Source organism: Haliotis cracherodii, unplaced genomic scaffold (assembly GCF_022045235.1).
Source record: "Haliotis cracherodii isolate W230 unplaced genomic scaffold, xgHalCrac1.p SCAF_9, whole genome shotgun sequence".
Lineage (NCBI taxonomy): Eukaryota > Metazoa > Mollusca > Gastropoda > Lepetellida > Haliotidae > Haliotis > Haliotis cracherodii.
Window position 1 is genome coordinate 14,948,029 of NW_027266343.1, and position 125,556 is coordinate 15,073,584.

Here is a 125,556-nt window from a genome sequence, read left to right on the forward strand (position 1 = left end):
TTCCCAATCATGTGTTCACAAGCATCACAAGGTCCATGCGGAGGCGTTGTGTGGCAGTTGTCAACGCACATGGTGGCCATACACGCTACTGAACTTGTGAGCCATCAGATTCTCGTGCTTGGGACTTATGATTTAAACTGTTGATTTTATTACCGAATACCGTAGGTGCTTGGAACAAATTATGGTTACCACCGTTAATTAAAATCCTTCTTTGGACATTAATGATTAAACATCACCTTCTCTGATACATTTGTCCGTTGTATATCATATATGGGATTACTTTTAAAAATGTGAAGTTTTTAGTTTGACTCAGTATATATGTAGAGACATCATCTGAATATGACTATATATGCAAATGTTATGATACTGTATCTATCTTCACGAATTATTAAAAAATGGGCATAAAGCTCACGGAGACGAAGGCTATAGATACAATACCACATTTGATTTTTTAGATGATAAAGTACATCATTTGATAATAAATTCAATTATTGATATCTAAAAACCGATTTGCCATATTAATAAACATTTCATGATAAAACAAAATCAAATGTGTGATATAAATTCATTCTTTAGTATCCATATATGAATTATTGATATCATATAACGAATAAATAGTAAACAGGCGCCATATATATTGTTCTTTGTGGACTGTATTAAGTAACGCATTTGCATCACGGCTATAGTGTTAATTGCTAGTCTGTTTTTCTGCACCATCATTTCTTTCATCTTATGAAAAACTGTTTAAAAAATGGAAACTTATAATTAACCAAGGTAATAATACTTACCCGACCTGTGTTTATTTATCTCTCTGTCATTTTTATCGGTAACATGTGTCTACTTTTAAGTGTAAATACTTATGCCATACATCGTACTGGTTAAGGAATGACACATCATCGTGAGATATATGTACTCCATACACATGAGCACAACGGTACTTTGATTCTATAGCACAGAAAATCGTTTCCCCGAGTTACTGTGTAAAGGTTCACCCCTTGTTTTCAGGCGTCTCATTCAGAAAAATAAGTCAGGTGTGACAGTTATCACAATAAAAAGATTTTATACCTGCCGACTGACACTCTTGATGGGTCAGTGATTAAGACAACAGATCAATACATATGCTTCCTATTCAGGCTGTGTGTACGCATGGTATGTATGTATGGCTGTGTGTATGATTAAATGTATGTAAATTATGTATGAATGTAAATGTATGTAAGCCTAGATTACAAAATAAATGCTTTGGTCGTTTGAAGCCAGAAGGCAGAGGTATTCCCGGGAAAGAAGCCAACTCTCGCAGTTGGTCACTAGAGCTGAAACTTCTCTCAATCGTTTTGAATAAGGAGAATGGACCAGAGTAAGCTTAGGGATTATCGGCTGTTGTGTGAAAACAATACTTTAGAAAGAACGACGTCCTGTCCCAATGAACAAACCTACAGATTACGGATTGAACGTTAAAAGTGTCTGCAGGTTTCTTAATGCTTAATTACTTTTGCTGGAGAATATGTTTCTTGTACAAGCGCTATCAAACATGTTAACATACAAATATATCAATGTTGAAGCTAGGCTTCACTTCAGCTTTCCTTTATTTAGCAGGCCCCTCATACTGAAAAACAGCCTAACTGTTTTATATTACTATATCCTTCTGTGCTTTACACCTATCAAAGCTATACATTACTAATATATATGGGCTTAATTTTATCTATATTGCAAACTTTCTCCCCCTGTAACAAAATCCATATGTTCTAGTATTATATCTGATATATCCGTATTTACATATATACATCATTTATAATTAATAGTCAACATATATACCTATAAATGTTTACTAGACTAAAAAATGTAACGTAATGTAATACATTAAACTCTCTCCCCCCCCCCCCCCCCCCCCCCCCCCCCCCGCCCCCTCTACAATTAAGTTTGGTGGTTTATATCTATTAAGCATATTATTTATTATTCAACCCGACTTACCCCGTCGATGAAATACAGGACTGTGAAGTTGACGTAAAACCTAAAACGTGATGGTGATGATAATATATGAATGTTAATGCACAAGCGGTGCGTGTGAAGATATATTGAATACGTTTGACACATTAACCTATTTCTACACCTTTTTAACGGTAAAATTAGATACATTTAAACGTAAGTAGCATATTACCGTTGAAATTAAAAGGTCTTCAAGAATATGTATTTCTTATAATAGAAGGTCCATAAGAGTATTTCGTATTTCGTTATGAAAAAATAGTTCTCTTGATATTCAATACTGGACATTTCACAACACCCCACTTTTTTTTTGTTTATGGTAAAAGTTAATAAGAGGTTTGGTGGGGGACTAGAGGTAACATTTCAGATGGTGTTATTCTGGCATTACCCACTATTTACTGGAGGTTATTGGAAATGAATATAGACTGGCATGCTGTCTGACTACAGATAGGAATTGGTATCTTAACAATCATTGGGGGTTTCACATTAGAGGTGATTTTTACAATTGCCCAAATGATCCTGCTGAGTATTGGTGCTTAGTGATGTCAAATGGAACTTTTTATTATTAGATAAATTTGGTAGTGAAAACTTACCATCTATACAAGATATCTTCAGCCCTTTCTTTCTCTGTGTGTAATTCTGATGGAAACAGGTCACTCAACCAGTTCATGCATTCCATGGTAAAAAAAATCAGACTTGGTTAGAATCCGTGTTTATCTCCGACAACTTCCCACTGGTGACATTGTAGTGAACTTGGGAAGTGGTGATGACTTTTTATATTCATATTATTATAATCTGCCAAACTGTACATAAATGTGTGTGTTAAATCATAAAATTCAAAGGGACTGTTCCCTACACCCATCAATATCATAATGAATGAACATTAGTTTATTGTATGGATTATAGAAAGCTCTCACTAAGTATATGTTTTACATGCATGAAAGATGGGATTAAGGGAGAAAGGAAATATCTTCCTGAACGTTTCCAATAACTAGTGGAGGAAATTGGAAATGGGTGAACCTGTAGATAGCATCAAATCCGTGAAGGATTTGACAGATCTCACAGGGTAACATTCAGCAGGCTCATTACCTTCGGATCGTGTTAACATTTTTTCTTAACAGTTTAGCAAAAGAGAAAAAAATTGAAGTGAACTACATTGGAAAATGAGAGAAGAAATTTATTGTCAATGTTTTTATCATAAAAACTCTCTGTTCAGTAAACAACAGTTATTATTTTAGTACTTTCAAGAGGAATCCCAAACTTTCTCTTACTGTTATGAATGTCTAAGTGAAAGCAAAAAAACATTAAAGTGCAACAAAGCATTTCCATGGACTTTTTAATTTGCTATTTTGATATACATGTGTTCAGACTGATTGAAAAATATACAATATCAACTATAAATTTCTTCCGTGTGTGAATGCGTGTAATACTCGCATATTGGCTCCCCAGTTCTCATAATGCTTCATATGAAAGCAAAATTGTGTGTTATATTAATATTATCTCTTATGTCAGTGACTGATTTCAAACCGCGTGTCTTGGTGTTACACAGCCAGTGTCCCAACTCTCGTGTATCTACATTAATGTTTCGCCCTCGCGATCTAACGTTATAACATTTCAGGTCATAGACATCCTCTTATACACAGCAGATGCGTTCTGGACATATTACCTTTCGGCTCCATAGTCTGTACTGTCTTAAAATTGACTTTATTAGTCTTCGGATGTTACGTCTCATACACACAAACGGGACCGTTTAGCCTAGTACATAAGGAATGTAGCAGACAGTGGATCTTCGAGTTGGCTAACTGTCTGTTGGTAATATCCGTTTTCTTTTAGCAAATAAGAGGATAGTTAGTTACAAAGATATACGATATACAACGCATATTTGCACAACTATCACAAAACCATTCGACACTGACACCACATCAAACCCCGCTGTAGACTGGACGTATCCATCAAACCCATCGCGCTGAGTGAATTCTATTGTCCAGAGGCCGCAGTCGCACCGGCGTAGAAGTTATTATTATGTAATAATACAGCATCACTACCTCGTGACGTGTCGTCCGTCGGTCAAGAACTAGATGAAGACAATGCACAATTCATTGACTAGGGAATCACTCTAAGTCAAAATGTACGCCGCGATTACTATAAAGTCAAGCATCTCCACTGGTCAGTACACAACACCACTGACAGTAAACTGCTTGACTGTAATCGTTCCTCTTCTTCTTATTAAGGTAAGAAACATTTTATTATTGGATACATTTGGTCCTATATTATATATATGTGTGTGATATATTCTAGATAGTCTGTGTTTCTATAGATGGTTAACTCTAACAAGCAAATGTAAGATTGTGGAGACATATTTGCACTGTGCATGTGCACGGGTCCCTTGTATGTTTAAATAATGAAGCGTTCATTATTACCTATGTACGTATGAAAGATCAAACACAATAACGTGCGTGTTTGAGATATTTGTTTACCAGAACTTGTATGTACTATGAATAGATGTTTACTATACTTTGTATGTTTTATAAAATGTGTTTAGTACCACACGTGTCCGTAAATGAGTAGTAATTACCTATTAATTGAATATGATTTTCCATTATCAATATCCGAATATAAACCGATATATCCGAATATATCAGAACACAATATGTATCAAATAAATGTCATGAAAGTAACGTTAATCGGGCGGTATGTTGAACGATAAAGACACGGACAGTTAGTCTGTATATCTAATGTTCGGCCGTTACAGAAACTGTTACATTATCATATTTTGATACAAACGATGACAAAGCATTGATGAACTTAGAAATAAAATCTAGCATCGTGATAAGTCAACTCCATGCAAATGATACTATTCTGATTATCAATATCGTTCATATCCTACATCTACATGTTTTATTATACTTGGTTTGAGGTTATTGTTATTATCGTTTATCGCGTATATGTCTATCTACATTTAGTAAATAGCGCGTCTCGCTTCAGACGTAATAAGCCAAGCGTATTTATAGTGACGTTACTTACAAATGCAGTCACAGGTCATAATGTTGGTGTCATGATGTAATGCTCTCTCTAGACATGAAAGTGTGCTTAGCTCTACCTATAGCTATATCCCCTACCTTTCCAGCTTTCCCCCTCAAGTGTTATAACCGTTACAGCAAAAAAAATGCAGTTTCCCGGATACCTCACAGGATACCTCAATCTGGGTGTCCAAGGATCCAGCACTGGATACCAAGGATCCGGCACCGGATACCTCATTCTGAGTTTCCAAAAACATGTGACAATTTGGGGGGTGCAACACCTAAATTTATATTGGAAACTAACCAAGAAAAATGAACATTGCTGAAGGTATCTGGAAGGTATCCGGATGCAATTTTTCGAGATGCCTTATTTCTGGTAAATAATGTTAGCCTGGGCATATCAGATAGCTGTAGTAATATTCTGTGTCATTTTAGTTGTAAATATCCCCTTAAAGTTGAGATCTATGGGCATGTAGTTTTGGAGAAGACAATTTTTTCAATTTCATCTATAATTCTTTTTAGATGTTAAGCTGTTTCATGAACAAACATAAGTTCTAATACATGTATGAGGATATCCTTAAATGTCATGTTCAGACTTCCAGATTGTTCTGTGAAAGTATAAACTCATCGACTGTGTGCTCACTTGGGCCTTTGGTCCTAGTGAGATGATAATATGATTATTTGTAAAGGTACAAGTACTTGTTACGAGCATACCAGCTTTATTTAAGTTTGAAACACAATATGCCTCACTCTGAGGGTGACATGTACCAGATTTCATCACACTACATAGAGCTGTTCCTCAGTTACTGTGAACATTTTTACTGAAAGACATTGAAAGCTAATTTGACCTTCAATATCAGTTGCGACTATTGCAAAAACAATTGTAAAGTGCTTCATTCAGTGTAATATTGACAAACATATGACAATGATATACAATTATATGTATAAGAGTTATTTAGATTTCTGCAGGAAAAGGCACATTAGAGAACAAGAGTCATCAGAAAGATGACATATCCTTCCGGCAGCTGTCTGTAAAGTAACCACTAGTAAATGTGCAATTCTGTATGTAATGAGTCAACAGTTTAAAGTTCTTTAAGAAGCATACATTGTTTACCCACAAAAGATCCACCATGGTCACACCCATATGAATGCCAAGTTTCGATCAAATACATCGAATGGTTTTCGAATTCTGCCCCGGAAACGAACCCTATCCCCAATTGAGTCTATGTCCAACTTCATTCCATAAAAATTTAAAAAAATAAAAATTAGAAAAATCCAAAGATATCAAAAGGCACCACTTCAGTATGTGCCTGATAGATTTGCCAAGTTTTGATCAAATACACTGAATGGTTTTCGAATTCTGCCCCGGAAAAGGAAATGATTACGGACGGACCGACGGACGGACGGACGGACGGACAGACAGACTGGCTGATCGCTATATTCCCCCGCATTATATGCCGGGGGGATAAAAAGTAAGTTTATGACCTTTTGCCAACTTCTATCCCTGCCCTAAGGAAGAGTTTGGCCATTAACAATTTTTTTTGTCTGGCTATGACATTGACCTTTGACATAGCAGATCAATGCGTTATTCCAAAGATGTCCAAGCAATGCATGGTTTCATACAATAACTGTGGCTATCAAACTGAGGCAAAATATTGGTAAATCCCCATTTACACAGCTGGCTAATGAAACATAAACAACAAACAAATTATCAATTTCTTTTAATTATATGCCTATATCACACATTGAACAGTGTTCACATGATGGTTCCTGATGCAGTATGCAATTTCCTCCTATTCTTCAATACTAATAACAGAGCAGGATAACTGTTCGCTTGAAAGCATCAGCAGACCATGCTCACCAGTTCAGAGTTACTTGCCCTCAGACATCCTTTTCCTTCTATATTGCCATGGAAAAACAGGAACCAGGATGAGGGGAGGCCAGATGGGCTCTGTCCCTGTTGCATTGTGTTAGTAGAATTGTGAACATTATATTTGGTGTTTGGGTCCACATTTATAGACAAGTAGTCGCATACATCATTCCTTTCAAGTGATTACCACATGGCCAAAGACAATAATTTCTTCAACGTCCTTGAAGGGTCCCACTCCGACTTGGCAGTGGTTGGTCTTCTCACATTAGCCAGACCAGCCTTTGTGAGTGTGTCCCAGTGTCAACTGGCATATAACTTCTCAGTAGGCACTCACTGAAATAACAGGACTCTCCTCATCGCTGACTGCCAATCACTTCGGAAATCTGGAAGGGTCCTTCCAGACTGTCAACCTGTCATCTCAAGCTGGACTTCAGTTTCTGCAGAATTATGTATAAAGATTGTAGCAATAGAAAAGATTTGTTGCAACATGTACTTACAGATAAAAGGCAGCAAATACACTTAATTTATCATCTTTGAGTTTTGTTATATATACCAAACAATTGAGATATATATTGTTCCATGCTGATGAGTTGAAACAATCATTAACTGACATCTCTTAAAAATGTTCCTAGCAACCTATGCCTGCCATACAAGCCAAAGTAATAGATGAGGTAGCAAGTGGGCTCATTGATCGCTCGTAATCGTACCCAATAACGTGGGATGTTGTCCATAACAGTCATCATCCGTGCGTCTGCGGCATCGTATCGCGGCATTTGTGATTTCCGGTAGTTCACGCGGGACACGCCTCTTAGCAGCTGTCTATTTATGCTAATCAGTAACCAGGAAGTGCTCACTTCGTAAACAATTTCAATTTCCTCGGAATGTTCCGTCTGCTGTAAGTAAGGAGTTATTAATGCGTTGATACACATTTCTGGCATCTTTTGTAATATTGCCTTACCCCCATCTATCAATGGCCAACGATATAACCCGCAGTTCCCCAAGTTAACTTTCTCTATCGACCTGAACTAGAACATCTGCATATTCATGGAGACTAATAAGGTAACGGAAGTTACGTAGTCCGCACATTTTTCCCCGCTTTGTGTCCAGAAACTATTGGGAGATCATAAGGGCCATAATGCCAAACTTAGAAATACGTTCTTCACTTGTAGCCAAAAGATAAATACATACTTTGGGCATACTAGGAGTGTTTTTTTAAATATTTATTGTTAACGTTTAACATTTTTCCATTATGTGACATTATTGTCATCCAATCTTTTAAAAACGATCTTGGAATATCATTTCTGATATTTTGTTTTTGATTTTTAAAATACTTTTCTCTTACTTTTCTGTAAACATGCATTGAATACCTATTACAGATAACACATTTCGAATTTTACTTGTGCTGTCTTTGCACTTGTCTGGACAAATCACTGATATCTGGCATGATCATACTAAGTGGTTGGTAGAATTATGTCCTCTTTTTGTCCAATTCGGACCTCCATACACAACTTTTCTCTGTACCGCGATACGATCGAGTTCTCTCCCTTGTCAAACTGAGCGCGAGGCCCGGCTTTTACTCGGAGCTACTAATGTAAATAATGAACTTTTATCAGTAAAATATGCATTGTTAGATCAAATAAATGATATCTGATATAGAGAACATGAATAATCATAACGGTTAGTGAGTGCATTTTGTTCCGTTCAGCCTACATGACAAGTACCGCGATACCCCGAGGTTGCAGGCTATATCGATACACGAGGTTTGTTTACATCCATGTTCTAAATTGGCGCCCTGGACCGTAGGGGAATATGGGTAAAATGGCTTGTTCCGGGTTAACACTAAGCTGGGCCCCCGTCTCTAATAACACAATATTGTTTGGCGCAAGTTGACGACGCGTATGGGGAGCCGAAAACCAGTTAACACGACATAAGCTGGTTCCCGGCTCTCTATGCGCGTCGTCAACTTGCGCCAAGTTAAATTAGAGACGAGGCCCAGCTTATACACTGAACACGATCGGTCATTTCGTCAAAATTGGCCAAATATTGAGATTGCAGCTGAGTTCATGCTGGCAGCTGAAGTGACACATTAAGGTAAGGAATATGTGAATATTACAATGATCACGTATTAAAGTAATTTACCACATGTAAGCCTGTGACACATTACTTGTATAGCCAACATGTAAGTAAATGTACAATTATATTTTTATAGGACAAGTATCCTGTCTATCAGATGTTAGTATTTGCTTATGTATATAATGTAGAAATATGTTTACTTTAACTGGATAATTTGTATGCTAATGTGACTCACTGTCTTATTTCATATACTCCCTTTACTCTGTGAGAATGATTAATAACCTCAACATATTTTTCCAGATGTGAAGAACCAAGAACAGCTTTAATGACAGGGAAGTTTTGCATCAGAAATCATCGTGAAGTGGAAGATAAGACATTTTAAGGGTATGATCATTTTCACTTGAACTAGTTGAACAATAACCATGATGACAACTTTATCATGGGTGAATTTTTGGTGGTGGGGTAGCCTAGTGGTTGAAGCGTTCACTCTTCGTTCTGAAGACCCAGGTTTGATTCCTGCCACATAGCTGCGATATTGCTGAGTTAAACATCAAACAAAGCTAACAGCCGCATACTTACTCACGTGGGGATTCCAGGTTGAAGTTGGTTCCCATCAACATGATCAACCTATGCTAGTTGTAAGAGATAACTTAATGGATCGGGTGATCAGGCTCGCTGACTTGGTTGATCCATGTCATTGTATCCCAATTGTGTGGATCGATGCTCATGATGTCAATCACTGGATAGTCTGGTCCAGACTTGATTATTCACAGACCACCGTCATATAGCTGGAATATGGCTGAGTGCAGAGTTAAACAACAAACACTAACATGATTCTACAACCTGCTCTTGTAGATACCATTTTGAGGATCCTACACATAACTTCTTTTCAGGTTTTAACTATTGCAATATGTTCTACTACATGTGTTTTAAACAAAAAAAAATTCATAGTGAACTGGATTTGCAATCAAGCCGATGGCTTATATAAATGATGCTCAAATACAAAATAAGTATTAATATTAATACTAATTCTATACTATTGCAAACTATCAGTTGAGCAATAATTTAATCATCTGATTATAAGTAGTTAATGAAGGAGAAGTCCATATTGATTAAATCTACCCGATTCTGAGATAAATGCACGTATTGATTGATTTATTTCGATGTTTTCCTGTACATCATTTTCAACAATTCCATATAAAGCTTTCTTATATCAAATCCATGCTGTATAATAAAACCTATTATTTCTAATAATAGCATAATTTGGACACACAAATAAGTTATGAATGGTATTTTTATAACAGGTGCCACACATGCGGGATAGGTCATTTGACATGAATCAGTTATATGTGAATTTAAATCACTACTAGCTGATCTGAGTCATGAAAGGATATGACTTCGATTCTGTGAAAATGGAAATGCTAAAACATCTCCCAATATTAACCATGCTATTACAGAATCTATTCACTTGTATGTAAAATATTTTTGAACAATGACATCCATCTAATGACTGTTTGTATGTGTGATATGCCAGTAGAGGTATATGTGTACAAGCATGTGCATACACGTAAAAAAATTATGTATGTTTGGCTAGGTACAAGTATATGAATGAGTTGTTTTGTGCGACTTGTATATTAGCATCATCATAGTTTCAACAGACAGTTTATGTATATCAAATGTTAAATGTCTTTGTAGGGAGAATTGCATATCAAAACTGTCATTATTTTATAACTGATGAGTAGAACTTTTTAAGTATCTGGCATGATACATTTCCTTGGTCCACAGAAACATGTTACCAGTAAACTGACTTGATAAGTAGCACTGCTGTCAGTATGGTTGGAAACTAACTAAGCTTACTTACTTATATTGGAGTTTTAATGTGCGCTTTCCAACTGCAAGCGTATGTCGCACACGGGCCTGGCCAGGCCATTTAATGTGTTTCCAAAAAGGGGAAAAGTGAGTTTGTGCAACCCAGGAGGGGGGACTGACTGACTGACTGATATAAAAGATTTAACGTTCGCTTTCCGACTGTAGCGTATTTCGCACACGGGCCTGGCCAGACCATTTAGTGTATTCCGAAAAGGGTGAAAGTGGTGTGTGCAACCCAAGAGGGGGGTTTTAGGGGTTGCTTAATTATATTGAATTTTTGGAATTTTTAAATTTGGAATAAATGCCGAGGTGGGTGGAGGAGGGAACTAAGGGAGCCGGATGAGGTGGGTGTTTGTATGTTTATTGGATTTTGGATTGGTAGATTAATTAGTTTTTAGATGCGCTTAATTAGGTCTGTTTTGATTAGGAATACGCCTAGGGCCTTGAAGTTTTCTAGTTTATTTTGAGGGTTTAGTATTTCATCTAGAGTAGGAACCTTATTTAGATTGAGGGTGGTTTGTAGTGTGGTTCTGTGTGTTTTGTAGTGGGTGCAGTGGATGCGTGCGTGTTCTGTGGTTTCGGGTTGTTTGCAGTGGGGGCAGTTTCCTGTGGTGTGCCTTTTAAGTTTTTTTAGGTGGTTATTTAGGCTAGTGTGTCCTGTTTGGAGTTTTGTAATTGATCTGTCAATTTTTTTTGAGGGGTGTAGGATTTTAGGTTTGGCTAGTGGTTTTCTGAGCACTTTTTTGATTTGGCTGTTTGAGTTTTGATATTGATTATGCCATTTTTTGGTTATTTTTTGTTTGTTAACCCTTTTTAATTTCTGATTTTGAGATGGGTAGGTTTAGGCTTATTTCTGGTATTTTGAGAGATAATTTAGCTGCTTTATCGGCGCTTTCGTTGCCGTAAATTCCTACGTGGGCGGGGATCCACAAGAAGGTTATTTGTTTGCCTGCTTTTGTTAGGTCGTTGGAGCTTTTAAGTATTTGGTTTATTAATTTAGGTCGTTTTTTGGTATTTTTGTTTTGGAGGGCTTGTAGTCCACTAAGGGAGTCGGTGAGAATTAGGATTTTATTGTTGTTTTTAGATTGTTGGTTATGCAGGGCTGAGGCCATGCCCATAAGTTCGGCCGTGAATATTGATTGGTTGTTAGGGAGTCGGTAAGATTGTGTGGATATAACTGGCTGTGTGGTATGGACTCCGAAGCCTGTGTGGTTGGAGATCAGGTCTGAAGATCCGTCAGTGTATATGTGACACCAATTTGGCCAATTTTCGTGTATGTATGCGAGTGTGGTGGTTTTAGCTATGTTTGGGTCGGTTTGTTTATTTATTTGGTTTGCTAGCGTTGTGTCTATTTTGGGTATTTTGAGTTTAGGGGTGAAGATATTTGATTTTTTGCAGTTTTGTTTAAGATTTTGAGTTTGGTGTTCATTGAGGTAGTTAGTTATTCTTTGGGATATTGGGGTGAGTAAGGGGTGTTTGCGAGCTAGAGCTTGGTTTCTTGGGCTAATGTTTTGGTTAATCAAGTTTTGGATGAGAGGGTTTGTTTGGGACGCGGCCCAGAAATTAAGGCTTAGATGCTCCCTGCGTAGATTTAGTGGCATTTCCCCTGTAAGTGCTTGAAGTGAGGTGTAGGAGGTGCCATGTTGGGTGCGTGTAATTAGTTTAAGGGCTTGGTATTGTATTGAGTCAAGTTTTTTAGATAGAGAGATGTTTAGGGTATTGTATATGGCGCAGCCGTAGTCTAGTTTTGATCTGATTAGTGCTGTATAGAGTGAGAGGAGGGTATCTTTGGAGGCTCCCCAGTTAGAGCCGGTGAGACATCTTAGTGTGTTAAGGTCTTTGCTGCATTTAGTTTTTAGGTTTTGGACATATGCCTCCCAGGTGAGGTGTTGATCGAAAATGAGTCCTAAGAATTTGGTTTGTTTTTGGAATTTGATTGTTTGGTTGTTTAGCTCGAGAATTGGGAAGGCAGGTTTCATGTTTTTATGTTTGAATACTACTCCTGTTGTTTTATCTGAGTTAAGGGAGAAGCCCCGTTTGTCTGCCCATTGTTGTATTTTATTTAGAGATTTTTGGATTAAGTTTTCTGCCATTTTAATGCTTTTAGTGCGGATCCATAGGGCTCCGTCATCCGCGAATTTTGAAGTGTTTAGTTTAGGGGATAAGCCCTCGAATAGATCGTTTATCATTATATTGAAGAGGGTTGGGCTGAGGATGCTGCCCTGGGGAGTGCCATTTTCTAGGGGACACTGGTCCGATAGCGTGTGGTCTATACCCACGGTTATTTTGCGATTGTTTAGGAAATCTTGGATGAAGTTTATTATTTGGCCTTTTAGTCCTATTTTTTTAAGTTTTTGAATTAGCCCGTGGTGCCATACCATATCGAAAGCTTTAGAGAAGTCGAGGAATATGCCTATGGGGGTTACTTACTTACTTATATTGGAGATTTAACGTGCGCTTTCCGACTGCAAGCGTATGTCGCACACGGGCCCGGCCAGGCCTTTTAATGTGTTTCCAAAAAGGGGAAAAGTGAGTTTGTGCAACCCAGGAGGGGGCTTTAGGGGTTGCTTATATAGTAATTTTGAAATTTTGAGATTTGGAAAGAATGCCAAGAGTGGGTGGGGGACGAACTAAGGGAACTGTGTGTGTTGGGTGGTTATCAAATAAGGTAGTTTTGGTTTTAATATTTTATTTGGGGTTTAAATGCGGCTAATTAGTCCTGTTTTTATTAGGTATATGCCTAAGGCTTTGAATTTTTCTAATTTATTTTGTGGATTTAGGATTGATTCTAGTGTAAGTCCGGTTTTAAGATTTAGGGTAGTCTGTAGTGTTGTTCGATGTGTTTGGTAGTGTGTGCAGTGAATGAGTACGTGTTCTGGTGTTTCTTGTTGTTTGCAATGTGGGCAGTTTCCTGTTGTGTGTAGTTTAGCTATTTTACAGTGATTATTTAGTTTGGTATGGCCTGTTTGTAGTTTGGTAATTATTCTGTTGATTTTTTTGGATGGGTGTAGTATTTTGGGTTTATTTAGGTTTTTTTTGAGTACTTTCCTGATTTGGCTATTTGAGTTTTGGTATATATTTTGCCATTTTTTGTTGATTTTTTGTTTAGTGACACTTTTGATTTCTGATTTTGAGCTGGGTAAGTTTAAGCTTATTTCTGGGAGTTTAAGGGATAATTTTGCTGCTTTATCTGCCTTTTCATTTCCAAAGATTCCTACGTGGGCGGGAATCCAAATGAACTCTATTTGTTTACCTACCTTAGTTAAGTTGTTTGAGCTATTGAGTATTTGATTTATTAGTTTGGGGCGGTTTTTAGTGTTATTATTTTTGAGGGCTTATAGTCCACTGAGGGAGTCGGTTAGGATGAGGATTTTTTGGTGTTTTTTAGATTGCTGATTGTGTAGTGCTGAGGCCATGCCCATTAGTTCGGCCGTGAATATGGATTGGTTGTTTGGGAGTCGGTAAGATTGTGTGTCTTTGGTTGGTTGTGCGATGTGTATTCCGAAACCTGTGTGTTTTGAGATCGGATCTGAGGATCCGTCTGTGTATATGTGACACCTATTTGGCCAATTTTCATGTATGTATGCTAGTGTGGTGGTTTTAGCGATGTTAGGATCGGTCTGTTTATTTAGTGTATCGGCTAGTGTTGTGTCTATTTTTGGTATTTTAAGTTTTGGAGTGAAGATATTGGATGATTTATTGTTTTGTTTAAGATTATTTATTTTGTGTTCGTTTAGGTAATTGGTTATTCTTTGGGAAATTGGAGTAAGTAGTGGATGTTTCCGGGCTAGGGCTTGGTTTCTAGGGCTAATATTTTGTTTAATTAAGTTTTCGATTAGTGGGTTTGATTGGGATGCGGCCCAGAAGTTTAGGGTAAGTAATGTTCCCTACGTAGTTTAAGTGGCATTTCTCCTGTTAAGGCCTGGAGTGAGGTGGAAGAGGTGCCATGTTGAGTTCGTGTGATTAGTTTTAGGGCCTGACAAGGACTTTGACCACTCTGTGCAGATGCATAACAATGCATAATGAACTGGGGGTATGATTCAATTATGTCACACAAGTCAAAGATGGGTTCCACTGTATTTAGAAACAGACGATAGATGCAATACTGTGTAACTTTATAACAATCAAATGAGTATTCAAATAGGAATAAACATATATTTACAATTACCCTTGAAAAGTTCCAAAACCAAATAGAACTACATGTACTTAAATTATGATTACACTTGACCAATATATTTGGCAGTTTTTCCCGTTATTGTTAATCTTAATTAAAGATAGGATAAATGATAAAAATATGATTATGATTTTACTCATGACTAATCATGGGCGGATACAGCTTTTTTGAAAAGGAGGGGTGCACAATTAAGATCTATTTATTGTCTTTGGTGGTAATTTATACAGAAATAAAAAGGGGGGTGCGCACCCCCGCCTCTGTATCCGCCCATACTATTGCCAGTAGCCGAATTAAGGTCCCTTAAATGTAATATACATAGTTTTTAGTCGATTGTTCAGGTGGTTCTTTTCAGTTGATTTTTTGTATCAGTGCCTACCAATTAATGGTAGATATTAAATATCAATAATAAGGGAGATAATTATTTTCAATGTGGCTCCCATTGCAACTAAAGCAAGGAACGATTCAAATCAAGCCTGATTCAGCTGCTACATTGAAATGTATTTGCTCTTCTAATCTGTAATTCAATCAGTTGTATAGTGACTTGATATTTGGCGAAAATATCTGTTGTATGAAATCCTAATGTTACTTACTTTTGTATTTGAGATGATATTTGTATTTGGTAGCCTAGTGGGTAATGCGTTCTCCGAAGCACTGGGTTCTGTTCCCCACATGGGTACTGTGTGAAAAGCCCATTTCTGGTGTCCCCGCAGATATATTGCTGGAAAATTGCTAAAAGCTGTGTGAAACTATACTAACTTGCTCACTCATTATATAGTATTTTGAGATCACTTACATGACTTGTGTGATTGAAAGTTTTGATAATTATGAATACCGTATTCGTCGTAATAAGTGCCCAGGGCGCTCTCAAAATTTCGTGGTTTATGCTGGCAGCCTTAAATGTTTATGTATGACAAATATATTTTTCCAGAATTTAATTCCCCATAATTAAGGGTGCATATCACACACGAGTGTGTATTATACGCAAATAAATAAGTCTTGTATACATTGATCAATTGGAAAGGGTGCTAATTGGGATTGTTCACTAGCCATTTTATTAGCAAATATTCCCGTGGGCGCTTATTACAGCAAGGCGCCTATTACGTCAAATACGGTAGCTCTGTTTTTATGTATAAGAACCTATTTTATGCAATTTTGCATTGCCTTGTTTACCCTTCCTTATATTTGGATGTAATGCAAACATTTGAGAAAAATTCAGGTGAGCCTTATGGCACTACAGGAATTGTTTTCAGAAGATCAATTACAATTTTGTATTTTCTGTAAAATTTACTGTTTGCTATGGCTTTTTCACATTGGTTAACATAGTTTGGTTAACAGTTGCTTGATAAATTGTCATTACCTTACTTATTGAGAAACCAACTTTTTACCCTTTGTGAATATATGTGTGTTTCTTATATTTTTAATCACAAGCTTTTAAAGTTGTTATAAATTGTTTCAGGTACCAGGATTTTACAATGACACCAGATCAGAGAAGTCATACAAAGGACTCTCCGGATGATGAATAATCCTCCTCAGAAAAAACTAACAGGTTCACCTCAGAAAGTGATGATTCTGAATGAATAATGCCACATCAGTGTGATTCTGTAGGTTGTTTTATTATGACATTAATCAAGTCAAAAGGAATTCATACCACAGCAGTGAGACTATGTTTATGTGGTGTACACTGACGCTGACTATACAAATCTGAATGACTTTTGTGGTTTACTGCACAAACATAATTGACTTTCTTCTACCTTGAAATTCTTCTGAGATTTGACTAATTTGTTTATTTAGAAAATGGCATTGAAGCATCTGTTTCTGTTTTTGAATGTTCTTGCAAACACCTGTGGTTCCTGAACCAATGACATGTCATAAAATCAATAAATATGATTTTTTATCTTAACAAATTTTTTGTTTTACTTCTTTAAGAAAGATGATATTGATCATTCATAACATAGGTGCTAACATATATCAAATATACTAATGCCCTGAATGTTTTCCCACAATTAATACAGCTCACTGAACGAAGTGTTCGGAAGGTATCCGGATACCGGAAACTGCATTTTTTTGCTCCGTGTTGCTTATTCGATCGTTCTATCATTATGCTATATGTTTCATGTATTCATACTATTATCATTCTATGTACCATGTATTGCTATTATGTCTCTTATTCTGTATTATATAACACAACACCACTGACAGTAAACTACTTGACTGTAACTGTTCTTCTTCTTCTTATTAAGGTATAATCAAGTTCCCAAACCCGGGACAAAATCTTGATTATAATATGTGCGTGATATGTTAACACAGGTGGTTACAAGCACGCAATGAATGGTGTTTTTTGGATGGTGATCAGGACACATTCTAACAGTAGAAACATATAACAGATTTATGATACATGCCTTAAAGTGAGTTTAAACATGTCAAAAGCGATTGACCCTACAATATAGGGTCATTTACTCCAAATGTACGTTTGTTATATATCGACTGCCTGTCTCTATGTCTTAAGTTGTTAATCGGTAACTGCGGTCCAGATTTATTTAATTTATTCATCTATTGTTGAAATCTTGACTGTTTACACAATAAAAATTCTAACTGATCATGCACTACTGAGGCAGTCAAGCACCTGTATAAGAAATATAAAAGCAGCCATGTTACCTGTATTCCCAAAAGCTGGCAATTATTTCCCCGCAATATAACTGAAAAAAATGCTGATGTGACATGACATATACCCACAGACAATACATGTTTCCAATGAGTGTAGCACAATTTTATCAAAGTTTTATTTACAATTTGAAAAACTATAATAATATTAATATTAAAATTCGTCATCACTTTTCAAGTTTACTAAAATGTCACCAGTTGGAAGATGTCACAGATAAACAAGGATTCTAACTAAGTTTGATCGTCACAGGTTTATTCCCAATTTGCCAGCACAATGCAGAGGATGAACAGTTACTGTGAGTGAGCATGGTTTTACACCGCTTTTAGCAGTTATTGTGTTTATAAAAGCACAGAAGTCATGCAAAAATCGCTCACAGTAGTAAGTGAGTAAACTCAACTGAGGATTTTATAAGTATCCATCACAACCTTTGAAAGCTAACATGTGAAGAAACTCAGTTCACTGAAACTTAAATAATTAGTGAGTGAGTGAGTTAAAGTTTAACGTCACATCGGCAATATTTCAGCCATATCGTGAGGAAACAAAATTTGATATGAACAATATGTATTAAACTGTATAAAATTCTGCTGACAAAGAGCAGTATGATAACTAGAACATAACAGACTTGCGTAAAACTAGTTTGAGAACAAGTAAAACTAGATAACTAACTAATCATTTAACAACACATTATAAAAACAGGCTATAGATCGCCACCAACTGAAGGTTGATCACCGCGCTGGGGACCATGGGGACTTACAGTACTTTTGCTACCTGCATGGACCCCAGTCGGATTTACATCATCCCTTCAGTTGTTGGTGATGACTGACAAATTTAGCCAAACAAATAAAATAACACATATACTACTATTAAAAACGTGGAAGAAATAAATATACTTAGAAAGACGTGGTCTTACCTACTTAAATATTTAAGGCACTTGCAGTGGCCAGTTAACAAGTAATCAGTGAGATAGTATATAAATACTGGGAACGTCAAACAACTTCATTGTAAATAGACAAATGCACCTGTGAATGGTCAAGGTTTTACATACCGAGTGAAACAAAGACGAGGTGCCAGCCTACACTGGAAATGCTGTATGCTGCATGTCCAGCCTCCATCAACACCTCTAGTGATCTGTTCTTGATACCGAGCCTTGCGCATAACCATTGTCATGACCTGGTTGAGTGACTTCCTTCCATCAACGTGAAAGGATTACCCACAGAGAAAGAAACGATTAAAATCCTAAAGATATCCTATCCAAATGGTATAAGTACTCACAACCAATTTCCTCTAATAGTAAACTGTCACCTTTGGTATCCCCAACAATCCTCACCATGGTCATTGGGCAAATGTAAAAATCACAAACCTTAACGAGATTCTGTCTATATGGTCACACCCGGTCATTGTGAAGATCTAAAATTCTATCAACAGTGAGACAACATGGCTGTTCATATTTATTTCCAACATCCTCTTAGAATTAGTGATAAATTTTAAGTCCAACACTAAACATTCTCTTAAAGGGGCACTGATCTAACGCAATTCCCCGGGACTGGTTGTTGCCTTTGTTATTGTTTTTTCCCAGTGAGTACCCGGATGTAGAGCAGAAATCTAGACTAGCTCGCGACCTCTGTTGCGCCATTCGTAAGCGCATTAGTCACTTTTATGGATACCGGTAGTAATAAGAGCGTATGGTCACATTGATCAACAAAATGAAATACAGTTTTCGAGATAATAAGGAAATGTAGGCATCTTTGTGGGTAGCATCGGTAATGGTGACAAAGTTTTGATAAGTCACTTGCTTGGTAATTTTGCGATTTTCGTTTACACTATTTTGACTTGCAACACAAAGTAAATATTTCACATGAGCATTGCTTTTTTTATAGTGTGTATATTTTTTTACTGTCAAAACGTGTAACATTTTCAAATATATTAAACGCCTAAATATTCAGTTATTTTACAAAGTGACTGAAACACATTTCCATCTGTATTATTATGATAACGAATTCCAAACATTTTGATGTTTAATGTCATCACCAAGAGACTGAAAATGTTACGTTGAAAAGTACATTTCTATGTTGTTTGGCTTCTAATCCTACATAATAATCTGTTGTGATGTTTGTAGGCCCTTTTGATCATCTTAAACAATCTGGACAGATTTTTTAGTCAAAATGACTGAAATATTTACACATTTTATAAATTGCCTGAGAAAATCACATTTTACAAATTGACGGCAATATATACACGTTTATAAAGGAAAAGACCTGTGAAAACAACGTCTATCGCGCATTGAAGAATTTCCCAACCAAGACGTAGAGAAACAAGAACGAATCGGTTCAAATGAAAGAAAACAAAATGCAAATACCATAATTGCAACCTACCAAATTTATGTGTATACATTTTAGGCAGCTTCCTTGTTCGAGAAATGTATCCGTGAATATCCACACAAAGGAACTAAATCGTCTGCAGGTGTACAAAGAAACTTATTTGATGTCACGTGTCTCTGTAACAGTCAAATATTTTGAAAGATATATACTGTTTCGGGATATTATAACCCGTGTTCATTTCTCAACTGATCACTTGGATTGTTTCAGGTGTTTCACATAGGTGTCAAGTCTCAACGGTCGGCTGAGAAAGCCCACGTGACAACTATTTTCACAACGTTCACGGTTCCTAAAAAATCCATTGAGTGATAGATAACAATGATCAATCAATCAACGTATTATCAGTTAACCCTTTGAACAAAGTATGTTGTTTTTACATCGACACTTCACGCCATGACATGAGTGTATTCCCTTTGTTTTAGTAAACCTAGACATGTTGACACTCACTTTTGACATATCCACTGTGCAAGATAACAGTGATTAATCAATCAACGTATTTTCTGTTAATCCTTTGATGACTAGGAACGATCCGTTGATTTACAAAAAAAGTAAATCAACTGATCATTCACCTCTTGCTGGTCTGCCACGTGCATATTACATAACACACATTTCACCTCACTTCAAACCTGGATTTAGATTGAATAATTACCCCAGACACAATAAATGCCAAATGGGAACCTTTGTCAGGTAATCTAAGTGGTGCTACCACTAATTGTACCTGTAATAAATTAATTAACTGAGCATCAAGTGAATGACGACAAAAACACAAGTGTAGGGTTATACCAGAAAACGTGGATGACAACAAGGGAGTAGTAATCTTATTATCGACGCAATCCGAAATCCGAAAATGCTTTTACTACATAGATACTTTTTTTTAAGTATTAAACTATAACCATCTGGGGTATTTCCAAATGACGACATCCGATGAGCTCCGCCGTTTCTTTTGACTGTTTGTTTAGGCTGAAGAAATTAATAAACATGCGCCCTTTGTCAAAATCTTTATAGATCACAGTTAACCAATCAGTGTTTATGCATAAATGCGTTAAACAAATATTGCCTCCAGCCTCAAAGTTTATTTAGCTGTCCTTGCAGACGGTAGCCCAGTCTCTGGTCACGCTCAGTTGCGTTGCGTATCATCCGGGTACTCACGGGGAAAAAAAAATAACAAAGGCAACAACCAGTCCGGGGATTTGCGTTACATCAGTGCCCCTTTAAGACGGGCCGACCTTGTGTTCATGGTCTGGTGAACACAGGTCAATGGCGGCTCGTTAACTCAAGATTCACATCTCACTGTTTTGATTTATCTAACTATTCTTTTAATATATTTTCCAACTTCAACTGAAACCCGGTCCCGTGTTACACGCATGGCACACGCTTGTGCAACGAGTGACTCACGCGTGCTCAACGGGTTGCACACGCGCTGCACACCCGTTGCACACCAGTGTCATATGCGTGTTTGGGGAATGAGCTTTTAGGCAGTATTGTAAGTACAATACTCTTCGACGCGACGTTAAACCCAATTTCACCTCACCTCACATTTTGTCGTTGAGTATACATCTGCAGTTCAATGCCCTTCCCTCCTCGGGAGCACGGTGGCCTAGTCGTCTAAGGCGCCTCGATTCGCTATGGAGAGTTGCGTCCCTTGGGCAAGCCAGAAACCTATGATTGTGGGTTCGAGTCCCGGTTCGCCCAGATTATGTTTCTAGGTTTGTCAGCACCATACCCGTGCTCGTGGGTTTCACCGAAGTGGTAAACGCCTGAGACCTGCATCACTTCGGGCTTTCTTCCCACATTAAGCTGACACGCCGCGATATAACTGGAATACTGTTAAAAGCGGCGTTAAACCCAACTCACTCACTCAACCTTCGCCATTATGTCAGTATGCCGATGTCCACAAGGTTCATTCAACTTGTGTCATTAGTTTCGACTGTGGGACTATTTTTTTAACACTTTACGATTTCATTGAGTTCAACTCGGGGCCACACAAAGCAGCCTCCCTGATCAGTGCCAGTTATAATCAGGTAGATTTGTTGAGAAGTGCATCAAATGTTCATAGCGGAAGAATCCCCGGATTTTCTCATTGTGTGTCACATGATCTGTTACAGTCTCGTGATGTCTCGGATGAGTGAATCGGGTGGCGAGATGTGTGGTCTTTGGTGACGTTCTCATCAGCACATGTCGACAGTTGCGAGGACGGGACGGGCAAGACGAAGGTATGTTTTGATTAAATTCGATGTCAATACTTTTGATTGACGGATTAAAACATACATAATGGACAATGTGCACCGTCTGCAGTCAATAATAACATGTGACGGGGATATAGGCACAGCCCCTTAAATGCATTACCTCTAAGTGAGTATCAATGGTGTATCTTCTACGAGGTTGTGTGTTGCCTTTATACATTCATACAGAACGCTCGATAGTTAAAGTAGTTATCTAAGTACTGAGGGTGGGGTGGGCGCACCTCCCATTATATGTAACATGTCTCATGCTTCCCCCATCCACCCCATACATGTGACATTTTTTTCATAAATGACCAGTACCCAATAATGCTCAAATGTATAAATGTTCTATAAATTGGAACTGTGTCAATATTGCATGCTCCCCCACCCCCCTCCCTGGGTGTGATAAATTTGGCGAACCCACCCTCTCCTCTTTCGCTTTATCATCTTTACATGACCCCAATCCCCTAGCCCTCTGAATTTCATCGGCCCACCCTATTATGAATGACCGGTCCCGTATGCAAGACAGCAGAGTGCAACTTTATCTGTATGTGTATTTTGTAAGTTCCACTCCAAAATTGTACATATCCTTTATTGTACGTGTGATAAATTATGATATATATTAATTAATATTCAATCACAATTTTGTAAATTTAATGTTTAAGAAAATATGTTGATGTTCATACACATTTATTGAAATTTTATTATCATTTCATAAAAATATATTGATATTAAAATGCACATGCTAAATAGATAAACATGAAGAAATATTCAATGCGCTACCTTTTTCATTTGGGTCTGTTCCATCCAATCAACCCTAATTTAAGAGCGGGATACTCCCACAGCTCCTAATCCCTTAATCCCTATGTTATACAATCCATCCAAATCTTGGGAACCCGAGGGGAAAAGAAATGTGTATGCGTGCGTGCGCGCGTGTGTACATGCATGTGTGTGTGTGTGTGTGTGTGTGTGTGTGTGTGTGTGTGTGTGTGTGTGTGTGTGTGTGTGTGTGTGTGTGTGTGTGTGTGTGTCACCAAGGAATAAATATTATTTTGTATGGCCGTCAGCATTCATCCACAATGGATCAAAATAATTTCACCTGGTTTCCCGTCTTTAATCCGATACCTTTAATCCGAAAGCATGTAGTTAATCGCGGCTATAAAGTTTTGGTAAAGTATGGTTCAAAAGCTTTCATTACCATAAAGATACCAATTACGTTTAGTAAACAATTACATATGTGTCTTCATACATATTTTGAATATGTATTCAACTAACTATCACTTTATCTTGGACGGAATGGGCAGTGTTTACCAAGGACGGTGTGTACGGTGTTCGCTCACCACCTCATAAACCCTGGGTATTTGTGTTATGCGCTGTTTCTGTCAGTAAGTAAATAAAAGTATAAATATGCAAACAGGAAACAAGTTATTATTAGCTTGGATCATAAGGAGCTGTGTTGTATGACAAACCAGCCAGGTCAGCGATACAGCCGGGACCCTCCACTATAGGGAAAACGCCTGGTTTATATAACTGTGTGTGTCATTCACAATACATGACATTTTAAAGTAATATTAATGGCAGTGAGACCGTTGACTTCATTGATAAACATGTTCACTGTGTATTTTAAAATTTATGGGAGACTTGACAGGCATCTTGGGTGTCCAAACAAATTGGATTCATGTGTTCAAAACATACTATGCAAATATGTTAATTTAAACTTTATGATTATAGTAAATGATTACCATTATTACGTAGAGATAATGTCTGTTTCACATAGGGTATTGATGGTGACTTCATTGCATATATTAACCGCGGGCAATTGAATTTACAGCATAGTCTCTCTTTAAACATAAACCTTTTTAAGTGCAACTTAGCAGCCCAAAAGCTTTGATTCATTCACACTACTTCGTTAGTCAACTCGACTGTTAATCGTTAATGATTACGCCATTGAAGCAATGTTTCAGTTGTCCATTGAAACAAGGCTTCAGTTGCCCATTGAAGCAATGCTTTAGTAGACCATTGAAACAATGCTTTAGTAGTCCATTGAAACAATGCTTTAGTAGTCCATTTGAAGCAATGCTTTAGTTGTGACATCAAGACCTGGATATAGGCAAAATATCAAGAAGGGTACATCGTCCCGTCTTAAACATCTCACATACTCCAGTTATAAAACATGCCGACTGGGTGAACACCTTTGCGTTCGTGAGATAAAAACATTATACAATACAGAGCGTTATACAAGCAGATACGGTATTGGGGTCAACACATGGGTCATAATCGCGCGGTAGTACTTAAAATTGACATACCAGGGACGTGAAGCAGGTGTTTCGTGAGAAATAGATCCGTTTTGCATTCACAAATCGTAAGTATTCAGAATTAAGAATTTAAAGTGAGTGAGTGAGTTGGGGTTAACGCCTTTTTTTAACAGTATTCCAGTTATATCACGGCGTGTCAACTTGATGTGGGTATCAGGACGTTTACCACTTGGGTGAAACCCACGAGCACTGGTGTGGTGCTGACAAACCTAGAAACATAATTGGGGCGAACCGGATTCGAACCCACAATCATAGGTTGCCCAAGGGACGCAATCCTGCGCAGCATATCGCGGCGCCTTAGACGACTGGGCCACCCGTGCACCCTCAGAATTAAGAATTTGAATGTTGTACTGGTTGGTACAAATTCTCATACCCATCTTTCTCACTCAGCCCCACCCGGGGTAGAACGGATTTGGCGTCACACATTCTACCCATGTGGGGATTCGAATCAGTACCGCGTACAGGGTATGTGTCGTCAATGACCCTGAAAGCAAACCACATGATCTTATATCTGCACATTTGTCTTTTATCCAGAGTTTGGGGCGGTCGGGTAGCCTAGTGGTTAAAGCGTTCGCTCGTCACGCTTCAAGACCCGGGTTCGATTCCCGACATGGGTACAATGTGTGAAGCCCATTTCTGGTGTCCCCCGCTGGGATATTGCTGGAATATTGCTAAAAGCGGCGAAAAACCCATACTCACTCACTCATTTATCCAGAGTTGAATCGGTCTCAGCAGACCATCGTGACTGATTGTTCTCTGCTGTGAGTGAGTGAGTGAGTGAGTGAGTATGATATTCCGTCGCTTTCAGCAACATTCCAGCAATTATCAGCAACAGCCCAGAAATGGGCTTCACAAATTTTTATCCATGTGGGGAATCGAACCCTGGCCTTCGGCGTGACGGGCGAACGCTTTAACCAAAAGGCCACCTCTATCATATTTTCTTGCAATATTTTTTGTATGTATGACGCATGTGTTTCTAGCGTACATGGTTTGCCATACTACAGTTGCAGGCTGGTCGTAGGCTTGACGCAGTGACAATACCAGGATGGAGAACCTGCTGGCGGCCATGTTTGTCTGTCTGTGTGTCACCACATCCGGGGTAGTTGGAGACAGACAGTTCTTTATCGCTGCTGCGGAAGAGTACTGGGATTATATGCCGCTAGGGGCCGACGTTGTCAACACCGAGGGGTATGTCTACAGGAGTGAGTGAGTGAGTGAGTGAATGAGTGAGCGTGTGCGTGTGCGTGTGCGGGTGTGTGTGTGAGTTTTTACGCTACTGTTAGTACACCAACAATTCCTGAATAGACACACATTATACTACGTATTAGAAAATCAGTTTGTTTGTATCACTGATACCCATCTTGATAAATCGTTTGATGACGCTTCTTTAAAGAGGGCAAGCATTCATGATCTAATACGTAAAGACAGCAATTCTTTCGGGGTGTAATGTTATACAGTAAACTACGGTTATAACAAACTCAAAGGGACCCCTCAGTTTAGTTCGTTATAACCGTAGTTCGCTATAAGCATATATACAACATATGGTCGGGACTAAAATTAAGTTCGTAATATCGATCAGTTCGTTATAGGCATGTTCGTTATAAACGTAGGTTAATGTGCATGTATATTAAGCCAAGTTAAGCGTTCAGTCGAATGCGTGATCTCGAGAATATCTATGGCGAAACAATTAGGGCTAAGATCTTCCTAGTGTGAAACTCCGTACGTTATGCGTAGGGTACAGACAAGAGTATAACAATGTGGAATTATGGAATAAACTTGATACTAGTATTCAAAGTGCCCTAGATATTTCAAGCAAATTTACTATTGTTTGAGATTTAAATGCAAACCTGTTATCCAGTGCTATACAAGTAATCATCTTAAGGATGTATTATTTTGTATGAATTAAAGAAATATCATAAGTGAACCAACAAGGGTCATTACACAATATTCCAGTACATCTTGACCCTATAATACTCAGCAAAGATGTAAATACTAATATACATTGTGGAATAATTAGGGTACTTATGTGATTATAACTTCGTCTATCATTACAAAATTACATATACTAGAGACATTTTGTGTTATAATGAAGGCGACTACCTTCGAATGCACGTATTAATGAAACAAAATGGGTAGAACTATTCAATAATTGTCAAGACGTCAATCAAGCTTTTTATGAATAACTTATTGAACATTTAAAACTCTGTATCCCATCTAAAAATTATATTAGACATAATGATAAACATAAAAAATAAATAATAAAAAATGATGATGGTTTGATTCAAATTTAAGGAAAGAATGTAGGAAAAGATACAGATTACGTAAAAGGCAAACAGAACCAAAACCGTTTTCAGTATTACAGCGTTTATGATACAATGAAATAAGGTTAATAATATGAAGTATTATGTTGAAGAAATTTTATAGGCCAATCTTGATGATAATTTATTAGATTTACATGTTGAAAATAAAAATCCTTACTTGAAGCTATTGTGCTATTCAGTAAAGCAATCATATTCGACTACTTGGATTCCTCCGCATACATCTAATGAGAATGATAATGGCCCATCTTACTTCAACCATAATGAGAAAGCAGGTAGGTTAAACGGATACTTTCAGTCTATATCAACACTGAATGACGAAAATGCATGTTTCCCAAATTTTAATAATCGAAATAATCGTCGAAACTCTTACTGTAAATAAAAGTGAAAATCAGATGTTATAAAATGTTTACGTCTGAAGAAATCATCTGGTCCCGACAAAATTAGTCATAAACTTTTAAAAAACACGTAATAGATTCAATAAGTAAAGTATTATGTTTATTATTCAATGAGGTGAGGTGAAATTGGGTTTAACGTCACGTCCAAAATTATTGCACTTATATAGCGACGTGCATGTACGTGTGTGTTTGTGTGGCTGCTTGTACTAGTCCGGACTGATGCCGATTTATAGTGCTAGCCCACTGAGATACCATGCCGCAGTTTACCATGAATACCCCACTCAGACACACTATACTGACTCCGAGCCGACCAGTCCTTGATTTAGCCCCTTAATGCCGAGCGCCAAACAGGATAAGTACCATCTTTTAACGTCTTTTGGTATGACGCGGCCGGGGGAACGAACCCTGGACCTTCCGCCCTCTGGGCGGACGCTCTACCACTAGACCACAAAAACCATAAATTATTATCCTGTCACTCATCAGCTGGATTGGTAAAGTATTTGAAAAGGTGTTTACAAGAACTCGTTTAATTATTTTCATGCAAATAACTTTTATATAAGTATCATTCTGGTTTTCATGTGGGACATTCGACTGTAAAACAGTTAATTGAAATATACCAGCAGAGAATAAGAAAGAAAGTAATTATATGGTCTTTTGTGATGTTTCGGAAGCCAATTATCTTGTTCGGCGGAGGTCCATGTTGTTGAACAAGTATTATATAAAGTCACAGTTGTTGGGATGGTTATATAAGCCAGTTATATAAGCGATCGTAGTCAAAGCGTCTTTGTTAATGGAGCTCCCGAGCCCAGAACATCTACCGCTGGCGTGCGCCAGGGGTCAGTGATTAGACCTTTATTACTTATCGAATATGTCAACGACATACATGTAGCTGATGAATTAGATTGTAAACCAGAACCGCTGATTCATCTCTGGGTATTTCTGCAGCTGGTAACAATTGGACTGAAATGAAATGAAATGAAATGCAGACTACATTTTGGGTTAGAGGGTAAATTTCAAGATTCTTGTAATGGCCGCGCCCACACTGGTGCCAGCGATATTACCGAGAGTGTAACGACGGGGTCACGCGCTGGGAAGGAGCTTGCTGCATTAGTAAATGTCGCGTGGTATTTGTCACAAGGAAAGGGCTTTGCGGTGTTCATTATTATTTAAATATTCTATATTTTTTTTCTATATGTCGTGCGATGATACCACGTGTACGTTGCTTTATGCTGTTGTGTGATGGGTAACACTTTACGCGTCACCTCCAACTTTTCAGAGATAAGTGCAGGAACAACGGCCTATTTCAAATTATATGCATATCACGTAACATATTGTCACGTGACTATTCAACCCAGGCAGCAATCGTTGCAGCTCGTTAAAAAAGTGAGCCATTATATATCATTTTAGCCATATGCCGTAATCAATCAAACACTCTTATGGGGGGGACACGTCTATCACTGATATTAACAGTGCTGTTTCTGACGTTGTTGGTTGTTAGCGATGTTGAAACACATCCTGGTCCCAGAACCCCAAGCCATAGTTATAAATTTAAAAGCCACTCAAGCGGAACTGACTACCCTTAACCACATGTTCTATCTGCTTGCCGTAAAAGGCAACTATGCTTGTCGAAAGAGGCGACTATGCTTGTCGACAGAGGCGACTATGCTTGCCGTAAAAGGCGACTATGCTTGTAGTAAGAGGCGACTTACGGGATCGGGTGGTCAGGCTCCTGATTTGGTTGATTCATGTCATCGTATCCCAATTGCGCGGAGCGATGCTCATGCTGTCAATCATTGGCTTGTCTGGTACTAACTCTATTATTTACAGACCACCGTCATATATTGCTGGAATATTGCTGAGTGCGGCGTTAAACAACAAACAAACACAAGTCCTATCGTTTTGCGAGTGCCTTCAATGAACAGTTACGAATGATTCAATCTGACAACGATGTATTCAGGGGCGAAACTACCATTTGAGCATACAAAATCAAAATACAAATTCTCCTCCTTCTCCCCCTCAACACAACAAAATACACTGACTGACCGCAGTTTATTCTTCAACAAGTATTCACATTATCATGAACATCGTCCCCATCAAAAACATCACCAGCATCATGACCATCAACCAACCGTAATTTACATGAATATAGATTCGATGCTTCACACAGGCATCGACGCCTTATTACGTATTCTAATGGCTCGTCAGCGCATACTCATCAGAGTATATCCCAAATCCATACTCTCACAACTGGAGTGTTCGAGTGTTCGCATAACCATCATGTGGACAGCCGCAGGTACTGCACACATAATTAATAAAAAATATAGATTCAACCGACGTGCACTCCAATCGGCATCATAGATAACATGTTTAATATAGCCAGCCCGACTGCACCGCACCTGAGAATGAAGTTTCAACTTCCCGCCTTTACTTATACACCCATTACGAAACCAGGTTACCTCCCTTTGTTGTGCTTTCCGACGTTAGGAGAAAATAATTTCGTTCTAATTCGTCCCTCAAACGAAAGAAATTATATTTCTCCTCCTTCTCCCCTTCAACACAACAAAATACACAACTACCACATATTGGGATACTGTGCGGTGCACTGACTGAGGAAACAAAGAACGGGCAATTCAAAGCCCCAAAGAAAGAGACACTTTTAATCTATTTTCGATGCTGTCCTTAACATAGCCATCTTTGGCACTCTCGCTCCTCCAGCGACCATGTCGTTTAAACATTCTATCAGGGATGCCTCTATTGGCTGCCACTGTTGCTCCACCTGACCTTAAACTATGCAAACCGTAGCATTTTATGTCAGGTACATAAGGCTTAAAGGCTTCAATAAATAATTCCCTCAACCGAGTATAAGACATCGGTTTGTTTTCGGCTCTAAATATATAGCCATCACTGGTCTTGGACAGATTTCTGAAAAGATAAGTTTCAGAATTAGTTTCTTCCTTTAATCCAGATTTTTCCAAGAAACATTCCATACACTTCACAGGACACATCTTTGTCCCTGTTCTACCAATAATCAACCAAGATCCATCTCTGTATACATCGGTCTTGGACCTTTCTATAAATACAGTCATATGAGAAAAAAACAACAAATCACCATGCTTAATATTAAGCAACTCAGCAGACCTCATAAAACCTGCGAATGCAAGCAAACACATACACACAGTTCTCAAATTATGTACATTTTGGTTTTGCATTTTGCAATCAAACATCCTTTCAAGTACTTCTTTCTTTTTAACGGGTTTAACTAACTTCCGTTTGGCAGCCTCCAACAAATTTATCACCAACGTGTTGTCCGTGGGAGTGGGCAAACCAACAATAACATGAAAGTGTCGAAAACTATAAAACGCTGACTGCACGGGCGAAAAAGAACCCGACCGCTGTATAACTGACAGCAAATAAAGTGCACAATGTAAGGGAGATAACGGTAACCCTACAGGCATACCGTTAGAAACAGCCCACTTTCTCCAAGCACGGAAACCATACATGTACTTTCTGCACGTGGAAGTCGCTCTGGCGTGATTAAGCAGTCCCGGTATTGCTTTGGCTAATTCCTTCACACTCGGCGGTAGCTCTGCTATCTCGTCACCAAACACATGATCAAAAACACCTGTAACAGGAAATTCAAAACTGAACCCGAATCACCATCATGTTAAAATTTAAATCATAAACACCAAACAGACCATTGCTTTCTTTGCTTGGGACATATGCATCTTTGTAAGTAGGCAGATAATCCACTTCCTTCACCTGTGAAACAAACTCTCCCCTAGGACATAACAATGGCCAAAAAGTAGCTGAATACCAAACAGGAACTATCAACGTGGCCCTGCCTTGACACATTCTCAAATGCCGTAATTACCTAGATACCAAATAAACAGGTGGCACTATCCAATTGTTGCCTTCAGACCAACTCATGGTAAATGCATCCACTCCACATGAGCCAGGATTCCAATATCTGGAATAAAACCTAGCAACCTTGTTGTTATAATACGAGGCAAATACATCTATATCATGTGGACCCCACATACTCTGTATGTGCTGATATACAAAATCACTGATTCCCCAATCGTCCGTGTCCACAAGCTTGCTACGATAATCTGATCTGTCATTTTCTGACCGGGGTATCCACTGCATTTCCAACTGAATCTGACCTTGGAGACAAAGATTAAAAATGTCCATAGCAATGCTTTGCAGCCCAGATTTCATAGATCCTTTAGCTACAATCGATTCAACATTTTTATTATCAGAAAAACCATTTGATTCTGTGTGACTTCAGCAAAGGGAGAAAACTCTGCAGAACCATATACACTGCCTTTAATTCCCTGTGTGTAGAACTCAACGCAGCTTCTTCCACCGACCACTGCCCATGAGACTGCTCCTCACCAAACTGTACGCAATACCCTCCGTAGCCGACACTACTGGCGTCACTGTATACCACTCTCGTTACTATGGACTGATCACACCATGTTCTCTCTGTATATTTATTTATCTCATGTAACCAAAACTCGAGTTGATGTTTGCTGTACTGTGTCAAAACAACAAACTCATTCCATGATGTTATACTCACCGTCTGCATAGACAAAGCCCTAGTCATGAGCTGAGCGACAGATCCTACAACCAAACTCATGCTTATCACCTGCCCCACGACTGAAGCCACTTTTCTAACCGGGACAATCCCGCTACCTTTCAAAAACGGAATGATACTCTGATGTAACTTATCAACCTTCCGACGAGGGATTGATAGTTTCATACACTTCGTGTCAATTATTAAGCCTAGCCATTCCATAACCTGACATGGAGCCCACAAAGATTTTTCACTTTTTGGTACAAAACCGGACTTTATGAGATCTTGCTTGACAGCATTTCCAATAATCGTAGTATTAGCCATAGAGTCACTGGACAAAATACCAACATCAAGAAAAGTAACAATTCTATAGCCTTTGTAACGCCAATACTTTACCAACTGACGGGTCACCTTGGTGAAAACATAAGGCACCGATGTAAGCCCGAATGGCAAAACAAGAAACTTGTAATATGTAATTTTTTTACCAGTCCCCCATGAGAAACCCAAATATTAAGACAAAGGATTAACAAATGTAGGCTTTATATCACACTGCACCACTAAACCTTTTTTGAGTAATTGAGACACAGCCTCTGATACAAACTTTTCGTGCAATCTAGCAGACTTGTTGCCTAAAACCGTAATGGGTGGTGTTGAATAAAACGGAATTTTGTATCGATTTTCTATGATATCAGTAACGTAGTTTTGTTTTGTTTTAGCCTATTCTTCACAATGATTTCTGCATGGCCCTGTTCATATTCAAAATAATCATCAGTCAGTAACACATGATTATCACTATGACCTACGTCATACTTAACTTGTGAGTCAGTTTCTTTATTAATGGGCAGATCCTCCTCCTCGTCCTGTAGTCTGAGCGGGTTGTTGTTCTCCGGACATCGAACACTGACGTCTGAAATGGCCAAATCGCCCACATGAGAAGCACGCTCCACTTGATGAGTTCCTCCGAAAGGGCTGATTGAACATGGAGAAGCTGTTGACTGCCGCTGGCTCTGCAGAAGAGACAGTAGCACTAGGAGCACGACCACCACGTGGTCTATAGTACGGACTGCGTGCAGAACGCCCCATTTTGGACTTAATTTTCTTGACAACTTTATTTTCTGCTCTTATAATTTTCTTGTCGTCTTCGGAGTCGGACGCCACATCTCGTGCAACATTTCAGTCTCCCATCCACCCTCCGACGTATCGGCAATCTTAATAAGTTTGTTTCTCTGCTCGATCCGAGTTTTTTCCGTCTCAACAAGCTCCGCCGCGTAGTCGTATTTCTTAAATTCTAAGGCAAACTTTAACTGATTTAAATTGTCCAAAGTTTCAGTATTGAATGAGTGTTGTATCCTACAACCTTCTCGTTTCCACACAAATTCCGCTTTCAACTTGGATATCTCTTTGGTCGTTTTCTCAAATTCTTCACGAAAACCAAGTAAACGATCTGCAACTGATTGCGCTATTTCGGCTTTTGATCTTTCCAAATGGCGAAGAATCTCGTCTAACTTCTCCGATATGGGCTTGTCAGCGTCCATGTTTAATATAGCCAGCCCGACTGCACCGCACCTGAGAATGAAGTTTCAACTTCCCGCCTTTTCTTATATACCCATTACGAAACCAGGTTACCTCCCTTTGTTGTGCTTTCCGACGTTAGGAGAAAATAATTTCGTTCTAATTCGTCCCTTAAACGAAAGAAATTATATATCACGTGAATAGAATATTTTCTAAAACATTTCCGGAACATTTCGTGAAATGTTTTAGGGATGTTTTTATAACATTTTCGTGTTAGCTGGGAAAGGCACTTACACCTAAAAAAATATGATTTTACACCTAAAACAACACAGTTAAAAAAAAATAGTAGTAAGTAAACCTCAATTTACCATCAATGCATTAAATTATAAATTCAAACATGGTCGAACATGATATTTATTGTCTGACTTTAAATGAGTACAATGTGTGAAACCCATTTCTGGTGTCCCCCGCCGTGATATTGCTGGAATATTGCTAAAAGCGGCGTAAAACTATACTCACTCACTCACTGACTTGAAAATCGGAATCTTTACTCACTTTAGGATTTTAATGGTAGGTGGTTTTATCATAGCCGTGAAAACCCTGGTCACAAGCCAGTGAGTTCTGCCACTGCAGAACGCTCGTTCAGCGCAATGAGGCGGACCAAGACAAACCTCAGAGAGTTCGGGCGCTTCACGCCATCATGAAATTGGCTTTGCTTACACTTAAAATTAGCCTACACGTACTTGCGCCCCTGGTATTGCGTGATAGAGTGCAGTTCCTTGTGTCTGAGACTGACGACAGTCTTGGCGTAATAACGTCATTATTGACGGTCTGGGGGCGGTCGGGTAGCCTAGTGATTAAAGCGTTCGCTCATCACGCCGAAGACCCGGGTTCGATTCCCGACATGGGTACAATGTGTGAAACCCATTCGTGGTGTCCCCCGCCGTGATATTGCTGGAATATTGCTAAAATCGGCGTAAAACCATACTCACTCACCCACTATTTACGGTCTGAATGATGCGAAGGGGGAAACGGAAGAAAAAGTCAGAACGTTTTTAGCTCAGAAACTGAATTTGGAAATTGCGGAAACTGTTCCCATTGACAGAACACATCGTTTGAATTCGAAATCCAGGAGTAGGCCAGTAATTGTGCGTTTCTCATTCTATAAGGATAAACTTTCCGTTGTCGTTTCTTGCTGTGGGAAAGTTTGATTCAAATAAAGCTATAGTACGGGAGACTGGGCGTCTTACTATATTTATCCAAATCAGATGAAAGTAATTAAATAGTGGATTAAACTTATACGTGTGCCACATTATCCTTGTCCTTACCAGTTACCAGTTGCTGGTATCTTTGGATAATAACGGCAAGCATACATTGGCAGGTGTCAGAACACTGCCATTTTCTTGTGGGTTTTGCCCAAGATGTTGGGAATAAATCATCATTTGTTTCTACCTTTAAACAAAGACTCGTTGATAATTTCGTTCAAGATTTGGTCGGAGAAATATTAGGAAGAACAAAGACACAGACTATTCAAATATTATTTATGCATATTGTAAATCAGGGTCCATTGAAAGAAAAATTGCCACATTTAGAAAATTACTTAAATCGCCAAGTAATGAACAATTTACTCATATCAAATGATGTACATACTATTAAGTGAGTAGTCATCTTTATCAAACACATTTTCTATAAGACTTCAAAGAGTTGTTAATTTACCAAATGCCCTGTCAGTCACGTGACTCCCAACTTCATTCTGTTCTCTGAATTGTACTCCGAGCCGCAAGGCCGAAATATTGGATAAACACATATGTCTGTCTATTATATCTGTCATAACGTAATTGAGTAAAATAATTTCAGTTATTACTTAACGCCCCTCACAGGCATCCCCGGATGAGTCTGCACTGCACGGGGTACTGGCATACGCGCCTTTGTTTTGTTGGGTTTCTTTTTTTAACGCCGCACTCACCAATATTCCAGGTTTATGACAGCGGTCTGTGAAAATAGAGTCTGGACCAGATGATACAGTGATTGTCTTCATGACCACCGATCGAGGCAATTCGGGCAACGGTGACAATGTATCAACCAAGTCAGCGAGCCTGACCACCTGATCCCGTTAGTCGCCTCTCTCACGGCAAGCATGGGTTGCTGAAGACCTATTTTAACCCGCATTTTTACAGGTCGCATACTCTCCTGTATATCTGTTTTTAGCTGTGAAATGAGTAACTGTGTTGAAATGTGGCCAGTGTGAGGTACCTGGAGGGGTTGCTGTACGCTATCAGGGAACTGTCAAGGATGCTTTGGTGTTGCTATCTACCTTAGGATGTTTAAGAAATGCTTTAATATCTAATTTCGAGGTTTAATCTTTTTAAGCTATAAAAATCCATAACGTACATATTTTTAAAGAACAAGCGAAAATAGCAGAATTTTGGGAATGGAATCTAGCAAGATCTAGTAGAACAATGTTATAGTGTAAATTAGACCAATTAATCAGAATGAGCAATGACATATCACGTACATCCTTAAAAGAACCATCCTTCATATTTTTCTAGGTTTATTTTTTAAACAAAATATAACCAGTGTGACAATTTTATATGCTGAAATATACTAAATATTGTCAAAAGGTGATTTTCTTCTTAAATATAACACACTTGGTGATAAATGCCTGATGGTCTGATTCTTGGGATCAGTGAAAGGTCCACGAGCCGTAGGAACCGCTGCACAGCTTGCTCCGGGTTGACACGAGTAGTCATTTAGAGCACAGTTTCCGAATGCATGTCTTAGGGTTTCGCATCGTTTTGTCTGCAGAGATTCCTCTATCCAAGATGGTGATATATTTCAGACTGAAAGCCAGCAGTGCGAAGACAGGACAACATGGAAATAGCCACGTGTTCAAGAAGGCGATATACCGAGAGTACACTGACGAAACATTCACCACAGAGAAACACAAGCCGGCGTGGTTGGGATTTGTCGGACCGACGCTGTACGGGGAGGAGGACGAGTTCATCAAGATCACGTTCTTCAACAACGCCAGCAAGACGTTCTCCCTTCATCCTCATGGCGTCCTTTACAACAAAATCAACGAAGGTGAACCCTGGACATTTACTTTCTTTAAAAACACCTTGCAGTAGTGTAAATTTGGTAGCTAGGGTATTTGTACCTAAATAGTTCACTCTGCGTATTTTGAGGATTATTATTATAATTAATGACGTTAATTATATTTGTATTGCGGTACATTTCCTGTATGCGAAGGTCAAGGTCGTCATGTCTGAAATAATGCCGATGCGATGTTAAATTGGAACTAACTCACTTTTAGATTAAATTTGTTCTAAAGGTGCGGCATATGCGGACGGTAGCCATGACAACAACACAGACACGCCCCCTGATGTCGTGGAACCCGGATGTAACTATACGTACACGTGGAAAGTGACGCACGAAGCTAGCCCTGCAGAGGGAGACGCGGACTGTTTGACATGGCTGTATCACTCGCATGTCGACACCGTCAGAGACACCAACTCGGGATTGGTGGGATTTCTGCTGACCTGCAGACAAGGTTCGTAGCCACACCTGGTGGCACTGAATTGTTTAAAGAATTCTTGTATATCTTTGTTAATCGATCACCGTGATAATAACTTTTAGAATATGTTGTCCAATGGCATTTGATGACGGTGAATATTATGCACTGATTTTTACGAGATATTTTGGGATTCGCACCTGGACTAGTTTGTGCATAATTCAGTCTAATAATCATCATATAAAGTAATCTAGGATGATCAGATAGCGAATCCTGGTAGCTAGGTGACATAACGTGTTTTAACAGAAACAAATGGTTGAATGCTTGCTACCTTTATTCTCGAGTGCAGACAAGGTTCGTAGCCACACCTGGTGACACTGAATTGTTTAAAGAATTCTTGTATATCTTTGTTAATCGATCACTGTGATAATAACTTTTAGAATATGTTGTCCAATGGCATTTGATGACGGTGAATATTATGCACTGATTTTTACGAGTTATTTTGGGATTCGCACCTGGACTAGTTTGTGCATAATTCAGTCTAATAATCATCATATAAAGTAATCTAGGATGATCAGATAGCGAATCCTGGTAGCTAGGTGACATAACGTGTTTTAACAGAAACAAATGGTTGAATGCTTGCTACCTTTATTCTCGAGTGAGTGGGTGAGTGAAATTTTTCATAGCATGGGTAATATTTTAGCCATATAGCGATGGAAACTAGGTACAGAAAAGTACGGTTATAACGAACTCAAAATGACTAGTAGACTAATTTTAGTTCGTTATAACCATAGTTCGTTATAAGCATATATACAGCAAATAGTCGGTACCTAAAAGTAAGTTGCGTCAGTTCGTTATAAGCGTGTTCGTTATAAATGTAGTATTAGGTTTAAAATATTTGTCGAAAAAAGGACAGTAAAATAGTAAGGTGTATTACAGTTTTTGAATAATAGAAACAAGATAAGTTCTTTTAAAAATCTATTCTTCAGTGCATAATGCCGTATATTACTACTATAGTTAGTGAGTGAGTACGGTTAAACGCCGCTTTAAACAGTACATCAGTAATATCAGGGTGAACATACGTGTGGACAATCTGGAAACGAGATTCGAACCCACGATCATAGGATCGCGTCATTCCAAAACGGCATTTCTGACACAGACGAAAATCGAAGGTGAGATCAATGCGTAAGGTCCGTTCTTAGTGCCCCTCCCCGCAGAATAATGTTATACTAGTACCTGGTTGTGCAGGTGCCCTCAACAATACAGACCTCGCCCGCCACTACGCCTTGTACGTCACCACCGTGGACGAGTCCAAGAGCTGGTACGTCGACCACAACTTCGGACACTTCCCTCGCAACATCAGCAGCAGAGATGCAGACTTCAGATGGACTTCCTCAATCCACGCCATCAACGGCTACGTGTTCGGCAACCTCCCCGACATCACAGCATGTGTAGGGGAAACAGTCACGTGGCACATGGCTGGCCTAGGATCAGTCCAGGATCTTCACTCGCTGTCCATCAGCGGTCATTCGTTTGAATACTATCATCACAGGTGAGACCCGTGTGCACTCCGAACAGATCCTACTGTCTCATGCTTGTCGTCATCTTGAGATTCCTAAGTAGAATAAGGCCCGATGCTGGACTTCCTTGAATGTCTCCTGGGCAGACTCGTTCTCCAGTGTCAATGCTTGTGTCTCCCTGTGGATATGCCTACCAAAGTCGACAATTTTTTAGAAAACGATGAGTAAGCAGCAGCTGGATTGAAATACGTCGTTTTCCGAATGGTTTTTGTAAGCAAAATCTACTCATATTTCTGCTAGTTTATATTTTAGCGTCCAAAATAGACAAATAGCATATCTATGTTTTTGAACGCACGGTATATTTGTCCTGGTACGTGGAGGCCTCGTGGAGATACTGGAGCAAAATTGGTCACCAGTATCTCATGTTTGTCTCCCCGTGGCGATTCCTGTGCGGAATATAGGTGGCCAGTATCTCAGGCTTGTCTCCCCGTCGCGATTCCTGTGCAGAATAGGTCCCCGATATCTCATGCTTGTCTCCCCGTCGCGATTCCTGTGCAGAATAGGTCCCCGATATCTCATGCTTGTCTCCACGTCGCGATTCCTGTGCAGAATAGGTCCCCGATATTTCATGCTTGTCTCCACGTCGCGATTCCTGTGCAGAATAGGTCCCCGATATTTCATGCTTGTCTCCCTGTCGCGATACCTGTGCAGAATAGGTCCCCGATATCTCATGCTTGTCTCCACGTCGCGATTCCTGTGCAGAATAAGTCCCCGATATCTCTTTTTGTCTCCACGTCGCGATACCGGTGCAGACTAGGTCCCCGATATCTCTTTTTGTCTCCCCGTCGCGATTCCTGTGCAGAATAGGTCCCCGATATCTCATGCTCGTCTCCACGTCGCGATACCTGTGCAGAATAGGTCCTCGATATCTCATGCTCGTCTCCCCGTCGCGATAACTGTGCAGAATAGGTCCCCAGTATCCCCGTTGCGGTTCCTGTGCAGGATAGGTCCCCGATATCTCATGCTTGTCTCCCCCGTCGCGATACCTGTACAGAATAGGTCCCCGATATCCCATGTTTGTCTCCCTGTCGCGATACCTGTACAGAATAGGTCCCCGGTATCCCATGTTTGTCTCCCTGTGGCAATACCTGTGCAGAATAGTTCCCCAGTATCCCATGCTGATCTCCCCTTGGGGATTACAGACAGATTAAGTTCCCAGTTCCCAGTTGAAATAATCTTGAACGCAACTTTAAACATAATTTCCCCTCAGCTCATTCATAGATAATAACGGATTAGGGGTGTTACCCATGTTTCTGTCAAACTGTGTCTTTGTCATTTGTTTCGAGAAGATCAGGGGTGGTGTGTCAGCGTGGTACATTCTTGAGTCTCCAAGGCCGAACATGACTTTACTTTTACTATCACTAAAAACAGTGTAAAATCACACTCAATAACTTATTCACTACATTTAGACGATAAAATGTTTTGAAAATTTCGTAGTGAGTAATATGTACGTGTTATTATTTATATAATATGACAGTCTGTATCCAGGTACCTACAGGAAGCCAACGTTCAGAGTTTACATGGGGTAGGATGAGTGACCGTCCAAAATCTTAAGTGTTTGATGGACTATTCAGCTACCAGTGAACTGGAACTGTGAACGGATTAACATAGTTTATTGCAATAATATTGGCAAAAACATGTTTCTGTTTGCAGCATTATGTTGCTATGGACTAGGGCTGGGACGAGTCCAAATATTCTACCCGGGTACTCGACACCCTATTACCCGGCCCTACCCGGATACGAGCTATAGGTCTCAAGAGTTGGGTACAAAATGTCCGAAGGGGAATTGTTTTACCGCAGCCCTGGCAAAAACTATTGAGATACATGAATAAAACGATCTGATCATGCATAAACTGCAGTTGATAGACGCTTTATACTTACTAACATATGAAAGTCACGAATGCTTGCATAGTGAGAAAGAAATGTGAACATTAGCTATACTTGTGGTGTAACCATTGAGTTTTATTGTTAATGGCATTACAGTATATCACGTGACTAACCTCAAGGTCCGGTCATGTGGGTACCCGGGTCCGACTCAGGACCCTCCCGACCGAATTCTTTTTATATAAATTCTATATGGTTTCTTGCTTCAGACAAAACACAATCAACCTGGACACGGCCCAGTTTTCAACAGCAACAACAACTGCTGTCTCCCCGGGCCGGTGGCGAATTAGTTGTGAGGTGACCAAGCATGCTGCGAGTAAGGCGATCAGAGTTACTTCCCTTGTATTGTCGCAAGCCCATTCGTCACCACTCGCCCCTTTCCGTCACCTGCAAGAAGACTCGTCCCCCTATCGATGAATGTTATGTGCGAAAATACGACAAACCAATCAGGATGCGCGTATGATTTCAAGTTCTTCGTCAAAGAATCCCTCAGAAATAATTTTTGATTTTACATATGTCTTGCATCTAAAAATATACCCCAGACACAGTTAAATATGTTCAATCATACTGTATAATTCCGCACGTCCCGATGTGCTTTAAATTGCATCTGAAATATATATAACATATGGGGAAAATGTGCGAACCATTTCGCAACGAGTTGACAATTGTTTTAGGTATGCCCGTTTGCGCAAAGACGGAACCTGGTCGCTAAAATGGCAACGAGAGGGGCACGAGTCGCTATTCGGCTTGTCCCGGAATAACACGAGTTGGTCACGAATGGTCGCAAGCCGTGCTCCACACTCCTCGCAGTGGTCACTAAGCATAACACCACTGCCACAGGCTAATTTGCATATCACGTGACCGGACTTTTTCTTGATCGTAAACAAACGTGAATTTTCAGAAATCAGAATAAAACGGACTCATGCAATTATTTTTGGGCGCTGTACATTTTGTTTTGCATAATTATATAAATATGCTACTACCACTGCGACAGTGAGTTGCATAACAGTACATATTTACACATCAATATGCTGTAGGGCTTCGGTGACAGCACGTGGAGCCGTACCCCCAATGTAAACATAGAATAACTACGCAAATGGAAATTTTTCCCGATTTAGTATATTTTCTCAGTTAACATTTAACAGTTAACCATTCTATGACATATTTATATCTAGATATGTAGACTTGTCGAAAATGAAACAGATGGAAAACATAATTATGCAACACAATGCTGGTCGTATTGTATATGCTTATGAAGACATACGAGAATATACGAGCTAGGACATTCTTAGTAGGGCCCGGTTATGTACAGCTCATAGTGTCTCCCATAACGTTTCAATACAGGAGTGGGTTCGAATCCCGGTTCACCCCGATTATATTTCTATGTCTTTGGTGACAATACCCCTGCTCGCGGATTTCATCAACGTGGAAAACGTCTAAGACCTACACCACTTCGGGCTTTCCTCCCACATTAAGATGACACGCCGTGATATAACTGGAACACTGTTCCAAGCGGTTTTAAAACCCTACTCACACACTCACTCACTCACTCACTCGATCACTCACTCACTCACTCACTCACTTACTCACTCACTCACTCGATCACTCACTCACTCACTCGATCACTCACTCACTCACTCACTCACTCACTCACTCGATCACTCACTCACTCACTCGATCACTCACTCACTCACTCACTCACTCGATCACTCACTCACTCACTCGATCACTCACTCACTCACTCACTCGATCACTCACTCACTCACTCACTCACTCACTCACTCGATCACTCACTCACTCACTCACTCACTCACTCGATCACACATTCACTCATTCACTCACTCACTCCAAGACCAGGCCTCTAATAATAGAGCTGATACAAAATTAACTGAACTGAATAATGTTTCAGGTTCTTAATTGAAATATTGTCGAATTCAATGTTTTCATATTCCACGTTTGCCTATTTCAGAATCCATGTTCTCATCAAAAATCGATTTATTTACTCACCATGCCAAACAACAACATTAGGCCACAACAAATTAATAGCTGTATATAAATCTTCGGATACTGTTGCCCTAAAATTATATGTTGGTGGTCAGGCTGAGGTTAGGCGCATTTACCATACCACTGACTCCATACCTTGCTTAAACAACGACGGAAATAGATATTAAAGGCTACAATTACCGGCAGGGGCTTAAACGAGGAAGATCATATTTGTGTTTTTGAACAAATTATTCCATTAGTTAAATTGAAAAATACCAGAGGAACGACGGGGAATAACTCCTTATCAATGGAACGCTTTTAACTCACAGGCGTTCGAGTAGATTTTCCTTTAACAGGGCGTACGGGTGGCCTAGTTAGCTGTGCTTAGCTGCTTGTCGTGGATGTGACAGAAACCTATGACCGTGGGTTCGAATCCCGGTTCACCCCTAGTTTGTTTCACGGTTTGTCAGCACCATACCCGTGCTCGTGGGTTTCACCAAAGTGGTAAATGTCTGAGATCTGTATCACTTAGGGCTTTCCTCCCACATTAAGCTGACACGCCGTGATACAACCGACATCCTGTTCAAAGTTGCGTTAAACCCAACTAACTCACTCACTCTACGTGTGAACGGAGATATACCTGCTGTGGAAATTTAGAGGTATGTCACCACTGATTTGAAATCTCTAAATTATCCCATAAAATGTAGAGGTATCAAATCAATGAGAGGTTTCAAATCTCAAATTGAAAACCCCAATAGGTTTTTCTCCTCTACAATACATGTCAAAAGAACAGATGTTATCAGGCTTCAAAACCTGTTTCCTTTGTTATTTGAATCAATTTGTGCCGATGGAAAAACAATTTATTTGTTGTGGCCTAAGATGCACATTTCGGTACATTATCTACATCCATCTTATCTTGTTTCCGCAGACGGGATGGTCGCCATCTTCGACGTCCGGAAGTGTGATCGTCTGCTCTATCAGCCGACTTACCTCAGCAACCTACGCAGGCACTACATTGCTGCGGAGGAAATTATCTGGGACTACGGACCAACAGGCAGAAACTTATTTAATGGCGACTCACTCACCGAACAAGGAAGGTTGAGTACAATGACATTGTTACAGGCGTATCCTGTAACCAAACATACTGCGCTGTCGCTTTAAGTTGGATAACGAAAGATGAAAGCAATTGCGGATATATAACGCAAACACGGATTAAACACGGAATAAACATGCATGCATCAACTTATAATTGATTTTACTCATACCAAAATACGCTAAAGATGGTACTTGTTGTTAACCTGCCTGGCGCTTTGCATTTAGGGGATATGCTAAGAACTGGTCGGCTCGGAAGCTGTATACTGTGTTTGAGTGGGGTATTCTTCTTAAACAGCGGCGTGGTGTCTCAGTGGCCTATTACTATCAAACCGATTAGTATAATAATCAGACACACACACACACACACACACACACACACACACACACACACACACACACGTGCATGCATGCATGCATATCTTTATTCACGACGGGTAGTTAGGGTATTCACCGGACACAGATCCGTTTCCTATACTTTAATATGGACTTAGGGGAGGTGAGGTGAAATGGGGTTTAACGTCGCGTCCAAGATTATTGCAGTTATATAGCGACGTGCATGTACGTGTGTGTGTTTGTGTGGCTGCTTGTACTAGTCCGGACTGATGCCGATTTATGGTGCTAGCTCACTGAGATGCCATGCCGCAGTTTAACATGAATACCCCTACTGACTCCGAGCCGACCAGTCCTTGTTTTAGCCCCTAAATGCCGAGCGCCAGACAGGGTAACAACAAGTACCATCTTTTAACGTCTTTTGGTATGACGCGGTCGGGGATCGAACCCCGGACCTTCCGCTCTCCGGGCGGACGCTCTACCACTAGACCACGGAGGCGGTCTATAGACTTAGGTCGATCTTTTTTTGTGAAACGGGCCACAGGTTCGAGTAAGGGGATGTATGTATACAACATGTTCTACTAATGTCCTGACACTGTTCCGGTAAGTGACTTCAGACCTCACCCCATCTTCATTTCAGTGAATCTGAAAAGTATTTCAAGCGAGATAACCACCACATTGGCGGAGCGTACAAGAAGGCCGTCTTCAGAGCATATGACGACTACAAGTTCAAGACCAAGAAAATCCAAGATGGCCGCCGAAAGCATGACGGTTTTCTTGGTCCCGTGATAAGAATCGAGGTTGGAGATTTGGTCCAAGTCACCTTCAAGAACATGGCCAGTCGGCCGTACTCCCTGCATGCCGAAGGAGTGAAGTTCAGGAAGAACAGCGAGGGGTCCGAGTACAATGACGGCAGTGACGGTGAGAAGACGGCGTACTCGTTTATCCAGTGTATCATAATTCCATTTCATTCGGCTAAATTCCCTGGACCAATTCGTCAACAAATTTTCATCTCGGAGGTGACGTCAGCAAATATCTCGTTTCCCTAACTTGGTGCAGCGTGTCTCTCGCTCCCAAGTGTACGGTTACATGTAGCGTCCTGCTATTGGAATCTGGTTCTAATCGAAGCTCTTATGGCCATTGGTTCAGGGTATTTATCGTTACAAATAGCGACATAATACGCTTGGTAATCGAGGCGTTGGGTGGGCTTTTATTCTTGGTGTCCCACACCAACATTCTGTCGGGTTTTTGCTTAGACAATATATATTCAAACTTATCATTAGCTAATAATATGTGCTGTCCGTAAATAATATTAATAATGACAATCACAACAACAATAATGATAATGATCACAACAACAATAATGATAATAATGATGATGATGATGTTGATAAATATGATGATGATGATGGTGATGATGATGATGATGATGTTGATGATGATAATATGTAAAACAGTCTCAACAAAGATGATGATGATGATGAGTGAGTGAGATAATGCTTTACTCACTCACTCATCATCATCATCATCTTTGTTGCGATTGTTTTACATCATAGTACTTGAAGCAACAGATCCATGTTGGCATGACTGAATCGAATCTGGGGACTGCCTGTTTGCCCTACCGGATGTGTTTTTATTCGACTCGGCTACGTCCACGTCCATACTTCCATGACCTCCATACGTGAAGCTTCTGCATTAATTGCATGCGGACTGACTAATCTGTTAGAGAACCGTACGCAATAACAAGGATAATCCATACATGTTTATTTCAACTATTGTCAGGCTATCGGAGCCAATTTGTAACGTGTGTTTTACCGTTCCCATTATTGCACCGTTCCTACAGCAATTGCCGACAACAGTGTGCCCCCTGGCGGGATCAACACGTACTACTGGACAGTGCCGGAAGAGATGGGGCCGACCGACAGCGACCCACAATGCCTCACGCGGATATACACATCCGGTGTCAACCCAATTAAGGACATGTATAGTGGCTTGATCGGTCCACTGCTTGTATGCAAACGAGGAACTCTTACTGGACGGAATGAGCAGGTATGTATAACGGGGTAGGGGTGGGTACACACACTGGTTTCAGATACATTACCCTCTCACCCTCAAACCTACCCAGTCACTCACCCATTTGCTCACTCATTCACTAACTCACTCGCCCACTCACTCACCCCTCTACCCAGTCACTCACCCATTTGCTCACTCATTCACTAACTCACTCGCCCACTCACTCACCCCTCTACCCAGTCACTCACCCATTTGCTCACTCATTCACTAACTCACTCGCCCACTCACTCACCCCTCTACCCAGTCACTCACCCATTTGCTCACTCATTCACTAACTCACTCGCCCACTCACTCACCCCTCTACCCAGTCACTCACCCATTTGCTCACTCATTCACTAACTCTCTCGCCCACTCACTCACCCCTCTACCCAGTCACTCATCCATTTGCTCACTCATTCACTAACTCACTCGCCCATTCACTCGCCCACTCACTCGCCCACCCACTCGCCCACTCACGCACCAATTCTTATTTGTCAGATTAACGTGGAGAAGGAGTTTCACCTGCTGATGTCTGTGATAGACGAGAATAAGTCCTGGTACCTGGAGGACAACATGAAGCTGGCGGGGATGGATATAAACTCCACACACACCCGCAGCTTCACAGAGTCCAACCTCATGCACAGTAAGTACTAGGAAATAGCTGTCGTGTAGATCCGAGGTACAATCGGTCTTCGGTAACCCATGCTTGTCCCCTGTGAAGATCAGGCTTAGAATTGATCTTCAGCAACCCATGCTTGTCCCTTGTGAAAATCTGGGTTTCAATTGGTCTTCAGCAACACCTGCTTGTCTCCCCTGAAGATCTGGGTTAGAATTGGTCTTCGGGCACACATGCTTGTCCCCTGTAAAGATCCGGGTTCGAATTGTTCTTCAGCAACCCATGCTTATCCCCCGTCAAGATCCGGGTTATAAATAGCCTTCAGCAACCCATGCTTGTCCCCCGTCAAGATCCGGGTTAGAATCTGTCTTTAGCAACCTATGCTTGTCCCCCATCAAGATACGGGTTAGAATCGGTCTTCAGCAACCTATGCTTGTCCTCCGTGAAGATCCGGGTTAGAAATGATCTTCGGTAATCCATGCTTGCCGTAAGAGGCGACTAACGGGACCGGAGGGTCAGGCTCGTTGACATCGTTGATGCATGTCATCGTATCTCAAATGATGCCAGTCACTGGATTATCTGGCCCAGACTCGATTATTTACAGACCGACGAGCGGCGTTAAACAACAAAGAAAGAAACAAACAATATTGTAATATGGAAATTGCTGTGTGCTTGGTGCAGGCATCAACGGTCTGATGTACGGGAACCTGGAGGGGCTGGACATGTGCGCCGGTGACCGGGTCAGCTGGCACGTCCTGAGTGTCGGTACAACTGTTGATATACACTCCATGTATTTCCATGGCAACCCATTCTCTCGGATCCACACCCATCGCAGCACCACCTTCCTCACCCCCGGGTCGAGGAGAACCCTGTATATGACGCCCAACTGCGCAGGTTAGTCACAGAGTAGCCTCTGACCTTGAAATACAAATATCTGACACCCCCAAGCCTAAGTACTCTGGCAAGTCTAGATTTCCTCAGTTTCGGGTCTGAAATGTGCTCTTTTCCAACAAAATCAAAAGACAATTTCATTAAATCTTAAAATATTTAATTTTAGAGACTAAATACTAGTCAATACACATAGATTCTCTCCAAGTTTGGTGATGATTTCAAGATTGTGGCTAGCTCAATATTAACCACAATGTTTAGAATACGTGACAAAGTTGAATACGGTAAACTACGGTTAAAAGGAACACGTTTAAAACGAACTGAATGATATAACGAACTTACTTTTTTTGTCCCGACCATTTGCTGTAGTTATGCTGTATATATGCTTATAACAAACTTCGGTTAAAACGAACTAAAATTAGTAGTCCCTCCGAGTTCGTTATAACCGTAGTTTTCTGTAGTTATACATATATGAAGGTCCCCAGTTTGTAAAACGTTCAGTGAAAGTTATTTCATTCCCTGCAGGAGAGTGGGAACTGACCTGTCAGACTGACAACCACTTTCAGGCCGGCGAGAAGACGTTGTACAGGGTGTCGAGATGCGCCTCCAGCAGCGTGCAGGTCAACGCCGGGAGGGGGAAGGAGCGCGTGTTCTACATTCAGGCAGAGCAAGTGGACTGGGACTACGCCCCGACAGGTCGCGACGTCACATACAACAAACCCCTTCCATCAAAATATGAATACAGGTTCGTGTCTACTGCAGTTCGAACTCCGTGTGAGATGAAGGTCCCATTGGAATGTAAAGAATTTTATTATGAATCTTGAATTTCGATTTTGATTGCTCAATCAGAGGTGTCAAATCACAATAACCATCTCTGACTGAAACAACCGATGTGACGGCCGCATCAACGCGGAATTAAGACAATTTATAGAAAGTACTTTTTTCTCAGACATTGTCGATAGGCATTTATAAATTATGAGTTACCAAAATGCAGATTTTCGGTTACAACTTACAAGAATATTCAAAGTATAGACATTTTGTGCAGAAACACGATAGAGTGTATTTGAAGTTTTAAGTCCCACAGCGATTCGAAGCCCACCTAGAGTTCCTTGCGGTCGACATAGTAATGCTTAGTCATGGTCTCATGACATCACACTCAGAACAAGATCGGCTATTTCCTTTGTGGTTACGGAAAGGGCCGAGGTTGGCCGAAAGATGGCGCCATAGCGTTCTAACGTGACGTTATGTATGCATCACATCTTTTTGAAAACACATAAAGTAGTGAAACGGAAAATTACCTTTATTGTTCTTTTTTGGTTTGACGCAAGCAAATGGAAAACCCATATTTACCGACATTATTCATGAGTACTCGATGCTGCAGAAAAAGTTCATATTTGAAACCTTTGGCTGACGCTGTCGGTTCCAAATGAAATGTCAGGGCATCAAATAATTGATAACACCTGCAAATCGGAAAGTGCATATTTCCTAACCCACCAATCAGAATGTCCATGGGTACATCCTTAATAATTAAAACCTTAATGATTTTCCAAAAAAATATTTTACAGACAATACTTGAAGATGCTCTACCGAGGCTACACTGACGCATCCTTCAAGACGTTGATCAACGGCACTGGGGAGGAATACCTTGGCATGCTGGGCCCCGTAATACGAGTGGAAGTAGGGGACACATTAAAAATTGTCTTCAAAAATAAGGCAGACCGACCCTTTTCCATCCATCCACAAGGCCTGACCCACAACTCGGGTGGGGCGTCAGTCCCGGGTCGATTACGGCCCGACCAGCCTGCCGTACTTCCAGGCCAGGTTCACACATATCTATGGAAGGTTCGCAATGCCTCTGGGCCAGGGATAGCGGACCCCAACTGCATAAACTACCCCTATTATTCCGACGTGAATCCCCTGAGGGACGTAAATACAGGGTTGGCTGGAGCGCTGGTGGTGTGTCGGCCGGGGACTCTGGGCAGTAAAGGACGCAGGTTAGATGTGGAGAAGGACTTTGCGAGTTACTTGACCATTGTAGACGAAAGACAGAGTTGGCTGGTAGACAAGAACACCGAAAGATGCCAAGGACGGCTTGGTGTCACTGCCACCAAATTGGGACGGTGTGCTCCGAGGTCATTCTACGGTAAGTGAATTCGTCATGTTGTCCTTCTCCCTTTGAACTGACGCAACGTATGCGACACTGCCTTTTCAGTGAGTGAATGAGAGTCATTGATTTAGTGAGTGAGTCGATAGGCGGGTAACTGTGTGAGCTGGGGGATACGGTTGGAAAGAATGGTGTGGATACTTCGCAGATTCAATGAGTGAGTGATTCGAATGACAGGTGGCTCAGGGAGTACATGAGTTGGTAAGTGTGTGGATATACAAACTAGTGAATGGTTACACTGTCCCGTGTAGCAATATCGCTTTCGTATTACAATTACAGGGGGACAAACTAGCTTCATGATCATGAGTTGTACAATGCCCATCTTCCCGAGGCAAGGGAGTTCACTGACTGTAAAAGTCGAGTTTCCACCCTTGCAGAACTAGGCTGGAATTGTGGAATTATATTGTGCCTGGACTAACGAGTCTATGCATATCGACATCCGGTTCGTTAACTACATGGATTTTAACGTGCAGCTTTTGGGCGACTGCAGAATTTGCAAAGGATGTGTACCGTCAACTGGGCGTCGACAAATATTTACTTTATATCTCTTTAGATTTTTTTAATCAAGGTGCTCACGTGATTTAATGCACTTCGCGAGTTAAGACCCGTTTTTTACATTATAGATCTTGATCATCTATCAAATCGTTTTGAGTGGCTGCCGCCAGTTTGTTTTAAGCAATTACAAGTGATGTGAGAGGTGGAATCTGATTGGGCAATAGTGGGGACATAGAAGGGACATAACACGTATTAGCCACTGGTGGCGCTACGATCGAGCCCAGAAACTCCAGCCTACTTGGTAGTTGGTGGACTGGACTTTAAGAGTAGGTTAACTCCCTTGTCTCAGGAAGGGACACATTTCTCTTTCTTTGATTAAAATCCCCATCAGCATGAAACACTCATGAATCGTAGAGACGTTACACACGCATATAAACTATAAACATCAACTGACGTCATACAAAGTGCAGCTGACATACCGATGCATTGTTCTACATTTCAGTAATAAATGGCTACATTTTCGGGAACCAACCACTGCCCACAATGCCCCAATGGTCTGTAGTTGACTGGTACCTGATGACGCTGGGAGATCAAAATGACCTTCACCCAGTTCATTTCCATGGCAACAACATATACATGTATGATGGGAAAATGCACACGAGTGACGTCAGTCAGCTGTTTCCGGGAGTGTTTTCGACAGTGCGCATGTCTGCAATAAACCCCGGCAAATGGTTGTACCATTGTCACGTGAACTATCATTTAACATCGGGAATGGAAGGTATGTATGAAGTGAAACGAAGAAAGATGCCCCCGGATTGGGATGAAGACGACAAACTCTAACGCTTACGTCAACAGCGACGTCAACGTCATTTCGTCCTCCTCGTGCACGCGGCTACAACGTGCAAATGTTGATGAAGACAGAAGCGGATGTATTACCAATAGCTACAGTGATTTGCATTCACTGAATTGTTGCCATGGTTTTACATGATAGTTGTAAAACACTCAGATTGGCCTATTTAGAACTTTCTGCTGCGTCGTCTACTGGCTATGCGGTCTGTGTATAATGCTGTTTATGAGTAAGTCATAATAATGGAGGCTTACATCAACGCTGCCAATACAATATTGTTGTTAGTGATCAAAGCAGCTTTCATTGAACAATATTAACTAGTAGACGTTTTTAGAAACGATAGTTTTTAAAAAAAATATTTTTTATTCAGTTCAGTTTATGATGTTTCGTATTTTCACATTAAGTAACATGACGCGGGGGCACGGGTGGCCCAGCTGTCTGAGGCTCCGCGATTCGCTGTGCAGAGTTGCGTCCCTTGGACACGCCAGAAACCTATGATTGTGGGTTCGAATCCCGGTTCGTCCCGATTATGTTTCTAGGTTTGTCAGCACCTAATCGAGTTCGTGGGTTTTAACCGAAGTGGTAAACGTCTGAGACGTGCATCACTTCGGGCTTTCCTCCCACATTCAGCTGACACGCCGGGATATAACTGTAAAACTGTTAAAAGCGGCGTTAAACACAACTCACTCACTTAACTAACATGACACGAAATATTATACTTGTTAGGTGGAGGTTACAAATGTATACAGCAGATAGCAAATTATAGTTAGCCAGATAGGAAACGTGTACAATATCATGTCATAAGGTGGCAAAACTTGCAGGCTGTGTTTACTGTGCTCATTGGGGTCATCATTAGTTAGTGAGTGACTGAGTATGGTTTTACGCCGCTTTTAGCACTATTCCGGCAATATCACGGCGGGGAACACCAGAAATGGGCATCACACATTGTACCCATGTCGGGAATCGAATCCGGGTCTTCATCGTGACGAGCGAGCGCTTTAACCACTAGGCCACCCTACCAAGTAGGAAGCTAAGTCATCAGAGAACATTAGAGGGAATTGTTCATGCTCAAAATAGAGAGACATATTAACTAGACAGTTAGATGTGTTTGTTTGTTTGTTGTTTAACGCCGCCCTCAGCACCATTCCAGCTTTATCACGGCGGTCTGTAAATAATCGAGTCTGGACCAGACAATCCAGTGACTGGCATCATGAGCATCGATCCATGCAATTGGGATACGATGTCATGCATCAACCAAGTCAGCGAGCCTGACCAACCGATCCCGTTCGACAACTCTTACGACAAGCATAGTCGCCTTTTACGGCAAGCATGGGTTGCTGACGACCTAGTTTTCCCCGGATCTCCACGGGTTTATTCTATTTAGATACACATTTGACACATTATGAGAATCAGTTGTATGTAGCCTGTAAAGATACACAATATCCCAATCTTAAGTTGAGTGGTATATAAACTATTTGAATAGCTAAATAGATTTAGAACTGTTCTGTTCCACCGAACGAAATAAAACCTATCCATTTAGATATTTGAATGGTCAAGTTATCCTAGTAAACATGTTTCTATTTTCGCCGGGTTGACAGGATCCGGTTACTGTGTCTGCGGTAGTGTGCGTTGTTATAAAGCGACCGGAAAACAAATGAGCACAGCATAAAAAAAGACCAGGACGCAACTCTTGGGAGGATGTTTATCATAGACAGCTGTACTGACTATCCCTCATGAGCTGTTATACTTCCTGAAAGTTGCAGGAGGTGTGATGTTTTCACACTAATTGAGAACCGCCTCTTAAGTCAGAGGGCCCGCCCGGAGAGCGGAAAGTCCGGGGTTCGATCCCCGGCCACGTCATACCAAAGGACGTGAGGAGATGGTACTTGTTGATACCTGTCTACCCCATTAAGGGGCTAAAACAAGGACTGGTCGGCTCGGAGTCAGTATACTGTGTCTGAGTGGGGTATTAAACTGCAGCCAGCACTATAAATCCGGACTAGTACAAGCACACACACACACGCACGCACACAGGCACGTCCACGTCGCTATAAAAGAGCAATAATCTTAAACGCTTCGGTAAACCCCATTTCACCTCACCTCATCTCCCCCCACCCCCTCCACACACACACACTAAGACATACACTGCTGATGATTTTATTATTCTCTGCGATTGATATACAAAAATCAACATGTACAATTCTTAGTGAGTAAATGTAATTGTAATAATTTTACATGTAACTTGAAGTAATACGGTTACTGTTAAAAATATATTTCAGTAATATGAACCTTGAGTTTATGTTTCTCTTTTTTGTCTTTTGTTACAACGTATTCACCAGATACAAATACCTATACCACCGTGAAACCTCGTCCGTTACCGTCGTCGTAATGCTCTGTGTCAGTGCACACGTATGTTAGTGACACCGTCACACAGGAATATCAAACACACTTCTGGAAAACTATCAAATATGCTTCGTTCCTACATCTAGTTGCACGTCAATGTAATAAGGCGTCTATTCAACAATGACGTTGGAAATCTACTGTAGAAATAAGTGAGTTTTGGTTTGAAAAGTAACCCACATGAATCATAAAATGTCAACGCGACCATGCAACAAAGCCCATTGTCTCCGGGAGGTCCTTGTCTTGTCTCACTTCAGGCCGAGGTCGCATCACATGAGTTCTGCTGCGCGACGACAGCAAACAAACACGTAATTGTTCTATGCACTGCATTATACAAGCTGGTGCAGCGCATATATACACAGATTATATTATACAAGCAGATGCAGCGGATATATACACACATTATATCATACAAGCAGATGCAGCGGATATATACACACATTATATCATACAAGAAGGTTCAAGGGATGTATACACAATATATTATACAGGCAGGTTCAAGGGATGTATACACACCATATTATACAAGCAGATGCAGGGGATGTTTACACATTATATTATACATGCAGGTTCAAGGGATGTATACACACTATATTATACAAGCAGGTGCAGGGGATGTATACACACTATATTATACAAGCAGGTGCAGGGGATGTATACACACTATATTATACAAGCAAGTGCAGGGATGTATACACACTATATTATACAAGCAGGTTCAAGTGATGTATACACACTATATTATGCAAGCAGGTGAAGGGGATGTATACACACTATGTTATACAAGCAGGTTCAAGGGATGTATACATACTATATCATAGAAACAGGTTCAAGGGATGTATACACACTATGTTATTGAAACAGGTTCAAGGGATGTATACACACTATAATATACAAGCAGGTGCAGGGGATGTATACACACTATATTATACAAGCAGGTGCAGGGGATGTATACACACTATATTATACAAGCAGGTTGAAGGATATATACACACTATATTATACAAGCAGGTTCAAGGGATGTATACACACTATATTATACAAGCAGGTTCAAGGGATGAATACACATTATATTATACAAGCAGATGCAGGGGATGTATACACACTTTATTATACAAGCAGGTTAAGGGATGTATACACACTATATTATACAAGCAGATGCAGGGGATGTATACACACTATATTATACAAGCAGGTGCAGGGGATGTATACACACTATATTATACAAGCAGGTTCAAGGCATGTATACACACTATATTATACAAGCATGTTCAAGGGATGTATACACACTATATTATACAAGCAGGTTCAAGGGATGTATACACACTATATCATAGAAGCAGGTTCAAGGAATGTATACATACCATATCACAGAAGCAGGTTCAAGGCATGTATACACACTATATTATACAAGCAGGTGCAGGGGATGTATACACACTATATTATACAAGCAGGTTCAAGGAATGTATACAAACTATATCATAGAAGCAGGTTCAAGGGATGTATACACACTATATTATACAAGCAGGTTCAAGGCATGTATACACACTATATTATACAAGCAGGTTCAAAGGATGTATACACACTATATTATACAAGCAGGTGCAGGGATGTATACACATTATATTATACAAGCAGGTTCCAGTGATGTATACACACTATATTATACAAGCAGGTGCAGGGGATGTATACACACTATGTTATACAAGCAGGTTCAAGGGATGTATACATACTAAATCATAGAAGCAGGTTCAAGGGATGTATACACACTATATTATACAAGCAGATACAGGGGATGTATACACACTTTATAATACAAGCAGGTTAAGGGATGTATACACACTATATTATACAAGCAGATGCAGGGGATGTATACACACTTTATTATACAAGCAGGTTCAAGGCATGTATACACACTATATTATACAAGCAGGTTCAAGGGATGTATACACACAATATTATACAAGCAGGTTCAAGGCATGTATACACACTATATTATACAAGCAGGTTCAAGGGATGTATACACACTATATTATACAAGCAGGTTCAAGGCATGTATACACACTATATTATACAAGCAGGTTCAAGGCATGTATACACACTATATTATACAAGCAGGTGCAGGGATGTATACACATTATATTATACAAGCAGGTTCAAGGGATGTATACACACTATATCATACAAGCAGGTGCAGGGGATGTATACACACTATGTTATACAAGCAGGTTCAAGGGATGTATACATACTATATCATAGAAGCAGGTTCAAGGGATGTATACACACTATATCATACAAGCAGATACAAGGGATGTATGCACACTTTATAATACATGCAGGTTCAAGGCATGTATACACACTATATTATACAAGCAGGTTCAAGGGATGTATACAAACTATATTATACAAGCAGGTTCAAGGGATGTATACACACTATATTATGCAAGCAGGTTCAAGGCATGTATACACACTATATTATACAAGCAGGTTCAAGGGATGTATACACACTATATTATGCAAGCAGGTTCAAGGCATTTATACACACTATATTATACAAGCAGGTTCAAGGAATGTATACAAACTATATCATAGAAGCAGGTTCAAGGGATGTATACACACTATATTATACAAGCAGGTTCAAGGGATGTATACACACTATATTATACAAGCAGGTGCAGGGGATGTACACACATTATATTATACCAGTAGGTGCCTGGAATGTATACACATTATATTATACAATCAAGTGCAGGGGATGTCCACACATTATATTATACCAGTAGGTGCTGGGGATGTATACACCTTATATTATACAAGCAGGTTCAACGGTTGTACACACACTTTGTTCTTCAAGCAGGTGAAAGGGATGTACACACATTATATTATTCAAGCAGGTGCAGGAGATATATGCACACTATAATTATACAAGCAGGTGCAGCGGTTGTACACATATTATATAATACAAACAGGTGCAGGGGATGTATACACACTATATTATACTAGTAGGTGCAGGGGACGCGTACACAGTATATTTTACACAAGCAGGTGCATCGATTGTATACACACTGTATTTTAGTATTATACAAGCAGACGCAGGGGACGAATACACATTATATCATACAAGCATATGAAGCGGTTGTATGCACACTATATTATGCAAGCAGGTGCAAGGGATGTGTACACACTATAGTATAGAAGCAGGTTCAAGGTATGTATACACACTATATTATACAAGCAGGTTCAAAGGATGTATACACATGATATTATACCATCAGGTGCAAGGGATGTATGCACACTATATTATACACTAAGGTGCAGCAGATGTATACACATTATAGTATAGAAGCAGATGCAAGGGATATTGGGTCATCACCTGGAAGACAGGGTAAGAATATATTCTCAGATAAATACAATTAATATGCATTAAATATTTCCTTTTGTCTATTTATAGGTACTTGTGACCTTTCAGCAAGCGCAGTGAGTGTTGTCATGCATGGGTGTCGGCTCTAAAGCGCCTTGGGCCTTCACACAATACTTTACAGAGATGTTTACAGTACATTTAACTGTACACCTTTTATCATGGCTTGCAAGCTGTGACAGAAACAATACTGAGCGACATTCTATGCGAAAACGACATTGCAAGTGCGTTTTTAGTCGTAATTGTCACAAGCGCCTTTTCCAACATCTTCCGTTGCAGTTATCAGATCAACAACACAAACGTACTTCAAGGAAATTTACCCGGAACCGTGATACCGATGACGCAGACAGCTCTCTTTCTCAGAAGCGAAACCGAGGTTGCTTAATCGCTAGTTCACCTGGACCCTTGGGCGAGCTAGTTCGCCTCTACTGTCCTGTGTCAGTCGCTTGTGGCGAATCTGGTCAACATTCAGCTCTGTGGTGATGGAGTGTGTCAAGTTGGTGTCCCTGATTCTTATTGTTTTATGCTGCACCTCCACCTGTTTTGGGGCAGAGCGGGTGTACTACATAGCTTGTTCTGAGGAGGTATGGGACTATGCCCCCGGGGGTGAGGACTTAGTCAATCCTGTCGGGTAGGTAATTTTAAGCATATGTTTTAAGGTTGTGCTTTGTTTCAAGTTTCTGCGCATCTATTCCCGAACATGCTGGATAAAATGTTTAAACTTGGCTTTGTATATTTCACAGTCAATGAAAATGAGGAGATCAAATTAAGGAGTCTTATTCCTTTCAGTCAATCTGTCTAAAACCCAACTTCGTATAGTGACTTTGAATTTGAGTCTGAGTCAATTCAATATACATACAGGGACAGTCTTATCTTGTTTGAATAACTGCCTAACGTAGGCAAAGCTGTAGACAAGATCAAAGTAAACAACAGGAAACCCCTTCCGGGGGTACTAGACGTACAGCTGTAGGGCACGTTAGCTGTAGCTGAGTATGGAAGTGTCCCAATTATGATACTGGTACGTCGTCTTTGCAACAACCGGGTACACATATGAAGGTATAGGCAGTTATGTATATATGTTGTAGATATGTGTTGTTTGCATTTATATATTCGTCATCGGGATGATTTGATGTTGTTAAAAAACTATCAAATATCCCATTCCATTCCATTGATTTACCCACCTATATAAGAACTTAAAAAAACCCAAAGAAACATTATCATATGTTTCATATTTAGATTTATGTATACAGATTCAGAGTGACAAGAAATGTCAAGAAGAGTGTTTGACAAGAGAGATGTCTTAAACTTCCAAATAGTCAACTTTCCGTTTATGTTGAGCACTATTCCTGCAGCTCCAGCCCTTAGTGTTTACATTTCACAAAATTTGTGACACATTCGGGTAAGCTCTTTCCCTCTTTCAAAGAGCGTCATCCGACACTAGCTTAAAAGTTGCTTAAACAAGGTTGCAACATTCAAGGTTCCAGTAAAGTTTTCAAAGCATTTTATGGTAGACATGTGGAGGACATTTCCAAATTCCACGCATCAGTGACAAAAAGGATGTCTCATACATAAACAGCCCATTCCATTCCACTGATTTAGCCACCTTAACTAGAAATAACAGAAACTAATGAAGCATGCTCATCTGTTTCATATTTAAATTAATGTATACAGATTCAGAGTGACAAAATTATCCACAAGAATGTTCGACAAGAGATATCATCAACATTCTAAAAATCAACTTTCCCTTATAAGTAATGCCTTACAGCTCCAGCCTTTGGTGTTTACATTTCACAACTTTTGAGATACAATCGAGCATGCTCTTCCTAACAAGAGTTCAAAGAGTGTCATACGACTCTTGCCCAGAAGCTGTTTGATCAAGGTTACAACATTCAAGACCTATGGAAAACTTTCGAAACCTTTTGTGGTAGACACGTGGAGAACATAAGTGACAAAACTGATGTCTAATACGATTTCTTATTTGACTTGTATCATATGTTCCTGTGTATGTTCAGGTGAATACTGGATTTGCCTTTGCATGTGTTTGTGACGGGTGCCATCAGTGAGGTATGAGACACCCTACTTTTTCGCAAACACCTGGTATCATCACTGTTTGGTCGTGATTCATTGAGCGTATGACATAGTCGGAATCGTATTAATGTTCCTCGTAGAGATTCAATTTGATTATGAAAAGGGTTTTGTAGCTTTAATTCACGTTTAACCTTAACGCATTTCAATTGCATATGACGTAAGGTTTTCAGGCTGTAAAACCTGTCTGATATACTTACTCAAGGTGTGCCCTAAGTGCTCTGCACCTTGCTCACAGATACGTGATATACACAGTAAAACTATGTTTGTATAGCGTATTGCACAATGGGTTCTGTCTAAAAACATGTTTTGCTTTTGCAAATTGTGAAAGGTCATATATATGAGTAGTTTGTTTTACGCATTCATCCTAAATTGCATAAAGTGAAATGAAAAGAATCAGGATCTTGTTGGTCACACTTTTAATAATGATCCCCTTTATAACGCGTCATTCTGTTCGCCAGGCGAATTGCTCAAACTCTACATTATGACCAAGGTGAAAGGATCAGTTTTCACTCAAAGTTAATTCTCAGCCTCATATGGGGTCAAATAACCCTGTCTGCCTTATGAGACACAAGGTTTACAGAGTTATTACCAAGTCGTACTACCGGGCACCCATTCACTGCTGTGTAAACAAAGGCATATTTGGAACGTGCTCAACATGTAACAAACATTACGTGCTTCAGCCCTAGAAACTTTCAGGGGTGAAGTTGACGTACACGGCCACCTTTCCACCTGCTCTCTGTGAACAACGTCGCCTGATTTGAGACATGTTTGCTATTCACAGGACCACGTGTCACGTTTATATTCTTAAGTGATATTACAAACAAACATTACATTGAAACTTAAAACCATTTTCGTACCGCCTAACCCTTACAACTATAATAAAATAAAGTTATGCTCCACATTCTTTAGTGATATTACAAAGAAATATTACATTGAAACTTAAAACCATTTTCGTACAGCCTAACCCTTACAACTATAATAAAATAAATTCATGCTCCACATTAAGACCATTGCATGCAACTGTTGTGTAGCCATTTATGACAACATTTTCGATGTCTAAACCTTTGCCTGGGCTAGCCTTTCTGAATTTGCAATTAACTGATGATCTTGGATATAACGGGAACAATGATCTAAATGTTCAGTGAACGGCTTAAGGTTTAAATTCAGGTATCGCCTTTCAGGTTTATTCGCAGGAAGGCGACTTTTTGACTTGTGTAATTAATATAACACAATACACTAGTGCGAATAAACATGTATATAGAATCTTCGTATTTCCTTTGTGTGTATGTTAGAAATACAAAAAAAACCCAATGTGGCTAGGATATTTAAGTATCAGACATAAAGAAGAATATTTCGACATCATAGTATCTTCCTTGTAAAGGAGGATAAATCGTCGTGGTATAATGGCAAGACATGGTCATAGAAGGAATGTACATGTCCCCTCCTGGTAATAGGAGGAATGCATATGCCACCTCCTTGTGATAGGAGGAATGTATATGCCTCCTCCTGGTAATAGGAGGAATACATATGTCACCTTCTGGTAACAAGAGGAATGTAAATGCCACCTTCAGGTAACAAGAAGAATGAATATGCCACCTCCTGGTAATCGGAGGAATGTATGCACCTGCTCCTGGTAATAGGAGGAATGTATACACCATTTCCTGTTAATAGAAGAAATGTGATATGTCACCTCCTGGTAATATGTGGAATGTAATTTTCACCTCCTGTTCAAAACAAGGAATGTATGTACCACCTCCTGGTAACAAGAGTAATGAATATACCATCTCCTGGTAATAGAAGGAAATCGATACCACTTGGTAATAGGAGAAAAGTATAAACCACCTCCTAATAAAAGGAGGAATGCATATACCATCTCCTGGTAATAGGAGGAATGTACATACCACTTCTTGGTAATAGGAGGAATGTATAAACCACCTCCTGATAAAAGGAGGAATGCATATACTATCTCCTGGTAATAGGAGGAATATACATACCACTTCTTGGTAATAGGAGGAATGTATAAACCACCTCCTGATAAAAGGAGGAATGTATATGCCACCACCTGGTTGTAGGAGGAATGTATATACCACCTCCTGATAATAGGAGGAATGCATATACCACTTGTTGGTAATATGGGAAATGCATATACCAACTGCTGGTAATAGGAGAAGTCTGTATGCCACCTCCTGGTAATAGGAGGAATGTATATACCACCCCTTGGTAACACGAGGAATGTATATACAACCTCCTGGAATGGAATGCATATGTCACCGTCTGGTAACAGGAAGAATATATATACCTGGTAAATTGAGGAATGCATATGTCACCTTCTGAGAAACAGGAAGAATATATATATCTGGTAAATGGAGGAATGCATATGCCACCTTCAGGTAACAAGAAGAATGTACATGCCACCTCCTTGTAACAAGAGGAAGGCATATACCATCTTCTGGTAATAGGAGGAATGTAAATGTCACCTCCTGATAATAGAAGCAATGTATATGTCCCCTCCTGGTAATAGGAGGAATGCATATACCATCTCCTGGTAATCGAAAGAATGTATATGTCACCTACTGGTAATAGGAGGAATGCATATGTCACCTCCTGGTAATAGGAGGAATGTATATGCCACCTCCTGGTAATAGGAGGAATGGATATGTCACCTCCTGGTAATAGGAGGAATGTATATGCCACCTCCTGGTAATAGGAGGAATGTATATACCACCCCCCGGTAATAGGAGGAATGTATATGTCACCTCCTGGTAATAGGAGGAATGGATATGTCACCTCCTGGTAATAGGAGGAATGTATATATCACCTTCTGGCAATAGGAAGAATGTATATGTCACCTTCTGGCAATAGGAAGAATGTATATGTCACCTTCTGGCAATAGGAGGAATGTATATGTCACCTCCTGGTAATAGGAGGAATGTATATACCATCGACTTGTATTCGGAAGAATGTATATGTCATCTCCTGGTAATAGGAGGAATGTATAATTTATGTCACCTCCTGTTAATAGAAGGAATGTATATGTCACCTTCTGGTAATAGGAGGAATGTATATGTCATCTCCTGATAATAGGAGGCATGTATATTTACCCTCTTGCAAACAGAAATAGTCTGTAAACTATATTAATCAAGCCAGGTAGAAAATGAGTACCACATTTTGTTTATATGTAATAAATATGAAGAGAGTAGTGAAGGCGATACAGTTTTGGGAACACCCAACAAAGGAAAAGTTCAATATTTTTATGTAGAAACGAATTACCTCAAAAAGCAAACGGCCAAGTTTATATATACTGCTGTCCAACTAAGAAAGTCAACACTAAACATGCAGTCAATTGTTGTTACCTCCATTTTTTTTATGGGAGCTGATATTTATGCACATATGCATATGCACAAGAGCTACGCGTTTTTGTAATGTATTTACAATGGGCCAGAGGCCTGCGATAGCAAATAAAGGAGTGATGGTTCTTTCTATTTATGTTACATATATTATTGTGACACGATACGGTAAGCATGTTTAGGTAAGGTGAACAAAGCTATCATGCTTTCCTTGACAGGTATGTACCTGGGCAGGTATGCACCTGGGTCTTAATAGGGGGGATACAGGGTGAATATATCCAATTATCAGACAGCGGATATGCTCTGCTTGACTGGTGGCGTTTTAGAAATATGCCAGATTACTACACATGTCTTTATATGGGCTAATCACAAGAATTGAAACTCACGACTTTCTTTAAAATTGTCCGACCTAAACATGCAGCATACATTTAACACCACCCCTAGTTTAAATACGAAAGCTAATTATAGCAAAATAAAAGAAAAATGGAAAAATATCTGATACGCTCTCAGCAGCTTTTATGGAAAATACTGTTCATACTGGTGAAAGCTTTTCAAAATTTAGATGTGTATTAATTGCACTTTAAGATTCGAAACAGACATATATATAAACCTAAATGAAAGAATGTGTTTTAACTGTAAGGATCATATTGAAGATGACGAACATGTTTTATTTCAATGCCCATCATGCAATGATCTTAGATCTACCTCATTTACGCGTACAACGTGTAAAATGTGTAACGTTTTACATCTGTCTAACAACGAGACGTCCCTTTCAAACATGAGGTAGATTTCACTGCCGAAACCTGCATTTTAATCATAACTAAGCTATTACACCCACAGTCATGTCAGCCATGACTGCAGCAACTACATCATTGGTCACGTCAGTCATTGCAACAGCTATGACTTCAATAGTCACGTCGGTCATTACTACAGCTACTGCATCATTGGTCATGTCAGTCATTACTACAGCTACTGCATCATTGGTCATGTCGGTCATTACTACAGCAACTACATCATTGGTCACGTCGGTCATTACTACAGCAACTACATCATTGGTCACGTCGGTCATTACTACAGCTACTGCATCATTGGTCACGTCAGTCATTACTACAGCAACTACATCATTGGTCACGTCAGTCATTACTACAGCTACTGCATCATTGGTCACGTCAGTCATTACTACAGCAACTGCATCATTGGTCACGTCAGTCATTACTACAGCAACTACATCATTGGTCACGCCAGTGATTACTACAGCTACTGCATCATTAGTCATGTCAGTCATTACTACAGCAACTACATCATTGGTCACGTCAGTCATTACTACAGCAACTACATCATTGGTCACGTCAGTCATTGCAACATCTATGACTTCATTAGTCACGTCGGTCATTACTACGTCAGTCATTACTACAGCTACTGCATCATTTGTCACGTCAGTCATTACAGTAGCTACTGCATCATTGGTCACGTCGGTCATTACTACAGCTACTGCATCACTGGTCACGTCGGTCATTACTACAGCTACTGCATCATTGGTCATGTCGGTCATTACTACAGCTACTGCATCATTGGTCACGGCAGTCATTACTACAGCAACTGCATAATTGTCACGCCAGTCATTACTATAGTTTTTTGCATCATTAGTCATGTCAGTCATTACTACAGCAACTACATCATTGGTCACGTCAGTCATTACTACAGCAACTGCATCATTGGTCACGTCAGTCATTATTACAGCTACTGTATCATTGGTCACGTCAGTCATTAATACAGCAACTACATCGTTGGTCACGTCAGTCATTACAGTAGCTACTACACCATTGGTCAGGTCAGTCATTACAGTAGCTACTGCATCATTGGTCATGTCAGTCATCACAGTAACTAAGGGCATAATACTGTGGTTTCTTTCACTTATCACAGAGCATTACTTGATGTATTTAGATGTGGCTTGGTCCGACGGACTATTGGTCTATAGTTCATATCTTTGTGGATAGCGGGTGGACATATAGATTTCTACTTGCTTACCTCACTCATCTCATCATTTCTAAAATTCATTGCATGGAATATGTACTCAGTCAAAGGCTTCATTTTTGGAACACAATAATTCATTAAACTTAAATATATTTGGAAATTGATACATTGATGGATGTAGGTAATGTAATTCGTAGATTTTGATAAAATGTACAAATGAGAACAAGATGGTACTCATTCTCCATTAGCTGTAGTACATAATCTATGCAATTTTATATTTCAGAAGATATTCTGCATTTTAAAATATCTTTTAAACAAACAAAAGAACTGGCATTTTGACGATAAAGCTAACCAACAGAACCACAATGTACGTGTCTTTGAGCCTTTGTGTTCACAATTCAACAAAATGTTCAGGACAATCTTCATTTTGACTTTGCAGAGAATAACCTGGGCTTAACCATTAATGACTTTTTAACTGAGAAAATCCAGTTGCTTTCCATTTTGGTCATACTATACCGTCATTTCATAACATTTTCATTTGTATCTATCTATAAAAGTCTTAAGCTTGGTTCCACCCTTGCCGAACTAGGCTGGTATTATGGAGTTACATTTTGGCTGGGCTAACGAATCTATGCACAGTCCAATCAAAATCGCGCAACGAAATCGAAATACGGTTCGTAAACTGTCGTGCTGATTTCGGTCGATTGCGGGATTTTCAAAACAAGTGCACCTCCAACTCGTTGTCAACAGATATTTTCCAAACCTTTTCATGATTTTAATCAAGTTGCTGATTGATGCACTTCGCGATGTAAGACTCATTTTATCACAATATAGATCTTGATTATCGATCAGATCGTCTTGACTGTGCGCAGTCATTTTGTTTGAATAGAATGCAAGTGATACGAAAGGTGGAATCTGATTGGTCCATGAGAGAGGTTTAGAAGGGTCATAACTCGTAATAACCACTGGTGGCGGTACGATCGAGCCCAGGAATTCAAGCCTAGTTCGGCAAGGGTAGAAACTGGACTTCTAAAGTCAGTTAACTCTCTTGCCTCGGGAAGATGATCTATCTGAATGTACACCCTCAGCCCCATATAATAGCATATAATAAATTGGCTTTATAAATTTACACTCTCAATAGATCTTAGACCTTTTAGTATTCCATAGAGAATTGTTAGTCTGTGTTGCAGCCTGTATTAAATGACGTTGTCAATACCAGGAGACTTTTCTGTTTTTAATCTTTGTATACTTGAAGTGATTTCTTCTTTTGAAATATGGAAATCTAATAGATCAGATCTCATCACTGTCTATTTCCATGTCCACCTGCAAATGTTCACTGTTACTGTCAAAAGAAAATAAGTCTTTAAAATGTTTATACCGGGTATCTTGGATGATCTTTTGGTCTTTTGCCATCCAAGTGTTTAAGGGGCGGTCGGGTAGCCTTGTGGTTAAAGCGTTCGCTCATCACGCCGAAGACCCAGGTTCGATTCCCGACATGGGTACAATGTGTGAAGCCCATTTCTGGTGTCCCCCGCCGTGATATCGCTGGAATATTGCTAAAAGCGGCGTAAAACATACTCACTCACTCCAAGTGTTTAAGAGTAGAAAAGAACGTTTTTGGATAATTTTAGTCTTTCTTGCTGTCTCGCCTTGTATTCCCTTTTTCAACTTCTGCATGTATCATGTGTTGGCATATGGCGTGAGGAGGAATCAGCGTAACGCAACATACAACAATCTCATTCAATCAGATCCTAGTTCTCGCTACCGCTAAACAAACATCTGAGTACATCCTATTACGGGTCATGTCAGAACGACCTTTTATCCGACCAATCAGAGCCTCACTTACCAGTACATGAAAGTGAACATTTTCTAAAATGTTACCGCTGGATATTCCGAACGATGGTTGTACTGTACGACTGATGCCGTAAAAATCATCGTCTTTTTTCGCTTCAATGTAAACATATGAACGTAGAGACAATGCATGGACCGTGAGAAGTAACGCCATACAATCTCCTTAGAAAAATGTTAGACATTCCAAACTGATCTTTTGTAAGTTTTCAAATTTTGAATAGAGAACATTTTCAAAATATTTTCTGGAATGGAAGTCGCCATTTTGTTGCTTTCTGTTTGGGTGATGTCAGCTTTTTGTCAGCAGTTTCATTGTAAGATCAAAGTTAACAAAGGTCGTTCTGATGGGATGTCCTCAGATCCTTGTTTTGCGGAAGCGAGATCTGATTTAATGGGTTTGGTCACAGGGCTTGGCGTTGTCAGACAGAGGGCAATTGTCAGAGTGAATCAAACCGACGTTGTAACCGACATGTCTGACCTCCTGACTGCTACCTGCAAAGTGAATCCCTGACATTCTTGAGTACTTTCTTCCCCTTATCACACGTCATGCAGATAACCATTGTCATGCTTATAACAATGGCTCTATGAATAGAGCTCCATAAGTGACATAACCATTGTCATGCTTATAACAATGGCTCTGTGAATAGAGCTCCATGAGTGACATAACCATTGTCATGCTTATAACAATGGCTCTGTGAATAGAGCTCCATGAGTGACATAACCATTGTCATGCTTATAACAATGGCTCTGTGAATAGAGCTCCATGAGTGACATAACCATTGTCATGCTTATAACAATGGCTCTGTGAATAGAGCTCCATGAGTGACATAACCATTGTCATGCTTATAACAATGGCTCTGTGAATAGAGCTCCATAAGAGACATAACCATTGTCATGCTTATAACAATGGCTCTGTGAATAGAGCTCCATGAGTGACATAACCATTGTCATGCTTATAACAATGGCTCTGTGAATAGAGCTCCATGAGTGACATAACCATTGTCATGCTTATAACAATGGCTCTGTGAATAGAGCTCCATGAGTGACATAACCATTGTCATGCTTATAACAATGGCTCTGTGAATAGAGCTCCATGAGTGACATCAGTGAAACAAGCCTGATGTTCCTTGCCCAGGTCAGGAACATCCTACTACCTCGTGCCTGTTATAACTCAACAAGGCTCTCACTCTAGAAGCAATACTAAACCCACAAAATAAACTAGAAAAACTTCAAGGCTTTAGGCGTATTCTTAATAAAAACGGAACTAATAAAACGCATCTAAAACCATAATAACCTACCAAATCAAAATCACATAAACAAACAATCATCCACCATACCCAGCTCCCTTATTTCTCCTCCCCAACCCCATCGGCATCTATTCCAAATCTCAAAATTCCCAAATTCTATATAAGCAACCCCTAAAGCCCCCTCTTGGGTTGCACAGACCACCCTCGCCCCTTTCGGAAACACATTAAATGGCCTGGCCGGGCCCGTGTGCGAAATACGCATCAGTCGGAAAGCGCACGTTAAATCTCCAAAGTAAGTAAGTAAGTAAGAACTGATTACAGGTGAGGTGTGGTGAAATGGGGTTTAACGTCGCGGCCAAGATTATTGCACTTATATAGCGACGTGCATGCATGCACGTGTGTGTGTGTGTGTGGCTGCTTGTATTAGTCCGGACTGATGCTAGCTCACTGAGATACCATGCCGCAGTTTAACATGAAAACCCCACTCAGACACAGTATACTGACTCCGAGTCGACCAGTAATGCCGGCCCGTAATGCCGAGCACCAGACAGGGTAACAACAAGTACCATCGAACCCCAGACCTTTCGCTCTAAGGGCGGACGCTCTACCATTAGACCACGGAGGCGGTCCAAGAGCAATTAGGACAGGTGGTAGTGACCTTTCTGATAGAGTAGATTTTCGTTCCTGCAGTCAACTGACTTGTTGGCCAATGCTCATAATGTGCAGGCTGTTCTATCACAGTTGTAACAGTGCTGACTGCAGTGTAAACACCACTCCCGCTCTCTGACATGGACCGCCTTTCAACAGACGTAATTAAGAAAGATGGTACTTGCTACGAGGCGGTCGGGTAGCCTAGTGGTTATAGCGTTCGCTCGTCTCGCCGAAGACCCGGGTTCGATTCCTGACATGGGTACAATGTATGAAACCCATTTCCGGTGTCCCCCGACGTCATACTGCTGGAATATTGCTAAGAGCGGCGTAAAACCATACTCACTCACTAACTACTTGTTGTTACGCTGCCTGTCAGTGAACTGTGTCTGTGGCATGCTCTCTTAGTGGGCTAGCACTATAAAACCGTCATTAGTCCGGGCTAGCACACACACACACACACACACACACACACACACACACACACACACACACACACACACACACACACACACACACACACACACACACACACACACACACACACACACACACATACACCACAGACACACACCTTCAGAAACAGACACAGATACACAACTCACACAGACACACACAAACATCCTGTACAATTGCAGTAATCTTGAAAGCGACGTTAACCCCATTTCACCTCACCCTTATTGTATTCTGAACCAGTGGCCTCAAACTGTCTGTCTGTTTGACTTCGTCACACCCTGAGCACAAAGTCGTGAGCCCGTTATGATCCGTGTGTATTCTGGAACCTACTCACTCACACATATTCTTCTCTACATTACTTACTTACTTACTTTGGAGATTCAACGTGCGCTTTCCGACTGATGCGTATTTCGCACACGGGCCCGGCCAGGCCATTTAAGGTGTTTCCGAAAGGGGCGAGGGTGGTCTGTGCAACCCAAGAGGGGGGGTTTAGGGGTTGCTTATATAGAATTTGGGAATTTTGAGATTTGGAATAGATGCCGATGGGATTGGGGAGGAGAACTAAGGGAGCTGGGTATGGTGGATGTTTGTTTGTTTATGTGATTTTGATTTGGTACATCTCTACATCACGCGGCTTCCTAATATTTCATCCTTCCTTTTCATTATCGCAGATATGGCCAGGAGAGTTCGGCGTCGGTGTTCCTCAATCAAAGCTCAAACCGGATTGGTCATAAATACAAGAAGGCGATATACAGGGAGTACACCGACAGCACGTTCACCATAGAGAAACCGAAACCGGTTTGGCTGGGCTCCATGGGGCCGGTTCTTAAGGCCGAGACAGGGGACACAATTGTCGTACACTTCAGAAACAATGCAACCAGGACGTTCTCCATGCATCCCCACGGCGTTCACTATGATAAGGCCCACGAAGGTATGTGGTGTAAAACAACAGTATTACCTCACTATTTGATAGTGATTCATGAACACATGCTCATGATATCGTCGGTATCGTACAATGGACTCTGCTTTTAGCGGAGATTTCTTATGATTATGGAATGAATGTTGTCGCTTGTATTCAACAATACCGTAGAATGCTTGAACTCAGTATCACACGTGTTTTATACTGATCGTGAAACATGTTAGTCTCGGGGCTTAACCAAATTATTGTTACAAGGTGGATAAAAGCATCAATTTGGCACACTGATACAGCCACTCATACTGATTATTTTTGGGATAGGAGCCACCTTGAAATTTATTTTCAACTTCCGATCCGGTAGCCACTAAAATCCAATATGGCCGCTAAATCACTCTCCCGGCAATGTAAAAAGTAGTGGAAAGTTTAATCGTACGCACAACTGAGACATGTTATATATCAAATGAAAGGTCTTTTCATACACTGACCGATAATGAGATTATGGTTTACATTCGTGCAAGGAGTAAAAAGAAAATTAAAAAAGACAAAATATATTAAATTCTAAAACTGATAGACGATGTCGTTCATTCAGTCAGATTGATGTTAAGGTGGCAGAGACTTTTAACTACAGTCCAGAACTAACCCGCGGGGCCTCTGCTCCATATATTTTAAAGAATGAAGAGTTTTTCGGACATAAATCACGAGAATGCAGCTCTACCAAATGTTATTGATGTGAAAGTACCCAAAGGTCTTTCCCATTCCAAAGGAAACCATATATCTGTTTAGGATTGTAGTGCAATCGAGTCATTGAATTTTCCATTAAGGATAAACAAAACTTTTGTATCTTTAAATTTGTAAGTGTGTGCAATTTGGTCGCACCATGCACAGAATGAATGAATATCCCTCTTTCTGCTTCATTGTGATTACAATTTCTCATGAAGAATCCTTGCCCTTGAATGTCACATGTTATATTGGCAGCTATTGGCCATGACTATTTTGCATCATTTGAAGTACAGCACTGAAATAATTCATCTCTATCCCGAGAAACACACAGGACATGCATCCACTTAATGGGATATCTTTCGATGCACACATGTTCCTCTTTTAACGACTTGATTCTTTAAGACTGCCCGGAATGTAAGAATCCCACACAATGACCAGTCTACTTGTATGCTGTAGCTGCCCCATGAGATATGGAATGAAAACACCGTCAACGAAATCATCAAAGGTACGAAATCCAGTAGAAGGCAAGGAATGGACAACTGCTCCACTCCGAGCTTTGCAGTCAAAAGAAGCTGATGGTGCCTGTTGCCAAACCAAAGAGAGAGAAGGTGGAAAGCCTGGATCTCACGAGCAAAGAATTCCTTTAAATCACTCTCCCCGTCCTTGTTTAGAAGATGACTTGCTGAATGGAAAGCTGAATAGTGGCAGAGAATGCCTCTTCAGGGGTTCATTAATAGACTGGGTCCCATCTTCAAACACTCTTTTGCGAAATGTATTATCCTGCTTCTTTCCAACATCCTCCAGTGCTGTGGTAACAACTGACTCCGGCATGCACTTTCGGCTATGAAGAGTAACAAGGTCGCCAAAATCGCCCAAGAAAGGATTTCTCATTCGGCTGATAGTATCTGTAAGGCTCTGGACCGGCTTTCGTAATGTTTCCTGTGCGGACCTTGCTGATGGTGATGAAAATTCCTGGGAAGATCTGGATCATCAACAAGGATATACTCATTTTCAAACTGTTTGACCAATCTACCTAGCTCGGCCCCTGACAGCATCCACCACCTGAACCCTTTACTTGACCCCTGTTCTCCTGCTCATGAGTCTGAGCAAGTGATATAGAAGAAAATGTGTGAGCCAGGATGAACAGGAAGTACTTGGGTTCGAGCTGCATGAGATGAGGTTCCAATATGCAGGACACTTTTGACACATCTCGTCTTTCAAGGATTGCAGAGCACCATCATCAGTGGATCTTCATGAGAGAGGGGGCACGGCTGGCCCAGTCGTCTAAGGCGCCGCGATTCGCTGTGCATGGTTGTGTCTCTTGGGCATGGGTTCGAACCCCGGTTCGCCCCGATTATGTTTCTAGGTTTGTCAGCACCATACCCGTGCTCGTGGGTTTCACCGAAGTGGTAAACGTCTGAGACCTGCATCACTTCGGGCTTCCTTCCCACATTAAGCCACGATATAACTGGAATACTGTTAAAAGCGGCGTAAAAACCCAACTCACTCACTCACTCACTTCCCGAAAGCAGGAACGCTTCACTCGTCGCCTAACTATGGATAATTGACGCTTATACATAATAAACCTTTACTTTTGGCATTAAATGAAATCTAAGTTGCATAATCATGGAAACAACTTGTTAATCTGTATATATATATATTTGTGTGAATGTGTGTGTATTTGTGTGGATATTTGTATGTTTGTGTTAATGCGTGAGTAAATGTGTGTTTGTTTGAATATGTGTTTGTGTGTGAATGTGTGTTTGTGTGAATATATGAGAGAATAGGTGTGTATCTGTGTGAATACGTGCGTGTTTGAATATATGTAGTGTGTGTGTGAAAGCGTGTGATCAATGTGTGTTTGTGTGCCATATGTGGGTGTGCGACTATATGCGTGTGTAAATGAATACGTATGAATGTGTGTTTGTGTGAATGTGTTTGTTTGTGTGTGTGTGTGTGTGTTTGTGTGAATGTGTGTGTGTGTGTGTGTGTGTGTGTGTGTGTGTGTGTGTGTGTGTGTGTGTGTGTGTGTGTGTGTGTGTGTGTGTGTGTGTGTGTGTGTGTGTGTGTTGGCTACAACGGTGTCAAAGTGGCACAAGATAGCATTCACTCCGCCAAGCCTTAGAAGCTCGTTTTTTGTTATTTGTTATTATCAATTTATTTGTTTATTATTTACAGTTATTTGTTTCCATTAAAATTACACATTTTCAGAGATAAGCGTAAGTCTAGTATAGCCTGAATAGCTTATATAGCATTTATATAGCATTTCCTATGTAGATGAATGTACCAAGTGTTGAACTTCCAGGTGCACTCTATGCTGATGGAACTCACGACCAAGCCGGTGCGACAGATATTGTTCCTCCCAGACAAAGCCACACCTACAACTGGACCGTGCCTCACGAGTCCAGTCCGGCTGAAGGAGACCCGGACTGTTTGACATGGGTGTACCATTCTCACGTGTCACCGGTTGAAGATATCTCATCGGGGCTGGTTGGATTTCTCCTGACCTGTCGAAATGGTAACAGTTCTTCAATTACATTTGTGCCGTATTCTTAAATAGATGATTTCATTAAAGATGTGCAATTGCATGTTTACACAGCAAATAATAATGCTCAAATATTGCCACAACGCCGACATTGTCCACGACGATGGTGTGTCCAGTTATCGAGATGCAGCACCACCTGGACATTGATTGAAAAATGTAAATTTTAGCCGACCTCAGAAGAGTAATCTTCTCCATAGAAATAGATATTTTTCGAATGTTTCAAAAATTGAAAGCATGACAAGACAAGATGGTCGAAAGATAGAGAATAGTGTAATATTCTGAAAGAAGACTATCATGATAATAAATGCCTCACATGTGAACATATGTAATTTTCTGCAATAATCACTATAAACTGTCTGGAAAGAGGAAGTGTACAACCATGTCTGATGGTAGCCAAAAATGAAACAAACGAGAAATGGTTATTCGACTTTGAAGTATTTGATTCGGGTATCAAAGTTTAGTTTTTGGACCTTAAGTTTTCAGTGTTACGACAACTGTTTTGGGGTAAAAATCTTTCAAGTGTATACTTTGTTTTCCCCTTTATTTTATTACCACAGTATCTAGAATAACATCATATTGTTTCATATTATTATCGGAGACGAGACTGAGGAATACAATGTGAAAACTTTAAGGCTTTTTGAAAATCAATGATCCTAATGTGTGGGCATTTCAATCAGTATCCCTTTAACCGATGATTTACTGATCTGTAAATTTGGCTAGTTTAACAGTCTTTCGGGCTGAAACGATATATTTCACTCGAATGGCAAGCCAAGGTTGGCAGTCTTCGTGGTATCACAGTTCGAGTCCTTGAAATATTTGTTTGTGGGTTCGAATCCCGGTTCGCCCGAAAAGAATGTTTCTAGTTCTATCAGTTTGTGGCTTTCACCAAAGTGGTCAACGCCGAAGACCTGCATCGCCGCGGGCTTTCAAGCTGCCAACCCGTGTTATACTGGTAACTTAAATACTCCTTTTAAAGCGAATTAGACACAATTGCAACTCATTCACTACAGGCACTCTGGAGAGATGGGAAAAGACGCGCCTTTACGCCGTTTTCGTCAGCGTCTTTGATGAGAATCTCAGCTGGTACCTCGACGATAATATCAAGTCTTACACCACCGGGATCGTTGATAAAGACGACGAGGACTTTCAGGAGAGCAACAAGATGCACGCCATCAATGGTTACGTGTACGGCCACCTACCGGGACTCTCTGCCTGTGAAGGGGAGACAATTCACTGGCATATGGCATCATTGGGGACTGAAACAGATGTCCACGCTCTCGCCGTCAGCGGACATTCTTTTAAATATTTTAACCACAGGTAAGCACCCTATTATACAATAATAACCAAGAGACTGATCAGTTAGGGAAACGGTTGGATTGCTCTATAGACACCACTGCCCCCCAGAAAGAGGTTTCATGACGAGTCCCTAAATGATTTTTATTTTGATTATTTGAAATGCATCATTTTTTTCATGACCACCCTCATAAGTTGAGACCAATTCTTGTGACCCTTCTGTTTCGCTGCGTCACCCCACCCCCACACAACCCCACTCCCTACAATTAGTGACCAGGCCCTTATGTCACAGTAAGTCAACATTAAGGTAGAATGGTCAGTTTCAGTGAATTATAAAATAAATAAAAGTGTTTAACTAGAAGTAGCAGCAGCAGCAGTAGTAGTAATAGTAGTAGTAATAGTAGTAGTAGAAGCAGTAGCAGGAGCAGTAGTAGTAGTAGTATCAGTAGTGACAGTAGTAGCAGTAGCAGCAGTAGTTGCAGTAGCAGTAGTAGTAGTAGAAGCAGTAGCAGTACTAGTAGCATCAGTAGTAGCAGTAGTTGCAGCAGCAGCAGTAGTTGTAGTCGTAGCAGTAGTAGTAGCATCAGTAGTGGCAGTAGTAGTATTAGTAGCAGCAGCAGTTGCAGCAGCAGCATCAGTAGAAGTAAGAGTAGTAGCATCAGTAGTGGCAGTGGTAGCAGCAGTAGCTGCAGCAGCAGCAGCAGTAGTAGTACTAGTAGAAGAAGTAGCAGCAGTAGTAGTAGTAGCAGTAGTAGTAGCAGCAGCAATAGTAGAAGTAGCAGGAGTAACAATAGTATTAGCAGCAGCAGCAGTAGTTCTTTTAACGTATCCTCCTCTAGATATAGAAACACGTGATCACTCTTTCTAATTATCTTTTTTCCAGGCAAGACTCGATTCGTCTGACGGTTGCGCAGTTTGTGACGGCCGAGATGACCGCGTTGACTCGAGGGAAGTGGTTAATGAGGTGCCAAGTCAACGATCATATCAGCGGTACGTGTTTCAGGAAGAGGTCACAGTTCGGGTGCCTCTTGGCTTCACCGTCAGGGTCAACAAAGGATGTCGCATGCAATTACAAATCAAATTACAATCCACAAATTCAGACACAAAATACGTTTGAGCACCCATGCAGATATATCAGTCGTGTCAGGGAGCCCAGGGAATATGAACTGGTTACATCTCAACGACCTCTGGAACATCTGTGCTTGCTATGGCCCCAGACCTCGTTACTGAACACGATGTATACTGCACATGTTTTAAATTCGAAACATGTTTTAGCGTGTTTAAATTCTGAACATGTTTAGATAATGGTGTTGTTGTGTTTAGTCGGTGTTAAGGCTGTGAGACGCTGGCTCATTTCATGTGCTTAGACATAAATGCGTTTACTCAGAATACACCAAATGTGTATTCTGTTTAGTATTTAAACACATCCCTAATCATGTTGAGATCTAAACATATCATACAGTGAAGTACAGACCGCGGAGCAGAACAACAAACACTCAACAGAGAATCTCACCCGCGTGTCTTTTGACACAGATATAATCAGCCTCGTCAATATAAAAATGTGGTTTCCATTACCTCGAGACCGTCTCCGTGGTCTAGTGGTAGAGCGTCCATCCGGAGAGCGGAAGGCCGCGTCATACCAAAAGTCGTTAAAAGATGGTACTTGACGTTACCCTGTCTGGCCCTCGGTATTAAGGGTCTAGAACAAGGACTGGTCGGCTCGGAGTCAGTATAATGTGTCTGAGTGGGGTATTCATGTCAAAATGGTATCTCAGTGGGCGAACACTATAAATCGGATTAGTATAAGCAGCCACACACACATGTACATGCACGTCGCTATATAAGTGCAATAATCTTGGACGCGACGTTATAACCCATTTCACCTCACCTCCACTACCTCGAATTGTTTAGATGTAAATACTATCAGAAGATTAGAGGGGGAGAGTATCATTTATCATTTATCATATCTTTATCATCCGAAATAGTTCTAACAGCTTTTTCAGTTTGTAATCACTAATAACCAGTGTCTTGATTGTAAAAAGGTACAGTTGACAGTATCAGTGGCAGATGGATTAGTGATGTCTTTTGATTCAACGTCATGTTATGCAACTTCATTATAGCGATAGCCCCAAGGAGATGTAGCTTCATTTCACCCAAAGATGTTTCCTTTAAAATCCAGCTTTGTACAGCTAAGACACAATCCCTTCTGTGTACAATAGATCAAATAGACAAAACATAAATAGACAAAACAGGACAGTCTATTCCATGATGCATCAACAATACTACTGAAAAACCGGGTGATATGAAAATGAAATAAGAAAAAAATACTTCGAAATGAACGTTAATATCAACAGTCGAGGAAGAGCATTGTGTTATATATGTCAAATAAGACGCGAAAAGAAACACGGGCAGAACTAATGATAGTGTTTAGTTTTATATGGATAACGATATTTCAGCTGGAATGGAAGCCTTCCTGACAGTCGACAACTGTAACGCTTTCCCACGTGTTGACATCCGTGTTGACAACATACGACGTTACTACATCGCTGCCGAGGAAGAGATGTGGGACTACGCCCCGTCCGGCAGGAATAAATATGACGGCGGCGACCTGACAGAGGAGGGGAGGTAACTCTATGTTTTGTATTGATAGATGTGATGTAAATTCATTCGCTTCTAATTCAACAATGCTCCACCACCACCATCACCATCACTACCACCATCACAACCACCATCACAACCACCATCACAACCACCGTCACAACCACCATCACAACCACCATCACCACCACCATCACAACCACCATCACCACCACCATCACCTACACCATCACAACCACCATCACCACCACCATCACCTACACCATCACAACCACCATCACCACCACCATCACAACCACCATCACCTACACCATCACAACCACCATCACAACCACCATCACCTACACCATCACCATCACCATCACCACCACCATCACCTACACCATCACAACCACCATCACCACCACCATCACAACCACCATCACCTACACCATCACAACCACCATCACAACCACCATCACAACCACCACCACCACCATCACCATCACCATCACAACCACCATCACAGCCACCATCACCACCACCATCACTACCACCACCATCACCATCACCATCACCACCACCATCACCACCACTTTCACAACCACCACCATCACTACCACCATCACGACCACCTTCACCACCACCATCACCACCATCACCACCACCACCACCATCATCACCACCACCATCACCGCCACCACCACCACCATCATCACCACCACCATCACCACCACTTTCACAACCACCACCATCTCCATCACCACCACCACCACCACCATCACCACCACCATCACCATCACCACAACCACCATCACCACCACTTTCAAAACCACCACCATCACTACCACCACCACCATCACCATCACCATCACCATCACTACCACCACCATCACAACCAACATCACAAACACCATCACAACCACCATCACAACCACCATCACTACCACCACCATCACCATCACCATCACCACCACCACTTTCACAACCACCACCATCACCACCATCACCACCACCACCACCATCATCACCACCACCATCACCGCCACCACCACCACCATCATCACCACCACCATCACCACCACTTTCACAACCACCACCATCTCCATCACCACCACCACCACCACCATCACCACCACCATCACCACCACCATCACCACCACCACCACCATCATCACCACCACCATCACCGCCACCATCACTACCACCATCACCACCACCATCAACACCACTTTCACAACCACCACCATCACCATTACCATCACCACCACCATCACCACCACCATCACCACCACCATCACCACCACCACCACCATCATCACCACCACCATCACCGCCACCATCACTACCACCATCACCACCACCATCAACACCACTTTCACAACCACCACCATCACCACCACCACCACCACCATCATCACCATCATCACCATCACCATCACCATCACCATCACCATCACCACCACCACCATCACCACCACCATCACCATCACCATCACCATCACCACCATCACCATCACCACCACTTTCACAACCACCACCATCACCACCACCATCCCCACCATCATCACCACCACTTTCACAACCACCTCCATCACCATCACCACCATCATCATCCCCACCATCACCACCACCATCACCACCACAATCACCACCATCACCACCACCACCATGATCACCATCACCATCACCATCACCACCATCACCATCAAAATCACCACCATCACCACCACCATCACCACCATCACCACCATCACTACCACCATCACCACCATCATCACCATCACCACCACAATCATCACCATCACCACCATCATCACCATCACAACCACCCCATCAACACCACTTTCACAACCACCATCACTACCATCATCACCATCATCACCATCACCACCACAATCATCACCATCACCACCATCATCACCATCACCACCACCACCATCACCGCCACCATCACTACCACCATCACCACCACCATCAACACCACTTTCACAACCACCACCATCACCACCACCACCACCACCATCATCACCATCATCACCATCACCATCACCATCACCACCACCACCATCACCACCACCATCACCATCACCATCACCATCACCACCATCACCATCACCACCACTTTCACAACCACCACCATCACCACCACCATCCCCACCATCATCACCACCACTTTCACAACCACCTCCATCACCATCACCACCATCATCATCCCCACCATCACCACCACCATCACCACCACAATCACCACCATCACCAATACCACCATGATCACCATCACCATCACCATCACCATCACCATCACCACCATCACCATCACAATCACCACCATCACCACCACCATCACCACCATCACCACCATCACTACCACCATCACCACCATCATCATCATCACCACCACAATCATCACCATCACCACCATCATCACCATCACAACCACCCCATCAACACCACTTTCACAACCACCATCACTACCATCATCACCATCATCACCATCACCACCACAATCATCACCATCACCACCATCATCACCATCACCACCACCCCATCAACACCACTTTCACAACCACCATCACCACCATCATCACCATCATCACCATCATCATCATCACCACCATCCCCACCATCACCACCACCCCATCAACACCACTTTCACAACCACCATCACTACCACCATCACCATCATCACCATCACCACCATCATCACCATCATCACCATCATCACCATCACCACCATCATCACCATCACCACCATCACAAACACCCCCACCACCCCCACCATCATCACCATCATCACCACCATCACGATCACCACCATCACCATCACCATCACCATCACACCACCATCACCACCACCACCACCACCACTACCACCATCACCACCACCATCAACACCACTTTCACAACCACCACCATCACCACCATCACCACCACCACCACCATTACCACCATCATCATCACCACCAACACCAACACCACCACCATCATCACCATCACCACCGCCATCACCGCCATCACCATCACCACCATCACCACCACCATCACCATCACTACCACCATCACCACCACCATCAACACCACTTGCACAACCACCACCACCATTACCACCATCATCATCACCACCAACACCAACACCACCACCATCATCACCATCACCACCGCCATCACCGCCATCACCATCACCACCATCACCACCATCATCACCATCATCACCATCATCACCATCACAACCACCACCACCACCACCACCATCATCATCACCATCATCACCACCATCACCATCACCACCATCATCATCACCACCACCACCATCACCACAATCACCATCACCATCACCACCACCATCATCACCATCACCACCACCATCACCACACGCACCACCACCATCACCACCAACATCACCACCACCATCACCACAGGCACCACCACCATCACCACCATCACCACCATCACCACCATCACCATCACCACCACCACCACCATCACCACCATCATCACCATCACCACCACCATCACCACCATCATCACCATCACCACCACCACCACCACCATCACCATCACCACCACCATCACCATCACTACCACCATCACCACCACCATCAACACCACTTGCACAACCACCAGCAGCACCACCACCACCACCATCACCACCATCATCACCACCAGCAGCACCACCACCATCACCATCACCACCATCATCACCACCACCATCACAACCACCATCACCGCCACCATCACCACCATCACCATCACCAGCACCATCACCACCACCATCACCATCACTACCACCATCACCACCACCACCACCACCACCACCACCACCATCACCACCATCATCACCATCACCACCACCACCACCATCACCACCATCACCACCACCATCACCACCATCACCATCACCATCACCACCATCATCACCACCACCATCACAACCACCATCACCGCCACCATCACAACCACCATCACATCCACCATCACAACCACCACCACCACTGCCACTATCATCGATCGGCCCTGCTAGCACGCGCATACCTTCCGTCCCCCAATCTCTCTTCTAATTTAAAAATCAGATCTATCATATTAGGGAAATCAAATGTTCTATGTGAGGTAATTCCTTAAGTTGTCACCACCACCACCACCACCACAACCAACAACAATAATTTTACTCTGAAAATGTACGGGATCTCCATCTCAGGTAAAAAAGGGGCGGTCGGGTAGCCCAGCGGTTTCGGTCGTCATGCCGAAGACCCTGGTTCGATTCCCGACATGGGTTCAATGTGTAACGCCCATTTCTGGTGTCCCCCGCTGTTATATTGCTGGAATATTGCTAAAAGCGACGTAAAACCATACATACTCTCTCACTCAGGTACAAAACCAACTATACATAGTCGTAGCTGTCGTATTGCGAATCAAGTTATCTTGTGAAGATTGGAGTTAAGTCTAGATGGAAATTTTGAATTACCTCCTGAATAACGTACAGTCGTTTTCCATGTCATCTTTTCCTTTTGCAGTGATTCAGAAGTATTCTTCAAGAAGGACTCCTCGCATATTGGCGGCGTTTACAAGAAAGCACTGTTCAAGGAGTACACCGACTGCATGTTTAACCAGGAAAAGACTCGTGACGCCATTGAGGCGCACCTGGGTTTCTTGGGCCCTGTGATCCGGGCCGAGGTCGGCGACCTGGTCAAGGTCGTTTTCTACAACAAAGCCTCTCGCGCCTACTCCATCCATCCCCACGGCGTGCAACACAGCAAACTGAGTGAAGGCTCCCTCTACAACGACGGCATCTACGGTAACATCAGTACCAGTCGTAGTCTTCATCATACTGGCACTTACTTGGTTCGCTTCTCGACTCTTTTGCACATTGTCCGGGTTCGAATCCTTAACCCATATAAATATCTACAGCTAAATTGCAAGCTAATGGCCACTATGGCTGACATATTTCCCCGAAATTGAGTTATTGAAAGGTTTGATAAAATAGTTCAATAAAAGAACCTTTGAGCGAAGAGTGAGTGAGTGAGTATGGTTTTACGCCGCTTTTAGCAATATTCAAGCAATATTACGGCGGGGGACACCAGAAATGGGCTTCAAACATTGTACCCATGTCGGGATTCGAACCCGGGTCTTCGGTATGACGAGCGAACGCTTTATCCACTTGGCTACCCGCCCGCCCCGCGAGAGCGAAGAAGGGATGAACACGTTATGAGGGTGCGGGAAGGGTCGAGGTAGTGTGTGTTTGGTTTGAGAATGGGATTATTTAATAAAATATTTACTCCAGGGTCGGGAAGAGAGACTAAATGGCACGGTGACCCCCATGAAGCTATCGATAAATATTTCGAGGCGTAAAACAACATTCTCTCACTCATCACACTGTTACTCCCCTTTTTACTTGTCAACTTGTTCTATAATAATATAAATGACAGTTTCGTCATGAAATTACTCGGAAATTTCAGTTGAAAGCTCCACTCCCCGCACTGCAGTTCTGAGGATAAAAGAAATTAAAGATAAATTATATGACACATACTCCCCTATTCACCGACTTTGAATCTCCGACAGGGAAGTACGATGATTATGTGTTACCCAAGAGAATCCGCACCTATTACTGGACAATACCGGAAGAGATGGGACCCACCCCGGAAGACCCGCCATGTTTGACTCGAATATACACTTCCGGCGTTGACGTAATTAAAGACTCCTACAGCGGCTTGGTCGGCCCAATGCTGATATGCAGAAAAGGGTCTTTGGATGAAAGTGGGAATCAGGTATGCGTCAAGGACATGAACAAATTCATATTCACAATCGTCTCCTATGGACGAGACTCATTTCGACATTTCGAACCATGCAAAAGTGAAAGACAGAAAGTTGGTTTAACGCGGGTCTGGAAAGTATTGCTGCTGTTTCACTGTGTTTCATGCTTAAAGTGGGAGAAAAGACGAAAGTATCGACATCAGAGCGCAATATGGATTCGAACCCTCCAAGTACATGTACGTATCATGATCTGGCTAAGGGAAGGATGCTCGTACGCATCCGTCCCTCTGTGGCACCGACAAACAGGAAGACCCATACACAAACACTATATGTCAGCGTCTTCATCCTTAGGAATTTTGAAGTAATGAATGCAACTCGATTTCAATGCATCATATTCTATTCCAGATCAATGTGACAAAGGATTTCTTTCTGATGTTTTCTGTGAGCGACGAGAACAAGTCGTGGTATTTGGAAGAGAGTATGAACATTAGCGCCGTCAACCCTTCCACGGACAGAGATGGGGATGAGTTCATAGAATCCAACCTGATGCACGGTAAATGGAGATATATATCTCTCGCTCGAATACAAAATGCTTAATCGTTTCATTTGTTGACTTTAAATGAATGCCCTCACTCGGATTGGGAGAATATGCTGAGAACGTAAAAAGAAGTCTTTTCGTTAACATCACAAACGAATTTAATATGAAGCAAATTTAAATTGTTAAAAAAAAGCTTCATGAGAAAGCTGTTGTCTTCAATAGTGCCACGCGTGATTGATAACATGGAAACGTTGCGCATTTAATCATAAACATTTCGTTTCGATAATATATTTGCAATTCTTTCTTTTGTATTTTTTCTCAAGGAATAAATGGGCGCTTATACGGCAATCTGGACGGCCTTGACATGTGTGCTGGTGGCATGGTCCGATGGCACGTGTTTAGCGTGGGGACAGAGGTTGACCTTCACACTTTGACCTTCAACGGTGACAATTTCATGAATGGCAGAAACCAGAAGTCGGCGTCCGATGTACTTCCGGGATCCATGAAGACTCTCAACATGATCCCAAGACACCCAGGTATGTACTTCAAGTAGCATGAAGATTCTCATCATGATCTCCAGATATGCAGGTATGTACTTCCGGTAGCCATGAAGACTCTCAACATGACCTCCAGACACCCCTTTATGTACTTCCGGGATCAATGAAGACTCTCAACATGATCCTAAGACACCCAGGTATGTACTTCCGGTATCCATGAAGACTCTCCACATGACATCCAGATATCCATGTATGTACTTCAGGGATCTATGAAGACTCTCAACATGACCTCCAGACACCCAGGTATGTACTTCCGGTAGCCATGAACAATCTCATTTTCTCCCCAGACACCCAGGTATGTACTTCTGGTAGGCGTTAAGACTCTCAACATGATCTCGAGACGCCCAGGTATGTACTTCTGGTAGGCATGGACACTATCAAAATGATCAACAGACACCCAAGTATATACTTCAAGGAAACATGAAGACTCTCAGCATGATTCCAAGACACCCAGGTATGTACTTCCGGGATCCATGAAGACTCTCAACATGACCTTCAGACGCCCATGTATGTACTTCCGGGATCCATGAAGACTCTCAACATGATCCCAAGACACCCTGATATGTACTTCCAGGAACCATGAAGACTCTCAAAATGATCCCAAGACACCCAGGTATTTACTTCCGGGATCCATGAAGACTCTCAACATGACCTCCAGACGCCGAGGTATGTACTTCCGGGATCCATGAAGACTCTCAACATGATCTCGAGACGCCCATGTATGTACTTCCGGGATCCATGAAGACTCTCAGCATGATTCCAAGACACCCAGGTATGTACTTCTGGGATCCATGAAGACTCTCAGCATGATTCCAAGACACCCAGGTATGTACTTCTGGGATCCATGAAGACTCTCAACATGATCCCAAGACACCCAGGTATGTACTTCCGGGATCCATGCAGACTCTCAACATGACCTCCAGACACCCAGGTATGTACTTCCGGTAGCCATAGAAGCTTTCAACATGATCTCCAGACGCCCAGGTATGTACTTCCGGTAGGCATGAAGACTCTCAAAATGATCAACAGACGCCCAGGTATGTACTTCCTGTAGGCATGAAGACTCTCAAAATGATCAACAGACACCCAGGTGTGTACTTCCAGGAACCATAAAGACTCTCAACATGACCTCCAGAAACCTAAGTATGTACTTCCGGGATCCATGAGACTCTCATCATGACCTCCAGACATCCAGGTATGTACTTACGGGATCCATGAAGACTCTCAACATGACCTCCAGACACCCAAGTTTGTACTTCCGGGATCCATGAGACTCTCATCATGACCTCCAGACATCCAGGTATGTACTTATGGGATCCATGACTACTTTCAACATGATGCCTAGGCTGTCAGATACCTAACATCTTTGCCAAACATTTAGTATTATTTGAGTGACTTGATAAGTTTTCGGTCACAGATTTAAAACAAACAATGTTTATGTGAAAGGCGAACACTCATTATGAGGAGGCGAACACTCATTATTTTTCACACTACATTGCCTTTCATGAGATTTTGTCATGCAAACAATTGTGTTTTTGTGGGGGCAAAACCTGAGTAAAAGTAATATCTTGAAAAAAATATTAATAAACTATCCTAGTATCCCAGAACACACAGAATAATAAAAGAGAATGCTGATCTTAAAGTTAAAATGCTTTTGGGGAAATACGGGTGCAAAAGCTCACAGCTTGATAATCTACTGCGCTCTTTTTTCAGGTTCGTGGGGCCTGGTTTGTCGGACGAACGACCACTACACCGCGGGCACCAAGGCTATTTACAATGTTATGCGCTGTGGGGATGCTGCTGATCCACATACGTCACTTCCGCTGGGTGGACAAGTTGTCCGGAAGTTCATACAAGTAATGGAGATACCGTGGGATTACATTCCCGAAGGAAAGGACTTAATTCAGAACGAACCTTTTACAAAGGAAGGAAGGTAAATAAAGTTAGAGATGGTCTGATATTTATTATATTTTGAACTTTAATCCTGATGAAAACGTCCAGGACACGTGAAGTGTCTGCACATTATTCCAAACGGAGGCTTCTATGAAGCAACACTCGTTTGATCAATGACGCCGTTCTATTTCACATGACGTCATTGAACTATGAAACATGTCATTAATTCACAAACAGATCTAAGTAGTTCGCTGCTAAGTTTAGGATAGAGGATATTTTGCTCGCTATGTCTATTATAAACATGTTTATGAAAAAATGGGTAGGTTCCTCGATAGGATAAACAAAAGAGGATAGAGATGCAAATATCAAAGATCAAGTAGGTCTACTTTCAAAGTTTATAAACAAACATTGCAACAGTTTGTCATTCGGCGATCGAGTCAGAAATAACCTTTTGGGAATTTGGTGAAACTACTTGGATGATTGGTATCATTTAATTTATCAAAACAATTGTCTGATATACTGAAAATCAGTGTCTAACTGTGACGTACCTTGGGCAACTCTGGAGATATAAACTGCGAAACAATTTTGCGAGAACACAAGGCACGCGGGAACAGTTTCCATATCTGTACATGTAACCTCTGCGACTCGGAACCTTTTCAACAAATTACAACATTTGGGCCGACATTTGTCCGAATTGTTACCTTGTTTCGTCACTGTGTGTACATCTGGCTGCACTTCGAAACGTTATAACAGGACAGGTGTTTATTCCTAATACAGGACATTTACCATCCCAAAACACACTCGCGTGATAACCTCTATTTGTTTCTTCAAGGCCTGACCAATAAGTGAAAATGTCTTCCGTTCAGGTGAAAATATAAAATAATCATGTTATTTGACAAGAAACGACAAATTTTCGTTTTTTATGCATTTTCTTACGTACACTGATCTCGAGTCTCTCACTCAGAAACAAATGGCGTCATTGAAGCAGACTGACAGAGTGAGTGAGTGAGTATGGTTTTACGCCGCGTTTTGCAATATTCCAGCAATATCACGGCTGGGGACACCAGAAATGGGCTTCACACATTGTACCCATGTCGGGAATCGAACCCGGGTCTTCGGCGTGACAAGCGAACGCTTAAACCACTGGGCTACCCGACCGCCCCCAGACTGACAGAAGATCCGGCATTAAGTTGTATTACAAATGCTATCAGTCGCTAGTTACTCTGCTGATTTCATCGTCAGACAATGTTCACTATTTTTCACTGTTTTGACCTCCCAATCCCCAATTAAGTCACACACCTGTTTGACAATAATTGTGAAGGTGATATAGTTATGAATTCTTCATCCGAATACTATTCGTTTAGAAGCATAACTAACGAGAAACCGGAAGTATTACACTTAAAGAAAGTATTACACTTAATACTGACATCGTATATCCTTCGTAAAGAGTATCCTGCTTTGGTCCAATATACACGATTCAAAGTGCAATGATATTTATAGCTTATGCGAAGCGTGCCCAAAAATACATTTGTCCTAACATCGGGGTTAACTATTACATCAGAGCAACAAAATAGGCGAAAATAGAAATGCTCGAAAAAGTAAAAAGTAAAAGCCATTTTTTACCCTTAAGGTAAACCTCTGTTTCTTAAAAACGTCTTTAGTTGTATTGCGCATATGGTTATCTGCTCAATAAGCTAAAACACATAGCTGGACATAGCGCAAAAACAACCTCTATCTCTTGGCGATTTCCTTGGAGGTAAATGACATAGACCAAATGCTGTCATTTGACATTTGAGTGACCGAGTATGGTTTTACGCCGCTTTTAGCAATGTTCCTCATTTGACATTTGAACGCATTTATTGCAGCCATGGTGCAACGTTCGTAAGCGAGAGCGACACAACAATAGGTGGCACATACATCAAGGCCCAGTATCAGGAGTACACGGATGACACTTTCAGCATCCCTGTGATGCGCGCAGTTGACGAGGAATACCTTGGTCTTCTTGGTCCAATCATACGCCTGGAGGTAGGAGACGTACTGGAGATAGTGTTCAAAAACGGCGCCACTAAACAAAACTACACCATCAGAGCGCACGGACTTCACTACAACAGCGACGATGGCAACTTCAGCGCCTCGGATCAGCCAAGTGTTCCACCGATGGGCGTGAGAACGTTTACTTGGAATGTCACGGAATCAGACGGACCTGGGCCGAGTGATCCCGAATGTGTGGCACGTATATACTACTCTGATGTGAATCCTGTGATGGATGTGAACTCCGGTCTTGTTGGGCCTCTCGTTGTTTGCAGGAAAGGAGCTTTAAAACTAGAAAGAGGCAAACGAATCCGGAGGAATGTTGACGCTGACTTTGCCCTTTATTTCTCCGTGATTGATGAAAATCAGAGTTGGTATTTGGATCAGAACATTTTGAATTTCGCGGGGAACGCCTCGGCGGTGAACAAAGATGACGATGGGTTTATTGAAAGCAACCTCATGCATGGTAAGCGTGGACTGAACATTACTTGTAACTGGCGAGTAATTTAGGCGAATGTTGGCTAAACTATGCTTCCATGGCTTTTGATGAGTTTGTTTATTAACACCGCTTTGAACACTGTCAGTATTTCAGTTTTATCAAGGCGTGTCATCTTCACGTGGGAGGAAAGCCCTAAGTTATGCAGATCTCAGACATTGACAACTTTAGTGAAATCATGGGTAGGGTAGTGGTGCTGACAAACCTTGAAACATTATTTGGGAGAACCGGGATTCAAACTACGGTCATAGTTTTCTTTCACATCTAGGGGACACAACTCTGCATAGCGTCTAGGTCACCCGTGCTCCCGGTTTTAACGAGTTTTAAACCATTTTGATGACGTCACGCTATTGTTCGTGCAGTTTAGTCTAAACGTGCATTTTAAACAAGTAAAAATGACGCAACACTGGGTCATTATGTAAAGTTAGAGAAACATTATACTTCAAACATAACATGGTTTAAGTCGGAGAAGTCACACGAATCTGTTGATTCTGGTAATAGAATCAATTCACTCTTGCGGGTCTCTTTGATTCTACTGATTCAGTTTGTCTTGATTTCTCCGTTACGGAATCAATTGTTTACATATACTGAGAAAACGTCGGGTTATCTAGTTGTGGGATAATTTTGAACAAGCTTCTAATAAAAATCATTTATGAATCGATAAGGGAACTAACTTTTCGTGTTCAACGTTTCAGCAATCAACGGCTACCTGTACGGCAACCACCGACCTCCACACATGATGGAGGGTCAGACGGTGGACTGGTACCTCCTGACTCTCGGCACAGAGGTGGACATGCATTCAGTGCATTTCCATGGCAACGACATCACACATTTTGAAGACAGGCCTCATACAAATGACGTCACCCAGCTGTTCCCCAGCGTGTTCGCTTCGGTTCGCATGCACGCGGTGAATGTCGGGAAGTGGCTGTACCACTGCCATGTTCATGATCACATCCACGCCGGAATGATGGGCATGTATGAAGTAGAAAAGGATTTTTGGGGTGCTATTGGAAGTTCGAAATAACAAGCATATATTGGATGGTATGGGAACATATGGAATGACGGAGCGAGGGCGAGGGCGAGGATGCAATGGGAGTTTCGAATAAGCCCCTAGCAACCTATGCTGGAGTTGTTAGATCATGTTGTCAGCTGCAAACTCGGTGAATTGGATATTTGCATGTCACCGTGTCCCGATGGCGTGAATTGATGCTCATACTATTACATCCCTCTAGCTTTTTGTAACAATGTAGGAATCTACATCGAAACGTCGCTGCATACAGTAAATCAGAAGTTGTCATTCATAAAGTTCGTCACGGTACGTTTTATTACATCACTGGATTGTCTGGTCCAGAGTCGATTATGTTCAGGGGCCATACAGCTGGAATATTGATTTCGGCATTAAACAAACATACAAAGCAACATTTGGTGATGTTGGGGAGCCTCTTAAATGCCTTTATTTTTATTGTAATATTTTATTGAAACTATGCCATTTCAACATGAACCAGAAACTCTTTTATTTCTCGGTATAGATATCAACTCGCCTACACTGAAGAGATTCTGACCTGTGATACCTTTATTTTGTAAATGTTTTTTTTTAAGTTGATGACGATGTTAACGATACTGAGGATGGACAAGTCTGGGAGTTTCTAAGAACTATTCATTGTAAACCATGCTGAATGTGTTCGTCGAATAAGGATGTTCCATCATGGATATTTTATTTTTTTAATCCGTACACATGTACTTGTGTGTATCTGTTACCTTGTTATACAGAAATGGTTCTAAACATAGTTTTATCTTTAAATAAAATAATTGTTCAAAATGAATGTTATGTTTCTCTATTCCTATTGTTGTACATGTCTTTGTCAGTTAACACATTGAATAGAATACTGATTAATCAAATAACAGCGCCAAAACTGTTTTCATATTCACGGGAACATATGGTAAAAATAGGGAATTGCATCGGACATTTTTGTTACTGATGCGCCAAAGTTGGAAATGTCCACCACGTGTCTACCAAAAAACTTAAAGCTTTTCTGTAGTCTTGAATGTTGTGACCTTGATCAGAAAATCTCTGGCAAGAGTCGTATGAAGAGCTTTGATATCTTGGTAGATAGACCATGCTCGACTGTACCTCAAAAGTTGTGAAATGTAGACACCAAGGGTTGTAGCTACAGAAATATCTTCCGGAGAGAGCCTTGTCACTCTGCATCTTTATGCATGCATATATCTAAATATGAAACACATGAGAGGGTCTCACTGGTCTATTGGCTATTTGATGGTTATTGATATATCTGAAGCTTGTTAAACGTTACCTTGTTGTGACGTTGCAAATCCGAACAAAAATACCGATTCATACGCATAAATAATGGAGAAACAGATCAGCAAGAAGGGGTGCACAATTGGTGCTCATGGGGATGCCTACTTCTTGCTTAAATGTCTTACCCCTAAGGTTTACATAAACGTCATCAATGCATTTTCAGCATTTCGCGTATTGTTTTCTCAGTAAACTTCAGATGACTTTTGCTTTCATTTGTGACCAATTGCCCTGAACCTCTGAAGATAGATATGTAACTGTTTTCCCTAACGTTTGTCATTCGGGATTCTTTTGTACAAAGTTGAAATATCAAGTATTTTGACAGAAATGAAGCCATCATAAGTAAGTAAGGTAATGACATTATGCGTTTTTCGCACGTGGACCCGCCAGGCCATTTAATGAGGTGGTCCAAAGGGGTATATCCGAAACGAGGGCAACCAGTATGGGATTTGGGGTTGCTAAATTACTTTCGGTGGAAATATTGAATGTTGAAATATGAGGCCATCTTATAATTCCCACAGGATCGAGTATAGTTCTTGATATCGCTTTGAGACGTTTGGTCAAACCAGAAAGAGACGACATCCACTAAATCAGACAATGACCTCATGTTCTTGAATTTGAAGGGGGAAGGTTGGCCCAGTTGTCTAAGGCGCCGCGATTCGCCGTGCAGAGTTGCGTCCCTTGGGCACGCCAGAAACCCTTGATTGTGGGTTCGAATCCCGATTCGCCCCGATAATGTTTCTAGGTTTGTCAGCACCATACCATGCTCGTGGGTTTCACCAAAGTGGTAAACGTCTGAGACCTGCATCACTTCCGGCTTTCCTCCCACATTAAGCTGACATGCCGCGATATAACTGGAATACTGTTAAAAGCGGCGTTAAACCCAACTCACTCACTTGAATTTGAAATTTGCTAACAAGGGAATTGACGCCTTAAGTTTAAGTAACGTTCTCAGTCAAAAATCAGTTTCCCCAAAATGTCCCACTATATTTCAAACGTTTGTAGTTCTTCTCACTGACAAGGCCTCAAATAACATAACCATTATATGGACGCGTCACTACATTAATTGTTTGATCCAAGTACTTGGTAAAAATAACATATCCAATAATTCACCATATAAGGCCAGTATCGTTACTGAGGAAGAAATCTGCCAAACCATGCATCGGAATTATCAACTTTTGACTTGACTCAAAAACTAGAAGACGTGTCCATACATCTTGTGGTGCTGGTGTCCAAAGCTCCATTAGAATCCGTACAATGACAGATATACTGCTGGGTCAAGCAAATGTACCGCTAAATCCCTGTCTCAAATATATATCAATTGTCAATGTTTGGTTGTGTTTGGTTTGTTGTTTTAACGCCGCCTTCAGCAATATTCAAGGCATACGGCGGTGGTCTGTAAATAATCGAGTCAAGTGATTGATATCATGAGCATCGATCCACGCAATTGGGATCGATGACATGCATCAACGAAGTCAGCAAGCCTGACCACCCTTGTCGCCTCTTACATCAAGCATACTCGGCCTTTTACTGCAAGCATGGGTTGCTGAAAACCTATTCCACCCCGGATCTTCACAGGACCAAGTGTCAATGCAAGAGAACAGCCAGCCTAGAAAATTCTGCTATATCAGGTTCACAGGCTAACCATAATCCTTAATGCAATCAAGGAAGGACGTTCTTCATAGTCACAGAAAGTATTTGAGACTAGTGGAATTAATACCACGTAGATTCTCAAAAACTCGAAGCATTTGCTTGACTTTTTTCAGCCTCAGAAACGAACCAAATTCCATTCTGTCAAAACATTTGATTTTTCAACTTGAACACCACTATCCCACACTACAAACTTAAGGAAAAATCTTCATTCCTTGACACATAGGGCTTTTGCTACAACATGTGGTGAACACAGACACAGTTACGTATCTATTGTCAGAGGTTCGGGAAAATTTGTCAAAAATGAAAGTTTCCTGAGAAAAACAATACGTGAAAAGCTGGATTTCCCCATTGATAACATCCAAGTAAAATTAAGGGGTCAGCCATTTACGCATGCATATGAATCGGAATTTCTTCTCGGATTGGCAAAGTAAATCTGGCCAAAATATTGCACTTATATAACGTTCAATAATCATCAAATAGCCAGTTCCCTTCAACTGATTTACCTACCTGAACTAGAAACAAAGGAAACCAGTGAGACCACCTCATCTATTTCATATTTAGATCTATGCAAAAAGATTCAGAGTGACAAAACACTCTCCACAAGACTGTATGACAAGAGGGATGACTTCAACTTTCTAATAGTCAACTTTCCCTTCATGTCGAGCAATATTCCAGCAGCTCAAGCCTTGGGTGTTTTCCTTTCACCACTTTTGGGATACAATCGAGCATGCTCTTTCGACCAGGGTTTTAAAGTCATGCGACTCTTGCTCAAGGCCTCAAAATATTTTGTTGTAGACATTTGTAGGACATTTGACACATCAGTAACAGAAATGATGCCCGATGCAATTCCTTAAATACTTGTAGCCCATATTCTAGTGTTTCTTCAGGTGAACAACTGACTTGCATTTGCATGTGTTTGTGCCACATGAACAATTGACTTGCATTTGCATGTGTTTGTGCCACATGTGCCATGCCACTAACCCGTGAAGATCCGGGCTAGAATAGGTCTTCAACAACTCATCCTTGCCGTAAAAGGCGACTAACGGGATCGGGAGGTCAGGCTCGCTGATTTGGTTGATGCATGTCATCGATCCCAATTGCGTGGATCGATGTTCACGCTGTCAATCGCTGGATTGTCTGGCCCAGACGCAATTAATTACAGACCGCCGTCATATAGCTGGAATATTGCGGCGTTAAACAACCAACCAACCAACCAACCAACCAACCAACCAACCAACCAACCATGACACTGGTGGGACAGGATACGCCCACTTTCTTCGCGAACACCTGCTATATATTATCACTATTTCATAGTGATTCCCGTGAAGATTCCGGGGTAGAATAGGTCGTCAGCAACCCATACCTGCCGTAAAGGCGACTATGTTTGTCGTAAAAGGCGATTAACGGGATCGGGTGGTCAGGCTCGCTGACTTGGTTGATACATGTCATCGATACCAATTGCGTGGATCGATGTTCATGCTGTCATCACTGGATTGTCTGGTCCAGATCGATTATTCAACGCTCCACCACAAGACCACGGAGGCGGTCACGTGCCGGTAAAGAGGATGTATACACACTATATTACACAAAAAGGAGCAGGGGATGTACACACACTATATTATACATGCAGGTGAAGAGGATGTATACACACTAAATAATACAAGAAGGCGCAGCGGATGTATACATACTATGTTACACAAACAGGTGCAGGGGATGTACACACACTATATTATACATGTAGGTGAAGAGGATGTATACACACTAAATAATACAAGAAGGCGCAGCGGATGTATACATACTATGTTACACAAACAGGTGCAGGGGATGTACACACACTATATTATACATGTAGGTGAAGAGGATGTATACACACTAAATAATACAAGAAGGCGCAGCGGATGTATACACACCATATTATACAACAAGGAGAGGAGGGTCTATACACACTATATTATACAACACGGAGAGGAGGGTCTATACACACTATATTATAGGGGGTGTATACACACTATATAATACAAGAAGGTGCAGCGGATGTATACACACTATATTATACAACAAGGAGAGGAGGGTCTATACACACTATATTATACAACACGGAGAGGAGGGTCTATACACACTATATTATAGGGGGTGTATACACACTATATAATACAAGAAGGTGCAGCGGATGTATACACACTATATTATACAACAAGGAGAGGAGGGTCTATACACACGATATTATAGGGGATGTATACACCCTATATAATACAAGAAGGCGCAGCGGATGTATACACACTATATTATACAACAAGGAGAGGAGGGTCTATACACACTATATTATAGCGATGGTATACACCCTATATCATACAACAAGGAGAGGAGGGTCTATACACACTATATTATAGGGTATGTATACACACTATATACTACAGGAAGACGCAGCGTATGTATACATACTATATTATACAACAAGGAGAGGAGGGTCTATACACACTATATTATAGGGGATGTATACACACTATATTATAAAACAAGGAGAGGAGGGTCTATACACACTATATTATACAACAAGGAGAGGAGGGTCTATACACACTATATTATACAACAAGGAGAGGAGGGTCTATACACACTATATTATACAACAAGGAGAGGAGGGTCTATACACACTATATTATACAACAAGGAGAGGAGGGTCTATACACACTATATCATACAACAAGGAGAGGAGGGTCTATACACACTATATTATACAAGCAGGCGTAGGGAATGAACAAACACTATAAAAATACTAGCACCTGCAGGTGATGCATACACACTATAGTATACAGCAAGGTGCATGGGAGATATTCATAATATATTCTATAAGCAGGTACAGGATATGTATACAAACCATATTATACAACAAGGTGTGATGGAGGTGTGGATTCTATAGTATACACGCAGGCGCAGGGAATGTACACTATATTATAGAAGCAGGGGAAGGGGATGTATACACACTTTATTATACAAGCATGCGCTGGTGAGGTATCCGCATTACATTATAAAACCAGGTGCAGGAAATGTATAGACACTAAATTAGGAAAATATTGCAGGGAATGTACAAACATTATATAATACAAGCAAGTGCGGGGGGTATATACACACTATATTGTAAGGAGCGGAGGGTCCATACACACTATATTATACAAGCAGAGGCAGGTGAGATATCCACAGTATATTATACAAGCAGGTACGCGGGATGTATAAACACTATATTATACCATAGGGTTGAGTGGTGGTATACACAATATATCATATAAGCAGGTGCAAAGAATGTATATAATCTATTCGACACAACAAGGTGTAGGGGATGTATACACATTATATTATAAAAGCAGATGCAGGTGAGATACCCACATTATATTATAAAAGAAGGTGCGGGGGATGTATGCACACTATATTCTACAAGCAGGCGTAGGGAATGTACAATGTACAGGGAATGTACATGGTAAAGGGTGATTACACAACATGTTATACAATAAGTTGCAGGGGATGAATACGCACTATATTATACAGGCAGGTGCATGGGGTGTATACACTCTATAGTATACAACAAGGAAAGGAGGGTCTGTACACACTATATTATACAAGCAGGCGTAGGGAATGTACAATGGTAAAGGGTGATTACACACTATGTTATACAATAAGTTCCAGGGGATGGATACATGCTACATTATACAGGCAGGTGCAGGGGATGTATACACACTATATTGCACAACAAGGAACGGAGGGTCTATACACACTATTTTATACAAGCAGGCATAGGGAATGTAAATATACAGGGAATGTACATGGTCAAGGGTGATTACACACTATGTTATACAATAAGTTGCAGGGGATGAATACACGCTATGTTATACAGGCAGGTGCAGGGGATGTATACACACTATATTTTACAAGTAGATGCTAGGGATGAATACATACTATTTTATAAAGGTAGGTGCAGGCGATGTATACACATTTGTATAAAAATATATTTTACAGGTACAAGTATAGACACTATATTATACAACAAGGTGCAGCTTGGATGTAAACACACTATACTATAGAAGTAGGTAATGGGGATATATACACAATATATTATACAGGAAGTGGGCAGTGGATGTATGAATATAAAATTATACAATCAGGCGAAGGGGTTGTATGCATACTATTTTATTCAACCAGGTACCGGGGATGTATTCGAGGCGAGCACTGAAATGCAGCCGTCTCATTTGAGACAATGTGAAAAAGATGTCTGATATTACAGCATTACATATTTCCTGTTATCTATTTACATGTACTTGTGCCCTTTTGGCGAAGTCAGTGAGTGTTGTTATGCATGGGTGTCTGCTGTAGGGTTTCTTCCACACAATACTTTACAGAGACCTCAACAGCACATTTAACTATACATCCTTTTTATCATTGCTTGCAACATGTGACAGAGACAATACTGAAAGCCATTCTAGACGAAAACAAGATTGCAAGTGCGGATTTATTCGCAATGAATTGTAACAAGCACCTATTACAAAATCTACCGTAGCTGTAAGCAGATCCACAAATATACTGGAGAACCGCATCACTCCTCAAGTAAACTCACTCGGAACTGTGACGCCGATGACGCAGACAGAAGGATCAGAAGACAGAAACATGACAGCCACGTACTCACGCACTCACTCACTCACTCACTCACTCACTCCTACCGTATTTCGCATAAAGTACTGCCTTGCTATAAATCTCAACGCATATCAGTGTAGTAGGTGGCTCTCATTAAATGCTGCTACCTCACCCTGGTCAACAGATGATAAAATATGTGTGCCCCCACCTGCCCAAATTAACAGATGATAAAATGTTTGCACCCACCCTTCTCAATTAACAGATGATAAGATATGTGTACACCAAATCACCCCAATAAACAGGTGATAAAATATGCCTGCACACACCCTCTCCTATTAACAGATGATAAAATATGTGCACACTCCCATCCCAATGAACAGATAATAAAATGTTTGTGCACCCCCCATGCCCAATTAACAGATGATAAAATCGTTCTACACCAACTCACACCAATTAACAGATGATAAAATATGTCTGCACCCACCCTCCCCAATTAACAGATGATAAAATATGTGAGCACTGGCCCACTTTAATTAACAGACGGGGGCACGGGTGGCCCAGTCGCGTAAGACGATGTGATTCGCTGTGCAGAGTTGCGTCCCTTGGGCACGCCAGAAACCCTTGATTGTGGGTTCGATTCCCGGTTCGCCCCGATTATGTTTCACCATATGTGATTATGTTATTGTCAGCACCATACCCGTGCTCGTGGGTTTCACCAAAGTGGTAAACGTCTGAGACCTGCATCACTTCGGGCTTTCCTCCCACATTAAGCTGACACGCCGTGATATGACTGGAATACTGTTAAAAGCGGCGTTAAACCCAACTTACTCACTCACTCACTCTTTTCTTCTGACTCCTTGAAACAAATCAGTACTCAGATGTAATTTACATCTATACCTGGCTAATTCCAACACTAGCAAGATCAGAGAAAATGGTTTGGGAATCTTGCCAGATTCTTGGTAGTTTTCCTGACTCACGTTTCCGTCAATGTCAACCAATTAAGAGGCAGGCTCCTTTACTTGCATGACTCATCACGTCATTCTGAATCGCGGTATGATTGTCATTTTCAGTGTTGATTATGTTGATATATTGATCTTCTCAATACACTTTACTTCATGCATGTATGTTTTGTTGTTTTTGAGCAAGAGTGATTTCAAACTCTGGTAAAGTTTCTTTTGGACGTCAGTTTATTATCCTCAATACTGTTCAACTTTTCTTCGGTGAGTATTCTAATATTATCATGTTTTAATGCTTTCTTTTGCAACTTACGAGGATAAATTTTACCGCTATTGCGGAGACTCCGGCGGCTACTTCCATGCTAAGTACGATAGGCGCGGCGATTATATTTGATAGTATATCAACACCGGCTACACCGAGTCCCATGCCGGCTGTTACAAGCGCAGTGTCAACTCCGTCGAAAACATTCACAGCTCTGCGATACTTTTTATACAATCCAAGTCTCATCTCCCTCTCCTTCTCTATTCGATGTTTTATGCCGCTTATTTGATGTAATCGAAATCCATCAACAGTATCTATCTTTTCAGATGCTTCATCGAGCACCGGATATTAACCCATAGTGTATATTATCATATCATATAATAGTCAGCTTTAATTGGTCTTGCTTCAATGTTTTGAGAGTATTCATCAGCCTTATTAAATGTATATTATACGGCATAAATATCTTAGTAAGAGAAATGCTTTCACCTTGATTAACTTGGACCCCTCAAGGGTTGCAACAGGAGATGCTCCTACATAAATAATACTACAACGTCGACGCTCGTGTTGCTTTAGCCATATAATTGATAGACCTGGTAATATCTCGAAGGCATCTTCTGATGCATCCTGAAAAATCAAGACTTCAATAATAAGCGTAGAAGGATTATCTGTTGCACTCAAGTTCTGTTTAATATCAGTAACCAAATTTAAACTAACTTTCTTTACTGCCAGACGACTCAATAACATATGACCTGGGTTTTCTGGCATGGGAGTGGCAAACAGTTTTTCGTTTTGAGGGGATATAAGCCCCGAGTACGACCCCACTATTTATTATCTTAGTATATTATGTCCCTTACCCATCATCACGTATGGTGGGTTAATGACGATATTCAGTAGCCACTCGATTTTTGCTTCGACAATAGTCCATTTATTATCATCGTTGCGAGCAAGATTGTATGAAGTGTTTTTATTGAGTCTACTAACGTCGACATCGCTTAAATCTCCTAGATTAGCTGTGAATGTAACTTCTTTCCGCTTGTATACATTATCTTGTAAGTGTATAGCGTATAACTTACCATCGGTACCGGGTTTACCGAATCCTTCTGTGTCTCCAAGATCGTAAAGCGCAATTGTGTTACATTGTCTTAGGTTATGCGATTCAGGGCCTAATGAATCAACCATTATTTATAATATGGAGTGTTACACTCAAGTATCCTATATGTACAGGTTGGTGTTTTACATCTAATACAGAAATTTTGAGGTCTGAAATAATACCCCGCTTTATTTTTTTATATTGTAATGATGAGAAAGATTCCATTCTACAGCTATTGTATTTTTCATCTTTGACTGGAATAGCTCTCAGCAGAGTTGAAGGACTTTCGAGTTGAATATTATCCGTCGTACTTATCTGATCAAGATGGATGCACAACTCTTCATAGGGAACTAAATCAGGCAATTTAATTCCATGCACTGTTGTTTTGGGTGGTTTACTCTCGTTGAGCCTCCAAGTCCAAATGTATCTGATATGTTCGTGGCAAGAATTATACTCTTTTCTCCAGTGTTTAAACTCAGCATCCCATTCGACTCATTTTGTGTGAGACTAACTCCCAAAGGCTTAAAACATTCATCATTTTGTGCATACACTGTAATACCCATCAGGTATAATGTAAATGTTATCATCACCTAATTCACTTATCGCAGATAGCGACTTCAAGTTGACCAGCCGAGTTATTGATAGAGTGAAGCAGTTGAATAGACTGACCATTTGTTATTCCTGGGAGTGTAACATACATATTAAATATACAAAGATACTATATCATAACTTAAATATGAAATCAACTTACATTACTAATCAGTCGATTTTAGTAAGTGTCTCTGGTGCTAATTTTTTGGTTAAATTCCCTGATATCTTTGAAAAATAGAGGGTCACGGCAGCTAGCGATAAAATGGTGCATGATTGGTTCCACAATCCAATGCAATTTTGGCAGAACCAGTTAAACTTTGCCGTATGGTGTGCCACAACAGGATGTGGTGTATCTCTTTATGCCCCAGGATTTGAGTAAAATAAGTCTGTTTTAACATTTCACGTTTACTATCAGATTAGACATATACTTACAGAAATTAGTGCCCCATTACCACAGGATCGAGCATGGAATTCGTAAAAAAATCCATACGATAGGTTCGCGTATGAACGTATTTGTCAGGAATTTAATATTTCTACGAGTAAAGATTGGCGTATTAAAGGAGTTAACCATGGTGTTCTAGGTGTTCAGATATTAACATCGAATTACTAACGCAAACAAACACAGGCGAAACGGGAATAGTAAAACCACAATCACAGAAACAGCCATCTACTGACGCACAACCACAAGTGCCACATCATATTGCCGCTAAAAATCAACAGCATACTGATGAAAAAACAGCGCTTGTAGTAGGTGGAGTCGCGGCTGGTTTACTCATGATTTGGATAAATAGTTCTTAATGAACTGATTTGGATAAATAGTCTTCAACGGATAAGTATAACAGCCTGGCAATAGCTACGATCAGTGCCCACAAGTTTTGACTAAGCCAAGTGGCGGTCTTTGCAAATAAATTCAAGAGCCAGGAAACAATACTCCCCATTATACCGGGAAGTGCAGATGCAGCTTTCCCAGCGAGCTTTCCCAGTGCTTCTCCTAATGCTTTTGAATGCTTTTTTATCCACTCCTTTACGCCACTTTTATCACTAGGAGTAGTGCCACCTGTACCGCTGCCACCGGTTAACGCGAGAGTCAAATTCGATATAATAAATCCCAATGCGGTTAAAATACTGGCAATGGTTATCCCCTGTTCTCTGAACAATGGTTTAATTTTATCAGCCAGTGTGGTATCTTCGTTGAAGACTTGATCGATAGTTGCTCGAATTCGACTGATTTGTGAATGAAGTGCCTTTCTATTACTCGAAGCTACTTCGAGGTGGGCCGATCTTTCATCTTCTAAGTTATGCAATTTTTCCTCAACGCGGCGTCTACGTAAATTTATTTTACCTAATACAGTTGATATATTTAATTCAATATCAATATGAAATATTGGAGCTCGACTGTCACATGTTGTCGTTGTACAAAGGCATTGAAAACCGTTCATTGTCATGTCACATGAGGCCACACGGCTGCGCTGAACTCAGTATCACGTGTGACAGCCCCGGGCAGCAATCACGGTTCTGCATCTCCTCGGCATTGACTGGATGAGTGTGCAAATTCTGTCCTGCGGAATTCTGCTTGTAAAGCGTTGGCCAGCTGTGGGGGTGTCTGCGGCGTGTTCTGATGTTGACGTAAACGTCGATCAAGTTCATCCCAGAGGTGTTCGATCTGATTGAGATCTGGAGATATCGACGGCCAAGGCAAGACGTTGATGTTGGCATTATGGAGGTAGTCTACCGTGACACGAGCTGTGTGCGGTGGAGCATTGTCCTGTTAAAGCAGCTCGCTCTGGAGATCAATGATTGGAAGAAGGTAAGGTTGAAGAATTGGATTCCTGTAGCGATTTGCTGTCAAATTTAACTGAACCACAACCAAGTCAGATTTCCTGGTGTAATATGTAATATGTAATATGCTCCCCCCACCCACACCATGATACTATCGCCACGGAAATTATCGAAGTCACGTACACAATGTGGGGCAAAACGCTCATTTCGACGACGGTAAACACGTTGTCTTCCATCTTGCCGGTGAAGAAGAAGTCGTGATTCATCGGTAAACCACACTCGTAAACGTCCCCTACTTCGGGCTTTCCAGCCACATCAAGCCGACACACCGTGATATAAATGAAATACGGCATTCAGCTACCCCACCCTCCTCACTCACTCTATTAAATTCGTATCCCTTTGAGTGTTGCAATAATTGATTGATTTCAATTTGGTGAATAACGCGAGCTATTTTACAGTATTAAGTATTTCGTCAAATGTCACATTTTCCATTTGTAATGTTTTTTTTATTTCTGTTACAGTCCTGACAATGGACGTGTGTTGTGTTTGCGGCAACGTCTTTCTATTGGTCATTACGCAAGCCTCGGCCAACTCGGCTGAGTCTGTGTGAGCACAGCAGAGATTTCCCAATTGGTAGATACATCACCGACAACGTCATGGAGGCCTTGGACACCAGCAGGAAGACCATCTTGGTCATCTCCAACGAGTACATGAAGAGTGACTGGTGTCAATTTGAGCTTCGGATGGTTCTGCACTCATTTCTGAAACATAAAATTGACATTGTAGTGATTCTACTTGACCAGATCAAAGCAGATCACGCTACGGCATCTCTACGAGCTCTGATGATGTCAACCACTTTTATTCAATGGTGCGATGATTTTGAGACCAAGGAACTTTTTAAGGAAAGGGTAAGAAAAATCATGTGTGAAGGTGACATTATTGGTGTTGCCATGAAATTATAACCAATGAAATTATTCAACATAATTTTGTTATGGAGTGATGACATTATTATTCCGGTCAACTGCTCTGTTCATACATCATGCTGACAAGGGAGCATTAACAGAACCCACTGGAATTCGCTGCGTAGAGTTGCATCCTTTTGGAGAACGTGGTCGTTTTTGAAAACAACGACCGACCACAAATATTTGGATGGTTTGTGCGGGATAGGGTTTGCGAAAGGGTTTCACATTTCATAGATATCGTAGGCTTACTGTGTTACAGTTAATTAAAAATGCAGACGCCTGTTATTGATACTGCATGTCCCATTACAGTTTGAAAGAGAAAATATTGTACGAGTACCATTGTTTAGAAGATATAAATTAAATATTTTACACCTGGAGATTCCGAGTGCGGGAGTGAGTGTGGTTTTACACCGCTTTTAGCAATATTCCAGCAATATCATGGCGGGGGAGACCAGAAATTGTTTTCAGACAATGTAACCCGGGTCTTCGGCGTGACGAGCGAACGCCTTAACCACTAGGCTACCCGACCGCCCCAATGGATTCCGAGATTCCTACAGATTGTCGTACAGTCATGTTTCTTGGCCCAGTAGGGTCGGTGGTATGTTCTAGTGATCTGGTTGAATGTGTGCCAAGTTGGAGGTTGAGGGCCGACCCCTTGTGATTACACTGCTTATGCTTAGTCAATATTAAATTCCCTCGGGTTTTAGTACCTTTTTGGCGGTAATTATTATGATCGTCTTATTATCTATGTAAGATTAGCTAATCCTTAGTATCAGATTTATATGAGTGGGGTATTCATGTTAAACTGAGGCATGGTATCTCAGGGAGCTCCAGCACATATGGACAGATATCCTACAGGACTTTGTGCGACGCCTTGTCCATTCTATGAGACGAAGATGTGTTGCTTGCATCGCAACCAGAGGTGGAAACACGCGATTGATTTGTAAATTGACATTTTGGCATGTTCATGTTTTTTTTAATGAAATCACGCATTTTCTGAAGTCAGTATGGCAAATTAAACCATTTGGACACTTACAGGAGTCTTTTATCTGTTGCAAACCGAAATTGGTTCAGGTTTGGTAAAAACATTACTTTTGATTAAATCTTATTCAATTTCACAGGAACTTTCGTTGCTCAGTATAGAATACGGTATTGACATGGTGTCACTTTTTACTGATGAGTTATTGCGAAGGAGAATGTTAGGTAAAGATTTTCTTGTGATTTACTTGTTTTACTTTTTGTTTAAAGGACCGGTCGTTTGATATGCAGGGGTTGACTGTCTTCTCAGGTTTTACCAAACAAAATATATTGTTTATCTGAATATCAAAATGAATTGAATGACATCAGCATTCATCAACATTGCTTTTCGGAGATATCTCACACATACATCTCGCAAAGTGGTCATGACATTACATGTACTTTTGTTTCAAGATTAAGTCGTGTCCATTTTACACAGACATACACACACACACACACACACACACACACACACACACACACACACACACACACACACACACACACACACACACACACACACACACACACACACACACACACACACACAGAGTCACAAAGAGACATACACAAACATACACACACAGACACACAGTTATATTCACAGACAGACAGACACAGACAAACACGCACACACTGAGACACGAACACACGCACAGGCACAGACATACACACATACAGAGAGAGAGAGAGAGAGATACACTAACAAACTCCCCCAACACAGACACCCACGGACACCCACAAACACACACCACACACACACATTATTTTTTTCACAGACACACACAGAGGCAGATACACACAGAGACAGGCACAAATCCACAAAGACATACACACAAACACAGACACAAACACAAACACACACAGACACACAGACACACACACACACACTCACAGACACACACATACACAGACACACAGACACAGACACAGACACACACACACACACGCCCGCCCGCATGCAGTCACATCAATTTCTCTGGGTGATAACTCTCGGTATGTACATCACACCTTAGCACAGCGGCGTACCATGTAATTTTATTTCAACATCAGGCCGAGGTCAGTTTTGAATTTCACGTTCATATAATCAGACATATCATGCGTGGCATAAATGCAGGTGGGTATAAACAACTGTTTAACGGTTGTACAAAGCACCACTTTCCTCGTGATACGTTATTTGTACGACAGCTGCGGTTATTAAAATATGTACAATGTGATGTAGTGGGCTTAATTAGTATCAGGAGATTGCTGATGAAACTAAGCCAACATGTTCCCCGGTTCAATCGCATCTCCATTGTTACACGATAATCTTTACCTGTAAGTTTATGTCTAGCCATATGTTCGTTGTAAATGGAAAAATGTTATGATAGAAATAGATAAGTGTATGTTTTCAAATAACCGACACCCATTTCCTCACTTATTAGTCATTATGTCTGTTATCGATGTCCAATTCTCTTATTTATACTTATTGACCCCATCTACCTATGGGCGAAATACATTTTATCTTTATCTACTTAATGATATCTAAGTGTCGATCTGAACAGCATGGTAAATATACTATATATAAGGGGTAGTGAAATAGGGTTAGACCAGTTGGCGAATCGACAGCACCACAATGAAAACCTTTGCCATACAAGTTCTTTTGCTAACGCTCTTCATTGCGTTGTCGGGTAAGTGTTTCTGTCATACATTTAATTGTGTGTGTGAGTGTGTGTGTGGTTACCGTGTGTGTACGTGTGATTGTGTGTGTGAGTGTGTGTACGCGCAAATGTGTGTGTACGTGTGAGTGTGTGTGTACGCGCAATTGTGTGTACGTGTGATTGTGTGTACGCGCAATTGTGTGTGTGTACGTGTGATTGTGTGAGTGATTATGTGTTTACGCGCAATTGTATGTGTACGTGTGATTGTGTATGTATGTGTGTGATTATTTGTGTACGTGTGAGTGTGTGTGTACATGTGATTGTGTGTGTGTTTACGTGTGATTATGTATGTGGGTGTATGTGTGCGACTGTGTTCGTACGTTTGATTTTTTATGTCTGGGTGTATGTGTGTGACTGTGTGTGTAATTTTAGTTTAAACATCTTTTATTCAGATTGAAATGGATTGGGAACAAGTTATCCAACTTAGGACTCCGTCTCCATTGTGTGACTCAGTGTGTGTGTGTACGTTTGATTGTGTATGTGTGAGTGTGTGTGTCTACGTGCGATTGTGTGTGTAGGTATGATTGTGTGTGTGATTTTATAAATGTGACCCTGTGTGTGTGATTGTATGTGTGTACGTGTGATTCTATGTGTGTGTGGCCATGTGATTGTGTGATTCTATGTGTGTGTGGCCATGTGATTGTGTGTGTGTGTGATTGTGTGTGTACGTGTGTGATTTCCCGTATAAGGTATAATTAGTGCATTAAGATAAGCTCTCAAACATACGTCTGATTGAGAGCCGTTGTGCATTTAATAACTTCAAGTACAGAAGAATAATTAAACAGCAAACGAGGAAGAACTACTGGAACTGAACTGTTCCCATGTTTTCTGTTCAGAGGGAGGGGGAAGCAGGTCGCCATGCGCCCATCTGTCCCGGTCCTCGAAGGGGGGGAAATACACGCAGTCCATCCACAGAAACAGGTATGTATTCGACACAGAGTTAACCCCGTTTACCCCGACACCCCGGACATAGAGGCGGTACTACACCCCTGATTCAGTAATTCGGACCTGGTTAATCCGGACACATTTTGCTTCATGTCTTTCCACGTAGAATTTGACGTATGATGCACATGCTTCAATCACAGTAGTTTCTTGTCATAATATCAACGTACATTTTAATGATGATTTGGATTAAGACAGCGTGGATGACCAGCTGAGGCAGGTTACAGGCAATAGGACCAACTGATCGGTAATAGTTCCCAAGAAGCAGAAAAGAACACCCGTACTCGGTATATACACACTTTGTATAGCTTGCTTCATGTTTTGTGGGTACCCCATCTTTCAGTTAACACACCCATCATCAAATATATAATCTGTTAATGGTAGTGAAATGGGGTTTAACGTCGCGTTGAAGAACATTGCACGTATAGTGACGTGCATGTGTGTGTGCCCCAAAGTACCCTGGATACACCACAGTATAGCGACTCCCGCGTTCTTGTTCTATCACCTAAATGACGGACCTTTAAGGAAGGGTAACGACAAGTACGTCTTTTGGTATAGTCTTTATCGAGCATTTATATTTAGGGAATAGCGAGGCTCCGGTGCGGAATACATATTTTTTATTCCTATATATTATATTCACGAGACAGAAATACGATTCTAACACTCTCCTCATTATTAGTGTGTCATTCTTACAAATCGCTGTTTATGACATAAATTCAGTCGATGAAGTTACTTTAGAAATCCTGAATAGATACAGTTCTAGAGTGAATTATATAGTGTCTAATGTTTTAAGGTTAACTTCGTGTACAGAAACACCACCATAAGAGACAACAACTACATACATGTAAACTGATCGAGAACGCAATATTTAAGCAAGTAGACACTGGAAAGGTAAAGTAGACACAATTTATGGATAACAACTTCTGTAATTAAGGCAAATGAGACCTTTCGGCATAGATCCTTCTACTGTGGTCAAGCAACACCGTTGTTTCAACCTTGCTGGACAGCGGTTTAAGGATCTATAACGAAACGTCGCCTTTACAGACATAGAGAAGTTGCTATCCATAAATTGTGTCTACTTTGTCATCCGTCAACCTCTAAGTAATGCCTATCAAACACTTTATTGTAAAAGTAGTTCCGGCAAGGTGACCTCATTTGCTTATGTGTCGAATTATGCCGTTGTATACTCCCCAGGGAGCTGAAAATGATTGTTGAGGGCACACTGATCCTTTTACCGGGGTAATAACTGTCTAAGCGGTAAGAGCATGCTTATGCATGGAGTACAGAGCCATATAAATGGACTATTATTATTGTTATTATTATATTTAATTCAACGAATGGGGCATATCAACCATCAGACTATCCGCCATATGTTGAATGGTTCTGTTACAGACGAGCTTCGGCCTGTGACGACACAGAGGCCTACCGAACACCTGACGGGAGTTGCAACAACATGAACAACCCCCAGTTGGGGGCGGCGGGAGCCACACTCTCTCGGTTACTCCCCTCCGTGTACGCTGACGGTAAGTGATGATTCACATGAGGGGTGCACCATTAAATAATATTAAGACAAAAGTTCCAACCGAATAAACACATTTAAAAATGCAAGAAATGAATGCATGTGCTTGTTAAATGCCGCAATAGTCCAGGTATAGGATGGCGGCCTGTTAATAATATATTTGGGTCCAGACAATCAAGTGATTGATATTATGAGCAACCATCCATGCCGTTGGGGTCAGATGACATGCAATCAACCATGTTACCGAAACAGACCAAACCATCGATTAAGCCACCTTTTAATTACGTGCATCAACCAAGTCAGCGAGCCTCAAAACCCGACCCCGTTGGATGCTTGTCGTAAGAGGCGACTAACGGGATCAGGTGGTCAGGCTTGCTGACTTGGTTGATGCATAGAATCGTTTCCCAATTGCTTGGATCGATGTTCATGATGTCAATCACTGGATTGTCTGATCTAGACTCGATTATTTATAGACCCCCGGGATACTGCTGGAGTGCGGCGTTAAACAACAAATAAACAAACAATAAGCTTAATTACGACCAGTATAACTTGATGGGGGTAAATCATAAGCCGGAATCCTCACGATACGGATAAAATGAAGAAACCCGTTTGAAAAAATATATGAATAAATGTCACAGTTTTGGGCAGACGTTATGGATATTGCGTGCTGGAACAACAGGTATATGTGTTAATTGCCCAACTAGCAGTATTCTGAACATACGAGCAATGACGGCAGCCTCGGTATATGCCCAGAATCAGTCCATGTGTATATTGCAAATGTCTCTCTAACTGGGGTTGAAGGTATGCTCTGTTTTGACTGCAGGTATTGGAACCCCCCGGACGCTTGCTACCAGTGGCTCCACTTTGCCTCACCCCCGGGCCATCAGTAACCACGTTCATTTCGAGCTGAGCTTTCTCTCCAACAAGAACTCCGTCATGCTGATGCAGTGGGGGCAGTTCATTGACCACGACATTACCGGAACTCCAGTGATGACAGGTCCGTAGAGTGATGACCAGTTCGTCTCACCGTGTTTTCATATTAATAGATACATCTCACACGATTGCTGCACTGTATTGTCAAGGATGGTTGATAACTTGAAACTCCAAGAAGTTGGAAAGAAAAGATGTGAAAGCAAATTTAGCAAAGAAGAGCCTTCGGTTAATTATTATTATTATTATTGTTGTTGTTATTTTTGTTGTTATTATTATTATTATTTTGATGATGATGATGATGATGATGATGATGATGATGATGATGATAAATGTTAATTCTGTTTACAATCATGAGCATGTATAGTAGCGTCATAACACATATGTTAAACTGCATATGCACAATGTATATGCTGTGTTCATTCAGTGTTCTTCTGTGACAGATAACGGCGGGGATATTGATTGTTGCACATGGCCCGATTCAGTTCAAAGCAAGTAAGTCCTATTTGCATTTTGAACTGACTTTCATATTCATTTCTTTTAAAGGAAAACTACACTCAAAGTATTTTCAGATTTTAATACTTTAGGACATGCTTAATTACAAATGCATCACCCAATTTATATTGGAAAAAACGAAAATAGCGTCAACAAATGACAGACGAAAACGTCTCAAAACGAAAACAAATCGCACTGAAGGGATACCCCTTGCTTGAAATAAAAGTTGTTACCGGTGTTTGACGCGCTGTGCAACGATAATGATCGGCCTGGCGCCCAGTCTGCCCGTTCATGCGTTTGATTAACGTGTCCACAACTTCTGTCAGTTAATGTCTTATAATTAAAAACATTGAAGATGCCTTCAGTTGTCTACCCAGGACATTAATCTCTGACACGCATTCGTTGCGTGGAATGGGATGGAGGGAAAAAACAAGTAGTTTGTCATAATAAGCTAGTTACAGATTCTTAATTGTTATTTTAATTGTTCACAGTGTCAAGATCAAAGGTGACATTTCACACATTCAGTAAAATTTGCAGTGATTTTGATGTTGAAGAAATAATAGAAATAGCAGAAACTGTATACGTACAGGTGGCTCATAGGCCATACTGTGTGATACTCTAATATAATAATTTTCTTCTTCTTCCTCTTCTTCTTCTTCCTCCACTTCTTCTTTTTCCTTTTCTCCTTCTTCTTACTATTTTCTTCCTCTTCTTCCCCTTTCTCCTCTTCATCTTCTTTTTCCTCTTCTTTCTTCTCTTCTTCTTCTTTTCCTATTTTCCTTCTTCTCCCTCTTCTTCCCCTTTCTCCTCTTCTACTTTAAAAAACTCTCCTTCTTCTCCCTTTTCTTCCCCTTTCTCCTCTTCTTCTTCTTTTTCCTCCTTTTCTTCTCTTCTTCTTCTTTTCCTATTCTCCTTCTTCTTCCTCTTCTTCCCCTCCCCTCTTCTTTTTCCTATTCTCTTCATTCTTCCTCTTCTTCGTCTTCCTCTTCCTCGTCTTCCTCTTCTTTCCCCTTCTTCGTCTTTCTCTTCTTCATTTCCTTCTTCCTCCTCTTCTCATTCCTCTTCCTCTTCTTCCTCTTCTTCTTCAAGTCTACATGTCAGCCAATGAATCCTGCAATCGACCTGCAATCGACCGAACTCTGCATGGCAGTTTACGAACCGGATTTCGATATTGGTGCGCGATTTTGATTGGACCATGCATAGACTCGTTAGTCCAGCCAAATCTAACTCCATAATCCCAGCCCTGTTCGGCAAGGGTGGAAACTGGAATTTTATAGTCAGTTAACTCTCTTGCCTCGGGAAGATGTATGTATACATGGGTATAGGTAATTAACTAAAGTGTATACATAAAGTATACGAATGGTCTAAGGCACACCTATCCATCAGTCTATTCACGAAAGGTTGTTTTGCAGTCAAAGTCGAATGAGAAGAGAGTTTATCTTTGAATACACCAACATGTGTTTGATTTAATCTGTCCAAAACTTCTTGGCTCCTTGAAACTTAAAGAAAACACTTTACGCCCACCTCTGGACGCTCGCATAAAAGTTTGTACTGCTGTATACCATCTTCCTGAGGAAAGGGAGTTAACTGACTATGAAAGTCCAGTTTCCATGTGTGGAAATTAGACTTTTATAGTCCGTAACGCCCTTGCCTCTGGAAGATGCTGTATTCTGAATAGCGTCAAGTCCAGAATAGAGAACTATTGACAATTTGTGTGGTATCAACAGATATATTAATTTAGATCATTCTATGGCGTTGACATAAACGTTCATACGACTACATAATACATACAGCGCAATTATACACAAATAAGTAAACGCCTTCATATCACAAGGATCATGACGTGTGCATATCAATACAAGTGGGCACATATACACACACACAGAGGTTCTTGTGGACGGGGTATAAAGTTGACCAATAACACCATATGAAGGTTTTATGTAAATGTCTTCTAATTCTCAGCATAGATTCCCCGTGTAATCCTATCTACATTCCGAATGGTGATCCGTACTTTCCCGATGGGAAGTGCATGAACTCCGTGAGATCCGAGGCGGCCTCGGGAACAGGCACAAGCAAAACAAGTAAGTTTATCTGCTTATCTCTGCAAGCAACGTGTTTTGGGATGGCGAGTATCACATATTAGAAATAAACATTGTATTCAGCAAACCATGACCTTGTACAGAACCCGGATGGTCACGTGACTCGATCGGTGTCAGACAAGAGCGACGCCATGTTTGTTTGCAAACACTGAAGAAGTACCTAGCTGACCTTATATATTCTCATATTTATGTTTTAATGACCACAAGGGGCGCATATTTGTATCCACTGACTTTATCTGGCTGATAAAGCTCCCCATTACATGATAACCAAGTTTATATACAATTTCATTACAAGAAATAACGCTACTTCGTTTTTATCACGTTCGTTAATCCGGAAGGTCTACCAGTTACGTTTGGATTAACGTGGCCTTTTTCCCCAAATAAATGTAAACAGAAGAAAGGAACAAAGGTCACTGACTGTTTACATATAAATAGGGGAAATCGTAAAGTAAAACAAGTTGAGACAATGTGTATATTTTATTTTCGTCTTTTCCTTTAATTTGTCTTGTTTTTGTATGATAAGTTTGTGCCTTCATACATATTGCATCATGCTGATAGGTATTGATAGGACAGCTTTCATCAACTGAACCGTGCCTTTGTTGTCAATATGCCTTCTTGATTTTTGTTTGCTTGTTTGTTTGTTGTTGAAAGCGCACTCAGCAATATTCCAGCTGTATGACGGCGGTCTGTAAATAATCGAGTTTGGACCAGACAAGCCAGTGATTGAGATCATGAGCATCGATCTACGCAATTGGTATACGATGACATGCACCAACAAAGTCAGCGAGCCTGACCACCCGATCCCGTTAGTCGCCTCTTACGACAAGAGTGTCGCCTCTTACGGGAAGAATGGGTTGCTGAAGACCTATTGTATGTACCCGGAACTTCACAAGTCCAGACTGCACAGGCGTGATACAGGTCACGTTTGTCATGTTCATATCAGACATTATTTTAATTTAGATCCCAGACAACAATACAACGAACTGTCTGCCTTCATCGATGGCTCTCACATCTATGGCATCACCACTGAGGAGACTGATGAACTCCGTGATAAAACGTCAGGAGGTATGTGCCGTTCAAACAACGTTATTCTCTTACCGATGATCTTTCTCACACTTTTCTAGATCACGCGTTATTCAAACCATCATCCATTTTTCCAGGTCGTTATTACTACATGACATCGTATGTGCAGTAGTGTTAGGTTTGGTGTGTCACCAAGGCAACTGACGAACGCCCAAGTCCCACCTGCGTCATTGAGGGATGACCCAATGTCAAGCCGACCGCAATGATATGACTGAACTTGTGTAAAAACCAACTCACTCACTCTCTCCTTCAATGAGATATTAAATAAGAGCATCTAACCCACGTCTGTATTCTTACCATATGACAGGTAGGTATAACTACAGTTCATAAATGTTCATCAAGCTTTTACTTGCACCTTATTTGCTCTGTATTTGCTGATGACCCTTACAATAAGATATAATTCACAAGACCGTATGACAAGTGATTTCAACTTTCGAAACGTTCGCTTTTTCTCTATGTCGAGTAATATTCCAGCAGCTTCAGTCTCCGGTGTCTACATTTTACTAATTTAGAGGCACAATTGAGCATGCTCTATATACGAAGATTTCAAATGCATCACACAACTCCACAATAGTTCCTCCACTTTACAACATTCAAGGCCCGAGTTAAATTAAGCTTTCAGAAAGTTTTAAAGTAGAACTATGGAAGACGCATGTGACGCATCAGGGACAAAATGATGTTCGATGCAATTCCCTATGTTTCGTGTTTGTTCGGGCGAAGACTTGCCTTGCCTTTGCATGTGTTTGAGACGGGTGCCACCTTCTCGCGAACACAGGGTATAACCGATTTATAAACACATATATTTTGTATTTTAATTTTTAGTCGCAATAGTAGAGTAGACACTGATTTTAGCAGATATTTCTTATGATTATGAAAAGGATGTCGCGTTATTCATTTTGTCTCTTCCAGCTGGCTTGATGAAAGTGAGCGATGGGAATCTCCTACCAAAGGGAGATGACGACGATTGTTTCCTGGACACTTCTGATTCAAGCAACTTCTGTTTTAAAGCAGGTACGTGCAAACTCTGATACAGGACCGAAAGCCATTTCAAAAGAATATTTGTATATATCGAGTCTATTGTTTGGATGTGCATTTCTTCGTATTGTTCACTGGGATGGGTCGTAGCGAGGATGTTCTTGAACGGACATGCAGTCAAAGTCTCTGTCGTATCCCAATGGACCGCCTCCGTGGTCTAGCGGAAGGTCCGGGGTTCGATCCCTGCCGCGTCATACCAAAAAACGTTAAAAGATGGTTGTTACTCTGTCTGGCGCTCGCCATTAAGGGGCTAAAACGAGAACTGGTCGTCTCGGAGTCAGTATACTGTCTCTGAGTGGGGTATTCATGTTAAACTGCGGCATCGTATCTCAGTGGGCTAGCACTCTTAATCGGCATCAGCACGGACTAGAACAAGCAGCCACACGCACACACACGTGCATGCACGTCGCTATAAGTGCAATAATCTTGGACGCGACGTTAAACCCCATTTCACCTCACCTCGTATCCCAATGTATGCCCAAGTTCAAGATTAAAGAGTTTAAATGATTAGAAACAATGCTTTTGTGTTTCTATAAGAAGGAATTCCCAGGGCTCAATATGAATGAAGAAGTAGTCCTCCAGTGTTTACGTTATTTCAGCAACACAATCTCGTAAACGTCAGTTTTGCGGTCATATGACCGACCTCTCGTCCAGTGGAAAAGCCTATATTGTGTAAACTTCACATTAAAAAAATATAAGAGGTGAAACTAATGTTAAACATGTCCCATATTGTTAATAGTACTGACATACACCACTAGGTGACGCCCGAGTGAATGTGTTCCCGGGTCTGTCGCTGCTGCACACCCTGTTCTTGAGAGAACACAATCGTGTTGCCGGGGTTCTGAAGACGGCCCAACCTCTTTGGGATGATGAAACACTCTTCCAGGAGGCTAGAAAAATAGTTATCGCTGAATTACAGGTGAGTGAATGATAGTGCAGAATGTAAATACTTGAAGCTGGTGTCAATCTCATTCAAATCAGATCTTTGTTCTCGCTATCGCTAAACAAAGAACTGAGGACATTCCGTCAAAACTCTCGTCTATCTCTCGCTTCCGTGGGATAAACATTTGAACGGAGGAGGCGTTGCACAGTATATGTGAGACGCACTGCTATACAATCTCAGCCATATATTAGACATTCCCGAATGTTCGTTTGATCAGTTTTCAAACTTTTAATCGAGAACTGCGTCAACATATTTTTCAAGCGTAGTCGGAAATGGAAGTCGCCAGGTTGAAACGAGTGCCGTAAAGCTCGAGAAAGCTGCTTTCTGATTGGCTGATGTCGACTTCTTGTTAGTCATTTCAGTGGCCGGTCAAAGTTTTGCGAAAGGTCGTTCTGACGTGACCCGTAATGGGATGTCCTCAGATCTTTGTTTAGCGGCAGCGAGAACTTAGATATGATTTTAATAAGATCGCACTGGTGTTGACATCCGTGCTTGTTCCAAGTCAACACTCTGAACGCCATGTGATGCCGAGGATAAATCAATGGCAAATATAGGACACAGGAACATATTTGGCAGAGGATATGACGCCGTGTTGAGCGTCATTCACACCACGACGTCGCAGCCCAATGTCATCCCCGTGTTCTGGTGTATACGATGTCCATCAGTTCTGGTGTATACCATGTCCTTAAATTTCTGGTGTATACTATGTCCATTAGTTATGGTGTTTACTATGGTGTCCTTGAGTTTGTGGTGTATACGATGGCCTGGGATTCTGGTGTATTCTGTGTCCATGAGTTCTGGTTGAAACCATGTCCTTGAGTTTCTGTTGTATACGATATCCATGAGTTCTGGTGTATTCTATGTCCTTGAGTTCTGGTGTATACAATGTCCATGAGTTTCTGGTGTATACTACGTCCATGAGTTTCTGGTGTATACTATGTCCATGATTTCTGGTGTATACTATGTCTATGTGTTTCTGGTGTATACTATGTCCATGAGTTTTGGTGTATACGATATCCATTAGTTCTGGTGTTTACCATGTCCTTGTGTTATGGTGTATACTATGTCCATGAGCTCTGGTGTATACCATGTCCTTAAATTTCTGGTGTATACGGGGCGGTCGGGTAGCCAAGTGGTTAAAGCGTTCGCTCGTCACGCCGAAGACCCGGGTTTGATTCCCGACATGGGTACAATGTGTGAAGCCGATTTGTGGTGTCCCCCGCCCTGATATTGCTGGAATATTGCTGAAGCAGCGTAAAACCATACTCACTCACTCTGGTGTATACTATGTCCATTAGTTCTGGTGTATACTATGGTGTCCTTGAGTTTGTTGTGTATGCGATGTCCTGGGATTCTGGTGTATACTATGTCCTTGAGTTCTGGTGTATACTATATCCTTGAGTTCTGGTACATGAGTTTCCGGCGTAAAACTATGTCCTTGAGTTTCTGGTGTATACGATGTCCATGGGATTCTGGTGTATGCTATGTCCTTAAGATTCTGGTGTATACTATGTCCATAATATAATGAAGAATTCCCGGGACCCGTTGACCACGAAAGTTTCGTTTCGGAAGTGACGTCATCATATCCATCTATCTTGTCACAATGCAGCACATGTTCTCTCGCTCGTGAGCTTGAAACCAAAAACCAATCAAATTGCGACCTCGCAACTAGAAGACTTCTATTAATTGTTGCTATTAAATGTATTGTATTCCCGATACCTAAAAACGTTTTGTCTCATTGTCGTTTTATAAAAGTAATTAAATAAGTGAGGTTTTACTGAATATATAACATGATTTTTCAATTTTCATTTTTATTATTTATTATATACACATATATGATCTCATTTCTGGAGATTAGAAGATACGCTCGCAACTTGATGGCGTCGTAAATTGGACGACGTTATTTTTGAGAGGGTGAGATTTAGCTGGGCAACACAGTTTAACGCGATGGCCGAACGATCCACCCAAAAGAGATATGACTCTCTGTATTGGAAGAAAAGGTATAGATAATCGACATAACATGTTGTGAAAAATCCGGGAAATACCAAACTTAACGCCCCTGTTCATAAAATGGACTTGTCCGACATTGCAGAGGTCGAATTGTGCCCAGGGAGTCATCATTATTTAAATACGGGTACATATTTTTTAAAGCTTGTAAGTTTATTAACATCCTAAAAGAGGCTGTACATGATGTTGATATCTCATATAAGAATTAAACAAGTCGTGGTCGTTGTTTATTTCTTGTATTTACCTTTGTCTGACAGGTTATCACATTCGGGGAATGGTTGCCTGAAATCCTTGGCCAGGATGGCATATCAACTTACGGCCTCGGTTTCGACAACTACAACTATGACGATACCCTTGACCCGACTCTTAGCAACGTCTTCTCGACAGCCGCCTTCAGATTTGGGCACTCGATGGTTCCAGAAAACTTTACCATAGGTTCTGATGTCGTAGACACCGGAGACCTCTTCAAGAGGACCAAGTACCTCATCAACAATCTCAATGACGTCGTCGGTAGTTTCGTGGAAGCTCCTGCAGAACGTGCCGATGCATGGTACGTTGATGGAATGAGAGACCGAATGTTCGAGAAGGATTCGGCAGCCAAGGATGGGTTTGACATCGTGGCGTTGAACATACAGAGAGGAAGAGAACATGGTCTTCCATCTTACAACGAATGGAGAGAACACTGTGGTTTATCCAAGATCACATCCTTCACAGATGGGACGGACTTTGGAAGGATTCAGGCTCGGGATCTGGAAGATATATAGTAGGTGTACTAATATTATAAGTTGCGTGTATTTGGTGAGCACTCTAGTTAGTGAGCACTGTATTATAGACGATTTGTATCATTATAAACAAACAGTGATCACTTACCGCTGATCGTGCGCCCAAGTTTAAGTCATTGAGTGTTTCATACTATCAAAAGAAATATATTTCGCTTAGGTTATTCGAAGCGATTTTTCAGGGGAATATGATGTATAATTTCATTGTTGGACAGGTTGATAGTTTAAGAGAGATAATTTATGAATGTCAACTTCAAGCCACGAACCGTAAACAGGGAACATATCTGCCAGTGCTTGAGACGTATTGATTTTATTATCAGTGCCACCATGAATCTGTCTCATTAGCCCCCTACCAAGGCAAATTAACCCAGATGACTTCAACATGTTCATTGCTTATTACCAATCAGTGCTAATAAAACTCCTGGCTTCCTTTCACCCATTGCTCATCACCAAACATCGCTCATTAACTATTGGCTTCCCTTGTTGAGTTTCCACTTTTGTAATCCTATTATTTTTCTTGTCTGTTACATGAACATACATGCATATATGCTCTCTGCATCCTAGCATTCATTCAACTGATGCAGAAGTAAGCATTTACCCCCGAAACCTTGCGTTCCTCAAAATAAAGAAGTTGATATCCATAAATTCTCCCCCATCTGCATCACTTCTAAATGCCAAATCCAGACTTGAGGATGATAGTCTGTCCGTTTCCGTATACATATAGTCCGTGTTTCTCTTCACAGTGAAAGCGTGGATGATATTGACCTGTACAGTGGGGGTATCGCCGAGATTCCCAATTTACCAGCAGCTGTAGGAAAAACATACATATGTCTCATTGGTGAACAGTTCAAGAAGCTCAGGGATGGCGACAGATTCTGGTTCGAATCAACAAACACTGTCACTGGATTCACAGACTGTAAGCAGTTTCTATTTGTATTTTCAACACCTGTAAGTTAATATTTGTGTATGTAAATTCATCAGACCGACTAATTATACTACTTATATAATAAAATGCTTCTTTATATAATCTGTGCAATATGTATTATATATTTATTGGTCGAGTGGAGCATATATTAATATGTGAATTTGGACCAAGTACAGCTTTGAAGATAAGAAGCTGAAATGTAACATAGCTATGAAACACATGCATGTATCTAGGTGTTGCTGGTGGCTAGCTTGTGGTGAAAGAATCGCTTGTCAGACTGAAGCCCCGGGTTCGAGTCCCTAGGTTGGCACACTGTCCAAGCCCATGTCTGACGTCCCCCGTTGTGATACTGCTGGAATGTTGCTGCGGGCGCGATTTAAAACCATTCCACTCACTCTCAATCCATTTCTGCAAATGCAACGTTTATAAAGAAGTCATTCCATTACAGCTCAAATCGATCAATTGAAGAAGGCCTCGCTGTCTAGAATCATCTGTGACAATGCCGACAGCTTTGAGTCAATCCAACCCAGGGCCTTCATTCGTGTAGATACATCAACTGGCACTAGGGGAGGGTAAGCCAATGTTCATCGTCCATATTCTCAATACTGAATTGCCAGTTTAAACTATATGAGGACACTATGCTTCATTGTTGAGACAAACACGATATGACGTACTTATTGTTCATAATGTCACAACTTGATTATATTACGTCATTGTAACAATACGCTGGCTTCTTTAGTGAAATTTATCTTAAGGGTTGACACGTTTATACACATTTCTTCATTTTCTCCTAAGATGTCAAACAGTATTATATAGAACATCCTGTCGTTACTAGGATTTTTGGATTATCTGTACCTCGTGAATGAATAAAGGCTCGGGACTTGCACCATTTATTCACTCAGGTCAGCAAATCCGTAATTTCTCAAAACTCTTTGGTTATGCTTTACGATATACTTGTCAATGTTAAAAATTTGTTCGCTAGATACTGGTACCAGATGATTGATGTTCATATCATAAGCATTTATGACAGCGATACTAAAGAAAATGGGTTGTACACTGCTCAAAACCAGCATGAAGCGCATTTAATTCACGTTCTTTCAGTGGACGTGTGACAGTATCAGATATACATGTGTGTCAAGCGATATGAAGCGTATTTCTCTTAATTTTATTTAATAAAATGACACTGACTAATGTATCAATTTATTACACGAAGCTCATATATTAATGTAAAGGACAAGCTATGAATTAGTCTGTTATATAAACTAGGCATAAAGACTTACACGTCGTTGCAGAGGAAGTGTTAGGTTGTTTGTTTGATATTTAACGCCGCATGCAGCAATATTCGAGCTTTATGACGGTTGTCTGTAAATAATCGAGTCTGGAACAGACAATCCAGTGATTGAAATCATGAGCATCGATCCACGCAATTGGAATACGGTGACATGCATCAACCAAGTCAGCGAGCCTATACACCCGATCCCGTTAGTCGCTCCTTACGACAAACATAGTCGCCTTTTACGGCAGGTATATGGGTTGCTGAAGACCTATTCTACACCGGATCGTAAGGGGTCTACAGAGGTAGTGTCTCGATATTATTGACTGTGAAAAGAACCAGTGTAAGTATTATTCATAAAATATACTTATTTTGTTTGCAGGAACAAGATTCAACCTTGTGCCAACATAAAGCAAGTTAACATAAGGAGGTTCTGGAAATGATAAATACAAGGAAATAAACCTAAGTGTAACCTGCTGCCTTAACGGATTTGTTGTTTTGTACCAGCCACTGTGTGATGGTTGTAACTGTATATTAGGCTCAACGCGAAACTGTGCACTTGATTTTATCATATATGCATAATTTCCATTTGAGCCTAGTCAGGGCCTGGCCTGAAAATGAATGAGTGTGAATGATTTTGTTTCACCTTGGGATGCGACCCTTGACACATTATCACGAGATCGGGGAGGCAGGGTAGCCTAGTGGTTAAAGCGTTCGCTCATCACCGTTAAAACCCGGGTTCGATTCCCACCATGCCGCAGTTTAACGTGAATACCCCACTCAGACACAGTATACTGACTCCGAGCGGCCCAGTCCTTGTTTTAATCCCTTAATGTCGAGCGCCAGACATATTATTGCAGATATGTGTTGTGACGGGTAGGCTCCTCTCAAACATTTGTTATCTGAATGATTTGATATTGTTCAATAACCATTAAATAGCCAATTCCATTTCTCTGATTTACTCGAAGGAAATACAAATAAAAGAAACCAATGCAACATCCTCATCTGTTTTATATTTAGATATATGTATAGAGATTCAGAGTAACAGAAACTATCCAGAAGACAAGAGAGATGTCGTTAACTTTCTGAAACTTTGGTTTAAGTAAATAAGAGTTTAGAGTTCGAGTTTAGGCGCAACTATGGATCCTTATAATTATTGGGTCTAATTGTTTCGTGAAAAAGTTTTGGTATTTGGTATGTGGTCTTTATCCCAAAGGAATTACATTTTTTAATACGAATTTCGAAATTTTCAAAAGTTGTTATTTTGATTTGGATTAAGTTAAGACGAGGCTTGAAGTGTTACCAGTTACTACTTGTTTGGCAGCCAGGTCAGCTGAGACATTTCCAGGGATATGTATGGCTAGGAATCCATAGTATAACTATAAAAAATTCGAAATTCTGATTAAAAAATGTAAATCCTTATTGATAAAATTATTATATAAAATATCACATACAAAATACAACAACATTTCCACCTCGAAATATTTGGATAAAATTGTTGCACCACAAATCTAATTTTTCATAAAGCAAACAAACATCCGAAGGTAAACGTGACCTATGCAATAGCCCAGAGGACCCCAACATATTTTGTAACCTTGTGAAACAAATTAAAGCCATAAAGGGAATAGACCATTACACCCAATGGTGATACATGACATGACATTGTACAAGCTTGTGTGTCATACGCATGGCACTGAACACACACAACGTTGAACACACCAATTTCTATTTAATTCAATGGTTTAGCGTGAACGATGGTCACCTTAATATCAATTACACTTAAACGGGCTGAGGTAAGTTCACGTGCCCCTTGGAGACATCGTCTGGACGTGAACTGAGATGCTTCCGTTTGTCCAATTCCGACTCTGTCATGATCATGTGTTTATGAATCACTATCAAGCTATATTTACAAACAGACAGACAGATATATCTACACCCGCCGAAACGTGATGTACATAGTACAGATATGTTTATTTAACGTGGGTATCCACCCACTTTCTCATCGTTTGTTTGGTATTACAACATAGGGAGCAAGTGACGGGTGCTGCCCACAATATCATTTGGGGTCTTGATGGTGGACTTGGAGAAGTGAAATAAGTGGAATAACATATTTAATACATCAATTGTATTACTAATGTGTTAGAACACACAGATCAACATATATAAAAAATAAAGTTGTATTACCAGTAGTTTATGGTTTTACAATTGTGTAGAGATACAATATTTGAAGACCATGACTTTGTTAGGAAAGATGGGGAAAACCATAACGTGTTGCACAATTGGTTCTGTCAGTATCTAAAACATGTTTCGCTTTTGGAAATTATGACTGGGACAGATATTTAATTAGGTTGTTTTACGCATTCGTCCTCAATTGCAAAAGCTAAACAAAAACTATCAGCATGTTGTTCACACTTTTAGTAAGGAAAATACCAGTTCCATTTATAACGCCATTTTATTCACCAAGTGAATGCTCAAACTCTATAGCATGACAGGTCAAAGGATCAGTGTACACTCAAAGATCATTCTTTGCCCCATATGGGGTTTAAACAACCCAATTTTACTTACAGAGTTATTGCCACCTCTTCCTTCAGGATACCCATTCCTTCCTGGGTCAACAGAAGCATTTGGAACTTGCTTAACATGCCTTAAACATGGAATGCTTTCAGGAGTTAAGTTGCCGAACACGACCACTCGTCCACCTAATCTCCGTGAACAACGTCACCCGACTTCCGTTTAGTTTGTTTGTTTCTGAATTTGCAATAAACTGACCATCTTGGGCATAACGGGGACAAACATCTAAGTGTTCTGTGAATGGCTTAAAAGGGGGACTGATCTAAAGACTTTGTTATTGTTTTTTTCCCCGTGAGTACCTGGATGATACAGCATAAATCTAGCCTGGCTCGCGACCTGTGCTGCGCAATTCGTAAGCGCGTTTGTCACTTTTATTGATAGTATAAGGGCGTATGGTCACATGGATCAACAAATGAAATACAGTTTTGGAAATAATAAGGAAATGTAGGCATCTTTGTGGGTAGTATCGGTAATGGTGACGAAGTTTTATTAAGTCACATGCTTGGTATTTTGAGAATTTCGTTTACACTGTTTGGACTTGCAACACCAATTTAAATGTTTTACCTAAGCATTGCTTATTTTATCGTGTTTATATTTTTACAGTCAATATGTGTAAAATTTTCAATTAGGAAATTTATTAAACGACAAAATATTCAATTATTTTACAAATTGACTGAAAATATGTCCAGCTGTTTTATTATCATCACCAAGTGACTGAAAATGTTAGGATTAAAAGTTCATTTGTATATTGTTGGGCTTCTAATCCTAGCATAATTAATCTATTGTGATGCTTTTTGACTGTCTTGGTAATTTTTAGTCAATCTGTTAAACAAATAGACAGATTTTTCAGTAAATTTGTAAAATGACTGACACATTTAGACATTTTATAAATTGCCGGAGTGAATCACATTCTACACATTGACTGTAACACATACACAGGGAAAGACTTGTGAAAACAACGTCTATCGCGCATCGAAGAACTTCCTAACCAAGACGTTGAGGAATAAGAATTATTCTGTTCAATGCTACAGCAAATGGATGAAAATAAAATGCAAATATCATAATTACAACCTACCAAAGTTATAAGTATAATTTTAGGCAGCCTCTATGTTCGAGGTATGTATCCGTGAATATCCACTTGAAGAAACAATATCCCACACGTTCTGCAGCTGTACAAAGAAACTTATTCGATGCCACGTGTCTCTGTAACAATCAAATATTTTAATATATATATATAACGATATCGTTTTGAGATATTATAACCCGTGTTCGTTTCTCAACTGATCAATTAATTTCTTTCTGGTGTTTCACTGACTGACTGACCGACTGACACTAGGAGATTTAACGTGCGCTTTCCGACTTAAAGCGTATTTCGCACACGGGGAAGCACTTTATACTATTGGGAGAAAAAAAGCGTAATGAATAAATAAAGAAGTGCGACCCCCAAAAATGTAACTTTTACAGTACTTAATCTAATAAAGCTGAGGGGGGTGGGGTTGACTTGGGGGGAGATGGGGATAAAAGAAGACTGAATAATATGGTAAAATTTGGGCGTGGGGTGGAGAGGTGGGGGTCAAGCGTGGGAAGGCACGGCGTCGGCGGGCGAGCATGGTGTTTTAGCGACGGTATCCTCCCAGAAGTCTCTTCGTTAGGGTCTCATCCCCTGGGTGTGGCGACTTGAAGAGGTTCTTGGTGAGGATGGCGGCGGAGTGTGCGACGAAGTGCTTGTTAGCCTTGATGTCGCAGTCCGTGAAGAAGTGGGAGAGGTCTTGGTAGGAGTAGATTTCGTGCTTGAAACTCTCCGTTCCCAGCATCTGGTGTAGCTGGAAAGGGGCCTCGTAGTCGCCTGGGTAGGGGGACATCTCTTGTCCTTGCTCCCAGATATGTGTTGCATCGGGAGTGTTGGGAGACTTGTAGTACCTCAGGATGTTGTGAGCTTTCTCCAGAAGCTTGGTTCTGAGGGTGTTGTTCTCGACCTTGACCGGGGTGGTCTGGGTCTGGCCGTCGCTAAGGGAGGGGGGCTCTGGTGGACTGGTCTGGATGCAGCTGTTGCTAGTGGGGGGCGACGAGGTCTGGCATTCCGTGGACGCAGTCGTGGTGGGTGGTCGGGAGGCTGGTTCGGGAGAGGGGATTTCTCTCCTCTTCCTCTTCTTTCTCCCGTGGCCGGTGCCCTCGGGCGAGCGGAAGCGTTCCTCCCCTCTGCATTCGAGGGGAGCGAGTTTCGACGCAGCTGCCGGGGGAGGCGGGGTGGTGGGGTGGTGGGGAGGGAAGTCTCAATTTCCATGTCGAGGACTGGAGGAAGGGTCTTCTTTTCCCGAGTGGGCCTCTTCTTCTGCACCGGGTGGGGTGCAGGAGGATTTGGGGCCGGGGTGCGGGCCATCTGAGGCTTAGTCTTGGCCGGAGCCTTGACCATAGGCCTCTTCCTTTGACCTAGGTCAAAGGAGATGGAGAGCGTGGATGTTTTGGACTTATAGGAAGTCCTGAGGGAGTAGTCCCCAACCCGGTAAGCCAGCAGGGGCTCAAGGATGGAAACAAGCTCCCTCGGTAGTGACTTTGAGCGGACATTCTTTTAGATATTTTAATCACAGGTAAGCACCTTATAATACAATTATAATCAAGAGACTGATTAGTTATTATAGGGGGAAACGGTTGGATTGGTCTTTGCACACCACAAGCCCCCGTTGTAAGTGACGTATTTCATAATCCTCCTTCCAAGGCTAGAGTCCCTAAATAATTTTTAAATTAATAACTTTTTAAATTATTTGAAAAACGAAATGTGTATATTTTTTTCATGACATATATGGTACAACTGTCTCGTCTCTCAATATGGGACAACTGTTTCATCTCACTATATGATACAAGTGTTTTGTCTCTATGTGTGGTACAAATGTCTCGTCTCGCCATATGGTACATCTGTCTCGTCTCGCCATATGGTACACTTGTTCGTCTCCCTTCATGGAACAACTGTTTTGTCTCGCCATATGGTACACTTGTTCGTCTCCCATCATGGAACAACTGTTTTGTCTCGCCATATGGTACACCTGTTCGTCACACTTCATGGAACAACTGTCTAGTCTCGCCATATGGTACACCTGTTCGTCACTCTTCATGGAACAACTGTCTCGTCTCGCCATATGGTACACCTGTTCGTCACTCTTTATGGAACAACTGTCTCGTCTCGCGATATGGTACAATTGTCTCATCTCGCCATATGGTACACTTGTTTGGCTCCCTTCATGGAACAACTGTCTCGTCTCGCCATATGGTACACCTGTTCGTCACTCTTCATGGAACAACTGTCTCGTCTCGCCATATGGTACATCTGTCTCGTCTCGCCATATGGTACACTTGTTCGTCTTCCTTCATGGAACAACTGTCTCTTCTCGCTATATGGTACACCTGTTCGTCACTCTTCATGTAACAACTGTCTCGTGTCGCCATATGGTACACCTGTTCGTCACACTTCATGGAACAACTGTCTCTTCTCGCTATATGGTACACCTGTTCGTCACTCTTCATGGAACAACTGTCTCGTGTCGCCATATGGTACATCTGTCTCGTCTCCCTTAATGATACAACTGTCTCATCTCACCATATGGTACATCTGTCTCGTCTCGACATATGGTACAACTGTTTTTTACTCCCTATATGGTACAAGTTTTTCTGACTAAAATCATCAAAAAAATCAATGAGAAAACGGGCCTTTGATGTTGTCATGTCATACATGTACTTCATCACAAAACCTGACTGTACTATTCATGTGCAGTAGCAGTAGGTAGTAGTAGTAGTAGTAGTAGCTGTAACAGAAGCAGTGGTAGTAGTAGCTCTAGTAATAGCAGTAGCAGCAGGAGGAATAACAGTAATAGCAGCAGCACTACTGGTAGTAGCAGCAACAGTACTGTAGTAGCAGTAGTAGTAGTAGTAGCAACAGCAGCAGGGGGAATAACAGCAATAACACTAGTAGTAGCTGTAGTAGTAACAGTAGCAGTAACAGTAGCAACAGCAGATGTAATAACGATAATATCAACACTACTAGTAGTTGCAGAAGTAGTAGTAGTAACAGCAGCAGCAGTAGTAGCAGCAGAAGTAGCAGCAACAGCAACAATAGTAGTAGCAGTATTGTTAACTTTTATAAAAGAGTACAGTGGATCGGATGTTCTTTTAACGTATCCTTCTCTACAGATTGAAACACGTGATCACCCTTTAATTATCGTCTTTCAGGCATGACTCGACTCAGCTGTACGTATACCAATAAGAGATACCAGTTCGGCAGTCAACCAAGGATGTCGCGTGCAATTACAGATGTGGCTGATGCAACACATTCAACATCCATAGATTAAGGCAAAAACATAAACTGAGCACACAGGAAGATGTATCAGTCGTGTCAGGGAACCATGGGGGAAACTGGTTACATCTCAGTGGCCACTGGTATATCTGTGGTTGCTATTAACAATTGTAT

General features: G+C 41.0%; 4 protein-coding genes and 1 pseudogene across 4 annotated transcripts; 3 read left to right on the top strand and 2 right to left on the bottom strand.

Annotated features, from left to right (window-relative positions):
- The first annotated feature begins 22,145 nt into the window (after positions 1 to 22,145).
- Positions 22,146 to 51,374, top strand: LOC139452949 (hephaestin-like protein). The gene is made up of 14 exons (XM_071234569.1): positions 22,146 to 22,236; positions 25,565 to 25,748; positions 36,204 to 36,448; positions 36,696 to 36,914; positions 38,124 to 38,427; positions 40,549 to 40,655; positions 43,251 to 43,419; positions 44,388 to 44,668; positions 45,591 to 45,796; positions 46,298 to 46,442; positions 47,097 to 47,309; positions 47,829 to 48,048; positions 48,869 to 49,446; positions 50,465 to 51,374. The coding sequence occupies exons 2-14, from the start codon at positions 25,606 to 25,608 to the stop codon at positions 50,800 to 50,802; spliced, it is 3,168 nt and encodes a 1,055-aa protein (XP_071090670.1). The 5' UTR covers positions 22,146 to 22,236; positions 25,565 to 25,605; the 3' UTR covers positions 50,803 to 51,374.
- On the bottom strand, positions 29,907 to 30,485 carry LOC139452895 (uncharacterized). The gene has a single exon (XM_071234529.1). It carries the CDS (start codon positions 30,483 to 30,485, stop codon positions 29,907 to 29,909), a length of 579 nt encoding a protein of 192 aa, XP_071090630.1.
- On the bottom strand, positions 30,913 to 34,185 carry LOC139452899 (uncharacterized; annotated as a pseudogene).
- A 5,420-nt stretch (positions 51,375 to 56,794) lies between the features above and the next one.
- On the top strand, positions 56,795 to 89,371 carry LOC139452325 (hephaestin-like protein). The gene is made up of 13 exons (XM_071233760.1): positions 56,795 to 57,258; positions 68,907 to 69,166; positions 72,177 to 72,389; positions 73,427 to 73,733; positions 74,593 to 74,699; positions 76,166 to 76,334; positions 80,801 to 81,081; positions 81,846 to 82,051; positions 82,443 to 82,590; positions 82,899 to 83,111; positions 84,846 to 85,065; positions 86,891 to 87,522; positions 88,248 to 89,371. The coding sequence occupies exons 1-13, from the start codon at positions 57,110 to 57,112 to the stop codon at positions 88,574 to 88,576; spliced, it is 3,234 nt and encodes a 1,077-aa protein (XP_071089861.1). The 5' UTR covers positions 56,795 to 57,109; the 3' UTR covers positions 88,577 to 89,371.
- Positions 89,372 to 104,411: 15,040 nt separating this feature from the next.
- LOC139452655 (salivary peroxidase/catechol oxidase-like) lies at positions 104,412 to 118,993 on the top strand. The gene is made up of 13 exons (XM_071234194.1): positions 104,412 to 104,466; positions 105,333 to 105,417; positions 106,831 to 106,961; positions 107,781 to 107,954; positions 108,331 to 108,382; positions 110,345 to 110,463; positions 111,442 to 111,546; positions 112,474 to 112,575; positions 113,358 to 113,518; positions 115,807 to 116,312; positions 117,072 to 117,244; positions 117,702 to 117,825; positions 118,909 to 118,993. Exons 1-13 carry the CDS (start codon positions 104,412 to 104,414, stop codon positions 118,967 to 118,969), a joined length of 1,848 nt encoding a protein of 615 aa, XP_071090295.1. The 3' UTR covers positions 118,970 to 118,993.
- The last annotated feature ends 6,563 nt before the right edge of the window (positions 118,994 to 125,556 follow it).

Bases quoted from the DNA above. Each gene is read 5' to 3' on its own strand.
- LOC139452949 (XM_071234569.1), top strand. From the start codon at position 25,606: ATGGAGAACCTGCTGGCGGCCATGTTTGTCTGTCTGTGTGTCACCACA. The intron at 25,749-36,203 runs GTATGTCTACAG...GATATATTTCAG, and splicing joins GACGTTGTCAACACCGAGGG to ACTGAAAGCCAGCAGTGCGA. The intron at 38,428-40,548 runs GTGAGACCCGTG...TTCTTGCTTCAG, and splicing joins TTTGAATACTATCATCACAG to ACAAAACACAATCAACCTGG.
- LOC139452895 (XM_071234529.1), bottom strand. From the start codon at position 30,485: ATGCAAAACCAAAATGTACATAATTTGAGAACTGTGTGTATGTGTTTG.
- LOC139452325 (XM_071233760.1), top strand. From the start codon at position 57,110: ATGGAGTGTGTCAAGTTGGTGTCCCTGATTCTTATTGTTTTATGCTGC. The intron at 57,259-68,906 runs GTAGGTAATTTT...TCATTATCGCAG, and splicing joins GACTTAGTCAATCCTGTCGG to ATATGGCCAGGAGAGTTCGG. The intron at 72,390-73,426 runs GTAACAGTTCTT...CATTCACTACAG, and splicing joins TCTCCTGACCTGTCGAAATG to GCACTCTGGAGAGATGGGAA.
- LOC139452655 (XM_071234194.1), top strand. From the start codon at position 104,412: ATGAAAACCTTTGCCATACAAGTTCTTTTGCTAACGCTCTTCATTGCG. The intron at 106,962-107,780 runs GTAAGTGATGAT...TTTTGACTGCAG, and splicing joins CCCCTCCGTGTACGCTGACG to GTATTGGAACCCCCCGGACG. The intron at 117,826-118,908 runs GTAAGCCAATGT...TTTTGTTTGCAG, and splicing joins TCAACTGGCACTAGGGGAGG to GAACAAGATTCAACCTTGTG.